Source organism: Planococcus citri, chromosome 4 (genome assembly GCF_950023065.1).
Source record: "Planococcus citri chromosome 4, ihPlaCitr1.1, whole genome shotgun sequence".
NCBI lineage: Eukaryota > Metazoa > Arthropoda > Insecta > Hemiptera > Pseudococcidae > Planococcus > Planococcus citri.
Window position 1 is genome coordinate 69,912,700 of NC_088680.1, and position 139,867 is coordinate 70,052,566.

At 35.1% G+C, this 139,867-nt stretch overlaps 15 protein-coding genes and 1 long non-coding RNA gene across 24 annotated transcripts in view; 1 reads left to right on the forward strand and 15 right to left on the reverse strand.

Moving 5' to 3' along the window:
* Positions 1–1,460: 1,460 nt before the first annotated feature.
* LOC135842983 (uncharacterized) lies at positions 1,461–2,961 on the forward strand. The gene is made up of 4 exons (XR_010558227.1): positions 1,461–1,952; positions 2,025–2,266; positions 2,351–2,508; positions 2,613–2,961. It is a non-coding gene; the product is annotated as an uncharacterized LOC135842983 (long non-coding RNA).
* Positions 2,962–3,500: 539 nt separating this feature from the next.
* On the reverse strand, positions 3,501–5,755 carry LOC135842978 (putative uncharacterized protein DDB_G0271606). Its single transcript, XM_065360683.1, has 3 exons — positions 5,595–5,755; positions 5,369–5,503; positions 3,501–5,213 (listed from the first exon to the last, which is right to left on the reverse strand). The coding sequence occupies exons 2-3, from the start codon at positions 5,461–5,463 to the stop codon at positions 4,151–4,153; spliced, it is 1,158 nt and encodes a 385-aa protein (XP_065216755.1). The 5' UTR covers positions 5,464–5,503; positions 5,595–5,755; the 3' UTR covers positions 3,501–4,150.
* Positions 5,756–10,450: 4,695 nt separating this feature from the next.
* LOC135842972 (CREB-binding protein-like) lies at positions 10,451–14,790 on the reverse strand. The gene is made up of 12 exons (XM_065360673.1): positions 14,658–14,790; positions 14,368–14,579; positions 13,908–14,293; positions 13,647–13,807; positions 13,491–13,571; positions 13,281–13,415; positions 12,987–13,202; positions 12,628–12,888; positions 12,386–12,533; positions 12,121–12,297; positions 11,870–12,037; positions 10,451–11,776 (listed from the first exon to the last, which is right to left on the reverse strand). The coding sequence occupies exons 2-12, from the start codon at positions 14,453–14,455 to the stop codon at positions 10,775–10,777; spliced, it is 2,823 nt and encodes a 940-aa protein (XP_065216745.1). The 5' UTR covers positions 14,456–14,579; positions 14,658–14,790; the 3' UTR covers positions 10,451–10,774.
* A 738-nt stretch (positions 14,791–15,528) lies between these two features.
* Positions 15,529–24,218, reverse strand: LOC135842970 (histone lysine acetyltransferase CREBBP-like). Its single transcript, XM_065360670.1, has 16 exons — positions 23,805–24,218; positions 23,606–23,728; positions 23,389–23,523; positions 23,017–23,303; positions 22,782–22,939; positions 22,626–22,706; positions 22,416–22,550; positions 22,116–22,331; positions 21,768–22,028; positions 21,520–21,673; positions 21,255–21,431; positions 21,001–21,171; positions 20,676–20,906; positions 17,460–17,576; positions 17,156–17,362; positions 15,529–17,042 (listed from the first exon to the last, which is right to left on the reverse strand). The coding sequence occupies exons 2-16, from the start codon at positions 23,625–23,627 to the stop codon at positions 15,978–15,980; spliced, it is 3,417 nt and encodes a 1,138-aa protein (XP_065216742.1). The 5' UTR covers positions 23,628–23,728; positions 23,805–24,218; the 3' UTR covers positions 15,529–15,977.
* A 136-nt stretch (positions 24,219–24,354) lies between these two features.
* On the reverse strand, positions 24,355–31,832 carry LOC135842971 (histone acetyltransferase p300-like). 2 transcript variants are annotated; one of them, XM_065360671.1, is made up of 15 exons: positions 31,653–31,824; positions 31,352–31,538; positions 31,024–31,267; positions 30,810–30,958; positions 30,439–30,628; positions 27,522–28,286; positions 27,095–27,449; positions 26,825–26,981; positions 26,691–26,745; positions 26,393–26,589; positions 26,019–26,305; positions 25,721–25,931; positions 25,583–25,637; positions 25,314–25,493; positions 24,355–25,208 (listed from the first exon to the last, which is right to left on the reverse strand). In XM_065360671.1, exons 2-15 carry the CDS (start codon positions 31,478–31,480, stop codon positions 24,934–24,936), a joined length of 3,249 nt encoding a protein of 1,082 aa, XP_065216743.1. In that variant the 5' UTR covers positions 31,481–31,538; positions 31,653–31,824; the 3' UTR covers positions 24,355–24,933. The 2 variants fall into 2 exon arrangements, with proteins under 2 accessions (XP_065216743.1, XP_065216744.1); XM_065360672.1 differs by lacking the exons at positions 25,583–25,637; positions 25,721–25,931; positions 26,019–26,305; positions 26,393–26,589 and having other exon boundaries at positions 31,653–31,832.
* A 3,231-nt stretch (positions 31,833–35,063) lies between these two features.
* On the reverse strand, positions 35,064–37,273 carry LOC135842980 (protein cbp-1-like). Of its 2 annotated transcripts, none has more exons than XM_065360685.1 (6): positions 37,115–37,273; positions 36,650–36,946; positions 36,339–36,531; positions 35,989–36,254; positions 35,466–35,660; positions 35,064–35,394 (listed from the first exon to the last, which is right to left on the reverse strand). In XM_065360685.1, exons 2-6 carry the CDS (start codon positions 36,884–36,886, stop codon positions 35,374–35,376), a joined length of 912 nt encoding a protein of 303 aa, XP_065216757.1. In that variant the 5' UTR covers positions 36,887–36,946; positions 37,115–37,273; the 3' UTR covers positions 35,064–35,373. The 2 variants fall into 2 exon arrangements, with proteins under 2 accessions (XP_065216757.1, XP_065216758.1); XM_065360686.1 differs by having other exon boundaries at positions 36,650–36,939; positions 37,115–37,272.
* A 6,937-nt stretch (positions 37,274–44,210) lies between these two features.
* LOC135842979 (uncharacterized) lies at positions 44,211–47,071 on the reverse strand. The gene is made up of 2 exons (XM_065360684.1): positions 46,780–47,071; positions 44,211–45,662 (listed from the first exon to the last, which is right to left on the reverse strand). Exons 1-2 carry the CDS (start codon positions 46,871–46,873, stop codon positions 44,740–44,742), a joined length of 1,017 nt encoding a protein of 338 aa, XP_065216756.1. The 5' UTR covers positions 46,874–47,071; the 3' UTR covers positions 44,211–44,739.
* Positions 47,072–54,157: 7,086 nt separating this feature from the next.
* Positions 54,158–57,285, reverse strand: LOC135842974 (histone acetyltransferase p300-like). Of its 2 annotated transcripts, none has more exons than XM_065360674.1 (7): positions 56,372–57,285; positions 56,074–56,280; positions 55,450–55,947; positions 55,130–55,359; positions 54,832–55,042; positions 54,697–54,751; positions 54,158–54,606 (listed from the first exon to the last, which is right to left on the reverse strand). In XM_065360674.1, the coding sequence occupies exons 1-7, from the start codon at positions 56,519–56,521 to the stop codon at positions 54,467–54,469; spliced, it is 1,491 nt and encodes a 496-aa protein (XP_065216746.1). In that variant the 5' UTR covers positions 56,522–57,285; the 3' UTR covers positions 54,158–54,466. The 2 variants fall into 2 exon arrangements, with proteins under 2 accessions (XP_065216746.1, XP_065216747.1); XM_065360675.1 differs by having other exon boundaries at positions 56,390–57,284.
* Positions 57,286–57,786: 501 nt separating this feature from the next.
* LOC135842976 (histone acetyltransferase p300-like) lies at positions 57,787–60,485 on the reverse strand. 2 transcript variants are annotated; one of them, XM_065360679.1, is made up of 9 exons: positions 60,218–60,485; positions 59,809–60,064; positions 59,361–59,547; positions 59,072–59,270; positions 58,849–58,978; positions 58,709–58,763; positions 58,371–58,626; positions 58,079–58,259; positions 57,787–57,994 (listed from the first exon to the last, which is right to left on the reverse strand). In XM_065360679.1, the coding sequence occupies exons 2-9, from the start codon at positions 60,001–60,003 to the stop codon at positions 57,905–57,907; spliced, it is 1,293 nt and encodes a 430-aa protein (XP_065216751.1). In that variant the 5' UTR covers positions 60,004–60,064; positions 60,218–60,485; the 3' UTR covers positions 57,787–57,904. The 2 variants fall into 2 exon arrangements, with proteins under 2 accessions (XP_065216751.1, XP_065216752.1); XM_065360680.1 differs by lacking the exon at positions 60,218–60,485 and having other exon boundaries at positions 59,745–60,014.
* An 11,237-nt stretch (positions 60,486–71,722) lies between these two features.
* On the reverse strand, positions 71,723–77,528 carry LOC135842224 (probable WRKY transcription factor protein 1). Of its 2 annotated transcripts, none has more exons than XM_065359570.1 (14): positions 77,373–77,528; positions 77,083–77,279; positions 76,761–76,970; positions 76,555–76,662; positions 76,085–76,314; positions 75,787–75,997; positions 75,649–75,703; positions 75,400–75,547; positions 75,091–75,301; positions 74,954–75,008; positions 74,731–74,863; positions 74,447–74,642; positions 74,310–74,364; positions 71,723–74,219 (listed from the first exon to the last, which is right to left on the reverse strand). In XM_065359570.1, exons 2-14 carry the CDS (start codon positions 77,215–77,217, stop codon positions 74,158–74,160), a joined length of 1,809 nt encoding a protein of 602 aa, XP_065215642.1. In that variant the 5' UTR covers positions 77,218–77,279; positions 77,373–77,528; the 3' UTR covers positions 71,723–74,157. The 2 variants fall into 2 exon arrangements, with proteins under 2 accessions (XP_065215642.1, XP_065215641.1); XM_065359569.1 differs by having other exon boundaries at positions 77,062–77,279.
* Positions 77,529–78,018: 490 nt separating this feature from the next.
* Positions 78,019–80,035, reverse strand: LOC135842226 (uncharacterized). Its single transcript, XM_065359572.1, has 5 exons — positions 79,828–80,035; positions 79,481–79,728; positions 79,278–79,403; positions 78,976–79,214; positions 78,019–78,475 (listed from the first exon to the last, which is right to left on the reverse strand). Exons 2-5 carry the CDS (start codon positions 79,692–79,694, stop codon positions 78,104–78,106), a joined length of 951 nt encoding a protein of 316 aa, XP_065215644.1. The 5' UTR covers positions 79,695–79,728; positions 79,828–80,035; the 3' UTR covers positions 78,019–78,103.
* A 748-nt stretch (positions 80,036–80,783) lies between these two features.
* LOC135842225 (uncharacterized) lies at positions 80,784–84,924 on the reverse strand. The gene is made up of 4 exons (XM_065359571.1): positions 84,758–84,924; positions 84,424–84,650; positions 81,124–84,323; positions 80,784–81,035 (listed from the first exon to the last, which is right to left on the reverse strand). The coding sequence occupies exons 2-3, from the start codon at positions 84,596–84,598 to the stop codon at positions 83,209–83,211; spliced, it is 1,290 nt and encodes a 429-aa protein (XP_065215643.1). The 5' UTR covers positions 84,599–84,650; positions 84,758–84,924; the 3' UTR covers positions 80,784–81,035; positions 81,124–83,208.
* A 4,238-nt stretch (positions 84,925–89,162) lies between these two features.
* On the reverse strand, positions 89,163–91,759 carry LOC135843287 (uncharacterized). Of its 2 annotated transcripts, none has more exons than XM_065361115.1 (3): positions 91,546–91,759; positions 91,178–91,411; positions 89,163–91,016 (listed from the first exon to the last, which is right to left on the reverse strand). In XM_065361115.1, exons 2-3 carry the CDS (start codon positions 91,386–91,388, stop codon positions 90,100–90,102), a joined length of 1,128 nt encoding a protein of 375 aa, XP_065217187.1. In that variant the 5' UTR covers positions 91,389–91,411; positions 91,546–91,759; the 3' UTR covers positions 89,163–90,099. The 2 variants fall into 2 exon arrangements, with proteins under 2 accessions (XP_065217187.1, XP_065217186.1); XM_065361114.1 differs by having other exon boundaries at positions 89,163–91,019.
* Positions 91,760–95,016: 3,257 nt separating this feature from the next.
* LOC135843788 (uncharacterized) lies at positions 95,017–97,245 on the reverse strand. The gene is made up of 3 exons (XM_065361801.1): positions 96,933–97,245; positions 96,562–96,823; positions 95,017–96,461 (listed from the first exon to the last, which is right to left on the reverse strand). Exons 1-3 carry the CDS (start codon positions 96,942–96,944, stop codon positions 95,374–95,376), a joined length of 1,362 nt encoding a protein of 453 aa, XP_065217873.1. The 5' UTR covers positions 96,945–97,245; the 3' UTR covers positions 95,017–95,373.
* Positions 97,246–106,105: 8,860 nt separating this feature from the next.
* Positions 106,106–126,592, reverse strand: LOC135842328 (uncharacterized). Its single transcript, XM_065359731.1, has 4 exons — positions 126,439–126,592; positions 125,879–126,322; positions 110,481–112,159; positions 106,106–106,721 (listed from the first exon to the last, which is right to left on the reverse strand). The coding sequence occupies exon 3, from the start codon at positions 111,794–111,796 to the stop codon at positions 110,492–110,494; it is 1,305 nt and encodes a 434-aa protein (XP_065215803.1). The 5' UTR covers positions 111,797–112,159; positions 125,879–126,322; positions 126,439–126,592; the 3' UTR covers positions 106,106–106,721; positions 110,481–110,491.
* A 3,203-nt stretch (positions 126,593–129,795) lies between these two features.
* Positions 129,796–139,867, reverse strand: part of nej (nejire) — a 51,411-nt gene continuing 41,339 nt past the window's right edge. For all 3 annotated transcript variants that reach the window (XM_065364533.1, XM_065364532.1, XM_065364534.1), the window contains exon 31: positions 129,796–137,517. In XM_065364533.1, the coding sequence (XP_065220605.1) occupies positions 136,434–137,517 (1,084 nt within the window). In that variant the 3' untranslated portion in view covers positions 129,796–136,433. The remainder of the gene's footprint in view (positions 137,518–139,867) is intronic.

A 139,867-nucleotide genomic window follows, 5' to 3' on the forward strand; every position in this document is an offset into this window, starting at 1 on the left:
CAGATTTTCCAAAAAAAAATGGCAATCAATAAGCTCACTTTTCCCATGCTCTCCTACATATAATGATGATTTTTTTCTGTTCGATTTATGGCATTTAAATGATTTTTATTTGGGTAAGCCACCCTGTAAAATTCAATTTCTGGAGGAAAGATTACATTTTGTTTCTGAGCCTTCAACTCATCACCATTTCAAATGCATTTGTGGGTAGAAGGTTCGTAGTATTTATACTAATCAACGACAAAAAATTTTATGAAGAAATTGTTTTCATGTAAGTACCTAACTACCTACCTACTTTTTATATGACCAGCTTTGTGTTCTATTGCAAATGAATGTTCTTTTTAGGCGTGCCAATTTTCCTTAAAGAAAGGAAAATTTTCAAAATATGTACTCGTACTCTTTATTTTTTCTTCTACCACTACCCCCACTTGTTTTCAAAAAGAACTGGCCCAGTTCCAAAAGATAGTATACTTGAGATTCTGCGTCGATCAGGTTGTTATTTCCCTCAAAATCCTAGACCACTTTTAAAATTCTACTGATTGATTAAAAATTCTAAAATCGCTTAGGTACTTTAGGTAAAAATTAGTATTTTGAAAATTGTTTCTTCCCAAATATTTTGCATTATTTAAGCCAAAACATCGAAAGATATAATTTTTGAAACTGAGGAAATATTTTGGAATTCGTCAATTGTGTCAATTTTTTGGTCATTATTGTTAATTTCATGAACTCGAAAAAGTTTTATAAGTTTTAGGCAATTTTTCATTGAACTAAAATACTATAAGTAGGTACTAGAAACTAGTACCCAAATAATTTCAACTATTGATGAAAAAAATGGAAATTTTACCAAGCAGTACTAGGTACCTATACCTAACTTACATACGTATCAAAAAAATTTCCTGGGTGAAGCTCGAGTATTATTGAAAAGAAAACCAAACAGGCCTATAGGTGATGTGAGAGTACAGCTTTTAAAAATTAATAATTCAAGAAGTAAAAACATTATTTTTGACGATCAGAAAAGTTTATTTTTTAATATTTAAAAAAATTTGAACAAGCTTCTGAATGAAATTTCATAATTTACTCGTAAGAAGTACCTATGTAAAACAAAATTTTGACAATAGAAAAAAAATGCCAACTTTTTTCAACATTGACTGTTGAGTGGATATTAAAAGGAAAGTTTTTTTTTTCTATTTTTTGGAAAAGAAAATTTTCCATAATTTCTTAGTTTTCTCCAAAGTCCAAATTTTACCACGCATCAAATATTCCACTCTAGGCAGCCACTTGTCTCATACTTATATATTGAATTAGAAAACTAAATCGAAATCTACATAGTACCAGTAAGGTAACCGCAAAAGTAAAACCGGTTTAATACGCTAAATCTGTGAAGAACGAAACTACCCTTCTACATAACGTTCAACACCCACACACACCCTCTATATTTTTTAGGCTGAACTGTTGCATGGAATGTCACATGTCCCGCCACCCGCTCCCGTCCATCGGAGTACTAAACTTATGCCCCTAATTACTCCGCAAGTTTCAACTTTTTGTAATTTTTTTTTTCACTGTATGGTTCAAAAAAGTTAGGTCTAGGCGGGTATGTCGCCACATTTTTGATATAACCCTCAAGTTGCCCGCTAGACTGCTTGCAAGTTACTGTGTTTTTAAAGCTTTTTTTTGAGAAAAATAATTATTAATTTCGAAAAATCGCTACATACTCTCCTAGATAAAGGCATTGACATCATTTTAAAACAAACCCCAATGAAATCGGTTGAAAATTCGCGGAGTAATCAGGTGCATAAGTTGGACATTTTTCTCGAACTGAAACTACTGATAACGCGTCGTAAAGAATACCCTTAATTTGGCTGAATTTCTGGCTGATTCAGACGAAATTCAAGAACCGGATACTTGGTTTTTGCTTTTGATTTATACTCCCATTCAAGCGGTTCCATTTGACAAAAGTAATAATTATTCCTTACTCTATTATAATCTAACTGTTCTGTTGGTAATTTAGACATTGTATTTTTTAACAGGGAAAGAAATATCTTTTGATATTTTGGAAGATTTAGTAAACGAACTGGTCCTTGCTAACGTTGAACATTACACTTGTGTCCATTATTGCACTGCAGTCTTCGTCGTTTGGTTGCGAAAGGGTTTTAATATTCAGATTACAAATGGCCATCAGACTTCTACAGTGAAGGACTTCGAATTTTTCTATCTGGGTATTCGTTGTCGTGCTCAAGTCCATCTAGGATACAACGAGATCAGTATGAGGGTAAGCTGTAAGGAATGTGGAGTTCGCTGTACGAGACGTTATTAATTGTTATAAATTAAAATTCCATCAACATTTACATTACAGAACATGAAAACTGGCGTTACGCGTAGCGTGAACTTGGCAAATTTGTTAGGAACCCCTAATGATGATAATTTCAGAGTTCGTCACTTTGATAATAAGCAGACTCACCAGTTGGCGAATTGCTTGGTTTCGGATCTGTATTTACATTTCTACCAGAATATGTAAGAGTTGTTTGAACAGCACTTTAGTTTCAACTGCCCATAAAATTATCTACCTAGTACCTAACCTAATTCTATACACTAATGATGTATTGGTTTTTTTACAGGTTGGAAGCTATTGAACTAGAAGCTGGAGTACCTTGAAATATGTTTTGATTCTAGTGCTAAGCTATGTTACGAATGTGCGCCTTGTAATTAGATGTGTATTGTTTTTATTTCAACGAATGCGTCCCAATCTCAACAACTACGATAGAAATTCGTTTGCCAGAAATTTTTAATCACAAAGCTACACAAAAGCATGGATTAAAAACTCAGAGAGTGAAATTTTTTGAAAAAAGTTCTTTTGAATTTCAATTTCTACTTTTATTTTTGGCTGTTTTCGCACTTTTTGATGATATGATATGTCGATATTATTGATTTTTTTATGTACGATAATATATTTTGTTTATTTGAGGAGCTTCCAGAGTCTAAGACACTTTTGCTTGGAAAGGAAAAAATTCTTCATGGAATTTTTCTATAAATGATTTGCTCGACTCGTTTTTATCACATTTCAGCATTTTTAACGCCTTTTCTAAACATTTAACAAAATAATCGCGTCACTTTTTTTTGTTTGGAATTTTTAGTGATTTCGTTAATTTTAATATTTACTTTTATTACTCGTACATTCCATTTATTTATTTTTCTTTCCCAAGGATTTGAAATTGAATGTGAAATCGGTTAAATTCTGCTTTTACCTACCAACTTTTTACAGAAGTTTGAAAGATTCCCTGGCCCCTACAACGACTCAATTCTGAGTTAAGAGGTTTGATTTGTTGGAAACATTTTTCTAATGACCAAATAAAAATAAAATCGACAACTTCCTTCTTCGACCATCTGACTTCATAACTTTTTTTTAGAACTTTCTCACGGTTTGATATCATTTGCGAAAAGTTCTCTCATTTCACAAAAAAATAAATCAAAAAAAGAGGATAAAAGAGAATAGACGACACTCGCAGTTCACATTGGTACCTAGTATATATTTCGATTAAAAATAGATAAAGTAACAATAATAAAATAAGACATTCCACAAAAGGTACTTCTGTACGTAAATAAAAAAATAATGACTTTTAAGATAAGAAATAACTCGAATAAGTGCCCATTTAATTCCCATGTAGACATGTAGGTGGGTACGTTTATAAAAAAAAAGTAAAAATGGTACCTAAAAATATATAAAAAGAAAAGACGGAAGTTATAAAACTGCATTTTGATTCATGACAAGAGCATGAAATTTGATACGATGAACAAGTGCCCCAAAATAAATTTTTTTAATCAAGGAAGCCATTTGTCTAATCTCATAGAACGAGCACAGCGGAATTTAGCTGCTCATTTTTCAATTAACTGGCTGCTCTAGGGTCATTTTCATGTAGGTAATTCAACCTTGCTGAACGGAAAAATTTAATTAATTTCAAGATCTGAGAAGAAAAGTGTCTGAAATTTAAATTCCCTGCTAGAGAGAGAGACCATCGTCTATCCTATGAGATTTGATGAAGAGCTTCTGTGCTTAAAAAGTTTCTTTTGGGGTCCTCGTTCATCATACCAAATTTCCTGTTTCTATATCATGAAATATAGTTAACTTATATTTAGCAATTGGACTGAAACGAGCACATCACATTTTACAATCATTAAACGATTCAATCATACTTTGAAGACTATCCATCAATTCATTGTCCGCAATATCGATCACTTGTGGCTGATCTTGCTGCACTTGTGGGTCACCGATCGTTGGCGGTTGTTGAGACTCTTGCTGCTGAGGTGATTGCTCTTGCGACTGTTGCTGCTGCTGTTGTTGTTCTTTTTGAAACTGGGACCGTTTTAGCGCCATGAAAGTCGGCATCAGTTGCGGATTCCTGCTCAATATCTGACGTATTTGAACCTGTAGCTGCGGAGTGCTCGGTAAAGGTACAAGGTTCCTTAGTTGTTGCAAAGCTTCAGTATGCTGCTGCAATGTGATCGGAGGGTTTCTCGGTGTTGAAAGTGTAACCGTCTGTTGCTGTTGTCGTTGCAAAGCTTCAGGATGCTGCGGCACTGCAGCGTTCGGACCGTTGCTCGGTGTTGAAAGTGTAACTATATGTTGCTGTTGTTGTTGCAACTGCATTTGTCTGTGCTTGATGAACGCCGCCATCAGTTGCGGATTACTATTCAATATCTGTCTTATTTGAGTCTGTTGCTCCGGAGAGCTCGGCAAGCGTAAAACTTCCAATAGTTGTTGCAGTGCTAGTCGATGAGCCGATACGTGGTTCGGACTGTTGCTCGGTGTCGGTGTCGAAGATGTTTGATTATCGACAGAATTCTCGTTCGGTGTACTTAGTACGCAATGAGATCTTACTGCATCCATAGATCTCATCAAAAGTGACGAAGGCTGACGACGCTGCAAGTGTTGCTGTCCTACAAGTCGCTGCTTCTGTCTTAGCTTGATGAATTTCGCCATCAGCTGCGTATTAGTCCTCAATATTTCTTGGATTTGGTCTTGTTTCTGCGCAGAGCTTGGTAAACGTAATATCTGCAATAGCTGTTGGCGATGCTGTAGCATTTGAGCTAGACTGTCAACGAGTGTTGGCATTTCTGGCATACCTGAGGCTATGTTAAGCGGCGGTTGAGGTGGCTGCGACATAATCTGTTGAAGTGGCCCAGCAATAGCCTCTGCTCGGATCTGTGATGGTCGAGAATGCCTATAGGAAGCAAACAAGAGATGCTGTTTTAGTTACGGTAAGTTGAAATTTAGTACGAGTTATCTCTACACGTGCAGAGTTTTGACTCGAGAAATGTGCCATCAAATAGCTAACAATAAGCCAATACGTGATAATTTCAACAAAAATTTACTCACGATATTGACAATCTATATGAAACTCTTCTCCTTATAGCTGCCAAGCTACGTTCAAAGTTTAATTTTTCTGCTTCTGTATCGTGTTGTGGTTTCATTTTACGTATAAGTACGTCAAGTTGGTTATCTGGCTAATATCTGAAATTCGAAATAAGCAAGTTGATTAAAAACATACCTATGGCATCGTTAGGTAATTGACAATTGAATAAAATAAAAAGGGATTACGTACTCAAGAGTACTTGTAGCTCACACACAATATATTATTGCAGTTTAGTATCCACTCAATATAATTTTTCATTACAAAATGGCAAAAGTAAAGTAAAGTTTATTTATGGGTTGAGTTATCTATGTTTAGGCCAATCTATCAAAACAATAGCAGCAGTGTTACCACAAAAGTCTTTCTAAAAATCTGCAGCCTTGAAATTTTTTTCTACAGGTGTCTCTCTCTCGCTCTCTCTTGTGACAGTTGCGACACTACTTGTGACTTAGTGACCATGTGACTGACCAAAATTAAATTTCACAAGAAATTCAAAATTTAATTCCACACCAAAACTTTTTTTGAACACTTTCGAAAAATTTTAAGCTTAAAATTGGGATTTTGGGAAATGATCTTACAAGGGAACCCCTTGAGGCATGAGGTGCCCGCCTCCGATTTGAACGGGACCACGATTTTTGGAAATAGCATGTTCTAAAACCCCCAAATCCAAATTTTCAGCTGCCCAAGTTCATTTTTCGATTTTTGGCGAATTTTTGAAAATCCAAAATTGACTATTTTGGTGATTTAATTTATGCTTTTTTTTAAAAAGTACGTACTTGATCAATAAAAATGTTCAAAATAAGTCCTAAAACTGATATTAACCCCCCAAATCCAAATTTCGCCATTTCCAGTCATTCTGGAGCCTCCAGCGTCCAGCGCGATTTTTCAACTTCTCCAGAATTTTGAATTTGCTCCAGAAGGCGTGATTATGAAGTTGGGCAGCTAAAAATCGAGTTGTATGTTATACTCGACCTGTTTAACGAATTTATCCACATTTGAGCCGATTCTGGAGCGGACACCTCAAGAGTGGGTTTTTGACCAGCTTTTTTCATAATAAAAATATCTAAAAATTAAAGGGAGGCCCAAGAAATGCTGGAAATGGCGAAATTTGCTCTCGTGTGGTTAATTAATGACAAAATACAGCGATTCGCGCAAATTTCAAAAATTTTCTCACAAACGAGAAATTTTTGATTTTTGGATATTTTTATTTTGAAAAAAAACTGGTAAAAAAACCACTCTTGAGGTGTCCGCTCCAGAATCGGGTCAAATGTGGATAAATTCGTTAAACAGGTCGAGTATAACATACAACTCGATTTTTAGCTGCCCAACTTCATATTCACGCCTTCTGGAGCAAATTGAAAAATCTCACTGGAGCCTCCAGCATAGCTGGAACTTGAAAGTGGCGAAATTCGCCTTTGTAGGGTTAATTCATGACGAAATACTGCGATTCGCGCAAATTTCGAAAAATTCCTCGCAAACGGTAAAATTTTGAATTTTTTGGATTTCTTATTATGAAAAAAGCTGGTCAAAAAACCACTCTCGAAGTGTCCGCTCCAGAATCGGCTCAAATGTGGATAAATTCGTTAAACAGGTCGAGTATAACACACAACTCGATTTTTTCTGCCCAACTTCATATTCACGCCTTCTGGAGCAAATTGAAGATTCTGGAGAAATTGAAAAATTGCACTGGAGGCTCCAGAATGGCTGGAAATGGCGGAACTCGGCCTCAGGGGGTTTGTTGTGTTCAAAATACAGCGATTCCCGCAAATTTCAACAAAATTTTCGCAAACAGGAAATTTTTGATTTTAGGATATTTTTATTTTGAAAAAAAGCTGGTCAAAAAAACACTCTTGAGGTGTCCGCTCCAGAATCGGCTCAAATGTGGATAAATTCGTTGAACAGGTCGAGTATAACACACAACTTGGTTTTTAGCTGTCCAACTTCATACTTATTCACGCCTTCTGGAGCAAATTCAAAATTCTGGAGAAATTGGAAAATCGCGCTGGAGGCTCCAGAATGGCTGAAAATGGCGAAATTTGGATTTGGGGGGTTTATAGCAGTTTTAGGACTTATTTTGAGCATTTTTATTGATCAAGTACGTACTTTTAAAAAAAAAAAAAAAAATATAAATCACCAAAATAGTCAATTTTGGATTTTCAAAAATTTTCCAAAAATCGAAAAATGAACTTGGGCAAGCTGAAAATTTGGATTTGGGGGTTTTAGAACATGCTCTTTCCAAAAATCGTGGTCCCGTTCAAATCGAAGGCGGGAACCTCTTGAGGTTCCCTTGTTATAGGGGTTTTGAAAAAGTGTCATTCGAGTTCGACCAATAAAATGGGCAAAAATGTCAGCAGAAGATCAAAAATTTTTGTTAAATTTTTTTGAGCATTTTTAATGGTTTATCATTTTTGAGGTCTAGGAAAAAGGTGCCATGTGGCTGATGTGGCCCTTGAAACAGAGTTTAATTTAAGTTTTCACAGACAAAATAATTGACCCGTCTATCTAGCCTCTTGAGGTCACTAACCCGTGTGTCTGGACTCTCAAGGCCTTTTAAATTCTTCGTAAGATATTAATGCATTTTGATAGGTCGCATGATGCTTTTTCAGAAATCTTGAAAAACATGCGACTGATTTTTGCCTTTTGGATTCAACATTCTTCAAAAATAGGTAAGTACTTGAAAAAATTTTCTCTTTGGATGACGCGAATTTCTCGCGAAATTTTAATTGATTATAAATTTTCATAAGTTGTAAATGATGCTTGTAGTACACAAATTCCAAAAAAATCAGTACCTACCTACTCAATTTTAGGCTCAAAATTCATCAATCCTCCATCCCCCCCCCCAAAAAAAACATCTTTGTTGAAACATTTGAATTTCTCGAGAAATTTAAACCCATTTTGATAGGTTACAGCTTACACGACACGACACTATTTTCAAAAATCATAATCTAATTTTAAGGGTTAATTTTCAAAATTTCTCAAAAAAATTGTCGTCGAAATGATTGGATTTTTCGCGAGATTTTACTTCGTGTTCATTGCTCGAATGACGCTTTTCCAAAAATGCTTAAAAGTCATAAGTAGGTAGTAATAATGTCACTCTGTGCCAAGGTCAAAGTCTCTACACCCCGGTCAACAAAGGTTAAATTTTTGGCGCCAGGGTCAAGTCAGGCGCGAGTTATGCAACTAGTTGACGCCAGAGGCTTGTGGTTTCTAAACCACCCATCCCCCTCCTCTCCATTTTCTCCCCTACCCTTACGAAACCTCACGAATTGGTTGATGGCAGGTGTATGGTTTCTAAATCACCCTTTCCTCTCCCTCCCCCTTTGAAACCTCACGAAAGGAGGTTTACATTTACAATGAAGGGGTTAATTAGTTTTCAAAATTTGAAATTTGAGTATTTTTCACAAAAAAAGTAAAGCAAGAAAATCAAAATTGAAATATTTTTCAAAAAAAAAATGAATAAATGAATAAACAAAGCAAATAAAAAAAATTAAATCAAGTACTAACTTCCCAATAATTGAATCTGATGTAAAAAAAAAAAAAAACAAACTCAAAGGTTATAAAAAAATACGCGAGAGGAGCGCGTAACACAAACACGTCTGAACTGAACGAATAAGCACACGAGAAAGAAGAATGAAATGATAGTTTGGAAGGGTTAGGCTAACATTGCCCTCCCCCACTCCTACTTTTAGATATGTGCAGTTGTGCACACATTTGATAGGTGGACACTGGACAGATGTTGTACAATAATTCTCAGAAGTTCTAATCTTATCTTTATCTATAGGAAATGAGTCAGCAGCTGGCATTCTTTTTAATAATTATTTTATTGCTTTGTCTAGTCAATATTCTCACTTCTCAGAATTTCCTTATCTTATCTTTCCAACATGAAATGAAATGAGACAGCAGCTGGCATTATATTATCTTTAATGGTCACTTTTTTAATTTTTATTATTTTGTCTAGCCAGTATTCCTATTCTTGGAAATTCTTATCTATAGGAAATGAGTCAGCAGCTGGCATTCTCTTCAACAATTATTTTTACTTTTTTTTGTCTAGCCAGAATTCTCAGAACTCTCAGAAGTTCTAATTTTATTTTACCAACAGGAAATGAGTCATCAGTTTCAACTTATATGAGTAGCAAGCAATTCAGCTGGCATTCTCTCAAGTACCTATCTTGAAGTTTCAACTCATTTTGACAGGTCTTATAGGTACTTTTCTAGAAATCCCAAAAATCATGATTGAATTTTGATTTAAAATGTCTCGCAACAATTTAATCCATTTTGAATTTTGATTTGTGTTTGTCACATGATACTTTTTTTTAGAAAACCTGAAACTCATAATTCAATTTGTAGGTTAAAAATTTTCCAACTTTCTAAAAAAAATTGTTGAATTTCTCGCGAGTTTTGACTTCATTTTCATAGTTCACATGACGATTTTTCAAAAGTTCTCAAAAAACATGACTCAATTCAATTCTTTAAAAATGCGCAAAAAAAATGTTTTTTGTGAAACACTCAAATGTCGCCCGAAATTTTTACCCATTTCATGCGATTGACCATTTAAATAAACAGTGGGCTTGTCATTTTCAAAATTGGAGGTTTTTCCAACCCCCTCCCCCTCCAAAATTGCGCAATTGCGAGTATCAAAATTCAACTCATTGTCATCTGACACTTCGGCAGTTTTTTCAACTTTTGAATAACTTTTTTAAAATGTTTTTCATTTTTCTGCATTTTTTAAATTTTTATTTGTTGTTTAATTTTTTTCATCACTTTTTTAAAATTTGTTTTTCATTTTTGTATTTTTTTACAATTTTTAAAATTGTTTTTTGAAAAAATTTGTAATTTTTTCAAACTTTTTTTTCTATTTTTTTCTAATTAAAATTTTTTTCTTTTTTAAAATCATTTTTATTTATTTTTTTCCATTTTTTCATTTTTTTCCAGTCTAAATGAGAAAAATGAAATAATATAATGGTTTACGATAGATCATTCGGGAGACATTTTTTTGGTTTATGAAGAAATAAAGCAGAAAGGATCAAAAAAGAAAAGTACACCAACCCTCAGTTTGAAAATCTATACTGATTAAAAATAACAACAATTAATTATATTATAATAGGCAGTTTAATTATTTTTAAAATTAAGGACTAAATGATCCATTTTTGAAATTTAATTTACCTAATAGTCATTTTTTGCATAAAATATACCGAATTCAAAGATTAAAAAGAAGAATAACAATTTTTCAATTTTCAATAATATTTTGATTTTTTGAGAACGACTAGGCTTTCTTGGCTACGACCCTCACAAACTCGCAACCTTCATTTGCTTGCTGCACAGCAGACAAATCAACAATCTTCAGTCTCTTTTCAGATCAGTTGCCTTTGCAACTATTGCTGTTGATGTTGCTGCATCTGCCGCCTACCCTTTATGATCTCCACCAACAGATGAGGATTTCTATTCAGAAGTTGTGAAATTTTATCTCGCTGCTGAGAAGAAGTAGGTAAGCTCAACACTTGCAGCAGTTTTTGCAGAGCTTGACTACGACGTGGTAGCTTGTTTGGACCACTGTCTTCTGTCGGCAGAGTATCTGCACTCAGATTCGTTGAACCATCGCCAACCATTTGTTGTTGCTTTTGCGATGATCCCTGAAAATCTGATGAACTGTTTAGTTGCTGGTTTTGCTGGATGTGGGGTAGATGAAGTTGCTGCATTTGTCTTTGCTTGACGAACACCTCTATCAAATGCGGATATCCATTGAGTACTCGAAGGATTTGGTCTTTTTGCTGTGGAGGGCTTGGTGAACTTAACGTTTGCGATAATTGTTGCACATCTGGACAGAGATGTGGCACCTGGTTCGATGATGGCAGTGATACATTGGGTGGCGTTTGCTGAGATATAGACGTGTCTTGATTTATCAAACCAGCGTCTGTATTAGATCCGTCCTCGGGTATTCGTTGCTGCGAAGGTAGCTGACTCGTAGGACTTGTTGGACCATGTTGCTTCTCTTTTCCTCGTTTTAAAAACTCCGTAATCACTCGTGGATCTGTCTTTAGTGCCTCTAAGATATTCTTTTTGTTCTGCGGAGAATGTGTCATCCCCAATATCTGTAGCAGAATTCTACGACGAATCAACTTCTCTTTCAAGCTGACCTGCGGTAAGGTTGGCACCAGCTTATCATTCCTAGTTTTGACGATTTTTTCACAATTATCACAGCTGTAAACGAAGTGATCTTGAATCCTGGTATGTATTTCGAATAGCATCGCCATCGACGAGAATTTCGCTCGACGCAGTGTCGAAAATTCGTAACCCCTTTCACGAGACATCGTTAAGAATGCATCACTTCCGTCCATGAGATCGCAGGAGATTAATGGATCAGGATCTTTGATAGGCTGCTCGTAAAATAAAAACAATGTCAGCAAAAAAAAGCTCGATAGAATCAAATCAACAATATAAACGATAAAATATCAGATAGTGATTGTTACCGGTAAGTTGGCGATAGATTGAGACGAATGCAATCGAATAACCAAGAAATTTTCTTTATTTTTTTCCATCCAGGCGAAAATGTTGGCTGATAAATCTTCCTCGAGTTGAGATACACTCTTATTATTACTTTTCTTTTCAGCATCAACGTCTATATTACATTTTTGCACCTGTTGAAATATATTAACCATGTGTAAATATAAAATTTCACGTATTCATTAGCTCGATTGATCCGGTTTTTCCATAAACTCACGTCATTTTCTGCAGATGAGGAGGCTTCCGCAGCTTCAGCCTGTTTTCTTTTCTCTTCTTCGAGCTGGTTCAGCTCTTGGATACTTTCTTCTAACATATCAGTCCAAATATCGTTTTCGAAATACGGAAATTCAGCGACAGAATGTAATCCATCGTCCATTGCTTGTTTGAAAATATTCTACGAAACGAAGACAACAATCAAAAAACATTCCTACCCAGGCTATAACAGTTTTATTTTTCAACAGACGTGAAATTAAGATACTCACCTTGTAATCTATCACCCTTTTTTCGATGATACCTGTATCTAACATTTTGCAATAATCAATTGGAAGTTTTCGATTTGCAGGATTGCAATTGAAAATAAAATCTTCTGCTTCGTTAGGAGTACGAACCAGTAAATGAACCATCGCATACCTGTGAAAAGAGACAAATGTTTGATAAAAAGAGAATACAGGCGACTCAATTAAGTGAACGATAGTTCGACTTTGATTCGTACACATCGACTTACCCTAACTGCTTAACATAATCCAAGTATCCTAATAAAATTTCATGATTAACGGCTGTACGAAATTTTATCGGTTCATTGAACCGCACTGAGTCCACTAACTCGATGTATACGCGTCTTTGATTCGGTTGCGGACATTCGGATCCGTATTCTTGAACGTGCATACCGAAAACACACACATCGACGCCGTCGATTTCTTGGAAAGCGAGCACAGCTTTTGCTTTGAACGGAAATTGTTGGGGGAATTTTCCAGTATCGACGAATCTGCAATATGATTAACACACACATTCGAAGATTCGAAGCAATGAATAATAATTATTCAACTTTGGAGGAACTGTACAGCTTAACAGTTGCGAACTTACAAACTCTTCATGGCAGGTTTAACTTTGGTTATTTTTTCAGAGCACGATACTACACGAATTGTTACTTTGCCCGTTTCGACTTTTTTCTTTCTAAGGTTTCTGTTGACCCGAGCTTCGATGCTAATGGATAACTTAGTAGTCGGTAACTGTTCAGCACGAAATTCATTTTCCTTTCTTCGCTTGTTATTCTTTTTCAAACAATTGTCACAAACGAATCTACGCAAAAACCCAACGAATCGAAATTATTATTAGATGTTTCGTTTTGATTAAATTAAGTCTGCTTCTGGTACTCACTCTGAACCCAGTATCGCATCTACATGCAAAACGCATATTCGATGTAATTTTATGCCACAATCTAGGCACTCGACTAAAGGCTCCATTTCACTATGATTGTTGATCATTTCTACGAACTGATCTTTTTTTATTACACTGCAAAGACAAGATGAACTCGTATCAAAACGTAGCACTCGATTAATTCATTCAAAAATACATCTAAATACTTACGTTGGAGGCTGAGAAGGATCATCAGCTACGGTTACAGTATCTTCGGATATCTCGTTGAAACATTTAACACAATACGCATACCTAAAAGTCGAGAAAAGGTTTCATTTGTAATTCTTAAAGATATAAATTTCAACATCGAACGCAAGGATAACTCACTCGTTCAGGTAATTGAAATATTGCGCGTCTCTCGGTATCGTACATAGTTGTTTACCGAAGCAGGGCAGCGGTTTTGGACTTAAGAACGAGTACCTTTTACCGCAACAATACCCTAAATCTCGCATGATTGGATTGATATCGTGTTCGAATACTTTAGCTAACTGTTTCAAGGAAACATAGAATTAGAAAATACCTCAAAAGATTTCATCAGTACCTACTTATAGTCCAAAGAATGGAAATAATGCTGAAACTTTTAGCTACCTTGGAACTGCATTTGTAAATACTGGAGGATCTTTCACCGTTATATTTGCAATTGATATTGAACAAGAATCGCATATCGTCGACGAAATTCCAAGGATTAACATACAGGCCATTATCAAGTTTATCTTTTATGGTAGGAAAATCGGTCGGCTGCTGGTCGTAAATACCCCAGTCATTGGGTATATTATTCAACTTGACCGGATCAACTGGTTCTAGGAAAGGTGCTGATTCTTCCATTTGATATAATTTTAGCAGCAGCGGTGAGAAACATTTTTGAAGATCTTGTGGTTTGAAATCTGGTTCTCGTAAAGGTGCTGATTCTTCTATTCGATATAATTGTCGTAGCACTGGTGAGAAACGTGATTGAATTTCTTCTAGTTTGAAACCTAGCGCATAAAAATACTTATGTTGAAGGATCGATTGTAAAATTCGGCCAAAGCTGAACATTGATAAATCTTACGTCGTTTTTCTATCTTTTCGGTCGATAACGATGTGTTTTCAGCTGGTTGCTGTGTGCTGGTAGGTTTAGGGGTTTCTTTCGGTTCCATTTTGCTGGCTGACGCTTTATAAGGATTTTGTTCGACGCCGTCGTTACTCTAGCTTTGTATGGTTCTTCGGAATTCTATTCTGTTCTGTTCTGATGTAATTCTTCGGCTGATTAGCTCAACCTACCTTTTTGAATAATATCGAAATTAATTAACGTTCCATCTACTCAAAGACTTAAAAATATACAAAAAATACTCTACTTACTCGTGGATCTTATCCTTAAGGCAGAGAAATCACATGAAACTGAGTCAAAGGACCTGTTGATTAGATTAATTCAAATCAAAATCTTCGCCCAAAGGCTCAAAGGCGCTAAAGGGAATTTCACTTTTGTAAGTTGTAACAAACTGTTTGTTGGAAATCAGTGCAGCCAAATTAAAAAAATTTTCAACCCTTAAATTTAAAAGGGGGAAAAAACAAAATCACCAAAATTCTAAAAAAAAAAAAAAAAATGAAATTACAAAAAAATAATTTAGAAACGTTGAAAAAACTGAAAAAATTTCAAGACATTGAAAACATTTAGAAAATAAAATGACAAAAAATCGTTTAAAAAATGAAAAATTACCAAAAAGGTACTCCAAATTAAATGACACTGAAAATATTTTTTTTTCAATCCAAAAATTCCAAAAAATTGAGATTTTAAAGCACAACGTATTTATTGAAAGTTCAAAAAATTTCATCATAAGGCAGTAAGGCACATAAGTTCAAAAAGCTCAGTGATTGATTGGTGCAATTTTTCAAGTAACTTTTTTGCCTCAGTTTTTAATTGTGATTTTTCATCATTTTTTTTCTCTTTTCTTAATTTAAAAAAATTTTTCATGTTTAGGTAATAATTTTTTTTCATTATTTTTCAACAATTATTGGTGTTTTTTCATTTATTTTCATTTGTTCCCATTTTTTAAAATCATTTTTATGCATTTATTTTTTTTAAATTTCTAGTCTGAATGTGAAAATGAAATAGGTACATAAATAAAGTTTTACAAAACTAATCAACGAACGATTGATGGATCATTCGAGAGACATTTTCTTGATTTATGAAGAAATAAAACAGAAAGGATTAAAAAAGAAAACTTAACAATTTCAGTTTGAAAATCTATATTAATAGGTACAGTACGTAAAGTAATTAAAAATGATAACAATTAATTATACAACAGGCAGTTAAATTATATTTTAGGCATTTTTATCAGTAGAAAGATACTTTGAAAGGAATCCAATCACTCGTCAACTCAACGAAGATTTAAAAAAAATAATAATAATAAAATACGAAAGCAAGACTGAAACCAATTCAAAAAATATGACTAGCAACAACAATAACTACCTACGTTATGAAATAATTAAAATAATACACAGTATCAATGCATAAAATATAAAATCTAACGTAAAATTCTCTAATGAAGAAATAAAACTATAACACTCATGACTCAACACGAACTAACAATTCGAAGTTCACAAAATCGAAAACCTTTGTTGCTGCACAGCAGACAGATCAACCATCTTCAGTCACTTTTCAGACCATTGCCCTTGCAACTATTGCTGTTGATGTGGCTGCATCTGCCGCCTACCCTTGATAATCTCTACCAACAGATGAGGATTTCTATTCAGAATTTGTAAAATTTGGTCTCGCTGTTGCAAAGAGCTAGGCAAGCTCAACACTTGCAGCAGTTGTTGCAGAGCTTGACTACGACGTGGCAGCCTTTTTGGACCACTGTTCTCTGTCGGCAGAGTATCTGCACTCAGATTGGTTGAACCATCGTCAGTCATTTGTTGTTGCTTCTGCGATGATTCCTGAAGATCTGATGGACTGTTTAGTTGCTGGTTTTGCTGATTGTGGGATAGATGTAGTTGCTGCATTTTTCTTTGCTTGATGAACACCTCTATCAAATGAGGATACCCATACATTAGGCGAAAGATTTGGTCTTTTTGCTCAGAAGAGCTTGGTAAACTTAACGTTCGCGATAATTGTTGCAAAGCTGGACAGTGATGTGGCACCTGGTTTGATGATGGCAGTGATACATTGGGTGGCGTTTGATGAGATGTTGTTGAAGCGTCTTGGTTCATCAAACCAGTGTCTTTAGATCCGTCGTCAGTTATTTGTTGCTGCGAAGGTATCTGTCTCGTAGGATTTGATGAACCATGTGCTTCCTCTTTGCTAGGCCCATCAAGCAGCGCCTTCAGCTCAGGATTCGCCATCATTTCCTCGATGACTTTATCTGTGTCATCCGGATAGCGTATCAATAGCTGTAGCAGTTTATCGCTCGAGCTGACCTGTCGTGAGGGTGGTACTTGCCTATGGTTATTAAAAATGGCTCGAGGTGGTGACGTATTTGGTACAGAACTGCTTACTACAGTCGAGGTTTCTGAATTGGATGGTGTATCTGATCCGGTACCGGTATCGTTTGAGATCTGCGAATTAGAACTGGCCTTGAACGGCTCTCCATTGATCAATATAACCGATTTGGTATCATTTGAGATCCGCCGATACGTCGGCCACATACAAGCAACTACCAATTGGGGTTGATTGAAATGTTCGTATATTCGTTGTCTTATTTTCATCCTTATACTCAAACATGCGGGCACATCGCAGTTTGCATCCTGCAAATAGGTCATTATACGATGAATTACTCGAGCAACAGGAAAAGGGAGGAAGGTTGGTTCGAATTCGAAGTGGTAAAATTATCGAAAGTAAGTCATAAAAATATACTCACCTTACAAGACATGGCGTGGAAGTATCTCAAGGTTACAAGCTGTTTGCAGACTAAGCAATTTCTGCTCACTTTTAGCTTACAATCCTTCGTATGCTGGACAGCGTATTTTATGCGCAGGCAATTTGATAATCGACAATTTTCGTCTCGACATTGGCAAGCGTGCGTTAAAGAACAAATTAATCTCTCCATCGATTGTACTCTCACTTCCTGTAAAATACAAGTCGAACAATCAGTCAACAATCGTTCAAATTATGAGAGTTATGAAACAAAAAAAAAATCACTTTACGAAGAAAGCGATACGTACTCCAGGACTGGCTTGTATTTCTGAAGGTGATGTACCGTTATCAAAGTCCAAATCCACTTTAACCATGTTATGAGGATGTCCTTCTTTGGTGTAACAAGGAATGCAAAGGTCGAAATCCTAAACACCGGTAACAAAACAACAGGCAGAAATTTAATATCTGAGAAATAAGTTACAGGAGCTGAATTTCATTATTCGATTTTTCGTGTTGTTTGATCAGTTTTTGAAGATGCTGAGTTTAAATCTCAATTTGTTGTTTGAGTATGGCCCTTCAGCGACTCCCTCCCCCTCAAGATTTTGAAAAAAAAATTACGAAAATGTTATCCTACATGCCAATTTTTACTAGTTTAGAGCTACTGAATTCTAATACATACATATCTACCCCTCAGTGCTTTTAAAAATATATATTCGCACCGAGAAGGGTAACATGAGGACCATTTAAGACTAAAAAGTTCGATCAATTTTAGAACTCGCTGTCTCGAAATCATCCAATTGTTATTTTCTTATTGAAATTGGGCCAATACTTTTTTCTGTCCCCCCCCCTCCTCCTCCTCAATTCCCTCGATGATATTTGTGTCAACTCCTGAAAAGCTACTCGCCTTATAAATTCTACTTTCCACAGTTTTCACTGATAATCATTTTTCAAGTTCGTTCTCATTTTTTAAAAATTAAAATAATTCAACAAATGTTCATTGGACGGATATGTCTTTTACTCAAGGTATAGTGAAGCTAACAAATGTCTGAATTAGAAATCGGAAACTCCAGACTACATATACTATTAGCTACCTATTCGATATATTTCTAAAATCTAAAAATATTTTGTAAAAAATAAAGGAACTAAAAATTCTTTAAATAAATCAGTCTTATATGTTCTCACTCCTTTCTTTATGTCCATTTTTGAAAATTTGACAAACTAATATTCACAGCATACTTATTTATTAATATTATTAAATTCACTAGTATTTTTAGAAATAAGTAGTTCTTTCCAAGCAAATGCGAGGAAATTTTACGACTGGTTCATCTGGCTTTCGAAATTTCAGCATAAAAACTTCTATATTTTAAAACTAACACAGCCTAAATGTTATTTAAAAAATGAACAAATAGCAAATATTTTATAAAAGATAAGGCGACAAGCTTTTCAGAAGCGAAGACTGACGAAGATTTAGCTCTAGCGACTGGCAGCGCTGCAAATTTTTTTCGATGGCGGTTCAGCTGGCTGGAACCAGTAAAATATTGGTTAAAATAAGAACAGAAACGATCGAGGATAAGAAATACACCAGTCCACATTTAAATAACCGCTCGAATATCCACTTTTAATAGAATTTTAGCATCTTGGGAGCTGACAAGGGAACCTCTCGAGGTGCCCGCCTCCGATTTGAACGGGACCGCGATTTTTGGAAAGAGCATGTTCTAAAACTCCTAAATCCAAATCTTCAGCTGCCCAAGTTCATTTTTCGATTTTTGGCGAATTTTTGAAAATCCAAAATTGACTATTTTGGTGACTTATGCTTTTTTTAAAGAAGTACATACTTGATCAGTAAAAATGCTCAAAATAAGTTCTAAAACTGATATTAACCCCTCAAATCTAAATTTCGCCATTTCCAGCCATTCTGGAGCCTCCAGTGCGATTTTTCAATTTCTCCAGAATTTTCAATTTGCTCCAGAAGGCGTGAATATGAAGTTGGGGAGCTAAAAATCGAGTTGTGTGTTATACTCGACCTGTTTAACGAATTTATCTACATTTGAGCCGATTCCGGAGCGGACACCTGAAGAGTGGTTTTTTGACCAGCTTTTTTCATAATAAGAAATCAAAAAAAATCAAAATTTTACCGTTTGCGAGAAAATTTTCAAAATTTGCGCGAATCGCAGTATTTTGTCATGAACTAATCTCACGAGGGCGAATTTTGCCATTTCCAGCGATTCTGGAGTCTCCAGTGCGATTTTTCAATTTCTCCAGAATTTTCAATTTGCTCCAGAAGGCGTGAATATGAGGTTGGGCAGCTAAAAATCGAGTTGTGTGTTATACTAGACCTGTTTAACGAATTTATCCCCATTTGAGCCGATTCTGGAGCGGACACCTCAAGAGTGGGTTTTTGACCAGCTTTTTTCACAATAAAAATATCCAAAAATTAAAGGGAGGCCCAAGAAAGGCTGGAAATGGCGAAATTCGCTCTCGTATGGTTAATTAATGACAAAATACAACGATTCGCGCAAATTTCAAAAATTTTCTCACAAACGAGAAATTTTTGGTTTTTGGATATTTTTATTTTGAAAAAAGGCTGGTCAAAAAACCACTCTGGAGGTGTCCGATCCAGAATCGGCTCAATGTGGATAAATTCGTTAAACAGGTCGAGTATAACACACAACTCGATTTTTAGCTGCCCAACTTCATATTCACGCCTTCTGGAGCAAATTGAAAATTCTGGAGAAATTGAAAAATCGCACTGGAGACTCCAGAATGGCTGGAAACGGCGGAACTCGGCCTAAGGGGGTTTGTTGTGTTCAAAATACGGTGATTCGCGCAAATTTCAAAAAAATTTTCGCAAACGGGAAATTTTTGATTTTTGAATATTTTTATTTTGAAAAAAAGCTGGTCACAAAACCACTCTGGAGGTGTCCGATCCAGAATCGGCTCAATGTGGATAAATTCGTTAAACAGGTCGAGTATAACACACAACTCGATTTTTAGCTCCCCAACTTCATATTCACGCCTTCTGGAGCAAATTGAAAATTCTGGAGAAATTGAAAAATCGCACTGGAGGCTCCAGAATGGCTGGAAATGGCGAAATTTAGATTTGAGGGGTTAATATCAGTTTTAGAACTTATTTTGAGCATTTTTACTGATCAAGTATGTACTTTTTTTAAAAAAGCATAAATCACCAAAATAGTCAATTTTGGATTTTCAAAAATTCGCCAAAAATCGAAAAATGAACTTGGGCAGCTGAAAATTTGGATATAGGGGTTTTAGAACATGTTCTTTCCAAAAATCGCGGTCCCGTTCAAATCGGAGGCGGGCAGCTCAAGAGGTTCCCTTGTGAGACAAGTTATAAAATGAGAGTGATTAGGCCCACACAAAAATCAAAAATTTACCGAAGTTCATTTAAAAGAATAAAATGAGGTTCAGGAACGTGAAGAATTTTTTAGCTTACGAGCATAGTCATTTCCGATCATTTCATTAATCAGAACAGCGTCAATCTTAAAAACTACCTCGATACTTACGTCACACTCGGTACAATGGAATCTAGTTTTGGCGGTTTTTTCACAACTATCACAATTGTAAACGAAGTTATCTTGAATCCTGATATGTATTTCGAATAGCATCGCCATCGACGAGAATTTCGCTCGACGCAGTGTCGAAAATTCGTAACCTCTTAAACGAGACATCGTTAAGAAAGCATCACTTTTATCCATGAGATCGCAGGCGATTAATGGATCAGGATCTTTGATAGGCTGCTCGTAAAATAAAAACAATATCAGAAAAAAAAGCTCGATAGAATCAAATCAACGATATGTAAACGATAAAATATCGGATAGTGATCGTTACCGGTAAGTTGGCGATGGATTGAGCCGAATGCAATCGAACAACCAAGAACTTTTCTTTATTTTTTTTCATCCAGGCGAAAATTTTTGCTGATAAATCTTGCTCGAGTTGAGGCACACTTTTATTATTACTTTTCTTTTCAGCATCATCAACGTTAATATTACATTCTTGCAGCTGTTGAAATATATTAAACATGTATAAATATAAAATTTCACGTATTCATTAGCTCGATTAGTCGAGTTTTTCCATAAACTCACGTCATTTTCTGCAGATGAGGCGGTTTCCGCAGCTTCAGCCTGCTTTCTTTTTTCTTCTTCGAGCTGGTTCAACTCTTGGATACTTCGTTCTAACATGTCAGTCCAAATATCGTTTTCGAAATGCGGAAATTCAGCGGCAGAATGTAACCCATCGTTCATCGCTTGTTGGAAAATATTCTACGAAACGAAGACAACAATCAAAAAACATTGCTTCCCTGGCTATAACAGTTTTATTTTTCAGCAGACGTAAAATTAAGATATTCACTTGGTAATGTATCACTATCCTCTTTCTATGGAGTAAACCTATATCCAACATTTTACAATAATCGAATGGCAGTTTTCGATTAACGGGATTGCAATTGAAAATAAAATCTTCTCCTTCGTTAGGAGTACGATCCCGTAGATGAACCATCGTATACCTGTGAACAGAGACAAATGTTTGATCAAAGGCGAACTCGGGCGATCCAAATAAGTGAACGATAGTTCGACTTCGATTTATACACATCGACCTACCCTAACTGCTTCACATGATCCAAGTAGCCTAATAAAATTTCATGATAAACTCTCGTACAAAATTCTTTCGGTGTAAAGAAACGCACTGTGTCTATTAACTCGATGCATACACGTCTTTGATTCGGTTGCGGACATTCGGATCCGTATTCTTGAACGTGCATACCGAAAACACACACATCGACGCCGTCAATTTCTTGGAAAGCGAGTACGGTTTTTGCTTTGTACGGAAATTGTTGGGGGAATTTTCCAGTATCGACGAATCTGCAATAGGATTAACACACATATATTCGAAGCAATGAATATATACAACTTTGGAGGAACTGTACAGCTAGACATATGTAAACTTACAGACTCTTCATGCCAGGTTTCACTTCGGTTAATTTTTCTGAGCATGATACTACACGAATTGTTACTTTTCCAGTTTCGACTTTTTTCTTTTTAAGGTAGCAGTTGACTTGAGCTTCGATACGATTGGATAACACAGTAGTCGGCAATTGTTTAGCACAAAATTTATTCTCCTTTCTTCGCTTTTTATTCTTTCTCAAACAATTGATACAAACGAATCTACACGAAAATCCAACGATTCGAAATTATTAGAAATATTAGATGATTCGTTTTCATTAAATTAGGTCTGCTTGAGGTACTCACTCTGAACCCAGTATCTTATCTACATGCAAAACGCATATTCGATGTAATTTTATGCCACAATCTATGCACTCGACGAAAGGCTCCATTACACGGCGATTATTTATCATTTGTACGAACTGATCCTTTTTCACCACCCTGCAAAGGCACAATAAACTCGTATCAAAACGCAGCTCCCGATTAATCAGTTCGAAAATACAACTAAATACTTACGTTGGAGGCTGAGAAGGATCATCAGCTACGGTTACAGTATCTTCGGATATTTCTTTGAAACATTTAACACAATAAGCACACCTGAACATGGAGAAAAAGTTTCATTGTAAGTTCGTAAAGATGTAAAATGAAATATTGGACGTAAGGATAACTCACTTGTTTCGATAATTGAAATATTTCGCGTTTCTCGTTATCGTACATAGTTGTTTACCGAAGCAGAGTAGCGTTTTTGGACCGAGGGTGTACTTTTGACCGCAACAATACCCCAATTTTCGCATAATTGGGTCGATATCGCGTTCGAAAAGTTCGGTTAACTGTTTCACGAAACATAGAATTAAAAAATGCCTCAAAAAATGGAACGTAATTTCCACAGAGTTGAGTTTCAAGTTACCTTGGTGCTACATTTATAAGTTCCGGATGATCTTCTGTTAGATTTCCAAGGTTGATTAAACACCAATTGCATATCGTCGACGAAATCCCACGGATCAAAATATAGGCCATTGTCAAGCTTGCTTTTAATGGTAGAAAAATCCATCGGCCGTTTGAAAATATCTAAGTAAAAGGGTAGATTCGACTTTACCGGATCAACTGGTCCTCGAAAAGGTGCTGATTCTTCTACTTGATATAATTTTTGCAGCAGTGGTGAGAAACATTTTTGAAGTTCATCCGGGTTGAAAACTATAATCGCAAAAGATACCTACGTTAAACGAGACGACAAAATCGTTTGTAAAATTCAGTCGAAACTGAACGTTGACAATCTTACATCGTTTTTCTTTCATTTCGGTGGATAACGATGTGTTTTGAACTGATTGCGGTGTGATGGTAGGTTTCGGGTTCGAGTTATTTTTCAAAAAATCCGGTGAAGAGGTACGTTCATCTTGCAGTTCTATGAATTCATCTGCGATTGAAAATAGTGATTAATTGAACGTATATTTTGTTCCCTGGAATTGAAGGAATCCTATGAAAACTTGACAACGTACTTTCGAATTCTTTCGGTTCCATTTTGCTTGCCGGACCTTTAGGGATTTTGTTCGACCGATCAACGCTGTCGTTACTCTAGCTTTGGTTGGTTCTTCGGAATTCTGAGGTAATTCGAAACCTACCTATTTGAATAATACCGAAATTAATTAACTTAACATCGACTCGATGCATTAAATAAACAAAATACGCTCTACTTACTCGTAAGTCATATCTTTATGGAATATAATCAATAAATAAACAATGAAATGAAACCGAGTCAAAGGTCAAAGCACTGTTGATTCAAATCAAAACAAAGGCTCAAAGGACTATAAAGGCCAAAGGGAAATTCACTTTTGTAACAAACTCTCCCTGATGAAAATCAGGGCAGCCAAAGTAAGAAAATGATAGATTCTCATTCAAAATCCTATCTTTTGTTTTCAGAGCTATTTGAAAATTTCATTTCATTTTCTACGTATAAAAAATTGAAAACTTGCTGAAATTTGTAACGATTTAGTATTCAAACAAATTGAGTTCAAGTACCAAACCATTTTCACTAATTGGTGTTTCTTGAATATAAATGAAAGTCTATTGAGAAAGTTGAATATTGCCAAAAATCCAAACATCAACACCAGAGCAGAATGATTTGGTAACGGAGTTTTTAAAACATCTTTAGACCTAGATAGCTTGACTTCGTTCACGTCTGAAAGCGTTGCTTCGGGCAATTCCTAATTTCACACTTTCACCGGTTACGTTTCCATACAAGTAAAACTTACATTCAAAAAATTTAATAAAATAAAATAAATGAATACATTTTAATACGTAGTAAAATTAATTACTATAATAGGATATCGTTCTAGAATGAATAAAAATACATAAATACTTAAAAAAAAATATATGAACGATGCGTTGCACATGCACAATAATTCTTGAACAACGTCCTTCTTATCTAGATAAAGAGATAAACTCGATAATAATAGTAAATAAGGCTACTTTTTCTCTTTCAAATATCTTAATTATTTCGTCACGATCAAGGACAGGAGAAAAAATAAATAATTTGATGGATATCTTTCGATTGACGATCGTCAGACAGAAAGAAAAGGGGTAGATAGATACCATAGTATGCAAATTAACTAAATTGGCTAAATACATGATTTCCACACTGATATTTTGAAAGTTAAATCTTATAAGATACGAACGAACTAGTGGAGGAGAGAAACTCCAAGATACCAGTTCCACAGGAAAGAAGAAAAAAATTGGTCAATAACGAATAAAATACCATTCGTACGTAGTCAAAATTAATACTATAAAATAATTCGCAGTGTTTAGATGAAGAGTACGTCGAGTGAACTCAATTAGGATGAGAAAGTCCAGAAGAATAGATATAAGAATAATAATAGTAATTATAAGAATACACGAATGTGCAGAAAGAACGGGTGGCAGCAGTCACAGAAGAGATCGATTCAGCGGAAAACTCCTGATTCGCATCATCCATCGATTGCTGCTGATCTTGCTGTACATCCAACCGCTGTTGTTCGGGCTGTTGCTGTTGCGAATGGTTATCAGCATTTTCGGAATCTGTTTCGCTATTCGCTTCTTTGGATATTTCATTATTCGAAACAGTGCCTGAAAAATTCATCGCAAATTAGCCACCGTTATTGGTTCAATGTAGTTTTCAAATCATTTGATCGAGTTTCCTGCCATCCATGCGATGAATTTTTGATTACTTACTGGCTGCTGAAGGATGAGGCGAGGCAGATAATGAAATTTTACTCATTTCTTCGACTGGTGCGGACATGGCGCTTGAGCACTGTAGAGCTACTCCTTGAGGAAGCTGTTGTGACTTTAACTGTTTCTGCTGCTGCATTTGTTGCTGTAATTGTTGTTCTTTTCGTTTCTGGCGTCTCTCATCTGTTCGTGAATACGAAAAAAATACACAATGTTTCGTTAGAGATGTATTTAATTCAGAAAATTGTAATTTTGGAAATTTTCTCATTTACCCAATTCTTTGTGTATTCTGTAATACTTCTCCGCCAGCAAATGGTAATACTCGGACTACAAAAATGAAATTTTGTTGATATTATACCGTTTTACTTCAAAGAGAATTTAAAAAAAATACGTTACTAAGTTGCGCATACTTTGGAATTCGCTGCTTCGTAAATATCTTGTTCGACTTTTCTCGCATACGATTCTAAATTCCGCATAACACGCTCATCGATAAGTAAATTCGACTTTGAGTGATTGAACTTGTTACTTGAAGAATTTTGCACTTGGTCAGGTGCACTAGAGCCACCATTACCGGATTCGCCTGCTGCTTGCTGGGAGCTCGTAGGAAAGATCGCTTGTACTCTGTATCAGTAGAAAATTTGTATGCATTAATGGGTGATCTTATTTCATGATCTACAGCGATTGTCTTTCATAAGTTTATGAACTTACAGTTTTTTTACCAAATGTTCCCTTAGTTCATTTTTAATGAGTTTATGCCATTCTTTGGTAATAACGTTTCGAGGGGTGTCGTTTGTTATGGAACTTGCAGACGAAGACTCAGATTCAGATGGTTCATCAGATTTATTCAATTGAGCTTCATCGTGTTGTATTCGGAGCTGTGGTTTTTCTTGCTTCGTTTCTTGTTCAATATTTGAACATGTGGGCACTGTGTTGTCGGGAAGACAAACCTCAATCGCACCATTCAGTTGTTGTTGACAAGCCGTTTCTTGATGAACCTACGCAAAATAAATCAGTCGATTAATTTGAACACTCGAGTGAAGTGTTTACCAGCTGTCGACGTAAGCTTTTTTCACAAAACAAACCTGCGAATGCATTTGTACAGAATTAGAAGCTGATTGAACTGAAACTCCAAGTCCCAGATTCACTAATACGTCGCTGCTCGGTGACAGAGGTGTTGAAATGAGCGGCGCACCCAATGCGGAAGCACCTGTTTGTGGCCCTACAGGAAGCTCTTGTGAATTCTTTTTCAGTTGCTGCGATCGTTTCTGGCGTCTCTCGTCTGTTCGTGGATATGCAAAAAAAATACACGATGTTTCGTCAAGAGATATCGTTGATTGGAAAATGAAAATGGTAATTTTTGAATTTCTTCCTCTCACTTACCCAATTCTTTTTGTATTTTGTAATACTTCTCCGCAAGCAAATGGTAGTACTCGTACTGCGAAAATGAAATTAAATCGATATTATTTTCAATACTTCGAAGAGAATATTTAAAATAACAATAGTAGTCGTTTTACTTGGGAATTAGCTACTTCGTAAACATGACATTCGACTTCTTTCGCGTAGGATTCCAACTTGAGCATAACACGGTCGTAATCGTTGTTTGGGAAATTTTGCGCTTCACCAGATCCTCCTGCAGCTTGATTGTCGTTTACAGGGAGCATCGCTTTAGCTCTGAATAACCAAGAGTTGGTAAAATCATCAATACAGAACGCATTTACTTCTGATGTTATTCTACATTATCTACATATTTATCGTAACTACTCTTTTAAAGTTTATGAACTTACATCTTCTTCGCCAAGTGTTCCCTGACCTCGGTAGTGACGAATATGTGCCAATATTTAGAGCCTTTTTTCTGATCACTGGCCTTCTTCGAGTCATTTGGTTTCGATTCGTCTGCGACGTTGCTTTGCTGCGAAGATCCTTCGACTACCGCTGCCGGAACGCTAATCGTCGGCTGATTTTGAACGGTCAATGGTATAAAAGGATTGGGTTTGGATACTGTTGGTGCTGGAGTTCCGAATCCAACGTTAATTTTAGTTGGTGGCGCAACTGGCGGATTTTGTGGCTGAACCGTGGATGGTATAAGTGGATTGAGTTTGGATACTGTTGGTGCAGGAGTTCCGAATCCAACGCTAATGTCTGAAACAAATCGCCCCGATAAATATATTCACTCCGCAAATAGAATCATTTTTTATTCGAAGTGATACTTACTCGGTTGCTGATTTAATGGTACATTATTAACTTGCGGCGGTTGTTGTTGTTGTTGTTGTTGTTGGAATTCCGCAAGAGATACGAGCGATGGCTGAACGGGTCCACTCAATCCTGAATTCGGACGATAGCTGAACGGCGGTGGATTTGGAGCAGCCATCGAGGTCGGCATGTAACCCATTCCATACGGCGGCATCATCATACCCATACCAGGATAAGGTGTTCTGAATTCACTGGGCATCGTGTGAATGGGTTGCTGGAACCATGGTGCCGAAACAGGATTATAACCCAAACCAGTTCTTCTCATATCACTGTACATCGGCACATAGTACGGCTGCCACGTAGGAATCGAACCCATACCGACGTAACCGCCACCTATTGGCTGACCAGTTGACTGATACCATTGCGGCGGGACATAACTGGGACCCAGGCCACTTGGCGGTACCGTGAAATCTACGCCTGCGTTAACTTTTCCCATATCACTAACCGTAGGCTGGCTGGTTTGTTGCTGCGACGGTGTCATTGGTGGACTGCAACGAGGGTCTACTCCGGGTGCCATACACCGTTGAGAGCTTTGAGGTTGCTGCGACGACGCTGACGTCGACTGTCCCGACGAACTTGACCCGTCCAGTGGCAGCTGAATACCCAGGCCGGCGAAAGCTCTTCTCAAATCGCTGTCCGTCGGCGGCGGTTTAGGTGCCGTCTTCTGGACCAACGGTTGCGCATCTGGCGGACTTGCTGCCTGCCCGGTTGATGTAAAGAATGCATCTAGATGAGGAATTCAACGCGTTAGGATAATCAGACTAGTTAGATCTAGTAGTCCGGCATATGACAATAGGGGTAATTGCACCCCCTCCACTGGGACAACTTTTTTCATTTTAAAGCCAACTTTCCCAAAAAAAAGTTGGCCTTACTTACAAAATGGCGGCCATTCTGATTGACAGGTCAGCCGAAATCGCAGATTTTGCGTTTCAACACAGGACTTGCACGAAATTTTTGAAACCTTACAAAGGTAGATCGAAAGATCATGCAAAAATTCATCACTTGTCAAAAATTTCAAGTGCTAAAGTGCGTTTTTCGGTTTTTGGTGAATTTTTAAAAATCCCATTTTGGCCAAAAATGAGAGAAAAAATCGAAATTTTACCAAATTGACCAAGAAAGCTGAAATTTGGGATATACTCTATTTTCGACATGCCAAATCGATTGGAAACGGTTTCAACCCGTTTTGAGCAGTTCTGGAGCCTCCAGCAGATTTTTGAAACTCGAAATTCCCACAAAATTCCATCAAATTGGAGTTGTAAAGCTGAAATTTATTCTAAAAACTAATTTCAATACGCTACGAAGTACTGCAGGTAAATTTCAAGTCGTTTTGGAGCCTCCAGCGGCTTTTTGAAAATTCCTGAAGCCTCCAGCATATTTTTGAAACTTTTAATTTGTAAAAAAATTTTATCAAGTAGAGATTTAAAGCAGAAATTTACTCTACACTGAGCCTCCAGTAGATTTTTGAAACTTGAAATTCCCGCAACATTAATTTATCAAATGGAGTTGGCAAGATGAAATTTACTTCGCAGACTAGATGGTGGTTTTAAATGGTTTTGAATCTTCCTGCTACTTTTTAGGAAATTGCAATTTTCCAAAAAAACGCCATACAACCTTTCAAAAAGGCGCTGGAGGCTACAAAACGACTTGAAATCCACTAGCAGTCAACTTCGTAGCGTATTGAAACTAGTTTGCAGAATGAATTTCGACTCTCCATCTCAGTTTAATGACATTTTGGGGAAATTTCAAGTCTCGTAAATCTACTGGAGGCTCCAGTAATTATCAAAAAAGCCGCTGGAGGCTCTAAAATGACTTGAACACACCTGAAGTCGTCTTCAGAGGGGGTTAAAATTGGAATGTGGAATAAATTTCACCTTTCCATCTCCATCTGATGAAATTTTGTGAAAATTTAAAGTTTCAAAAACCTGCTGGAGGCTCCAAAACGACTTGAAATCCACCAGCAGTCAACTTCGTAGCGCATTGAAATTGGTTGCAGAATGAATTTCGACTTTCCATCTCAGTTTGATGAAATTTTGGGGAAATTTCAATTTTCATAAATCTACTGGAGACTCCAGTAATTTTCAAAACAGCCGCAGGAGGCTCTGAAATGACTTGAACCCACCTGAAGTCGTCTTCAGAGGGGGTTAAAATTGGAGTGTGGAGTAAATTTCAGCTTTCCATCTCCATTTGATGAAATTTTGTAAAAATTAAGTTTCAAAAATATGCTAGAGGTTTCAGGAATTTTCAAAAAGTCACTGGAGGCTCCAAAACGACTTGAAATTCACCTGCAGTACTTCGTAGCGTATTGAAATTAGTTTTTACAATAAATTTTAGCTTTACAACTCCAATTTGATGGAATTTTGTGGGAATTTCGAGTTTCAAAAATCTGCTGGAGGCTCCAGAACTGCTCAAAACTGGTTGAAACCGTTTCCAATCGATTTGGCATGTCGAAAATAGGGTAAATCCCAAATTTCAGCTTTCTTGGTCAATTTGGTAAAATTTTGATTTTTTCTCTCATTTTTGGCCAAAATGGGATTTTTAAAAATTCACCAAAAATCGAAAAACTCACTTTAGCACTTGAAATTTTGACACGTGATAAATTTTTGCATGATCTTTCGACATACCTTTGTAAGGTTTGAAATATTTCGTGCAAGTCCTGTGTTGAAACGCAAAATCTGCGATTTCGGCTGACCTGTCAATCAAAATGGCCGCCATTTTGTAAGTAAGGTCAACTTTTTTTTGGTAAAGTTTGCTTTAAAATGTTCCCCAGAATGTCCCCTTTAAGAAAAAAGTTGTCCCTGGGGATCTGCGGGGGGGGGGTGCAATTACTCCTATTGTCATATGCCGGACTATAGATTCAAATAAAGACGGTCACGCTTACTTTTATTTCGCGATTTGTCGACTTGCTTCAAAGGAAGACAAACTGGGCAATCCGGACGCTGGCACTTTTTCCAATGTGAGATTATCTGCTTGGAAGATGAACAATGCGCAATTTCACACTGTTTACCGGCCGTACAACAGGCCATGTGTTTTAATACGTTTTTCATCGTTTTGCAATGAGGTAATGCGCACTGAAACGTAACAAGTTGGCTTGTTAATCATTTATTCAAATCACATTATTTAAATAAGAAATACGACATTGAAATTCATTTTTGGAGAATTTTTGAAAATCATACATAACAAAAATAACGAGAAAACACGCCAGATAGATCGATCGAATCTCAAAAAAAAAAAAAACACAGTAAAACTGACCTGTCTTCCTTCTTCGGCAGCTATCGCTTCTCTTTTTTGGCATTGGTGAGCATGCAACAGAAGCACCAGTTGTTGCTGAATCAGTCTCCTCTTCTCAGGATCAGGTTTTCTAGCCGCCGGAACTTGATCGCTGACACTACCGTCAGTTTCTGTAACGAATCGCGATATAATGAATAAATTATACTCGATCACGTTAAAGCACAGTGATACTTACTCTGTTGCGACTCTTCTTGTTGTTTTTGCTTTGAGAGCGCCACCAACATCTGAGGATGCTTATCGAAAAACTGAAGTGCAGTGTCTTGCTGCGGCGAAGTAGAGCTCTGTGAGCGTAAAGTCTCCAACGTCATCTGCATGATACTGGCTAGACGAGTGTCCGACGCCGACGACGCCGTATATGCACTACTGCTCGGTATAGGCATCTCTGGCGTACTCACGTCAGGCGGTGGTTGTCGCGTTTCCTGTACGATATAATATTTACATTAAATAAAAACAACCGGAGGTGTGGATAATTAAACTACATTCCGAGCAACCACGATACGTACTTCAGAATTGGTTTGTTTCTCGTCCTCACTCGACGATGTACGATTATCATCATCGATCGAATTAGAACTGGCTGGAGTCTGGATCGCAGACACAATATCGTCAAAATCCGAGCCTGTAGACTGATCCATTTTCACGAGGATTACTTACGTAAGTATTTACGTCTCACGAAATGCAAATGTTGAAATCCTAAACAAAGGCCAGAAAACAATGAGACGCAATTTAAAAATAGATCGCGTACCTAATCGTAAATGGTAACACATATTTTGTACAGTTCATTCTAGTATATTCGAAAGTACTTACTCTACAGTCAGCTATCTTCGCTTCAACACAATATCATTCGAACTTGATTTCTACGAATAAAATTGACGATTAGTTGCACACAAATTCGCTAAAATTTGCAGCAAACTCAGAATTTTTCAAAGGGTGAGGGTGATGGGGATGATAAGAATTCGGAGATCAGTGTGACCAGTGAGAAAAAACTGAATTCTCTTGCAACAATCGGACCGGTTTATGATGGGTGCAGTTACCTGACGAGCCATCTAGTGGCCAATACAAAAACTTGACGACCTTTGGAGTTTGAATTTTTTAATTTTTTTTTTTGCGTGCACCAACTTGCACCAAGCTGTCCAAGCTTGCAAATTTTTTTTATTTTCAAGAATCCGCGCAGAAAAGGACTCTTGTCGTACACTCTCTTTCATGTAAATTTTAGCTTCCCTTGCGAAAACAAAAAAATTTGAAAATTCAGATTCAGAATTTCAGAATGATTTTAAAATTTTTTTTTCATCAAATCAAATAGATTAATTATTAATCAGGGATGTAAAGCTAGCCGAAAGCTAAAAGCTGAACTGCTGAAGGTCGACGATTTTTGGAAATTTTTGAAACCCGAACCCGAAGGCTGAAAGCCTTGCCAAAGCCGTATTTTTCAGCTTTCTTTGAGACAATTATTTTCATTGCATTTATTCCTCCAGTGATTTGGTCAAGTTTCGGTTTTAGTCATTTCATTTTTCAATTATTATACTTTTAATTTTTTTCCTTTTTTCAACTTTTTCGTTTTTGTTTTTTTTTTGTTGTGGTTGTGAGTTAATTTAGGTTTCTACTAAATTTTCTTCACTTGAAATGAATTTGAAAGGCTAAAAGCCGACAGCTGAAAGTTGAAAGCCAAAAGTCCCGCATTTTTGGGAATTAAAAGCTAGACATCAAAAGGCTTTATGAATTTGAAAAGCACAAAGCTAAAGCTAAAGCTGAAATTTTATACATTTTTTACTTATAGAAGCTAAAAGCTACAGTCAAAAGTTTTATCTTTCACACTTTCGGCCTTGCCATCCTTGTTATGAATGTATTACTCAATTATACATGAAAAATAATTTTTACCTACGGCTACATAATTCTTTCTTTTGCACCATCAATGGAATTTGGATCATTTTGAAAGTTTGAACAGGAGTACATGGCGAGGAGGAAGGGGGAAGCGAGGCCAAAAGCTTTCGAAAATTTATAATTCAAGAAATGAAATAGATACCTGGCATTAATTTTTGATAAGGAAGAAATTTGATTTTGCTGGCTTTGAAACGTTGACATTCTTCAAACTTAGACTCTTAGTTTTCAAAAAAATATATGTAAGTATAATATATTTTGGAGACAGAAAAAAAATTAGCTCGAGGGAAGCGATATCGGGTCAAATCGGTCGTTGCACCCTCCTAAGGTTCCCTTGAGCCCTCAAAATAGGGCCATTTTTGAAAAAATCGTGGTTTTTGTCAATTTTGGGTTTAATAACCCCGCCTTGAGTTTCTCCTGTTTCTCAACCTATCTTGATACGTTGAATATTGAATTCAAATTTCAAGGCCATTTTTAGCCAAATTTTAAGTAATTGTAAAAAATGATGGCTATTGCGGTAGGCCCAACTTTGGATAAAAAGGTCGGGGGTCAAAAATTTTGATATTTCTCGACGTTTTGAGCTCAAACTAGACGATTCCCGGTGTGTCAGTTTTTATATATAGGTATATCATGTTTACATTAAGTATATAGAAGTTTCACCAAAACTTGAATTTTCAACTTTTTCAATCCGGAGACGTTCTAGTGAATGAAACAGGTTGAAACTTGGGAAATAGGGTTCTTTTGGGTGCTAGAGTTTACCTCTGGAGTGAGGAGGGTCAAAGTTGAAAATTACAGAAAGGTCATTTTTTTGGAGGGACATAATATGACCCCAAATTGATGAAAAGAGTCCAAAATCATACCATTGATCAGTACTTTTATAGTGATCAACATATCCAAATTTCAGCTTCCTAGGTAGTCCCCACCCCGTTTAAGGTGGGAAAAACCACATTTGACCCCATTTTTTGACCCCCCCCCCCCTCACAACTAAAATTGATCTAGAAGGTCCAAATTTTCAGAATACAATGGGAGGGTGCCCCATGAGTGATTATTACAGGTTTCAACCTTCCAACCCTATTTGACCTCCCTCCAGGGTCAACAAGTGGATTTTTGGTCTATATTACATGTTTTTCAATTTTTCAGACAGCCTACAGCCTCTACAAATTGACCTAGAGGGTCCAAATTCTCACAGTACAATGGAAGGATGTACCCGAAGTGCCTTTTGCATGTTTCGACCTTCCAACCCCATTTTTACAGAAAGGTCATTTTTTTGGAGGGGCATAATATGACCCCAAATTGATAAAAAGGGTCCAAAATCATACCATTGATCATACCTTTATTGTGATCAACATATCCAAATTTCAGCTTCCTAGGTAATCCCCACCCCGTTTAAGGTGGGAAAAACCACATTTGACCCCATTTTTTGACCCCCCCCCCCCCTCACAACTAAAATTGATCTAGAAGGTCCAAATTTTCAGAATACAATGGGAGGGTGCCCCATGATTGCAGGTTTCGACCTTCTAACCCTATTTGACCTCTCTCCAGGGTCAAAAGTGGATTTATTTGCTATTTTACATGTTTTTCAATTTTTCAGACAGCCTTGTAGCCCCTCCAATTTGACCTAGAGGGTCCAAATTTTCACAGTACATTGGGAGGGTGTATCCGAAATGTCTTTTGCAGGTTTCAACTCTCGTCGCCTTTTAAACGTAACAATTTTGCTGAGCTTTCAACTATAGGCTACCTATTTTAATAAAAAAGTTGATTTTGCTGCAGTTCTAACATTTTGTCTATCGACTTGCCCAAACTGTGCTAGTCGATCGAAGGACAATCTCCGAGTTTTTTTGTTCTGTAGTCCTAATTACTGGATATTAATTAATTTTAAAATTGTACCAGCTCATTTGCTTTTCTCGATCATTTTTGTTACATTTTTTGAAAATTTGGTGCCAAAAAATACATTTTTGAATGTGTCGACTCGAAATCTGGCATAAATCCTTAGAAACTCGAATTAGGTCTACAGATAACGATTCCCAATATCTGCCCAAAATGGATGATCAATTTCTCGTTCATTAGATGACGGTTTAATTTTATATGTATGTTTTCTCACCTTAATTCACGTGTAGTCCAGAATAAAAATTGAAAGAGGGAGAAGTTTTTCTAGCAGGTACTCAGGGTACTCTGCATAATGTACATAGGTATCTTATAGCAAAGTGCACACGCTCTAGATACATTCGTTCACCTCTCCCTCGCCCTCCAATTAGCCTTGTATTTTCCTACGTAGATATCCTAAGCAACTACACTGTCGATCATGCAACCAAAGGTTTTAAATAAAAGGTACGAGACAGACAGAGAGAAGCCTCGACATTATTTTTTTTACTTTTAGGTACATTTATTTATTTATTATTATTTATTTACATACTTATTTATAATAGCACTTACCCAATAAATTATGAATAAGTGTATTATACTGTAATAACATCATAATATTATTATTTGGTATAAAACGACGTATAAAATGAACTCATATTTGATTAATTTGAAACAAAAATTTGTACAATATTTATTACCCAAAACGGGAAGCTTTCGATGGTAGTTGAGTTGGCTGCCTACGTACCAAGCGGATTTGCGGGCTAACCGACCGAAGTTAAGATTGCATCTAAATGCGATGAAGAAAATTCTGAAAATTCAACGGGTTAGGATTATCAGACTAGGTTGGATTTAGAGTCATATGGAGGCTGCGACACTTACACTGTACACCCGCGCTCTGGCTACTTTCAAAGGAACACAAACTAGGCATTCCGGACGCACGCAATGTTTCCAATGTGAGATTATCTGCTTGGAAGATGAACAGTGCGCAATTTGACACTGTTTACCGGCCGTACAAGTGGGCATGTGTTTTAATATGTTTTTCATCGTTTTGCAATGTGGTAATTGGCACTGAAACTATAGTAATTCATTTTTGAATACATATTATTGATATAGGTACCGTAAGTATTTATAATTATCTAGCTTATAGCATGTTTTCATGAAAATAGCATTCAAAAACGAATTTTTCTCTAAATTACTTTTTAACACTAATAAGTAGATAGATGGATAGCAGGGATCATTTTTGAATTTCTCAAATTACGTATTGAATAAAAATCAACCAAAAATATTGAAAAAGTACGCCTTGGAATAAAACAGCAAAAATAATAAGAAAACAGTGAAAACGTACGCCAAATTAATTCATTTCACTCGGAAATAAAAACAGAAAGAAAGAGTAAATACTGACTTGTTCTCGGTTCTCGGCAGCTCGGTTATCTATCTTCTGACATTGGTGAGCATGCAATAGTAACACGAGTTGTTGCTGAATCAGTCTCCTCTTCTCAGGATCAGATGCTGTGGCCGGCCTTGGCAAAGCAGGCTCAGGAGGATAAGATACGATATTATGAAAATTCGGAAGCCCCGAACCCAACAGTAATTTGGGCATTTGAGAGAATTGAGCTGCCTGCGCGCCTATCGGACTTGCTGCATGACCGGCCGATGTTGAGGGCGCATCTAGGTGAGGTGAAGAAAATTCAACGGGTTAGAATTATCAGACTATGATTGAGTCTAGAGTCAGATGGAGGCGGAGATACTTACAACTGTTATTTTGCAAATCGTTGATTTGCCTCACAGGAAGACAAACAGGACAATCTGGATTCTGGCATGTTTTCCAATGTGAAATTAACTGCTTGGAAGAAGCACAGTCCGCAGTTGGGCATTGATTACCATCCCAACACTTACCAATGTGATTCCATATGACTCTCATCATTATGCATTGTGGTATCATGCACTGAAACGTGACAAGTTCGCTCGTTAGTCATTAGATTGAAATTTCATCATTTAAAAAAAATATATTGAGACGAAATCAATCGAAAAACTTGGGAGGATAAACAGAAAGAAATACTGACCGGAGCGACGTATTCTCCTTCTTCGGCAGCTTGACGTTCTCTTTTCTGACATTGGCCAGCATGCAACAGCCTAACGAGTTGATTCTGAATCAATATCAAGTTCTCAGGATTAGGTGCTGAGTCCGGCACTTGTTGAGTAGGCTGAGCAGGACCAGACATATGAACATCCTGCTCTGCAGTTGGCTGAGGAAAATTAGCTATATGAAGATGCGAAAACTCCGAACCTAACTGATCCATTTTATGGAAATCTCTTTCGTATTTGTGTCTCACAAAATGCAAACGTTGAAATCCTAAGGCCTAAGCAATGGTTAAAAAAAAAAAACAATGAGACGCAATTTAAAAAAGTGATCACGTAATCGTCACATACATATGTATAATGTACTATTACACAGTTCATCAAACTTGTGGAAACCAGCCTGAAGAATGAGTATATACATATAAGTATATTCAAAAATGGGTACTTACTCTACAGTCAGGTGTCTTCGTTTAAACGCAATATCTTTCAAACTCGAGTTCGATGAATAAAATGCACGAAGCACGATTTTATATTCCCACAGTAGGTCGTAAAATTCATTCCCTAATATTTACTTTACATATCTCTGAAAGGTAAATATAAAGCCCGAACATAGCCCGAACGCTAAGTAAATAGATAGGGGATGATCATATGATTTGATTTGGAATTCGGAAATCAGTGCAACCAGAGAAAGAAAACTAAATTCTCTTGGAACAATCGGACCAGTTTGGAAGCCTAACGAGCAAGTTTGAATTTTTTTTTTTTTTTTTTGAAGCATGCAAAAATTTTATATTTTAATAATCCGCACAAAAAATCACTCTCATTGGCCATCTTTCACCCTCCTATACCATAAAAATTTTATTTTAACTATGCAAAAACAAAGGCCATGACCACCCATAGGCATATATAGGGGAGTGAAATGGCTCCCGAGAGCTTCTGACTTCTGAGTTGATATTTATTTGCATGAATGCTGAAAGGTGGATACCGTCAAGAACTTGTGTGTGAAAAGTTTCAGAATTCAGGCCCCCTAGCCCCTCCCTTTTTTGAGCAAAGGAACCTCCACCTTTCTGAAATGACAATAAAAAAATTTATCATCCCCATCCATGTGAACCGATTTCTCCAATTTTCCACTTTCCAGTATGTTGTACAGGAAGTCAGGTACACTCATAAGAGGTATTACCATACAAATTTTCACTCCCTCCTCATATTTGAATACCTAGAAAAAATTTAAAATCAAAAATCAAAATTCCACAACTTTTTTTTGCTCAATTTGTAGCTCAAGAAAAGGCTGTTTCTGAGGGAATGGAGTACTCAGGTGAAAATCTGACGCCGGGAATGAATTCGCCGTTGCAAGAAACCCCCATAGCCCAAATTTCAGTTCGATTGGCGACAAAAAGGTTTTTTTCCCAAAAAAATGTATGAACGTACCCCTTGGCTTTTTTTGGAATTTTTTGAATTTCAAAAAAATCGTGTAAATGGTCGTTTTTGACTAATTCGAGGTCGCCGAGTCCGAATCTGGCGTCCATTTGAGTCGTGGGACGCTGCTTCAGTGAGAAATTGCGACAATTTCGCCGAATACGGTTCCGATCGCAAAACTAGCGTCATTTTTGGAATCAGCGTTTTCCAATTAGTCAGAAAACGTCATTAATAATGCAAAATTTGACAACTTTTTTCCAGCTCATTTTGAGTCCAAAAAATGACAAATATTCAGTAGAATGGAGCGCTCTGGTGGCAATCTGACGCCGGAAATGAATTCGCCGTTGCAAGAAACCCCTATAGCCCAAATTTCAACTCGATTGGCGACAAAAAGTTTTTTTTCCAAAAAAAAATGCATGAACGTACCCCTTTGGATTTTTTGGATTTTCAAAAAAATCGAGTAAAGGGTCGTTTTCGACTAATTTGAGCAAGCCGAGTGCAAATCTGGCGTCCATTTGAGTCGTGGGATGCTGCTTCAGTGAGAAATTGCGACTATTTCGCTGAATACGAGTTCGATAAAAAAATGAACGTCATTTTTGGATTCAGCGTGCTCAAATTAGTCAGTAAACGTCATTAAAAATGCAAAATTTGACAACTTTTTTCCAGCCTATTTTGAGACCAAAAAAATGGCAAATTTTGAGTAGATGAAAGCGTCGTAGCGACAATCTGACACCGGAAATGAATTCGCCGTCCCAAAAAACCCCATAGCTCAAATTTCAGTTCGATTCGCTACAAAAAGTTTTTTTCCCAAAAAAAATGTATGAACGTACCCCTCTGCATTTTTTGAATTTTTTTGATTTTCAAAAAAATCGTGTAAATGGTCGTTTTTGACTAATTCGAGGTCGCCGAATACGAGTTCGATTGATAAAGTTAGCGTCATTTTTGGAATCAGCGTGCTCCAATTGGTCAGAAAACGTCATTAAAATTGCAAAATGTGACAATTTTTATCCAGCTCATTTTGAGTTTAAAAAATGGCAAACTTTCAGCAGAAGGAAGCGTCATCGGGACAATTTGACACCGGAAATGAATTCGCCGTCCCAAAAAAACCCCTTAACTAGATTTTCACCTCGATTGGCGACAAAAAGTTTTTTTCCCAAAAAAATGTATGAACGTACCCCTTGGCTTTTTTTGGAATTTTTTGAATTTCAAAAAAATCGTGTAAATGGTCGTTTTTGACTAATTCGAGGTCGCCGAGTCCGAATCTGGCGTCCATTTGAGTCGTGGGACGCTGCTTCAGTGAGAAATTGCGACAATTTCGCCGAATACGGTTCCGATCGCAAAACTAGCGTCATTTTTGGAATCAGCGTTTTCCAATTAGTCAGAAAACGTCATTAATAATGCAAAATTTGACAACTTTTTTCCAGCTCATTTTGAGTCCAAAAAATGACAAATATTCAGTAGAATGGAGCGCTCTGGTGGCAATCTGACGCCGGAAATGAATTCGCCGTTGCAAGAAACCCCTATAGCCCAAATTTCAACTCGATTGGCGACAAAAAGTTTTTTTTCCAAAAAAAAATGCATGAACGTACCCCTTTGGATTTTTTGGATTTTCAAAAAAATCGAGTAAAGGGTCGTTTTCGACTAATTTGAGCAAGCCGAGTGCAAATCTGGTGTCCATTTTTATCGCAAGCGTTGTCTTCAACCAGAAATTGCAAATATTTTACCAAATACGATTCGGATCGCAAAACAAACTTCATATTTGGATTCAGCGTGTTCAAGTTGGTCAGAAAACGCGATTAAAAATACAAAATTTGACAACTTTTTTCAATCTCATTTTGAATCCACAAAATGGCAAATTTCCAGTAGAATTAAAATTAAGAAAGCGTCTTGGCGATAATCTGACACCGGCAATGAATTCGCCTTCCCAAAAAACCCCTCGAACCAGATTTTCATCTCGATTGGCGACAAAGAGGTTTCTTGCCCAAAAAAATGTATGAACGTACCCCTTTGGATTTTTTGGATTTTTTTGGTTTTCAAAAAAATCGAGTAAAGGGTCGTTTTCGACTAATTCGAGCAAGCCGAGTTCGAATCTGGTGTCCATTTTTGTCGAGAGACACTGCTTCAGTGAGAAATTACGAATATTTCGCCGAATACGAGTTCGATCGATAAAATTAGCATCATTTTTGGAATCAGCGTGCTCCAATTGGTCAGAAAACGTCATTAATAATAATGCAACATTTGACAACTTTTTTCCAGCTCATTTTGAGTCCAAAAAATGGCAAATTTTCAGTACAAGCAAGCGCTCTAGTGAAAATCAGACCCCGGAAATGAATTCGTCGTCCAAAAAAACCCCTCGAACCAGATTATCAGCTCAATTGGTGACAAAAAGTTTTTTTCCTCAAAAAAATGTATGAACCTAACCCCTTTGCATTTTTTGGATTTTTTTGAATTTCAAAAAAATCGAGTAAAGGGTCGTTTTTAAATAATTTGAGGTCGCTGAGTCTGAATCTGGCATCCATTTGAGTCGTGGGATGCTGCTTCAGTGAGAAATTGCGACTATTTCGCTGAATACGAGTTCGATAAAAAAATGAACGTCATTTTTGGATTCAGCGTGCTCAAATTAGTCAGTAAACGTCATTAAAAATGCAAAATTTGACAACTTTTTTCCAGCCTATTTTGAGACCAAAAAAATGGCAAATTTTGAGTAGATGAAAGCGTCGTAGCGACAATCTGACACCGGAAATGAATTCGCCGTCCCAAAAAACCCCATAGCTCAAATTTCAGTTCGATTCGCTACAAAAAGTTTTTTTCCCAAAAAAAATGTATGAACGTACCCCTCTGCATTTTTTGAATTTTTTTGATTTTCAAAAAAATCGTGTAAATGGTCGTTTTTGACTAATTCGAGGTCGCCGAATACGAGTTCGATTGATAAAGTTAGCGTCATTTTTGGAATCAGCGTGCTCCAATTGGTCAGAAAACGTCATTAAAATTGCAAAATGTGACAACTTTTTTCCAGCCTATTTTGAGACCAAAAAAATGGCAAATTTTGAGTAGATGAAAGCGTCGTAGCGACAATCTGACACCGGAAATGAATTCGCCGTCCCAAAAAACCCCATAGCTCAAATTTCAGTTCGATTCGCTACAAAAAGTTTTTTTCCCAAAAAAAATGTATGAACGTACCCCTCTGCATTTTTTGAATTTTTTTGATTTTCAAAAAAATCGTGTAAATGGTCGTTTTTGACTAATTCGAGGTCGCCGAATACGAGTTCGATTGATAAAGTTAGCGTCATTTTTGGAATCAGCGTGCTCCAATTGGTCAGAAAACGTCATTAAAATTGCAAAATGTGACAATTTTTATCCAGCTCATTTTGAGTTTAAAAAATGGCAAACTTTCAGCAGAAGGAAGCGTCATCGGGACAATTTGACACCGGAAATGAATTCGCCGTCCCAAAAAAACCCCTTAACTAGATTTTCACCTCGATTGGCGACAAAAAGTTTTTTTGCCCAAAAAAATGTATGAACTAACCCCTTTGCATTTTTTTGGATTTTTTTTGAATTTCAAAAAAATCGTGTAAATGGTCGTTTTTGACTAATTCGAGGTCGCCGAGTCCGAATCTGGCGTCCATTTGAGTCGTGGGAGGCTGCTTCAGTGAGAAATTGCGACTATTTCGCTGAATACGAGTCCGATCGCAAAACTAGCGTCATTTTTGGAATCAGCGTGCTCCAATTAGTCAGAAAACGTCATTATAATAATGCAAAATTTGACAACTTTTTTCCAGCTCATTCTGAGTCCAAAAAATGACAAATATTCAGTAGAATGGAGCGCTCTGGTGGCAAGCTGACGCCGGAAATGAATTCGCCGTTGCAAGAAACCCCCATAGCCCAAATTTCAGCTCGATTGGCGACAAAAAGGTTTTTTTTCAAAAAAATGTACAAACGTACCTACCCCTTTGGATTTTTTGGATTTTTTTGATTTTCAAAAAATTCGAGTAAAGGGTCGTTTTCGACTAACTCGAGCAAGCCGAGTACGAATCTGAGGTCCATTTTTGTCGAGGGACGCTGCTTCAGTGAGAAATTGCGCATATTTCATCGAGTAGGAGTCGGATAGCAAAACAAACTTCATTTTCGAATTCAGCGTGCTCAAATTAGTCAGAAAACGCGATTAAAAATGCAAAATTTGACAACTTTTTTCAATCTCTTTTTGAGTCCAAAAAATGGCAAATTTCCACTACAAAGGAAGCGTCGCGCGTCGTAGCGACAATCTGACACCGGCGATGAATTCGACGTCCCAAAAAACCCCCATAGCCCAATTCTCAGCTCGATTCTCGACAAAAAGTTTTTTTTTCCAAAAAAATGTATGAACGTACCTACCCCTTGGCATTTTTTGGATTTTTTTGAATTTCAAAAAAATCGAGTTAAGGGTCGTTTTTGACTAATTCGAGGTCGCCGAGTCCGAATCTGGCGACCATTTGAGTCGTGAGACGCTGCTTCAGTGAGAAATTGCGAATATTTCGCCGAATACGAGTTCGATCGATAAAGTTAGCGTCATTTTTGGAATCAGCGTGCTCCAATTAGTCAGAAAACGTCATTATAATAATTCAAAATTTGACAACTTTTTTCCAGCTCATTCTGAGTCCAAAAAATGACAAATATTCAGTAGAATGGAGCGCTCTGGTGGAAATCTGACGCCGGAAATGAATTCGTCGTCCCAAAAAACCCCCCGAACCAGATTTTCAGCTCGATTAGTGACAAAAAGGTTTTTTGCCCAAAAAAATGTATGAACTAACCCCTTTGGATTTTTTTGATTTTCAAAAAAATCGAGTAAAGGGTCGTTTTCGACTAACTCGAGCAAGCCGAGTACGAATCTGAGGTCCATTTTTGTCGAGGGACGCTGCTTCAGTGAGAAATTGCGCATATTTCATCGAGTAGGAGTCGGATAGCAAAACAAACTTCATTTTCGAATTCAGCGTGCTCAAATTAGTCAGAAAACGCGATTAAAAATGCAAAATTTGAAAACTTTTTTCAATCTCATTTTGAGTCCAAAAAATGGTAAATTTCCACTACAAAGGAAGCGTCGCGCGTCGTAGCGACAATCTGACACCGGCGATGAATTCGCCGTCCCAAAAAACCCCCATAGCCCAATTCTCAGCTCGATTCTCGACAAAAAGTTTTTTTTTCCAAAAAAATGTATGAACGTACCCCTTGGCATTTTTTGGATTTTATTGAATTTCAAAAAAATCGAGTTAAGGGTCGTTTTTGACTAATTCGAGGTCGCCGAGTCCGAATCTGGCGACCATTTGAGTCGTGAGACGCTGCTTCAGTGAGAAATTGCGAATATTTCGCCGAATACGAGTTCGATCGATAAAATTAGCGTCATTTTTGGAATCAGCGTGCTCCAATTGGTCAGAAAACGTCATTAAAAATGCAAAGTTTGAAAACTTTTTTCCAGCTCATTTTGAGTCCAAAAAATGGCAAATTTTCAGTACAAGCAAGCGCTCTGGTGAAAATCAGACCTCGGAAATGAATTCGCCGTCCCAAAAATCCCCCTTAACCAGATTTTCACCTCGTTGGCGACAAAAAGGTTTTTTTTTCAAAAAAATGTATGAACGTACCTAGACCTATACCATTTTCAATTGCTGCATGCGTGACATAAGACAAGCTCATTTTTTAACAACATAATTATCTTTTTGTGTAGGTATAGGTATACTACCCCTATGGAAATATTTAAAACAGCTATGACGAAAAAGTAGGTATTCAAAAAAATCAAACCAGTTGTAGTACCTACAAGTACAAATATGTAGGTATGTACAACTGATGAAATTTCAATCATCGATCGTCGTCCTATTTATTTCATCGACAGGAATTTCAATAATATTCTTTGCCAAGGATCACGATGAAGTATATCTATTATCAAATAGTAATTCTAGTTGAAATTTCATCATCTAATTTTTTCTCACTTCTGTCAACACCAATCGATACAATACGAGAACCATTGCCAATTTTAATGTAAGATATACCTACATAGGTACCAAAGCAGGTGAATTTACCTTCTAATTTTTTAAAAAAAATGTACTTAAAAAAATTTATGAAAAACTCAAACATTATCTAGGCAGGTAGGTATACCTATCTGGGTATAACAAAATGAAAAATATATTAAAAAATAAGAAATACACTCGTACAATAGGTAAAGAATAAAATAAAAATAAATATAAAAAATTATAAAAATGAATAAATACAGTAGGTATTTAATAAAATAATAAGTCATTATTAGAAAATTAATTAATTTTTAAAAAAAGTTGAAAATTTATTTTAAAAATTTTTATAAGTTTTGCAATTTTTTCATAAAATATCAAAAAGTCAATTTTTTTATAAGTTTTAAAAAGTTATTCAATCAAAATTTCTATTTCCAAGAAAAAAACAAATAAATTATAAAAATTCGACGAAAAAGATAATTTCAAGTGTTCATGAAAAATGCTACACTTGGGTAATAATTTCTCGTACAGGTCAACAAGAAAATAACACGAAGTATTCCGTGAAAGCTCGGTATTAATAGAAAAACTATTATAGCGGACATAAAGCTCGAAAAAATTTGCATTTTACAGCTCAATTTATTTTAATATTAGTAAAATTGCGACAAATGAACAGAGTCATGGTTGCTTAATTACGTATTCAAAATACTCGTACTTGGTATTGCTATTCCTAAGGTTTCGAAAAGTTGTTTAATTTCGTTTTTTCCTAGCCCGGTGGCTGTTTTTATGATTTCGAAGTCCACATTACTATCCAACATTCTTTTAATTATTTCAGCTTTTTCTTCAGCTTTTCCTTCAGCTTTTCCTTCAGCTTTTCCTTCATTTTTTCCTTCATTTAATGCCGCTTCAATCTCGTCTTCGTGTTTGCATACAATTTTGTCAGATTGCTCGTATATCTCCTTTTCGACCGGACTCCAGAGTGACACAGTTGCTGCATCCACAGCCTTTCGAACGAGATCATCATTATTCATTAAAAATTTTAAGCCTGCTTTGTAATCATCTTTCTGCGAGTTGAACCACAAAAAATACGATAATTTTTCCACGACGGATTCAAGCGCGGACGCGTTTGGATTTAACTTATCCAATTTTGCCAGTTCGATAAACACAAGCGTCAAATATGGAACGTCATTCGAATAAGTTTTTACATCCAATATCTTATGAGTTGAAATATATTCTGTTTTATGCGGAAATAAAGTGAAGTCACTTATTCCAATGAAATACATAGGTTTTAAATCACGATACGCTCCTTTGGTGTGTAAGCTAGAAGAAAGCCGCCTGCAAATGTAAAACAGCGAACGCTGCACAAAAAATATTTCGCTTTTATATTGCATTTCGATTACTGCGGTCATTTCATCGTTTTTACAGACGATATCGAAAAAAATAATTTTTTCTGTTTTGGTATCTGAGGGACATTCATCTTCAGTATCTATCGAAACAATTTCCTTGAAGTTTTCATTCAGGGCCGAGTTGATAAAAGCTAATAATATATCCTGGTCTGAGAATACCTTTTTAAATACGAAATCGTGTTTTGGGTCAAGCAGTTTTTCTCCAATCTCTGAAAAAGTAACGATGATAAGAAGTGAAAACTGAGGATCGATTCAAAAAATATCAGTACTGGTATATCTATCCGAGCGCAATTTTCAACATGCCATGTTTTTTCGCTTATTTTCTCTCGAATTGAAACGAATAAAGTTCAGAATTTAAATTTCTTCGAAAATCATATGTTGAAAAAATCAACAAAAATTTACAACAAGAGAAAACATTTTTATGAAGAAAGAAAAAGTGAATGAGGTAGGTAGGGTAGGTAAGGTAGTAAACCCGTTATGATATTGAAATAGGTTTTTGAATAAATTCTGACGTGTTTTTATTGGTAATTGGTTTTTTAAATTTTTATTAAGATTCACCAAAAGAAAGAATTATTTTTAGTGGACTACCTTATTTTGAAAAAAAGTCCATTAATACGTTCAGTGGAAAAAAAAATTAAAAAAAAAAATTTTCCCGCCACAACTCGAGTAAATATAAATTAAATTAGCTAAACATTTTCCTGTGACTTCTACACGATTAGAGCAAGAGCTGATTAAATTTTGGTTGAATTTGGACGAATATGACGGCAGAAAATAAATATTGAAATTTTCGAAATTTTGGACAAATTTGTTTTTTGATAATAATAGCTACCTATTATTGTTTTTTTTTTAACAATAATAGATGGACTATTATAATATATATTTTTTTAAACAATAGCGGATGGACTATTAGAAATCATGTTAAATTTGAGACTTTTTCAATCGATTTTACGACCAAACTAACTAAGCCTCTTACGGAAAAAATAAAGATAACTTAAGTTGTGGAGAATTGAATCGTGATTATTTTTCTACGATTATTATTCAAAATAAAATTTATTTTGATATCCACTTTTGCATTATAACTATTGTTTTTTAAACAATTGTTGAAATTTTTCTGATTCAATGTTTCAAGTTTTTTAATAAAATTTTTAAAAAAATTTTAATTTATATTTTCTTCTTTTTTTTTTAATTTTTATTTCATTTGCTAGTTTTATCAACAAATCGAACAATTTAAAATTTAAAAAATTAAAATTAAAAATTTTGAATTGAAAAAAGTGACAATTCACAAAATGTAACGATTTTAAATTTACAACAAAAAATTCTACTCACCAAATTCAAGCACTTGATGACTTTTTCCACGTCTGGAACTTTGGCATGACACGCTTATTACAACTAATAATAAGATAAGTTTATTCGACAACATATTAATATATGTATTCAACTTTCAAAATATTTAAAAATATTGATTAAAAGAAAACAACAACAACAACGTTATTTTAAAAAAGTCAAACGTTTTCACAAGTTAAGAAGATCAATAATGAGACGTTCTATACATATAGACTAGACGAATCGAATCTGTATTTATACCTAAATTCATACCTAATTTCAGCATAGTTATCAAAGAAATTGCCTTCATCGTTTTATCAGTACTGATGATGGTAAATCAGCCGAAGCTTAGTACGGAAAAATCGGATGATGAAAAATATCAATCATCGATCGTCATCCCATTTGATAATGATTTTCAATTTTCAACCAGAATTTCATTACTTAACATTCCTTGCCAAAAATTAGCTAAGAGGTATACAGAGTGTTTCGACTCGATTGTAAACCTCTCCTGCCAGTAACTCTGCCACATATTGCAAATTATCCTTGAATTTTCCCACTCTTGGGGCATATTTTTCTCACCATTTTTACTTACCTAAATTTTTACCCTGCGCTTCTCGGGAGCCGTGATAAGTAGGTAATATGGAGTTGCACTTCGTAGCACTGAAAAGCAAACTCTGGGTAAATTTTTTTAATAAAATGGTTGATGACTTTCCTAACACAGTGCAGAAGCTCGGGAAGGAGGTTTTGATTTTGAGGAAATTGAAAATGTTTCAAAAATTAAAAATTTTGAAAAAATTAAAAATTTTGAGTAAATTGAAAATTTTGAGAAAATTGAAAATTTTGAGTAAATTGGAAATTTTGAGTAAATTAAAAATTTTGAGAAAATTAAAAATTTTGGTACTTGGAGCAATGTATGTTAATTTTAGTTTTAATTTTAAGTTGTATTCACACTTAGGGAAATTAGTCATTGAGGTACAAAATTAAAATTATTTTTTCATAGCAAAATTTGAAAAAAAAAAACATAAAAATTATAAAAACAACAAAAAAAACAATTAAGTTAAATTTAAAAAAAAAAAAAAAAAAATGACATTATTGATACAGTGGAACATTAATGGTGTTTATAGCCACTCTGGCGAGTTGAAAACTATGATTTATCACCTAAATCCTGAAATTATTGCTCTACAGGAAACACATTTTCGTTCCCATCATTCTTTCAAGCTTAAAAATTATTCATCTTTTCGTTTTGATTTTAATGGTGGAGAAAAAGCTTGTGGAGGCACAGCTATTTTTGTTAAAGACTCAAAAACAGCCTCTCATCTGAATATCACTACTGGAAATATACAAGCAAATGCAGTATTGATAAACTCACCAAATTCTGCCTGTACCAATCTCACAATCTGTAATATTTACGTTCCTCCCCACCAAATTATTTCTACACAAGAACTTGAAGACATTTTCTCTCAACTACCAAACCCTTACATTGTTCTGGGAGATTTTAATGCCCATTCTAAAACTTGGGGTTCCATCTCAACTAATAATCGTGGCAACATAATTGATAAATTTCTCCTAAAAAATGATACCATACTCTTAAACTCTTCAAAGCCAACCCATTTCAATATTTCTACTGGTTCTTTTTCAAATATTGACTTGACTTTTTGCTCTCCAAACATCTCTCATCTCCTCTCTTGGAATCCTCAAGATGATTTACACTATAGTGATCACTTCCCAATTAATATAACTTTTTCTGATCAAATTATAAAACCAAATAGAGAAAAATGCCCCAAATGGATTCTTGATAAAGCAAATTGGTCCAACTTCAATAAAAAAATTCTCCCTATTGATTTTTCAGTTGAGGACCTGGACTCTATAGTTGAAAAATTTACAAATTCTATTATTCAAGCAGCTATACAAAGCATTCCAAAATCTTCCTCCAAAATTTCAAAAAAATCTGTACCCTGGTGGTGCCAGGAATTAAAAAATGCAATTCTTGAACGCAAAAGGTCCTTAAAAAAATTCAAGAAAAATAGCACCATGGAAAACCTCATTGATTTCAAAAAAAAACGTGCTATTGCACGTAGGATCAATCTATCTAAACAAAGAGAGAGCTGGAATAAGTTCATGTTGAAAATCACTCAAAGCACATCAGTGAAAGAAATGTGGAAAAAAATTCGAATTTTAAAAGGATGTTACATACCAACTGAAATTTCCTACCTAACTGATGAAAATTTAACAATTACCTCTCCTCAAGAAGTGGCCAATGTCCTGGCCCAATCTTTTGCAAAGGTTTCCTCTACAAGCTCTTATAGTCCTACTTTCCAAATGATTAAGGCACAAGCTGAAAATGAAACACTTGATTTCTCATCTGAAAACCTAGAGTCCTATAACACCCCTTTTTCTATGCAAGAATTACTATACTGCTTAAATCACAACATAAAAGGCTCATCTCCAGGGCCTGATGACATCCACCCTCACATGTTGAAAAATTTGGATGAAAATGGAAAAAATGACCTGTTGAACTTATATAACAAAATTTGGACTACAAATTTATTTCCTCAAACATGGAAAAGTGCTATTATCAATTATCATTCCCATCCTAAAACCAGGTAAAAATCCTCATCTTCCTTCTAGTTATAGACCCATTTCCTTAACATCAGTCCCTTGCAAAATCTTAGAAAAAATGGTTATCAAAAGATTAAATTGGTTCATAGATAGCACAAACTCTCTCAGTTCCTTTCAAAGTGGATTTAGAAAAAAAAGATCTACACTGGACCATCTTTTTAGCCTACAAAATGAAATTAACACTGCTTTTGAAAATAAAGAATATGTACTTTCAGTGTTCTTTGACCTTGAAAAGGCATTTGATAAAGCTTGGCGTTATAAAATTCTCAGAAAATTACACTCCTTTGGAATTCGTGGACACTTGGCATACTTTATTCAAAACTTTCTAACAAATCGTTCTTTCAGAGTTCGCCTAGATAACACTTACTCAAAATCCTTTGAAATTGAAAATGGAGTTCCTCAAGGTTCTGTTCTTAGTACAATCTTGTTTCTGATACAAATTGATGACATTTGTGATGTTATAACTAAACCACTCTCTTTGAGAATTTTTGCAGATGACTTAAACATCTCTCTTAGATCTAATAACCTCAACCTTATTGTAGAAAAAATTCAGGAAACCCTAAACCAAATTGAAAAATGGGCTGAAACAAACGGGTTAAGTTTTTCAGAATCCAAAACACATTGTGTACTTTTTTCTAGAAAAAATCAAATCAACCCAAAACCCACTCTAAAATTTAAAGGTCGCTCCTTGGAGTTCAAATCTTCTACCAAATTTCTCGGACTTACGTTTGATGAAAAACTAACTTGGACCCCCCATTTTCTAAACGTAAAATCAGAACTCTTGAAACGTATCAATTTATTAAAAATAATAAAAAATCCTAAATATAACCCTTCACGTAAATTATTAATCCATCTATATAAATCTCTCATACGCAGCAAAATTGACTATGGCAGTCCATGCTTTACAAAAATTTCCAATAAAACCGCCAATATCTTAAAAACTATTCAAAATTCTTCTTTACGAATTTGCATTGGAGCTCTTTACTCCTCACCCATAGATAGCATCTACTGTGAAGCTGCGGAACTACCCTCAGATTTCAGAAAATCACTAGTAACAAATAAATTCATTACATCAGCCTCAGCTAATCCATCACATCCCCTCCAAAATCTTATCTCAATATTCAGCTTACATCATTTCCAACAAAATGACAACCCACTTGCTAAGTTCATTTCAGAAATAAAAAACCTTGAAATTGATCTCAAAAATCTCATCCAAAAACCCATAACATACCCTCCTTGGCTATTAAAACCCTTACAAATTGATTTTCAACTGAGAAATTATCCTAAAAGAAACCATTCCCCATTAGAAATCAAAAGCCACTATCTTGAACTCATATCAAACTACACAGAATTCAATTTATGCTTTACTGATGGTTCCAAAATCTCTAACCTACATACAGGATATGCTTTTTCAATAAATGAAAAAATTTTCAATTTTAAAATTCATGAGGTCTCTTCAATATTTACTGCCGAACTTCTTGCAATTTACCATTGTCTTTTGAACATATCCACCACTCAGCTTGAAAACAAAAACTTTTTAATACAAAGTGACTCTCTTAGTTCCTTGATATCCATACAAAACATTTTTTCAGATCACCCTATTGTTCAAAATATTCACAAAATTCTGCTAGATCTCCAAAATTCAAACCACACCATCCAGCTTATGTATACTCCTAGTCATGTCGGCATTGAAGGAAATGAAATTGTTGACACCTATGCAAAATCAGCCACTATCCCCCCTCCCTTCACCATTTTCATCCCTGACGATATAAAATCCTTCTTCAAACAAAATACTCACTCTAAATGGCAAAATTTCTGGTCATCACAGACATCAAACAAACTCTTTCAACACAAAAAAACAATCTACCCCTGGAAAAATCTTGATCACCTAAACAGAAGAGAAGAAATAATTATAACCCGTCTAAGAATAGGCCACTCTAAAATCACACACAATCATCTCTATCAAAAAATTCCGAAACCCCCCTGTCAATTCTGTGAAAATGAACCTATATCCATCCAACATTTACTATTCACCTGTCCTAAATTACAGCAAACAAGACTATCTCTCCAAATAGACCCAAATTCAATGACCATTCCAGATAGCCCTTCTGAAATCCAAAAATTTATAACCCTACTTAAAAGCACCAACCTAATAAACCAAATCTAAACCCTTCTAGCCACGGGTGTAATAATCGTGTAATTATAAACACCCAAAACAAAAAAAAACAAAAAAAAAAAGAAAATTGAAAATTTTGAAAAAATTGAAAATTTTAAGAAAATTAAAAATTTTGAGAAAATTAAAAAGTTTGAGAAAATAAAAAATTGAAAATTTTGAGAAAATTGAAAATTTTGAAAAAATTGAAAATTTTGAGAAAATTAAAAATTTTGAGAAAATTGAAATTTTGATTTTTTTGAAACACCTAAGTTTTTTTTTTTGGTGTTTATAATTAATAGATTATTACACCCATTGTCAGATTATATCGTCGACCGTATATAATGGACGAATAATTCAACGGCGAAAAAATGACAAAATGTGACGGCTAGATTTTGGATGCAGAATCCTGGAAACCTTCTGCTCATGCGCCAAACGTGACGCTTACGGTGCTGGTGGAGAGAGAGACGGTTTACTGGATGAACATGGATTGAACCAGTGAACCGTCTCTCTCTCCACCAGCGCCGTAAGCATCATGTTTGGCGCATGTGCAGAACGTTTCCAGGATTCTGCATCCAAAATGTGGCCGTCATTTCCTGCGATTTGAATTATTCGTCCATATGTTGAAACTGAAAGAGCTTAGCTTGTTAGCTGTTTGTTGGGACCAGAAATTTTGCCAATTCATGTATATATTTTGGGTGAGAAAAGATTTGATGTCGTCAGCTGTGATGATGGTAAGGGGGGAAAGAGTGAATTGGAAACTTTTTGGAAATTGAAAATGTTTTATAAATAAAAATATTTTTTGAAAACTGTTGAGAAGTTGAGAAAATTGAAATTATTTTGAAAATCAAAAATTTTTGAAAATTAAAAATTATTTCAAAATTTAAAATTTTGAAATCTTTTGAAGGGTAGTTTTCCACCAAAGTAAATATACCCCTCGAAAGGGGTGCAGAGGAGGGTTAATTGCAAAATCGATGTCATATTCGTATTCAGGAGGTCGAGGTTCAAATTATGCGATTTCGGCACCAATATCATCCACCCTCCCCTCCCGCTTATTCAATTCTAGGGGTGGGGATTCCATTGGGACCCAAACAAGAGCTTGGGCGAATATTGTAATGACATAAAATGTTGCAAATATAATGTAGATCAATTTTAGTTGAAATAAATTTTACTTCTAGTCGGAATACCTACCTACCCTGTATATTACCGTTTGGGAAGATACCATCAACTCGTAGTTCAAATTTCATCATTACATTTTTTCCTAGAATCTGTTAGTTCGTTAGATGAACTTGATTTTTAAATTTTTACTTCCCCTTATTTAAATGATACGTACGCTCACTATCTATAAAAAAAAATTAATTTTCGCTTAATTAGATTCTTCACCGAATATTTCTTCGGTTCAATTGAATAAGATAAGGGGTTTTGGAAAATGAAGAAAACTTCGCAAACAAATTATGAAATAGTAAGACTTTCTAAAACTGAAACCTTTTTTAAAATTAAAAATTTATTCTTAAAAATGGAAATTTTCAAAGATTGGGAATTATTAAAAATTGAAAAAAATTTTAAATAAAAACTTTCTTCTTATATGAATAATATGATCAAGAATATTCAATTTTTTCTATCCATTCAGTGCTATTGTGGAAGTTGCCCACTGAAAAAGAACAATAAATCGAGTTTATAAGTAGCCCCCAAGGCCTTAATTCTCAAAAAGGCATCAAACCAATTGTTGCATTTTTCTTTCTCTTTTTTTCAAAAAATCGGATGAAATGACTAAGTACCTAGGCATTTAGAAATTTGATGCCCTGATATACATATTTTTCTTGGTGGAAGGGGCAGTGACACAGTCTTTTTCATCCTGAAAAATGTTCCATAGACTAGCACTTTTTCCTTGTAGGTACCTACCTACAACTTTCCTCATGAAAAACTATGCCTAAAATTACCAAAAATTGCTGAGATTTCAATGAAGTTGATCGAAACGCATGAAAGTGTTCTAAAAACACACAAAAAATAATTAAATAATATCATTGAAAATTAGCAGAAAGTGATAAATGGTTGGTGAAAAAGCACGAAATAAAAACACGCAAAAAAGCAATAAAATCACTGACAATTGCCAATAAAATTTTCCCAGAAATTTTTCTCAAAAACAGTGAAATGAATCGCTAAAAATTGCACAAAAAAGCTAAAATTTCAACGGAAGTTGCTCCAATGTAAAAACCTAAAAATTGCATAAAAATTGCTAAAATTTTGACCAAGTTCCCCTAAATACAAGTACATGAAAAAGTGTGTTAAAAACGTGTCAAAATGAAGTTAAAAATACACAAAAGATAATCATTGAAATTACTTTAAAAAACTATCCATGCAAAAAAGCCAAAATTCCAACAAATGAAAAAATTTGCAAAAAATGCTCAAAAAAGCATTAAAATGATGTAAGAACTATCAAAATTACATCAAAGTAATTGAAAATTACGCAAATGGCAATTTCATATTTTTTTTGGCGATTTACAATATTTTAATGCTTTTATTTGCGTTTTGAAGAGGGGGTGGGAGGAGGAGGAGAAGGGACCACAACACAAGGAAACATTACAGCTTACGCAATATAATAATCTCGAATTCAAGTTTGTACTTTCATTTTATTAAAAATAGCACCATCTTAGTCTAGCCGAGTTATACATATGTAGTATGTACAATGTACATACATTAAAGAATACTTTTTTCAAGATTTCTTGGATCTTGTACCCACAATAAATACCATCGTAATAACTCCGAAAAATTACACACGGAAGTCGTAAGTAGGTACTTCGAGGCGAAAAAAATGTTCAAATTTTTCGTACCCTGAAGGCTGAAATCATCGAGATCAAATAAAAAAAAGTTAATCAACTTTTTTGAACAAACTTTTGTCTTCTCTATAAAATTTTCGAGTTAGGTATCTGGATTCCGGAGCTGTGATTTTTCTTGCTTCGATTTCTGCTCAATAGTCGAACAAATAGGCACAGTGCCTTCGCCATCAAGTTGTTTCTGCTGCTGCAATGGTTGCTCTTTTCGTTTTTGGCGCAGCTCATCTGTTGGTAAATACGAAAAAAATACACAACGTATTGTTAAAGATGTTTTCAATTGGGAAAATTGTAATTATAGAATTTTTTCTCATTTACCCAATACTTGGTGTATTTTGTAATACTTTTCCGCTAGCAAACGGTAATATTCAGACTGCAAAAATGAAATTTAATCGATATTATTTTTTTTACTTTAAAAGAGAATTCTGAAAAAACGTACTAAGTTGTACATACTTTGGAATTCGCTGCTTCGTAAATATCACATTCGACTTTTCTCGCATGCCATTCTAAATTCTGCACAATACGGCCGTCAATATGTGAATTCAATCTCGAACGATTTAAATTGTTACTGGGAGAATTTTGCGCTTCATTCGGTGCACCAGATCCACCATTACCAGATTCTGCTGCTGCTTGAGCGGTGCTCGTAGGAAAGATTGCACCTACTCTGTATTCCCAGAAAATTCTTACGCATTAATGGGTGATATTACTTCACGATCTATAGCGGCTGTCTTTCATAGGTTTATAAACTTACAGTTTCTTTACCAAACGTTCCCTTATTTCATTATTTATGAGTTTCTGCCATTCTTTGGTAACCTTTTGAGGGATATCGTGGATTATCGAACTTGCAGACGACGATTCGAATTCAGATGGTTCATCAGATTTATCTAATTGAGCTTCATCGTGTTGTATCAGGAGCTGTGGGTTTTCTTGCTTCGTTTCCTGCTCAGTACTCGAACATGTAGGCACCTTGTTTTCACTATCCTGCGAAAAGATCAACACATTGTTGTATTAGTACAATTAAGAGAATTTCCACATCCACACGTATTTTACTGTACTATTTTCATTTCTTACGGTGAAAGTCATCGCTGCCATATTACGACAAAGTTCAGTGGGACCATACAGTGGTTTCTGGCGAGCCGTTTCGTCACTGCTCGGTGACAGAGCTGTAGTTGGAGAACTTATGGGATTGTTTGATTGTTGCTTCTGTTTGATGAACGCCGCCAACAATTGGGGATTCGTTTTCAATATCTGTAAAACTTTATCTTTTTCCCGCTTTGATCTCGTTGAGCGTATAGCTTCCCATAGTTGTTGCTCTAATAGTTGATGAAATTGCAGACCGTCATTAGACGGTGCTTGAGACGATGACGATTTCTGTCCAGAACTACCAGCAGACGAAGTTTCTGAATTGGACGACACACCTGATTCGGTACTACTTGGTGTTGTAGGTGAATTCATCGCATTCATACAATGAGGTAGTAGTCCGGCTTGTTGTACGCGTTGCTGCGATTGTTCTTGCTCTATATTTTTTTGTTTGATATTCGAACATAGAAGCACAGGGCATTCTGCAACCTGCAAATAGACAAATTACATAGGATGAAATTATTATCTAGTTCAAATATATTTTAGACGGGTCGGTGGAGGAATTGTTCTATAAGGGTAGCAATATTGATCCATGGGATAGCTACGTGTACTCACTTGACAACACTTGCTGTGATAAAAACACAGAGCTATAAGCTGCTTGCAAATAGGACAATTTCCGTTCACTTTCAGTTTACAAGCCTTGGCATGTAGGAGAACGCTTTTCATACGATGACAACTTGATAATTGGCAGGTTGTACTTTGACATTGGCAAGCGTGTACCAGAGACTGTAAACAGCTTTGAATCGATTGTTTTTCCGGTTCCTGTACAACATATGAGTCAAACAACCAACGACGGATTAGGTTTCCTTGCCAAAAAAAGGTCTCCGGAAGTGAATTAAAAAACCATACTAACGATAGCAGGAATTCGTACTTGAGGAGGAAGTTGTTGATCTTCTTGGGATAGTGATGTACAATCGTCGTTCAATTCCAGAGATACTTCAGGGTTGGTTTGGGTATCGGATGATGATGGTGGAGTATTCTCAGAATCCATAGAATTACCCATTTTATGAGGATGTATTTTTTACGTGTAGGTAATCACAAATGGAGTGGACCAATTTGTCGAAATTTTAAATGATAAGCAATGAAAAACAGAGGATGAGGCAGAATTAAAAGATGAGAGAGATCACAAAGGTTCTCAAAGGTCCAATAATTATTGCATAAAGCTTTAATCTAAGGCTTACACAGTATCCACATCCCTGTATTTCAGTTGATCAATAAAGTTGATGTGATTAACGAAAAATTAATTTGGTTGTTGATAAATTGATAATTTTTGGATAATTATTGCAGTGGCAGTGCTGCCGTTTTGGTCTTTCACAATTATACGAAAAAAGATACGGAAATTCTGAAAAGATACGGTTTTTTTTTCAGTACTTTATTTTCACTTTGACACTCATTTTATTGATTTTAAAAGGGGTATTCCGGAATCCTTAGGGATCTTGATTCAAAAATATTCGTGATTCATGTGATAATTTTAGAAAAGGGAAGGTAAAATTACTGCTCGAGCGAAGCGAGAGCGAAAATTTTTTGAAAAAAATGGGTCTAAGAAACGAAAAAACGTCCATTTTTGCATGATTTATTGGAGAAAAATCAAAAAAACCGTTCATTTCCGTAGTTTTTTCATAATTATACGAAATTTTAAAAAACATACGGCAATTCTTGGCGATTTTTGGCAAATTATACGGGAATTATACGGGAATTGAATTATACGGAACGTTATACGGAGATTTTAAAATTATACGATTTCCGTATAATTATACGGTAAACGGCAGCACTGAATTATTGTTTGATAACAATAATGAATTATTTTTTTTAAAAATTTAAAAAAAAAACCCTAATAAATAAATAAACAAACAATATTAAAATCAGTGTAACCAGATACGAAAACAAAATTCTCAAATGTCACAAACGTGCGGCGAACCGGTTTACATCTCTTCTTTTTTCATAAAAACACGATTTTGATTTTTTTTTGGAAAAGGTTTTTGGGAAATCGGGGTCCAAGGGTGTTCTAAATGAAATTTTTATCAAAATTAAACTGTAGGAAATTGTGCAAGGAACAACTACTTTTATTATCTAATGATTTTTCTTGTAGGAACCTGAGAACTGGAGATAATTGGGAAATTTTCGACGGATACTTTCTGGAAATTTATGGGGAAAATACTGATTTTTGAAAACTTACAAATTCATAAATTTCCATAGGAATTTTTGAAGAACAATAGTTTTATAAATGGCGAGAAAATTGTAAAAAAGGAAATAAATTTCAAAAATTCGTAAATACCTAATTGGAAATTTATTAGTTTTAGTTGATAAAATATACTACATCGTTATTTTACAATCTGTCAACTAACAATTTGCCTCAAAGGAAGACAGTCTGGGCAATTGTCAAGTATTATTGCTGCTGTTGAAATTGGCATCTCCCATCTTGCTCTTCATTGTGTAATTTGTAATACTTTTCCACTAACAAATCGTAGTACTCGGACTGGAAGAATGAAATTAAGTCGACATTATTATTTCGAATATCTACTTCGAATCGAATAATCAAATTAATTAAACTCGTTCTTACTTTGGAATTGGCTGCTTCGTAAATATCAGATTCGATTTTTCTGGCATACGATTCGAAATTCTGCGTAATACCATCGTCGATGTACAAATTCGACCCGCTGCTATTGAAATCGTTGTTTGGAGAAATTTGCGCTTCTCCTCCTGTAGCTTGATTTCCGCTTGCAGGAATCATCGCTTGAGATCTGAATAACCAAGGGTTGGTAAAATCATCAATACTATACGCATTTACCGCTGATATTATTCTACTATCGATAGCTAGCGGCCTAGTGCCATTTCAAAGTTGACGAACTTACAATTTTTTCACTAAAAGTTCCCGGAGTTCGTCGTTTATGAGTTTATGCCATTCTTTGGTAACGTTTGGAGGGGTGTCGTCCATTAACGAACTGTCAGATTCATTTAATTGAACTTCATTCTGTTGTATCTGGAGCTGTGGTTCTTCTGGCTTTGGTTCCTGCTGAATACTCGAACATGTGGGCAACGTGCCTTCACTATTCTGTTGAGCTTGCTGTTGATTCTGCCGCTGCAATCGTCTCTGCAGGCATCTTTCCTCTGTTCGTGAACACGTAAAAATTACACAATGTCTTCAATGAGACGATTAAAATTTTAATTTTGAAATTTTTTCTCGTTTTACCGAATTCTTTGCGTAGTTTGTAATACTTGTGCGCTATCAAATGGTAGTACTCCGACTGCAAAAATAAAATTTAATTTATTATCACTTTCACTTTAAAAATAGAATTCTAAAAAATAAACACCAAGTTGTGCTATGCATACTTTGGAATTCGCTGCTGCGTAAATTTCACATTCGACTTTTCTCGCATATGATTCTAAATTCTGCATAATACGTTCATCGATGATTTGGCCTGTTGTTTGATTAGAGCCCGTAGGAAAGATCGCAGCTACTCTGTATCACCAGAAGATTTATACGCATTAATGGACGATATTACCTACTTCATGATCTATCGCGACTGTCTTTAATAAGTTTGAAAAAATGTACATTTTCTTCACCAAATGTTCCCTTAGTTCATTATTTATGAGATTATGCCACTGTTTGGTAACGATATTAATTTGCGACTGTTGCTGTTGCTGCTGAGACGCAACACTGCTGACTGGCGGCTGTAAGACAGGAAAGCTACTTAAACTAGCCAAAACAGCGGTCGTATTTACGGGCTGACCGGCTGATGGTGAAAATGCATCTAGATGAGGTGAAATAAATTCAACGTGTTAGGGTTATCAGACTATATAGTTGAGTTTCTAGTGGCAGATGGAGGCAGTCAGAAACTTACTATTTCGTGATCTGTCGTATTGCTTCAAAGGAAGACAAACAGGACAATCTGGACGCTGGCAATGTTTCCAATGTGTGAGTATCTGCTTGGAAGATGAACAGTGCGCAATTGGGCACTGTTTCCCGGCCGTACAAGTGGCCATGTGTTTCAATATTGTTCTCATCGTTTTGCAATGTGGTAATGCGCACTAAAACATAAGAAGAATCATTTTAGATCGGGGAACTCATTACAATCAAAGGTAATGGGATGGGAGAGAAATTGTACGTAAACAAATTTGGGAAAATAGTAATTTGTGAAAATTGTTTTTAAAATTCGAATATAAGAAGGAAAAAATCCGTAAATTTACGAAAAAAATACATCGAACCCTGGAAAAAATTGACTCACTTTTCTAAAAAAAGTGAGAAATGCAATAAGAGAAAATGACCGGAACGGGAAACAAAGGACTGACCGGAGTGAAGTAATTTCCAGTTTCGGCAGCTTGAGTTTCTCTTTTCTGACATTGGTGAGCATGTAAAAGTAGCACGAGTTGTTGTTGAATCAATCTCCTCTTCTCAGGATCAGGGGCTGCAGCCGGTACTTGTTGAGTAGGCTGAGGAGGATTAGATGTATTAGGATTCACAAATTCCGAACCTGATTGATCCATTTTATGGAAATCTCCTTCGTATTATTTGTGTTGCGTCTCACGAAATGCGAACGTTGAAATCCTAAACGATGGTAACAAAACAATAAAACGGAATTTAGAAAGAGATCGCGTAATCATTACACATAGCTACTCTGTGCAGTTCATCCAGAGTAAGCCTATTGAAACCAACTTGAGTGAAGATTGAGTATAAATATTCAATAGTATCGGTACTTACTCTACAGTCATGCTATCTTCACATCAACACAATATCATTCAAATTTGAATACACATTAATAAATTGAACGATTTCTTGCAGTCGTGGCTCATAAATGATAAATGAGCAAATGTTTCTTAATTCGTTAGCGTTAGTTGGAAAGTTTGATGATAACGAGAACTCTGCGATATACCTAATGGAAAATTGGAAATTACATAAAAGCGTCAACGCGACAGAGAAGCAAGAAAACGACCCAGGTATTCCTGGTAAACGGAGAACGAGTGGCAGTATCGTTCTCCCTTAAACTTCGCGTTATCGCTTTACTCGTTCAACATTCAGGGATACCCATGGTGAAACGGCATTTTACTCATTCCAGTACGTGTGTTATGTTATGTTATAGGAGTTGCCGGTATGTAGTTTATGTAGGCATCTGTCCATTACTTATCAAATTGGTTTTTTTTTATTTATCTTGCTTTATTTCTACCGAGTCCGGTCCGGAGTCTCTCGAAAAACCTGGGAAAATAATTCGTAAATTTGTAAATATTTATTTAAGCAGTATTTTTTCAGTTGTTCACTGCATAGTGCATGTAACGTGTAATTTAGAAAATTGAGTTCATTTTTTGAGAATTATTCCAACAATTAGTGAGGAATTATTTCATATTTGTAGCAAAATTGTGGAAGAAAATGACAATTTTAGGAGGCCAATTTTTGTCCACTTAGAACAGAGTTAGAACTGAATGACTTGCCCTATTTTTTATACCATTTTGGAAACCATGTTTTTTTGGGCCAAACTCAAATTTATGAGCATCTGTTCAGCCTTTTTAACAATGGTAAATAATGAAAGAAATAAAAAAAGAGGAGGAGCTCAGTTTGGAAGATTTTCAAAAAATGTTTCACTTCCTTTCTGCTGCGCAATAATTCATGTAAAAGATCAATTTTTCAATAGAATTTTTTCCTTTAAGAGAAGTTTTAAACAATGTTACATGCCTGGTATTTTTCAAAAATTGTGAGAGTCGACCCTTAGATAAGTCTCAAATGTTCCTACTTTCTACCATCTCTACACTAAGCATTTCAATTTTCAAGTCGAAAAAATAATCTGATCAGATTAAATTTACTGTTTTTAAAATTTCCAGTGATTTTTTTCAAGATTAATCTTTCGATTTCCACAAAATTGAATCATTAATTTCATGTTTTTTTAGGCAGCAAGAGTAATCAATGGTTTTTCTTTTTCATATTTTTATGGTGACTTTTACTTTTGCTGACCTATAAAATTTTTAAAACTTCTGATGACCATTTTGCAAATGAATTTTCGAAAAAAGTTGAATTTTTTCCTTAAAGAGAAGTTTTAAAAAATGTTGCACGGCTGGTATTTTTCAAAAATTTTGAGAGTTGATTTAGAATAATATATCCAACACATTTTCTGCGGAAAATGAGGACTTTTTTCGAAAATTCATTTGCAAGATGGTCATCAGAAGTTTTCAAAATTTTATAGGTCAGCAAAATTATAAAAGTCACCATAAAAATATGAAAAAGAAAATCCATTGATTACTCTTTGTGCCTAAAAAAACATGAAATTAATGATTCAATTTTGTGGCAATCGAAAAAATTACCTAATCTTGAAAAACTCATTTCAAGAATTAAAAAAAAAAAATTGAAGCGAGTACTCCGATAATATTCGAGGCATCAGGACCTTGAAAAATTAGGAGAGGGATGGCTTATACGCTCTGGAAATTTTAAAAACAGTAAATTTAATCTGATCAGATTATTTTTCCGAATTAAAAATTGAAATGCTTAATGTAGAGATGGTAGAAAATAGAAACATTTAAGACTTAAGGGTGAGTTGGAAGAGAGACAAATGGATGAAGGAGTTTGAAATGTCCTTAAATTTCAAGGACAATTTTTTTCAGCTCTGAGCTCTAAAAAGATGAAATGAAAATGTTAAAAAAAAGTTGGAAACCTTCAAACGCCCTTTTCAGCTTATTCCAAGCACCTCCTGCACAAAATCAAAGCATTTATTTCATTCCATAGATTAAAGATTCTTCAACTGGACAATTTTTCGTAGTTTACAAAACATTTTAGACGAACGGTTTTTCTTAATTTTGTCAGATACTGAACTTCTTGGAAAAAGTCGTCATTTTTGTGATTTGATTTTTTCCACACCTACGATATTATTTTATTGAGATATGCACATATTGGGCCAAAGTTGGGAATATTGAGGAAGTCGTGTGTTATGGTCGACCTTTTCAAGGACAGATTTTTTTTTTGAAAAGACTTTTTTTTAGAAGCCAACTTGAATTGTTACCTTCTGCTCAAAAATCATCCAAATTCTAAAAGTTATCTCAAAATCGAATTAAATGATATGAAAAATGAGTTTACGAAAAAAAATGTCAGAGAGAGAGGTTGAAGCTGGAAAATTCGGAGACCATAAAGTCGAGAAATTCAATTTCGCACTTTCGAAATTGCTCATTTTTAGGAGTTTTAAACCCTGGGAAAAATTATGCATAATCAAAATACCTAGTTCAAAGTTTTTAAAATTTTTGGAAATACTTCTTTAAATTTTTTAAATCAATATTATTATGAAAATTTCATCAAAATTTGCAATTTTTGGGTCATTTAACTTGATTTATTTCAAAGGTTTTTCACAATGTTTGCGTTTATACTTATCGTGTTTTTAAGCAATTTTCAAGCATCTTGAGTAAGTAGTTTTAATAATTTCTCATTCAGTTTTGTGAATTTTCTTAAATTTGTGTTCTTCAAAATTAACTTCCGTATTTTTCATTTTTTTTTATTGGAGACATTTTTTTTACCTTTTTAATCAATTCTTTCAATATTTTAAACAAAAATAAAGGTGAAAAGTTGTTTAATTTTCACAAATTTTCGTTATGCCTATTTTTAAAAATTACGTATTAAATTCCGGAGCATGATGAGCTGAAGGGAAGGGGGTATCGAAGTCGATATTTTGTTCACAACTGAATAAAATGTCAGCTTTTGACAATTTTTTAATTAATTTCATTTCTTTTCTAGCCAATATGCTGTATTAAAAAAAATTTCAATTTTTTTTGGGTAGGTAAAATAATTCAAGTCACCACGACAAATTTTTTAAAAAGTTGAATGAAAAAATTCGAGTTTTTTCCTGCTCTCTCCTTCATTACACACGTCACTTTGTCGTTTTCCTGGTTCAATTTATTGATTTTTCATTTTTTGTGGTGATTTTTGCAATTTTAAAATCGCTCATTCCAATTTCAGTGTCTTTACCAATTCGAATACATAAAACATCGAACTACATACATAGGTACCTACTCATAAGTATTTTGTGCTCAGGAATGCCAATGATCCCAAACGTCCACACAATGACACAAAAACGTATGTGTGTTGGTATAGTATTGTGCATGAACAAATGAACATAAAAGATCGTCGTTTTCACCCATCAATAATCCTCTATAGAAAAAAAAAAAAGTTAACATCGTAGCTTGTAAATCTTGTAGGTATAAAAGTGTCAGTTCCACTGCAAGTACCACTATTCGACAGAGTGCTCTTCGTTTATTCACGTTAATTCAACATTCTACCCTCCCCTTCCAGTAGGCGAGTAAAAAAATACCCATGTGTGACGAATTCCCTTGCCCAGCTGATTTAGTTGTCCTTCAAGCCAGTTGACCGCCGAATTTACAACAGGATATTGGCTTACTCATAACGTTGTAACCATGTGCTGTTTGGCGCCAAATGAATAAGCGAATACCAAGATGTTATACTTAAAGTAGGTACTTTCTGTCTTTTTTTCAGGGACAATTAAAAGCGTTGACTTAGCTGTGCTACGAGAAGATTAATAGGTACCTACTAACATTGTCTGGTAATTGTCAGAAATGTACTCCTATTTAACATTTGAAATTTCTATGATATACCTACGTAATATCTAATTTAGCTATTTGCTAATATCAGCTACAAAGTTACACACGACTATAAGTTAATAAACTTGTTGATTAGATTCGAGAATAAGCCAGTGAGAGGGTGAAAGTTCGACATAGAAAACTCACACTTTGTGAGGTACCGAATAATAATTTTTAATATAAAAGTTTCCACATCAAAATGTGATGCTTTTTGGTGCTTTGGAATGAATTTTCGCGCCTTTTTTCACAACATTCCATCTTTTGCTGGGAGCCTCCAGCAGATTTTTGAAACTCGAAATTCCCATAAAATTCCATGAAATTGGAGTTGTAAAGATGAAATTCATTCTAAAAAAAAAAATTCAATATGCTACGAAGCACTGCAGGTGAATTTCAAGTCGTTTTGGAGCCTCCAGCGACTTTTTGAAAATTCCTGAAGCCTCCAGCAAATTTTGGAAACTTTGAATTTTCACAAAATGGAGATGGAAAGCTGAAATTTACACTACACTCCAATTTTAACACCCTCTAAAAACGACTTCAGGTGGGTTGAAGTCATTTTAGAGCCACCAGCGACTTTTTTGAAAATTACTGGAGCCTCCAGTAATTTTTTGAAACTGGAAATTCCCGCAACATTAATTTAACAAATTAATGGAGTTGGCAAGCTGAAATTTTCTTCGCAAACTACATGATGGTTTCAAATGGTTTTAAAGCTCCCAGTTACTTTTAGGAAATTTCAATTTTCCAAAAAAAAACGCCATACAACCTTTCAAAAAGTTGCTGGAGGCTCCAACATGACTTGAAATCCACCAGCAGTCAACTTCGTAGCGTATTGAAATTAGTTTGCAGAATAAATTTCGACTATCCATCTCACAAGGGAACCTCTTGAGGTGTCCGCCTCCAATTTGAACGGGACCGCGATTTTTGGAAAGAGCATGTTTTAAAACCCCCAAATCCAAATTTTCAGCTGCCCAAGTTCATTTTTCGATTTTTGGCGAATTTTTGAAAATCCAAAATTGACTAATTTGGTGATTTATGCTTTTTTTTAAAAAGTACGTATTGATCAGTAAAAATGTTCAGAATAAGTCCTAAAACCGATATTAACCCCCAAATCCAAATTTTGTCATTTCCAGCCATTCTGGAGCCTCCAGCGCTATTTTTCAATTTCTCCAGAATTTTGAATTTGCTCCAGAAAGCGTGAATATGAAGTTGGGCAGCTAAAAATCTAGTTGTGTGTTATACTCGATCTGTTTAACGAGTTTATCCACATTTGAGCCGATTCTAGAGCGGACACCTCAAGAGTGGTTTTTTGACCAGCTTTTTTCATTTAATAAGAAATCCAAAAAAATCAAAATTTTACCGTTTGCGAGGAAATTTTCAAAATTTGCGCGAATCGCTGTATTTCGAACACAACAAACCCCCTGAGGCCGAGTTCCGCCATTTCCAGCCATTCTGGAGCCTCCAGCGTGATTTTTCAATTTTTCCAGAATTTTCAATTTGATCCAGAAGGCGTGAATATGAAGTTGGGCAGCTAAAAATCGAGTTGTATGTTATACTCGACCTGTTTAACGAATTTATCCACATTTAAGCTGATTCTGGAGCGGACACCTCAAGAGTGGTTTTTTGACCACCTTTATTTCAAAATAAAAATATTTAAAAATCAAAAAGTTTCCATTTGCGAGAAATTTTTTGAAATTTGCGCGAATCGCAGTATTTCGTCATGAACAAACCCCACGAGGGCGAATTTCGCCATTTCCAGCCATTCTGGAGGCTCCAGCGCGATTTTTCAATTTCTCCAGAATTTTCAATTTGCTCCAGAAGGTGTGAATATGAAGTTGGGCAGCTAAAAATCGAGTTGTATGTTATACTCGACCTGTTTAACGAATTTATCCACATTTGAGCTGATTCTGGAGCGGACACCTCAAGAGTAATTTTTTGACCAGCTTTTTCATAATAATAATATCCAAAATTTAAAGGGAGGCCCAAGAAAGGCTAAATAGCGAAATTCGCTCTTGTGTGGTTAATTAATGACGAAATACAGCGATTCGCGCAAATTTCAAAAATTTTCTCGCAAACGAGAAATTTTTGATGTTTGAATATTCTTAAGTTTGAAAAAAGCTGGTCAAAAAGTTTTGCATTGCAAAGATTTTAAGGATACCTACCAATGATTTAATCGAAAAAACTATAATTACAAAACTTGTACAGCATGACATGACGAGTACTCAAGGAATACGGGGCTTTTAAATTTCAATGTCCTATTTTAAGATACCTATACTTCTAGAAGTAAGTAGGTAGACAAAAGTAGGTGATTTACATGTGAAACCGCCCTATTCCGTTAGTATTTGACGTGATAAATAACATTTGTTATCATCATTTTTTCAATTAATCGAGCATTCTGCTTATACGTAATAGAGAAAATTTTTTTTTAAATCAAAATTACCCAAATTTGCGCAAAGTAACGGGGGAAAAAAGTAAAAGTAAAGAGTTTTCCCCTAATTCCACATCGCTGAACTTGAATTTGGTGTTTATTTCACTCCAAATACAAACCAACTACCACTAATAAGAAATTCACCCTAAAATGCATTCCTCCAACCCTAAATAATGTTTTTTTGAAAAAAGGGTTTGGAAACTGTTTGATGGTGTATTGATGAATTTGTGAAAAAAATTTCAGCTTTTTCCGATCACTAGAACTTAAGAAATCAATTTTTTTCAACAGTTTTGACAGATTTTTGCGTTGTGAAGAAATGCCCAGTACTGCTTATATACAGTCAGTGGATATTTCTCGCATAGGCGGAAAAGTTACGAAAAATGTGTTTTTTTTGTTGTAATGTTGTATTTTGGGCTCAAATTGTCGGATCGGGCTGAAATTTTATACATTGATGCATCTGAGCATTCTTGATGTGCATGTGTACATTTTTTTCAAAAAAAACCTGTTTTACTGTGCAGGGGTTGAATTTTGGGGTGATTTTCATAATAGTGGAGCAGGATTGATTTTTGGGGAACAATAGAATCCAAATTTGAATTCAGCGACTTCAAATTAGGGGGAAACTCGTCTCTTTTGTACTGTTGCGTAAAATTTTGCCCTAGAAGATTGGCGAATTTTGAATTTTTTAAAAATTATTTTTTGCTCTATTATAAGCAAAGGGCTCCTTTAATCGAAAATATGATAATAACATAACTTGTTCAGCATGTCGAGTACTACTGGAATACAGTGGTTTTGAATTGTAATCTCCCACTTTCACATACCTACCCATGTTGATAGGAAGCAGGTAGACGAAAGTGGGAGATTAAAAATCAAAACCACTGTATTCCTGTAGTATTCGACATGCTGAACAAGTCATGTTATTATCATATTTTCGATTAAAGGAGCCCTTTGCTTATAATAAAGTAAAAAAGAATTTTTTAAAAATTCATAATTCCTCAATTTGGGGCAAAATTCTGCGAAACAGTTGAAAAAAGACGAGTTCCCCCCTAATTTGAAGTCGCTGAATTCGAATTTGGATTCTATTGTTCCTCAAAAATCACTCCTGTCCCGCTTTTACGAAAATCACCCCAAAATTCAACCCCTGCACAGTAAAACAGTTTTTTTTGAAAAAAAAAATGTACTCATGCACATCAAGAATTCTTAGATGCATCAATGTAAAAAATTTCATCCCGATCCGACAATTTGAGCCCAAAATACAACATTACAACAAAAAAAACACATTTTTCGTAACTTTTCCGCCTATGCGAGAAATATCCACTGACTGTATACAAGCAGTACTGGGCATTTCTTCACGACACAAAAATCTGTCAAAACTATTGAAAAAAATCAATTTCTCAAGTTCTAGTGATTAGAAAAAGCTACAATTTTTTACACAAATTCATCAATACATCATCAAACGGTTTCCAAACCCTTTTTTCAAAAAAATATTATTTAGGGTTGGAGGGATGTATTTTAGGGTGAATTTCTTATTAGGGGTGGTTTGTTTATATTTGCAGTAAAATAAACTTCAAATTCGAATTCAGCGATGTATAATTAGGGGGAAACTCGTCACTTTCACTTTTTCCCCGGTATTTTGCACAAATTTGGGTAATTTTGATTTTTTTGAAAATCTTTTTTTCTCTATTGTAGGCAGAGGTCTCGATTAATTGAAAAAATGATGATAACAAAAGTTATTCATCACGTCAAATACTAATGGAATAGGGCGGTTTCACATGTAAATCACCAACTTTTGAGAAGTAGGTATCTTAAAAATATAGGAAATTGAAATTTAAAAGCCCCGCCCGTATTGCGCAAGTACTTGTCATGTCATGCTGTACAAGTTTTGTAATTATAGTTTTTTCGATTAAATCATAGGTAGGTATCCTTAAAATCTTTGCAATGCAAAACAATTCGACCAGCTTTTTTTTCAAAATAAAACTATTCACATCAAAAATTTCTTGTTTGGGAGAAAATTTTTGAAATTTGCGCGAATCACTGTATTTTGTCATTAATTAACCACACAAGAGCGAATTTCGCCATTTCCAGCCTTTCTTGGGCCTCCCTTTAATTTTTGGATATTATTATTATGAAAAAAACTGGTCAAAAACCCACTTCTGAGGTGTCCGCTTCAGAATCGGCTCAAATGTGGATAAATTCGCTAAACAAGTCGAGTATAACACACAACTCGATTTTTAGCATCCCAACTTCATATTCACGCTTTCTGAAGCAAATTCAAAATTCTGGAGAAATTGAAAAATCGCGCTGGAGCCTCCAGAATGGCTGGAAATGGCGAAATTCGCCCTCGTGAGCTTAGTTCATGACAAAATTTCAAAAAATTTCTCGCAAATGGAAAATTTTGATTTTTAAATATTTTTATTTTGAAAAAAAAACTGGTCAAAAAACCACTCTTGACTTCTTGAGGCGTCCGCTCCAGAATCGGCTCAAATGTGGATTTTGTTAAACAAGTCGAGTATAATACACAACTCGATTTTTAGCTGCCCAACTTCATATTCACGCCTTCTGGAGCAATTCAAAATTCTGGAGAAATTGAAAAATCGTGCTGGAGGCTCCAGAATGGCTGGAAATGGCGAAATTTGGATTTGGGGGTTAATATAAGTTTTAGAACTTATTTTGAACATTTTTATTGATCAAGTACGTACTTTTAAAAAAAAAACATACTTAAATCACTAAAATAGTCAATTTTGGATTTTCAAAAATTCGCCAAAAATCGAAAAATGGCAGCTGAAAATTTGGATTTGGGGGTTTTAGAACATGCTCTTTCCAAAAATCGCGGTCCCGTTCAAATCGGAGGCGGCCACCTCAAGAGGTTCCCTTGTAAAGTTCATTGAAAAAATGTTATTTTTATTTTTGAATTTACTGAAGTTTCGAACAGAGATTGTTTATTTTTCTTAAAATTAATAAATTGCTGCCCCAGTGCCGCTGAAAATTTGCCGCTCTACTATAGGGAAATACGTCACTAATAGTAAATACCTAAGGAAAATATGTTTTCCAAAAATTTAAAATGACAATGACCAAAAAAACACAAATTAGGAAGGGGTGAATTCTTAGAATGAAATGGACTCTAAATTCTTACTCGATGACCTCAATTTAGGGGGAAAACGACTATTATTAATATATGTTTTTTGACCCAAAATTTGTCACTTTCAATTTTTGGAAAACATTTTCTTAGGTATTTACTATCAGCGACGTATTTCCCTATAGTAGAGCGTCAAATTTTCAGCGGCACTGGGCCAGCAATTTATTAATTTTTTTAATTTTAATATTTTATTCGAAATTAAAAGAAAATCGCATTTTGCAACAATTTTAACGTTCACTAGGTACTTGTGAGAATTTGAGGGGTGGTGGGGAGAGGGCAGAGGTGGACTGCCCATAAGAGGTTACCATGCAGGTAGTTCCCGGTAGACTTTTATTGGCTGAGTGAGCCCCAAACATGAACGATAAAAATTAAAATAGTAGTACCTACCTACTCTTTCATATCTACAATCGTATTTCGTAAAAAAAAGCGATGGAAAACTGAGAAATCTTGGCAAAAAATGCAAAAATTATTTTTGAAAGACAGTGGAGATCATGAATAGAATTTTTATAAACTTTTGTATTCTTCTCAAGGAGAAATTTTTTTAGAAGTCAAAAAAAGAGTTGCACGAAAGGAAAAAAAACTAAAAGCTTCGAATTTTAAGTCTTAAGAAGGTAAGACGGTTTACGAAGTAAACAAAACGGGAAGGGGTGGTGGTCGTAGAAGTTTATGCAAAATACAAATAGGATTTATCAGTTTTGTCTGCCCGTAAATAAATACCAAAAAAAAAATATATATATAAAATTATGACAAGTTTGTGGTTCTGAGTTAAAATTATCCCAGAAATGGATTTGTAAACCAACGAAGTTATAAATTTTCGGTTTTGATTTTAATCTTCCATCCTTAAGTATCGAATTTTGAGTTTGGAGTCAGTTTTTTGCTTTATTTTAAGGAAGTGAAAAACTGAGGATAATCATGTACCTATTCTTTTAATTAAATGCAAAATTAATCAGCTCATAGAATTCCTCGCATCAAATAGCACATTATTTAACTGGGAAAGTAATGATATTTTCGACTTTTGAGGTTTATTTCGCGAAAAAAGCAAGTAAAGTAAATTAAAATTGTAGTAAATCGTTTTACTTTACCAGTTTAATTTAATAATATACTTAAGTACCTATTTTATTTTATCTAATCGTTGGAAGAAAACGCGTATTTTAATCACTTGAGCGATTGAATTACGTGTTTTCAAGTCCCGTTGGCCGAAATACATAAGATGATATGAAATATTACGTCTTTTTCGCATTCATCCGGATTTTAAAATGATTGAATAGCGTGTTATTGTTATTAATTCCCTTCAAAAACACGCGAGCAACTTGAATAACAGAAGGTCAGAATTGAAATAATTATTCTGTTCTTTTTTTTAAAAAAAATAAAAAATAAAAATAAATTCCAGCTCTGAACTACGTAGGTTGGTAACATTACATTCAACTGACCGTTCGTAGTTCAATACACGTTCGCGCATTCATCGTTCTATTATGATTCATATACCCGTTTACTTTTAGGTAGTCCTGTGGGTCGTATTCTCGCTTTTCCGCGATCACCTAAAAGCGTTGGTATGATTCATCCATGTTTTTATTTTTTATCTAAAAAAATTCCCAACCAAAATATCAACATCGAACTGTAACAGGGGAGCCATCTAGCGAGCATTTGATACAAACACTACACGGCAGTAAAAGTAAGGGCCCTGACCCCTCGAATGCACCGACCCCGAGCCCCTGTGAAAACTGAAAAATTGGCCTGAGGTAAATTAGGAGTTAGGACTCTTCTAACCTCAAATGATTGAGGATTTTACGTATATTTTTTCATCCATTCAGTGCTTATTGTGGAAGCTCAGGAAGCTGCTCACTGAAAAATAAGACTAAATCGAATTTTAAGAAGGCCCCAAGGGCCCAGGCACTTAATTCTGTAGTTCTTGGGTAGTCAAATTTTCAGAAGCCTCTTTTACTGTTTTGGCTGAGTATTTTGGGGAGGGGGGGCACCTCAACAAAATAAAACATCGCAGCTTTTATGACTTATAACGCGACAATTTAAATTTTAAAACTACTACAAAGTTCAAAGCTAGCCTGAAAAACAGAGTAAACAATCTCGAATTGAAATTTGTACTAGGTACTTATTATTTTATTAAAAATGGCATCATCTCAATTCTTAACTTAACATAGTTACGATTACGAATATACATTTAAAAATACATTTTACAAGATTTCTTAGGTATCTCGTTTCCACAGTAAATAATTAAAAAAATTACGCACGTAAACACTTCAAGGCGAAAAAAATGTTCAAAGATTCTTGATTTTTCGCGGCCTGAAGGCTGAAATCATCGAGATCACATAAAAAAAGTCACTTTACTTTCTTGGACGAACTTTAGTCTCATTGATAAAATTTCCAAGTTATGTACGCCGTATTTAAGGAAATGAGAGTTAGAAAATCTATTTAAGTTTTAAAAAGCTCATTAAAATTCCATTAAAAAATATGCATATTTTTTGTAAAAAAAAAAACTGAAATTTTCCAAAATGACAATGATATTTTTAAATAAAAATTTGCCAGGTACTTATTAGTCCGGCATACGACAATAGGAGTAATTGCACCCCTCCCCCCGATCCTCCGGGACAACTTTTTTCTTAACGGGGACATCCTAAGGAACATATTAAAGCAAACTTGCCCCCAAAAAAGTTGGCCTTACTAACAAAATGGCGGCCATTTTGATTGACAGGTCAGCCGAAATCGCAAATTTTGCGTTTCAACATAGGACTTGCACGAAATTTTTCAAACTTTACAAAGGTAGATCGAAAGATCATGCAAAAATTCATCACCTGTCAAAATTTCAAGTGCTAAAGTGCGTTTTTCGATTTTTGGTGAATTTTTGAAAATCGAATTTAGGCCAAAAATGAGGGGAAAAATCAAAATTTTACCAAATTGACCAAAAAGGCTGGAATTTGAGATACACCCTATTTTCGACATGCCAAATCGATTGGAAACTGTTTCAAACCGTTTTGAGCAGTTCTGGAGCCTCCAGCAGATTTTTGAAAATCCCCACAAAATTTTAACAAAATGGAGTTGGAAAGCCAAAATTTATTCTGCAAACTAATTTCAATACGCTACGAAGTCACCTGCAGGAGGATTTCAAGTCGTTTTATAGCCTCCGGCGACTTTTTGAAAATTTCTGAAGCCTCCATCAGATTTTTGAAATTTTAAATTTTCACAAAATTTCATCAAATGGAGATGGAAAGCTGAAATTTACTCTACACTCCAATTTTAAAACCCTCTGAAGACGACTTCGGGTAGGTTCAAATCATTTTGGAGCCTCCAGCGACTTTTTGAAAATTACTGGAGCCTCCAGTAGATTTTTAAAACTTAAAATTTCCCCAAAATTTCATCAAACTGAGGTGGAGAGTCGAAATTCATTCTGCAAACTAATTTCAATACGCTACGAAGTGGGCTGCTGGTGGATTCCAAGTCGTTTTGGAGCCTTCAGCGACTTTTTAAAAGGTTTTATGACATTTTTTTGGAAAATCCTAAAAGTAGCTGGAAGCTTCAAATTTCAAAACCATTTGAAACCTCCATGTAGTCTGCGAAGTAAATTTCAGCTTGCCAACTCCATTTGATAAATTAATGTTGGGGAAATTTCAAGTTTCAAAAATCTACTGGAGGCTCCAGTAATTTTTAAAAAAGTCGCTTGAGGCTCTAAAATAACTTGAACCCACCTGAAGTCGTCTTCAGAGGGTGTTAAAATTGGAGTGTAGAGTAAATTTCAGCTTTTCATCTTCATTTGATGAAATTTTGTGAAAATTTAAAGTTTCAAAAATCTGCTGGAAGTTTCAGTAATTTTCAAAAAGTCACTGGAGGCTCCAAAACGACTTGAAATTCACCTGCAGTACTGCGTAGCGTATTGAAATTAGTTTTTACAATAAATTTTAGCTTTACAACTCCAATTCGATGGAATTTTGTGAGAATTTCGATTTTCGAAAATCTGCTGGAGGCTCCAGACCTGCTCAAAACGGGTTGAAACCGTTTCCAATCGATTTGGCATGTCGAAAATAGGGTATATCCCAAATTTCAGCTTTCTTGGTCAATTTGGCAAAATTTTGATTTTTTCTCTCATTTTTGGCCAAAATGGGATTTTCAAAAATTCACCAAAAATCGAAAAACGCACTTTAGCACTTGAAATTTTGACAGATGATAAATTTTTGCATGATCTTTCGATCTACTTTTGTAAAGTTTGAAAAATTTCAGGCCAACTTTTTTTGGGGCAAGTTTGCTTTAAAATGTTCCTTAGGATGTCCCCTTTAAGAGAAAAGTTGTCCCGGAGGATCGGCGGGGGGGGGTTGCAATTACTCCTATTGTCATATACCGGACTATATACAATGCACAGGTACATATATACGTGTTTGAACAGGAAGAAAATCCGAGACATTTCACTGAAAATTGACCACTACACAATTGGTTCAGACATCATTCCTGAACCTAATGATATCATCATAACCACTTGTTGAGAATGTTGCTGAAGTAACTAAGCACCGGTTAACCGTCACTGTTGCTGAGCTTGCTGCTGTTTCTGCTGCAGCAATCGTCGTTTCTGACGTCTCTCATCTGTTTGTAAATACGAAAAAATACACAATGTTTTGTGAGAGATGTCTTCAATTGAGAAAATTGTAATTTTGGATTTTTTTTCTCATTTACCTAATTCTTTGTGTATTTGGTAATACTTCTCGCCTAGCATATGGTAGTACTCCGACTGCAAAAATGAAATGCAATTTATATTATCGCTTTTACTTTGAAGAGAAGTCTAAAAAATACTAAGTTGTGCATGCGCATACTTTGGAATTGGCTGCTTCGTAAATATCACATTCGACTTTTCTCGCATACGATTCTAAATTCTGCATAATACGGTCATTGATATGTGAATTCAACCTTGAACGATCTAAATTGTTACTTGCAGAATTTTGCGCTTCGTTGGGTTCACCAGATCCTCCTGCTGCTTGAGTAGAGCTTGTAGGAAAGATCGCTTGTACTCTGTATCGGCATAAAATTTATACTCATTAATGGGCGATATTACTTCTCTGATCTATAGCGACTGTCTTTCAAAGGTTTATAAACTTACAGTTTCTTTACCAAATGTTCCCTTAGTTCATTAGATATGAGTTTATGCCATTCATTGATAGAGTTCTGTGGAGCTTGCTGCTGTTTTTGCTGCTTCATTTTTTGCAGCAATTGTCGCTCTTTTCGTTTCTCATCTGTTCGTAAACACAAAAAAATTACACAACGTTTTGTTAGAGATGTCATTAATTGACAAAATGGTAATTGTAGAATTTTTTTTCATTTACCCAATTCTTTGTGTATTTTGTAATACTTCTCGCCTAGCAAATGGTAGTACTCCGACTGCAAAATGAAATTTAATCGATATTACTCCTTTTACTTCAAAGAGAATTCTAAAAAAATATTAAATTGCGCTTGTGCATACTTTGGAATTGGCTGCTTCGTAAATTTCACATTCGACTTTTCTCGCATATGATTCTAAATTTTGCATAATATGCTCATTGACATTTGAATTCAACCTTGAACGATTTAAATCGTTATTTGGAAAATTTTGCGCTTCGTTGGGTACACCAGATCCATTACTATCAGATTCTCCTGCTGCTTTAGTAGAGCTCGTAGGAAAAATCGCAGCTACTCTGTATCACCAGAAAATTTGTACGCATTAATGGGCGATATTACTTCATGATCTATATCGACTGTCTTTAGTGTCTTTCATGTAGGTTTATAAACTTACAGTTTCTGTATCAAATGTTCCCTTAGTTCATTATTTATGAGCTTACGCCATTCGATGGTAACGTCCTGTTGAGGCAGCTGCGGTTTCTGCTGCTGCTGCTGCATTTGTTGCTGCAATTGTTGTTCTTTTCGTTTCTGGCGTCTCTCATCTGTACGTAAATACGAAAAAAAATACACGTTCCTTAGAAAAATGTCTTCGATTGGGAAAATAAAATTGTAATCAATAATCATCGAATTTTTTCTCATTTACCCAATTCTTTGTGTATTTTGTAATACTTATCGCTTAGCAAATGGTAGTACTCGGACTGAAAAAATGAAATTAAATTGATATTATTACTCTTACTTCAAGGAGAATTCTAAAAAAATGTTGAGTCGTGCTTGGGCGTACTTTGGAATTGGCAGCTTCGTAAATATCACATTCGACTTTTCTCGCATACGTTTCTAAATTCTGCATAATACGGTCATCGACATGTGAATTCAACCTTGAACGATTTAAATTGTTACTTGGAAACTTTTGCGCTTGGTCAGTTGCACCAGAGCCACCATTACCGGATTCGCCCGCTGCTTGATGGGAGCTCGTAGGAAAGATCGCTTGTACTCTGTATCAGCAGAAAATTTGTATGCATTAATGGGTGATCTTATTTCATGATCTATAGCGAGTGTCTTTCATAAGTTTATGAACTTACAGTTTTTTTACCAAATGTTCCCTTAGTTCATTTTTAATGAGTTTATGCCATTCTTTGGTGACGTTTTGAGGTGTCTCGTCTATTATCGAACTTGCAGACGACGATTCGAATTCAGATGGCTTATGAGATCTATTTAATTGAGCATCATCGTGTTGTATCTGGAGCTGTGGTTTTTCTTGTTTTGTTTCCTGCTCAATACTCGAACATGTGGGCACTGTGCCTTCACTATCCTACGAATAGATCATCACATTGTTGTATTAGTTTAGTTATGAGAATTCATACTCATATTTCACTGTAAAATGAAGTATCCATCGCAAGACTGAATTTTGTCAAGAGTTTTCAATTACAATTAAGATTTTATTTTTTTATGCTGATCTCGTTTTTCAGCTGGATTTCCTTAACGATAAGTGAAATCACCCTCCTTCCTTCCTCACTGTCGAGTGTCGACTTACGTTTTTCCACCAACTAACCTGTACACGGCGACGTAGTAGTCGAGCTTGTTGCAGGCGTCGCTGCGGTTGTTTTTGCTTTATTTTTTGTTTGATACTGGAATATATGGACACAGCGCATTTTGCATTCTGCGAATAGACAAATTACAAGATGAAATTAGTTCAAATACATTTCAAAAGGGAGTGGGGGAAGGAATTGTTGTGTAAGGGTAGTATTTTGCACTCACTTTAGAATGCTTGACGTGATAGAAACACAAGGCTATAAGCTGCTTGCAAATAGTACAATTTCCTTTCACTTTCGGTTTACAAGGCTTACTGGTATGCTTCACAACGCGTTTCATACGCTGACAACTTGCTAATCGGCAAGTAAGGCTTCGACATTGACTAGCGTACTTCAGAGACTGTCTACAGCTATGTATCGATTGTTTTCTTCGTTTCTGTACATCATAGTAAGAAGTCGAACAATCAACGACGAATTAGATTTACATGCTAAAAAATTTCACCGGTAGTGAATTAAGAAAACCATACTACGATAGTAGGAATTCGTACTCGATGAGGAAGTTGTTCATCTTCTTGGGGTACTGATGTACAATCATTGTCTAATTCCATAGATACTTCTGGGTTGGTTTGGGTCTCGGATGATGGTGGAGTGTTAATCTCAGAATCCATAGCAGATGTATCCATTTAATGAGGATGTCCTTTTTGCGGTAGGTGATCACAAATGCAATGGACGAATGGTCGAAATTCTAAACGAAATGCAATAGAAGACAGAGACAGAATTAGGAGAGAAATCACAAAGGTCCAATAATTATTGTATAAAGCTTTAATCTAAGACTTACATAGTATCCAATTATCCATAGTATCCACAATTCACATCCACGAAAGTATTTCGTATTAGAGGTTTAATGAATACTTAAAAATTCGGTAATTGATTGTAATTTGTATTAAAATTAAAAAGGTAAAAAGATAATTATGATAACAAAAAGGGAAAAAAGGGTTGTAAAAATGGGAATTACTGTAAGCAGTGTAACCAGATATGAAAACAAAATTCTCAAATCAAATGCTACAAATGAAAAAACGTAAAAAAAACGCGTACCGAACCGGTTCTCATCTTTAGCAAACAGCTTCATGTATCTTCTTGTAGTTTTTCGTTGAGAGGAAATGAAATGATTGAGAGGAAAGAAGGAGCTTAGTTAAAAATCATCCCATGTACATACATTGCTTGTTGTTAGGTTTAGATATTGAGAGGCTGTTTGAGATACTGATTTTCTAACCGCTTATCCAGCTCGTTAGGTTCTTCTTAATAAATTATCTTCCTCTCTGATCATTGATCATAAACGAGCAATCATTACAATATTCTCACGAAGATCTAAACGTATCTATTCCACTTAGCCCTTAGGTAGGTAGGTCTATTAACTGAATCAATTCAAGCACCGAACAAGTCATGAAAGAAAAAGCCACTCCGGTATAAGAATAAACACTCGATACATTGCAATAAGAAACAACTTATATATTCTTTAATGTTACCGAAATTCATCATACTGTCGATATATACACACTTGCTGCTTGATTAATATAAAATAAATTCGGAGTAATCTTGTTGAGCCACGGCGACCACACAGTTGTTATCTGTATCCGACTGTACAACTTTTGTTTCTGTGATACTACGTTGTTGTTGTTGTTTCTTGATGGAATTTTTGCTAGGTGGCAGAGATCTTTCGAGTGCCGGAGCCGGAGCGCCACTTTGCTGTTGTAGGCCGGGACGACGTTGGTATGGATGAGGATGCTGATAGTGACTTTGACTTTGACTTTTATCTGGCGATACCACCACAGGCACAGGCACTGCTGACGTGAACGAAACCTGAACCGCCATATTACCGCCACCGTTGCCACTACTCAGAATGAGATTGGCAGTTTGCATTTGCTTGATACTATTTTCACCCTGTAACATATGATTGTTTTTCAATAGTCTGATTCAAATTACAAGTACTCTGATAAATGAACGAACATCCGTCGAAAATGGCTAGACTTTTTGCAAGGTGTAAGTATAATAGTTCCCTGATTTCGAAGTTTGAGCATTTAAAACTGATATTTTCTAAATTCAGCGGAATCAATCTGCTTTGGTGGATGAGATAATGCGATATTTTTCGAAGTATTTCTTTATTTTGTCAAAACTCAAAGGCATATTGTAGAAAGAATTAAAACACACGAAATTCAAACTCAACTTTAATCCTATAAGGTACTTCTAAAACAACATCGAAGTAACAGTTCAAAAAAATGCTCTTTTTCACGAAATAAAATTAAAAAGAAAACTCGTTGAAAAAATGAAAAGCCACGATTCAAATTCGGCGCGATATTTCGATATTTCATCGTAGTACACCTGATCGCAAAATGATGAAATTTCAGGCACTTTAAGCTCAACTATCTCATAGATGAACTTACTCTCGAGCCGTCAGGAGCTGCGACACGTTGCCTTTTCACATCACTGATTATCGGAGCCGGAGGAACAACGTCGCCCTCGTCTGTCGGTAGAGATGCCTGCCATGGTGCAGATTTCAGCCATGGAGGTGTAGGCAGTCGAGCTGCGTCCGTGGATAATGACTGAAGCTGTGTCGAAGATCCATTATGTGCTTGAACAGCACCGCTTTGTGGATCGGTTTTGCTAATTGCATTAAGAATTCCTGTAACATATGACAAACATTAATGGAATATTTTTGAAGCGTATGACGATGTAATATACTCACTTGAATAATCGTTTAACGCATCGTATGATAATTGAGACGCGAACGAAGAAACTGCCGAGGTTAACGCTGTGTTTGCGTCGGTCACATCACTTTGGTAACTCGTAGACTTCTGTTGATTACTAAAGCCTGCAAACGAATGTAAATTAGTGAACAAACAAGTTCGTCTTTAAAGCTCAGTGAGATATATGTACACATGTACGTACCCTTTTGCCGGTTCAGATGTCCTTGCTGCTCTATAAAGGCAGATAATAGTTGAACATTCGTCTTCAATATTTCTAATATTTGGTTTCGAGGCGGACACGGAAGAGGTAGCACCTCCAATAAACTTTTCAGCGTTTTACAATGCTGCACGACTTTCTTCGAACTCTCTTCGGCATTCGACGACTTGTTCATTTTATTAGGATTTCTTTTCTCCATGAAACCGAGAATTGCCAACGTTCAAATCTAAACGCTGGGTACGAAACAAAAAGGCAGAGGATTATGAAAATCGCATATTTATGGAATCTTTGGCTTCTATTTTCGTATCCGTAACCAAGTGAGAAATACTTACTCTGAAATCGGTCAACGTTGCATCAACAAAACATCGTTAGAGTTCACTGAATAAATGAACAATTTCACTTGTAGTCATCGCTAATGGATTCCTAGTTTCAACTTTTAGCAAAATTAAACCTGTTTCTATCGAAAAATTGAATAAAATTGCATAATTTTTAGTTATTTTATATTTTAGATAAGAAAAAATGAAATGGGTGATTGTTTACGGTGACGAGAATCAATGTGACCAGCTATGGAAACAATAAATTCCCTACTTTCCAGTAATGCAAATGCATCAACGAAAAAAACAAAAAGGATTTTGTAAAATTAATTTGTAAAAATTTTTCACAAAAAGCTCGTACATAAAAGTTCAAACTTTTTATAATGTAAAAATTTACCTTATAGAATAACATTTTATTTTGGAATATACGAATATAGGTAGATGAAAGTGGAATAAAAATTAAAAAATTCCTAAACAGTATTAATTTTGTTCAATCTTGATCTATGTAATTGGAAGTTTGGAACATATGCTTTTTATGTTGCTTTAGAGAAACTTTTTGGAAAATTTTCATTTACCTAAGTTACATTGAAAATTTATTTTGGAAAATTGAGATATGAAAAAAATGCTCTTTTCGAGCATGTCCTCAAATTCCAATATGGGTGTACGACTCTTTCAAAAAGGAATAATGAGATGACAAAATTACTTGGTTTGAACCCTAAGTGTATCAAGAATTTCGCACTGAATTTTCCGTACACCCAGTGATTGAAGTGTTCAACAACTGTGAATTACGCGACAAAACCTCCGCTCCCTTATTTACTACTCGTGTAAGCCAATAAATTATCATTCTAAATGTCAACCGACGAGTATAACGTTCCTAAAGTCAGCAAATTATCTTTGTCGTTGACCTAAATGGCAACTGGACAGGTGTTAGTTTACACGAATAGGCAATGGACAACACAGAAATGAAAATTGAATCTTTTCGTCAAATTATAATGTAACGTAACCTGCTAAACTAATGTAAGTATTACATTATACTTGTGAACAAAACTTACAAAATGAATTCAAAATTGGATACGGTTTTACAAACGTAGGTACCTACACCGCATCATTTTGCGTAATTTTCTTTCCTGTATCCAAATTTCGGTACCTATCAACTCCATCAAATGTGCGTACAATCATTCGTTCGTGTTTTCCATCCAATTTTCTTGTCTCACGTGTTAATAGAACTATTATTTTAAAAAAAAAAAAACAGTACAATAATTAGTCCTCTTACCTAGTTAATTATCTAAGTAAGTACTTATTTGTATTACATACTTTTCGCTTGCCCAATGAAGAGATGATATTGAATCAACCCTGGTCCCGCTTGCGGATCCATCTTCAATCTGTCAATAAGGTATCTAATAAATATGGGTATAGTTCATTCATAATACATACAATTAATAACTACTATGAATCTTACAATAACTCTAAGTAATCAAATAAAATATCAAATATTTTACATCAAATAAGAGCACATTTTGAGTTGCTTTACTCATAGTTACACTTAGAACAAATGATAGAAATTTATAGGAAATAATTCAAATATAATTTTACGAATGTGTTCCTGCGAATATGATGTCAAAATGTAAATAATAAAAAGCTAATGAATCACTTATGGAATGGTTTCTATTTTCCAGTGTTCTCAAACATAAAACAAGGAGACCTTTTTAATTAAAAAAAAAAAAAAAAACATTTCTATATATAGTTGTCATTTATGATTGTAAATTTTTTGTATTGGTTGCAAGTACATAATTATTTAATATAGTGGAAAATATATGTTTATTATTAATGCTTTCATATCATTTGAGCAATGTTGACAAGCCACTTCGTGTTGATTAATATCTCAGCACAAACTTCAGCAATCTGAATTTTTAAAATTTTGTTATTGCTTTTCGTAGAGTATGCCTACTTTAATGTGTAGATTTCACTTATATTTATTAATCAATACGACCAAGTTTGTTATTGTTTTGTGTAATTAACTGACAGTACCAAACTTGCGTGAGTTGTTCATTTCGCATAAATATATTAATAGGAGGAGTCAGCTTCCTACTGAAAAACTCTTTCAGTATGGTAGCCCTGATACGTGATACGTTTCAAATCTTGCTAATCATGGCCCAATTTTGGCCTAAGAAATCTTCAAAATTGCCGAAATAACATTTTAATTCCAACCCATCTGTTTACCAAACCAGTCCTGAATAAATTACTTTCCTAAAAATGTAAACTCGATATCACTAAATAACAACTTTTATTTTTAAATATCACCAAACCTAATTCAGTAGGTATAATTAATTATGCACAAAAAAGCACAAGTTTGGTAAAAAAAAAAAAAAAATGTACAAAATACAAAATAATAATTTATTCAACATTCATGTTGGTAGACAATTTCAAACCAACTATTTGGTCAAGCCATCTCTATTTGCAAAAAATTAAACTCATAAAAAATTTACAAAGCTATCATTTTATATACATTTTGATACATAAGTTCAAAAAGAAACAATCAAAATGTAAAAAAATCGAGGAAACAGAAAATTTCTAAATTTGATTGATGAAAATAAAAAAAAAATTCCTTCGTTATAGGACTGATAAAAAATCAGAACTTTTTAACAATATTTTCGCCAGTAAAAGCAAGATGAAAGTAAAGAAAATTTCGTTCCATCATCGATCAAATTTCAAATAATAAAACAAGAACAAAAATAAAAAGCAAACAACATAGAAGAAATTTTATCTAAGCAGTAAAATGCTAGAAATCAATAAAGACTGGTTCAAAAACAAGTAAGTATTATACATAAATATTTTTTACATCCAATTAGGATCATAACAAATGAAAATTAACGACGAATATAAATAAACATATCACATTTCACTATTATAACATCGTTAATATTAACAAATCATTGATCTGATGGGTGACAATCGCAAGTTGTAACTCGTAAGAAGAAAACTTTCTCGACGATGCATCGTTGACAAGTGATGCTCGAGATAAAACTGTTGACATTTTCACATATACGGAGAAAGCCCGAAAATGTGTGAGCTAACAAGGTAAAAGGTGATCTGTGTTCATCATTTCTACAAACAGTAAGTTTCTTGACGATATTGTTTCAATCAGGGAGTCTTTTATTTTGAAGAAATGATTTTTCCTGACTTTTCCCTGTTTCTCAGCTACATATTACTTTTTCCAGTTTATCAGGCCCTTCCCTGTTCAAAATACAATTCTCTTCCATTGATGTAACGATCAAAATACTGAGGGAAGAGACAAAATACGTGATGCTATAGTTAAAACTTTGAAAATGGGTATTTTCGTTCACCGGATCGTCGACTCTTTTCATTTTCTCATATTTTACCACGAAATCTTTTCGTTTTTCATTCTTTGGTCTTTTTATTTAGCCCAGATTTACGTAAAGCGTAATCTAATTTTAATCCGGTTCCGGGTGCTGATTTTTTTGTATAACGACGGTGTGGTAAGACGGATTCGGCTGTACGGGAAGCCGAAGACGGATCGAAGGTTAAACGAATTGTATCAGCAATCTGACGCCATTGCTTTGGTAAGAAAATGTAACTATTGTATTGAAATTCCAACGGCTGCTTGAACGAGTCAAGTAACGGCTGAAGTACATCTTTTTCGTAAATATATTCTCCGCCGAAGGGTATTGACCAATCGGCCGCTACTATAGCGGCCATTTCCTCGTATCGAACTGACATTCCAGGAACAGTTATCACCGGCAATACTCGCAGTTTGGTTACTCCCTTACTCCCGAGCGTCTGTAACAGAGAACCGTACTGGCGACGAATTTGTATAAGGCTTTCGGTTAGCCCAGCATCGGTAGTGCCGATAGATAACAGAACGTTTTCTGGTAGTCGCGGATACGTATTAAGCGTCTCTGTAAGCTGCGAAATGGATAAATTTTTGTTACACAAAGCCTCGTCTGCGCCGTAAGTTTTATTACAACATACTCGGCGTTCGATACCGTGAACAAACGCGTCACCGAGTAACAATATGTTACCAACGAATAGTCCATTCGAAACCCTGCCATCGGGGAAATCGTACCCAGCGATAACGTATCCTTTCGGGTACCTGTTGCTAGGTTTAAATGGCAATAACGTTTTCGGATCTAATTTGAACATTTTTATATACGCTTGTTCGAAGAACTCCATTTGCGTCGATGGTTCATCACGTTCGTAAGCTAAGGCTCCCTCAGCTACTTCAAGAACGGCTGGTAAATCGGACGTTTCTGATTCAGATTTAGATTTTTTTGAACGTTTTCGTGCACTGTGACAGGTAGGGGTAGGTTGCACAATACTTGGCAATGATTCTACATCTAAACCACTCGGTAATGGTACAGGTATATTCATGAGCGGTACAGGAGCAGTATCGGCGGCTAGCAAAGCAAGGGCTTTTCGTTTTTTCTTTTCTCTATTTTTTCCAACGGGACGAGGTGCTCGGTTCTTGTTTCCAGACTTGTTTTTATTTTTCACATCTAGAGAAAAAAATGATTTTTTCATTAGGATGTTTCATACTCTCATTGGAGATATTGTGGAACGTTTGAACCACTTCTAAGCTAAACAGTATGTACTTACTCTGTACATCTTGGCCAATAAACGCTCCAAAGAGCCGAACATTCGCCTTCAATATGTCCAGGACTTCATTTTGCGGAGGTCTCGGTCTAGGCAGCCCTCCCAGCAGTCGCTCCAAAGTTCGACATTGTAGCAGCATCAAGTTTGTATTAACGTCATCGTTCGGTTCCTCGTCCATTCTAGCAGGGATATCTTCTTCTCATGTAACCAGAATTACAAATCTCCAAATTCTAAACAATGATGACAGTTTTATTTTAAAAATAGAATATTTATTGCACTTTGGGGTCTTTGGGTTCTTATAACTGATTTCGTGTTGTAACTTCGTTAGAGTACGTACTTGAAATCGATGAGTGATGCATTAACACAATATCATTATTGAATCAAAATACATAAAATGAACAATTTTGACTGAACTTAATGGCTAAATACATTCATAGTTTCAATTTTTAAATGAAAAATGAAATTCGGTTTTCTTGATTGAAAAATCTAGTGATAAGAAATGAAAATGTTTTGATTGTTGTTTTTGTTTTTTGTGGACCAGAGTCTGTTTTGTCAGTTCGCAGGTGGATGTGGTGCACTGAATGAATTCGACATGGTTTGGTTTTATAATTCAATTCTATTTTTCTCTAGTAAACGAATTAAAATTTCATTTTTAAAACGATGAATCAATGTTTCAAAGTCTAACTTATCATTTTATCAATGAAAACATTTCAAAAATGAAAAATTTAATTGTGCTGGGAAAAATTGCTTCAAAATTGGTGATAGAAAATAATTGAAACTACAAACTAAAAAAATCTGAAACTTGAAATATTGAAAGTTGAAAGTCTCAATCCGAAACTGGTTAAAAAGAACTGAATTTTAAATGGAGAAATTCAAATTCAAAATTGAAACTGAATCTTTCAAAATATTACGAATTTGATGGGGAAAAAGTGGAACTAAAACTGCAGTCTGCAACCGGAAAAAGAAAATTGGTCATTCCATGTCAACTCAAACCAACGTTTTTGAGTCATGTCTTTCGATTTCGCTCAAATTTTTTTTACAATACCCACCAAGTAAGAAATAACCCCGCAATCAGTTTGGTCCCAGCCCCCTCAAGGGGCCGGTGGAAGGGCTTCCATTATTTTCACATTGTCTCGACTCAGTCTCGAGGTACTCAACTTCAGCAGCCCATTCCTCCAAAACTATGATACTTTGACCAAAACTGATTTCACAGTTCGAAAGGGCATTGCATTTAGAACTTTTTAAGCATTTTGAAATTTTCAAAAGTTGAAAGTTGAACTTTCAAATTGAAAGTTCAAATTTCAAAATGGCGCTGTAAGTGGGAGCTACCATTTAAAATTTTGAAAAAATTTCCATAGATGTACCTTTTGATGCTTTTTTGAAATATTCAAGTTTCGAGATGGGATCTCTTAATCGAGGGGGAGCACCCCCACCCCCAATTTTGTGTGAAACTTTCGAAAGAAAATCTGGGGCATGTGACATATCGAATTCTATGTTTTTGGTGACGCTGAACACGAATATGACGTCAGATTTTTTGATAGGACATTAGGACCCCATTCATGGCTCTCAGCACCTCCCCAAAAGGGGTAAAAGTTCAAAAAAGCGTTTTGTTCGTGTGACATATGAAATAGTATGTTTTCGATATCGCTGAACACGAATATTGCGATAATTTTTTTAATCGACCTCACCCATGGCCCCCTGAACCTCCCCCCATAAGGTAAAAGTCCAAAAAAACTGTTGGGGGCCGTGGATGGGGTCCAATAAATCAAAAATCTGACGTCAAATTCGTGTTCAGCGTCACCAAAAACATACTATTCCATGTGTCGCACGAACAAAAACACTTTTTTGAACTTTTACCCTTTTTGGGGAGGTGCTGGGGGCCATGGACGGGGTCCTATCAAAACTCTGACGTCATATTCGTGTTTCGCGTCACCAAAAACATAGAATTCGATATGTCACATGCCCCAGATTTTCTTTCGAAAGTTTCGCCCAAAATTGGGGGTGGGAGTGCTCCCCCTCCATTAAGAGATCCCATCTCGAAACTTGAATATTTCGAAAAAGCATCAAAAGGTACATCTATGGAAATTTTTTCAAAATTTTAAATGGTAGCTCCCACTTACAGCGCCATTTTGAAACTTGAACTTTCAATTTGGAAGTTCAACTTTCAGCTTTTGAAAATTTCAATAATTATGCTTAAAAAAGTTCTAAATGCAATGCCCTTTCGAACTGTGAAATCAGTTTTGATCAAAGTATCATAGTTTTGGAGGAATGGGCTGCTGAAGTTGAGCACCTAGAGACAATGTGAAAATAATGGAAGCCCCCCCCCACCCGCCTCCTGAGGGGGCTGGGACCAAACTAATTGCGGGGTTCTTACTTACTGGGTTGGTATATATTGTAAAAAACCTTTGAACGAAATCGAAAGATATGACTTTCAAAATCGCCTTTTTTTGGTTGAGTTGACATGGAATGACCCTAAAATGAAAAATATATCTTTTTTTTGCCCCCTAATCAGCTTTTTGCTGAAATTGTCAAAATCTAGCTTTTTGCAAAAAAGTGACAAAAATTCGCGTTTCAGCGAAATTTTCAACAAATTTCACTTTTTTCTCTAGAAATTCCAAAAAGACTTTTTTTTAAAACTATTGTTCAAAATTCTAGCTTTTTGGACGAAAATTGCCGAAAAGCCTTTCGTCTCGCTAAAATTGTCAAAATGTTGCATTTTGCCAAAAATTCTCAAAAATGAAAAAATGCTGGTTTTTGGCAGAAAGGCTAATTTTTTCATTTTTTTGAGAATATCTCAAAAAGCCTCACATTTATCAAAAAATTGTTCAAGTCTCGTTTTTTCTTTTTGACAGAAATTTTTAGAAAAATTAAAAATCAAAAATGGGTACCTACCTAGGTAGTTAGATATCATTTTTAGCCTTTAGGCTCCTATGCTCCTAATTACTTGACAAAATGTTGTATTTTTTTTTCTTCTAAAATTGTCATTGCTCTTGCTTTTTTCACAAAAATGTTTACTTCCTTTTTTTTTCAAGAATCGCCCAAATGTGTTGGTTTTTCCTTTTCAGCATTCAGAATTTACTAAAAGTGTCACTTTCTGCAGTTTCTGTTCTGCCAATAATTCCCAAAGGCCAAAAGGTTCTGCTTTCTTCTAAGATTGCAAAGTTTCGCTTTTTGCCAACAATTATTTTTTTTGCCTGAAATTGCAAACATTCTCACTTTGTTGCCAAAAGGCAAAAATTGCCAAAAAGTTGCAAAATCAGTCCAACTTTTCAAAATTTGATAATACAGACCGTTTTCTTTTCTCATTTATTTAATTAGGTAAAAATATGTTTTTTTACATGTTTTCATTTTTTTTAGGTTACATTTCGGTTTACTTTTTCGAGATTTTCGTTTACCAAAATGCTTTCTTTTTGGAGAAAAAATTGAGTGCGAGCCTCTGTTTATTTTCGTTTTTTATTTAGGTGCATAGCTAATTGATTATTAGTTGAAATTGAAAACTATGAATTTTAGAGCAATTCTACTTATTTATTATTTTTTTTCATCATTATTTGATCATTTGTAAGTTTGAAATATCACTAAATTTAAATTTATGTTGAATATAAAATTTGATATTTTTTGTATCTATACATTAAAAAACGCACCCCATCCACCTGTGAACCGACAAAACAGACTCTGATCGATGAGAATCAGTGTAGCCAAGGAAAAACAATAAAAATCTCACAATTTTTATAAGTAGTGGATTTAATTTAAGCAAGATTTAAATTAAAATTTAATATAATTAAACGAAAAGGTGTCGTGTATCAATATTTCTCCCATAATTTACCATTACGAATGGTTCGTAGTGGGGCAAAAAAAGGTGAGCTGAAGGGAGGGAAAAGTGCATATAAATAGGAAAGCACAGTTACAGAGCACTCAGAAATGAAGTATAAAATCTTCTGGAGAAAAGAGAGAAACCATCACAAATCGACTCAGGAGGTCGAATTCAGTTCAATTTTTTCATGGAGAATGAACAAAATTTGGAATTTAAAAAAGAGGCAGAAATGAATTTTAGCAGCTGAAATTTGCGTTGATGGAGTATTTTGGGGTTTCTTACGATTTTCCCTTGGCCTATCTTCTCTGTCAGGATTACAATTTTGGACTCTTGACTGAAGCATAAGTTGAAAAAATAAATTACCTACTCTGGTAAAAATGAAAAAAAAAATATGTATTTTTAATTTTTTAGATAGATATTACAAAAATTCATTTTACAAAATAAATGATTTTTTGTTTGTGCGACATGAAAATAATTAATTTAACGTTTAATTTACCTACTGTACAAATTTTTTCGTTTTAAAGATAATAAATAATAAAACTGACAAAACTCTCATTTCATATGGGTAGTTTTATAGTTGTTACACTTCAATTAAAAAATAACAATCTCGTTTCAAAGAGGGAAAAAAAGAAAGAAAAAAAACAAAATTGATGGACCTCTCATTTTTGGGTACATTTTCTATTAAAATAAAAAACACAATTATTGCAATTACCTAGGTAAATAAATAATTCCACAACCAACAACAGCTACACGTACCCTTCATACAGAGAAATTATAATGAAGAGAGAACAAAATGAAGAAGAGGAACTGTATAGCATCTCACAGAACACAACTGGAACCAAGTCGATCATTATGAATCCCCATAAGAAATTTTGATAGAAAATCAGGATTTTCAACAGAAAATTTTTTCAAATAGTTCAATCGAAGGTGGAAGCCCTGGTCAAAAATTTTAAACGTTCAAAAAAGACTAGAAAAAAATAAAAAAGGGGTAAAATGGTAAAATTGAGACCATCTCCAAATTTGACCAAACTGAACCAAAAGGTTTGTTTCGATGAAAACCCATTTTATATTTTTTTTCAGTCGATTTCCTGAGCCCTAGGACGGATTTTCCTAGAAATAAAACTTGAAAAAATTTTTTACAGAATTCAATTTTCTGCTTTTTTTTAAAAAAAAATTCCGGTTAGGATCAACATTTTTGAGGGGCGTACTGATACTTTAGAGGACCGAAGGAGATATAAATACCCAATTTTTTGGAAAAAATTAAGATTTTTTGATACCCAACAGAATTACGTAATTTCATTACTCAATCATATCAAAATTACTCATTGATTTGATCGATTTTCGATCTATATTTCATTCATGGTCCATTCAAATACTTTTGAGCGTTCCTCTTGTTCTATTTTTCGCATCAATTTCAGTCTTTTCCGCAGAAATTCAAATATTAACAAAAACAAAAATAAAAATAAAAAATAAACAACGCAAAAAAAAACTTCATCAAAACATTGGTAAAAGCGGGTTCAAAAACAAAAGTTCATCTTATTAGGAACACAGCAAATCAATAAGGAATAGTTATACCTAAAACATTTACCTACATCGTGAATTACAATCATTACTTTCATCACTGATATCGACAAATCATTAATACATTGCAACGATGAAGAAAATACGTAGATCGAAATATCAATTGCAGCTAGAATCACAATGTCATCTTCGTGCTACGAAGGTACATAAAAGGCAAATCATCTGGGTTCGTCACTTCCAGGAACAGTAAGTTTTACGACGGTTTATTCGAGTTCAACATTACGTGCTCTTCCGTCCACGTTACAATTTTCAAAATCTTTTCACTTTTTCGTAACAGTTACGATTAGTTACCGATAAAACTGAATCTTATCGGAAATCAAACTCCATTGCTTGGGTGTCAAAACCAAAGAATCGTTCTCAACTCTGAGTGGTTCGTCGAACGAGTTCAAAGCGCTCTGAATAAGATCACTTTCGAAAATATAATCACCACCGAAAGTTGTCGACCAATTTTCCGATACCATAGAAGCTACCGCGTGGTATTGAACTGACATACCGAGAAAAGTCATTATGGGCAGTACGTGCAGTCTGCGTACTCCCAAACTCCACAGAATCTGTAATAAATGAACATACTGGCGACGAACTTCGATAAAGTTGTACCTGTACAGAGCATCGGTATTACCGATAGATAACAAAACATTTGCTGGCAGCTGTGAAAACCTCGCGACCGCAGCTAAAAGCTGTGGAATAGTTAAATGACTGTTATATAAAGTGTGGTCAAATTTATGTTTATAACTCCTTGTAATATAGTTACAAACGCCGGAAACATAACCGTCGCCAAGCATCAAGATATTTCCAACGAATGCCACCCTCGAAACACTATCATTACAACATGTGTGTTCAGCTACAACATATTTCGAGGGGTACCAACCGATAACTTCGAATGGCAATAATGATTTCGGATCTAACCCATACGCTCGCTGATACCGTCCGTCAAGATATTTCCTCACATTTTTTGAAAAACGTCTTTTGGCAGGAGGAATTTCTTCGAGTCGCGAAAGCGCAGTTGAAGGTTTTTCGCGACGACGTTGTTTATCACTGTTCTCAGTTACAGAATTACATTTTGATGAAGGTATCTCATCATTCTCTGTTCTATCTTCATCGCTGGTGGAGGAATCCGATCCTTCGGAAGATGAAGAATTCGATTCACGGGGCGGATGCGGAACTTCGTCGTTCTTCGTTTGCGACTCATCTTGATTCTTGTTATCTACTAAAGTCAAATTATTATCATCACTATAATGTACTTATTAGGCTATATTGTGATTTGACTAGCACTTCGTGACTTTCTAAGGAGATGTTCGGTTATCTCATCGCAGATATGAGGAACGTCCTTTCTGCGACGTTTGCGACTCAGTGGTATGTACTTACTATGTGGCCGGTTCCATGGTACATCGTTAATTAGCAACTGGCCCTCTTGCTTAATAAATTTTGCGAATAGCTCGACATTACTCTTTAATATTTCTAGGATCTCGTCTTGCGGAGGGCTCGGTAAAGGCAACTCCTCTAATAGATGTTTCAGAGTATCGCAATGATGCAGCATTTCGTTGGAACTCTTGACAGTGTTCAGCAACTCATCCATTTTATTCGAATATCTTTCGAATTCTAAACAATATGGTAACGAAACAAAGAAGCAGAGTTTATAATTAAGTCGATTATGTATCGAATTTCGGACATACCTAGGGGTTCTAAATACAGTTACATATTTACATTGTAACTTTGTAGCTATATCCACTTACTTTGGAATCGACTAACGTTGCATTAAGATCATTTTGACTCGTGTAAATACAATACACAATTTTACTCGTAATTATGGCTAATACATTCCTAATTTCAACATTAGATGCATAAGACTAGTTTCTTTTCTAGTAAATTTCTTTTAAAATGAGAATTTACTTGAATTCTTTCAGCAAATTGCATTGCTGTTGCTGATAAGAAGTGATTTGGAATTTGATAAGATGTTGATTGTTTTTGAGAATCAGTGTAGCCAGGTTGAAGTATACGTAACTAAATTAATCAGTCAAAACAAAACTCAAAAATTCAAAATGATTAATGTAAAATAAAAAATAATTAATCAACCAATCAATCAATCAATTCAATAAATCCACGAAGTTGAAACTACTGTTATAAGGGTTCTTAAAGGCAGCTATATAATTTTTGGTGACCATTTTTGACCCCGAAAAATCAAAATGAGCCCCAAAGCCAAATAGTCCGGCATAAATTATGACAATATGAGTAATTGCACCCCCCCCCCCGCCGATCCTCCGGGACAACTTTTTTCTTAGAGGGGACATCCTAAGGAACATTTTAAAGCAAACTTGCCAAAAAAAAGTTGGCCTTACTAACAAAATGGCGGCCATTTTGATTGACAGGTCAGCCGAAATCGCAGATTTTGCGTCTTAACATAGGACTTGCACGAACTTTTTCAAACTTTACAAAGGTAGATCGAAAGATCATGCAACAATTTATCACCTGTCAAAATTTCAAGTGCTAAAGTGCGTTTTTCAATTTTTGGTGAATTTTTGAAAATCAAATTTAGGCCAAAAATCAAAAATGATGGAAAAAATCAAAATTTTACCAAATTGACCAAGAAAGCTGAAATTTGGGATATACCCTATTTTCGACATGCCGAATCGATTGGAAACGGTTTCAACCCGTTTTGAGCAGTTCTGGAGCCTCCAGCAGATTTTTGAAACTCGAAATTCCTACAAAATTCCATCAAATTGGAGTAGTAAAGCTGAAATTTACTCTACACTCCAATTTCAACACCCTCTGAAAACGACTTCTGGTAGATTTCAAGTCATTTTAGAGCCTCCGACGACTTTTTTGAAAATTACTGGAGCCTCCAGTAGATTTTTGAAACATGAAATTTCCCCAAAATTTCATCAAACCAAGATGGAGAGTCGAAATTCATTCTGCAAACTAATTTCAATACGCTACGAAGTTGATTGCTGGTGGATTTCAAGTCGTTTTGGAGCCTCCAGCGACTTTTTGAAAGGTTGTATGGCGTTTTTTTTTGGAAAATTGAAATTTCCTTAAAGTAGGTAACTGGAATCTTGAAAACCATTTGAAACCACCATGTATAGTCTGCGAAGTAAATTTCAGCTTGCCAACTATATTTGATAAATTAATGTTGGGGAAGTTCCAATTTAAGTTTCAAAAATCTACTGGAGGCTCCAGTAATTTTCAAAAAAGTCGCTGGAGGCCCTAAAATGGCTTGAACCCACCTGAAGTCGTCTTCAGAGGATGTTAAAATTGGAGTGTAGAGTAAATTTCAGCTTTCCATCTACATTTGATGAAATTTTGTGAAAATATAAAGTTTCAAAAATCTGCTGGAGGCTCCAGTAATTCTCAAAAATAAGTCGCTGGAGGCCCTAAAATTACTTGAACCCACCTGAAGTCGTCTTCAGAGGGTGTTAAAATTGGAGTGTAAAGTAAATTTCAGCTTTCCATCTCCATTTGATGAAATTTTGTGAAAATTTAAAGTTTCAAAAATCTGATGGAGGTTTCAGAAATTTTCAAAAAGTAGCTGGAGGCTCCAAAACGACTTGAAATTCACCTGCAGTACTTCGCAGCGCATTGAAATTAATTTTTAGAATAAATTTTAGCCTTACAACTCCAAATTGATGGAATTTTGTGGGAATTTCGAGTTTCAAAAATCTGCTGGAGGCTCCAGAACTGCTCAAAACGGGTTGAAACCGTTTCCAATCGATTTGGCATGTCGAAAATGGGGTGTATCCCAAATTTCAGCTTTCTAGGTCAATTTGGTAAAATTTTGATTTTTTCCATCATTTTTTGGCCTAAATTTGATTTTCAAAAATTCACCAAAAATCGAAAAACGCACTTTAGCACTTGAAATTTTGACAGGTGCTGAATTGTTGCATGATCTTTCGATCTACCTTTGTAAAGTTTGAAAAAGTTCGTGCAAGTCCTATGTTAAGACGCAAAATCTGCGATTTCGGCTGACCTGTCAATCAAAATGGCCGCCATTTTGTTAGTAAGGCCAACTTTTTTTTTGGCAAGTTTGCTTTAAAATGTTTCTTAGGATGTCTCCTTTGAGAAAAAAGTTGTCCCGGAGGATCGGCGAGGGGTGCAATTACTCCTATTGTCATATGTCGGACTAAAATATCTAAAAGGTGTAAATTTGAAAATTTTCAAAAAATTTGAAAACCATAAATTTAATTTAGACCCCAAAATGAGCTCCAAAGAAGAGGTACGTACAAAATCAAAAAAATACAATATGGGTCCCGAAAGTTGGATTTCTAAAGATTCGAAATTTATTTTTAAACTTTGAAGATTATTAATTTTTTTTTCATTATTGACTCCAAATACCAAAATTGGCTCCAAAGGAGAGTAAGTTTCATGTACTAAGTACAAAATTGAAAATTTTCATAAGGAGACAGTATTTGTATCAAAATGTGACTTTCTGAGGGTGCAGAATTTATTTTTGAAGGTCATTTGACCTAAACTCCTGAGATATGTACGTATTCTTAAAGCAAGAGTCATTTTTTTCGATGTTGGAGAGTTCAAAAATTCACTGGAGGCTCTAGAATGGCTCGAAACTGTCACAAATCAACAGCTTTTTACGTTGGTTCAATTGAAAAAAATGAAATAAATAGAGAACGAGTCAACTTGAAATTTAAAAAAAATGCCAAAAATATTCGCGTTGATGGAATATTTAATATTTTGGAATCTTTTTCGATTCTTATCTGATCATGCACGGATTGAGGTATCTCCTTCGTAAGGATTAAGGAACAATTCGTGTTAACTTACATTAGGCAGACTATTAAAGAAAGCACATACCTATGCTAACGTAAGTAGGATAAATTCCATGATTAGATCTAAAGAGCAATTTCTCGAGTAAAAATGAAAACTCAGTGTTACAAAATAACAACTAATATTTTGAAAATATTATCAAAATTTATTATGCAGAATACAATGTATGCTGAAATTGTGTAGAACAAATTTTGTATAACATAAAAATTATTAATTCAACATCATGTCAGAAGATAGTGTTCTGAACAACTTAAGAAGAAAAAAACAAAACAGTTCTGAATAACTAAGAAGAAAAAAACAAATTTAATATGAAGTTCTCATTTGGAATTTTGATAAAAAAATCATAAAATTCTTTTAAAAGCTAATCATAAACAAAACTAAAAATCAACATACTAAAAAAAACTTAAATCAGAAAATAAAAAGAAAACAATACGTAAAACCTGGTTCGAAAACAAAAATATACATAAACACCTCTAATTAGGAACATAGAACGAATTAATAACAAATCGTCATTCGTCATATAAAATTTACATCGTCAATTATTTAATTTTTTACATTATACTCGATTCTCGTATCATCATTTTCATAATTGATATCGACGAATTATTTGATCTACATAATAAATTGCTCATTTCGATCGGATTGTAGCTCCGGATCTCAATCCGACGCATCGAGATCAAAACTGGTGTCTATAATTGTCCAAAACTCTCACAGCATAAAGTTACACAGTACAAAGAAATGAGGACATTTAAAAACAACAAAAACACATTTCTGTACGACTAGAGTTACGGTTATTTACGCTCGCAGGTTATATAATAGTTACGAATCGCCTCGACAATCTTACGCCAATCGTTTTGTAACGAATCAAATCCAAGTTTTGGCTTCGGTACGCAGATAAGTGCTTTCTGAATAAGAATATGTTGGCAAGCATATTCACCGCCGAAAGGTGTCGACCAATCTGACATTACCATTTCAGCTACTGCCTGATAGTAAGGTGACGCACCAGGAACATTCATCAGCGGCAGTACATGTAGTCTGCGTACACCAAGACTCCTCAAAGTCTGTAACAAATCTAAATACTGGCGACGAACCGCGTAAATGTCATTGCAGTACAGACCATCGTAGTTACCAATAGATAACAAAACTTTAGCTGGCAGTCTTGGAAACCTTCTGATCGCCTCCGCGAGCTGTGAAATCGATAAAGAACTGTTGTACAACAATGGGTCCAAAGTAGAACCGTAAGTTTTCGACGTAATTTTACCAACGCCATAAACATAACCGTCACCGAGCATTAGAGTGTTACGAACAAATAACACTTGCGAAACGTCACCATGAAAGAATGTGTACTGAGCCACAGCGTATTTAAATGGGTACTTATTAATAGGTTGGAATGGCAATAATGATTTCGGATCTAATTGATAAATTCTTTGGTATTCTTTAGCGAAATTCTCCATCTGCTTCGGTAGAAAAACGTTCTTAGCCCTGACTGGCTGATAAGGCTGCGAATACGATAGAGATGGCAAAGTAGACACTGACACCGCTGAAGCAGCCTTGTCTGGCTGAGGCTGCAAATCCAATAGAGATGGCACCTTTGAAGCAGCAGAACTTTCCACAATTGAAGATGAAGGACAGGAAGGTTGTGATTTAACTCGTTTAGCTCGATCAGTTATGTGTGTGAGAATGAGTGAGTGATTAATCGTAACCGGAGGTTCACTGGTAACTTTCAAATCAGAATCGGATTTTGACGGTTTTTCATAATTTTCTGTTCTTTTTTCATCTTTGGGGAGGTAATCCGGTCTTCCGAAAAGCGAAGAATTTGGTTCACGTAACGGATGCTGAACTTCGTTTCCATTTCGCGACTCGTCTACATTTTTGTGACCTACAAAAGTCAAATTTCATCATCAAGATCAACTTACATTACGTAACTTTCTAATGAAACGTTTCGTAATCTCTCTGGAGATACAGGTGTATATACTTACTCGGTTGCTGGTTCAATGATACATTATCAACCAGTGGCTCAGCTTCCAACTCAATAAACGCTGCGAACAGCTGAACATTTGACTTCAATATCTCTACGATTTCGTCTTGTGGAGGACTTGGTAAAGGCAACTCTCCCAACAGTTGTTTCAGAGTTTCACAATGACACAGAATCTTGCTCGAAAACTCGTCAGGGTCAGGGAGGTCCGGGTTACGAAACTGATCCATTCTATGGAGATATCTTTCTTCACAAAGGTCCAAATTCTAAACAATGGTAGATAATAAAAAGCAGTGTTAATAATGAAAACGGATTTTGCAGTTTCAAGTACTTATACTGTTACTTTTAGCTTTGTGAATGCCTCTGGCTACTTACCTGGAGATCCATTAACGTGGTAATAACAAGATAAACAATTAAACAATTTACTCGTGAAATTCTGGCTAAAACTAGTTTCTTTTTCAATTTCTTGAAAATTTCATTCGAAAACTTGATAAGAAATTGTTTTGATTATGAGAATCAATGTAGCCAGGGTATGAAAAAAATATTCTCAAAAGCAAGAACGTATAGAGCACGTGCACCGATCACCGAACTCGTTTTGACCTGTTAACTATGTAATTTGAGGAGACTGGAGAGTCCTTTCCCGGAACTATTTTTAGTATTTTCCTCAGGTAATCAAACTGCAAGAAAGCTGTCGCTTGAAATACTCATTAAATTCAATTTCCGTCTATGATAAAACACTATCGCGATTATCTTTGAATTCTAGAAAATGTTCAACGTACGTAGGATAGTAGGATCGATCTGAATGGTAGTTACTTTTATCGGAATATAAGTTTTTCACTGGGATCTTTTTCTTGGTTCAGTTCATATTGCTGCCCTGAAATGTTTTACTTCACTGGCTCAGGAATGGAATCAGAATACAAATTCATCGTTATAGTCCGGCATATGACAATAAGAGTAATTGCCCCCCCCCCCCCCGCCGATCATCCGGGACAACTTTTTTCTCAAAGAGGACATCCTAAGGAACATTTTAAAGCAAACTTGCCAAAATAAAATTGGCCTTACATACAAAATGGCGGCCATTTTGATTGACAGGTCAGCCAAAATCGCAGATTCTGCGTTTTAACATAGGACTTGCACGAACTTTTTCAAACTTTACAAAGGTAGATCGAAAGATCATGCAACAATTATCACCTGTCAAAATTTCAAGTGCTAAAGTGCGTTTTTTGATTTTTGGTGAATTTTTGAAAATCAAATTTAGGCCAAAAATGAGGGAAAAAATCAAAATTTTACCAAATTGACCAAGAAAGCTGAAATTTGGGATATACCCCATTTTCGACATTCCAAATCGATTGGAAACGGTTTCAATCCGTTTTGAGCTGTTCTGGAGCCTCCAGCAGATTTTTGAAACTCAAAATTCCTGCAAAATTCCATCAAATTGAAGTTGTAAAGCTAAAATTTATTCTAAAAACTAATTTCAATACGCTACGAAGTACTGCAGGTGAATTTCAAGTCGTTTTGGAGCCTCCAGCGACTTTTTGAAAATTCCTGAAGCCTTCAGCAGATTTTTGAAACTTTAAATTTTCACAAAATTTCATCAAATGGAGATGGAAATCTGAAATTTACTCTACACTCCAATTTTTACACGCTCTGAAGACGACTTCAGGTGGGTTCAAGTCATTTTAGGGCCTCCAACGATTTTTTTGAAAATTACTGGAGCCTCCAGTAGATTTTTGAAACTTGAAATTTCCCCAACATTAATTTATCAAATGGAGTTGGCAAGCTAAAATTTACTTCGCAGACTACATGGGGGTTTCAAATGGTTTTGAAGCTTGCAGCTACTTTTAGGAAATTTCAATTTTCCAAAAAAACGTCATACAACCTTTAAAAAAGTTGCTGGAGGCTACAAAACGACTTGAAATTCACCAGCAGTCAACTTCGTAGCGTATTGAAATTAGTGTGCAGAATGGATTTCGACTCTCCATCTTAGTTTGATGATATTTTGAGGAAATTTCAAGTTTCAAAAATCTGCTGGAGGCTCCAGTAATTTTCAAAAAAAGTCGCTGGAGGTCCTAAAATTACTTGTGCCCACCTGAAGTCGTCTTCAGAGGGTGTTAAAATTGGAGTGTTGAGTAAATTTCAGATTTCCATCTCCATTTGATGAAATTTTGTGAAAATTTAAAGTTTCAAAAATCTGCTGGAGGCTTTAGGAATTTTCAAAAAGTCGCTGGAGGATCCAAAACGACTTGAAATTCACCTGCAGTACTTCGTAGCGTATTAAAATTAGTTTTTAGAATAAATTTTAGCTTTACAATTCAATTTGATGGAATTTTGCGGGAATTTCGAGTTTCAAAAGTCTGCTGGAGGCTCCAGAACAGCTCAAAACGTGTTTAAACCGTTTCCAATCGATTTGGCATGTCGAAAATAGGGTATATCCCAAATTTCAGCTTTCTTGGTCAATTTGGTAAAATTTTGATTTTTTCCCCTATTTTTGGCCTAAATTCGATTTTCAAAAATTCACCAAAAGTCGAAAAACGCACTTTAGCACTTGAATTTTTGACAAGTGATTCCATTGAGAGAAAAACGAATTTGGAAATTGAGGAAGAAAAATGAAAATCCAAGATGAGGGGTCTTTAGAACGGTAAGTTGGCATTATTGAGTAAAAGTGACTGTAAAATATTAAACTCAGCGGCTTTGATTTAACTAAAAATCACTCTTCGGCTGCATAAATAGGTCTTCTAAACGATGAAAAACTCAAAATTTTTCCAACAGTCGAAGAAGTTGCCTACTCGCAAGGTGCAAAAAATACACGAAACGTGGCGTTTTTTCAACGAATTGAGAAGTACAATTTTTTATAATGAAAATTCATTCTTCGAGTTGGTCCGGCGAAAACTTTAAAGTTTCCTAGATACCTAATGATGCTTTTTATTGAAAAAGTTGAACTTTCACAAGTAAAAAAGCCACGTTCATTAGAATAAATGAGCTTTTCGAGATCGGCGGTGCTAAATTATGTAGTAATAATTGACCCTCCTTACATTCTAGGTATTTTACTTTTAATAAAGGCAAAAAGCTCAATTTTACAAAGACCATAATTTGCCCCAAGGAGAATATTATAGGAAGTCAAAGGGTATTATACTTCTAATAGGTACTTAAACTTTTGAATTTATTTTGTAAGCTTTATGGAGCTTTTTACAATATACGAACTGTCATCGAAGAGATTTTCCAACACGAGGAATTCATTTCTGACTTTGGTTCTGCCAAAAAGCTCAAAGTTCTCTCGAAAATGAAGCTTTTTTCAAAAAAGTTGAATTTTCAGGTACAAAAAAGCTCGATCGATCAAAATAAACGAGCTTGGCGTGATCAGCGATGCTGAATTACTGATAATCGATTATTCGTATACCCTATTTCGCTTTTATTCGGCCAAAAAACTCGATTTTGAAGACAACAAATTTTGAAAAAAATGATGCAGCGCTTCAGGCGGCAGAAAATGGAACTTCTTTTGTAATCGCCAAAAATACGTTGTAAAAATGTTAAATACACCTTTCAATATTCCAAAATCGAGAATTACAAAAGAACTTCTCATTTTCACCGCCTGCAGCGCTGCATCATAAATTTTGAACTTTTGATTCAATTTTGCGAGCTTTAGAGAGCTTTTTAGGCTGTACGAACGGTGCAAATGGGGGGATTTTAGAGGTCGGCGAATTCGTTTCCGGTGTGGGTTCTTCCAAAAAGCTCAAAGTTCCCTTAAATTAAAGATTTTTTTCAAAAAAGTTGAACTTTCAGATGCAAAAAAGCTCGATCGATCGAAATAAACGAGCTTGACGTGATCAGCGATGCTTACTTAGTGATAATCGACCCCTCGTACATCCTATTTGCTTTTCATGATGGCAAAAAGTTCAATTTTCAAAAGTTCACATTTGCCCCTTAAAAGTTGAGTTTTGCAACCCGAATGAGGACACTCCAAACTAGCTAAATTGAATGATTTTTGACGCAAAATAGGATCTATTCGAGTTGAATCTTTGGCCAGGGGGGTTTTTTGGGACGGCGAATTCATTTCCGGTGTCAGATTGCCCTGAAGACGCTTCCTTCAACTGAAAATTTCTTGAACTAAAAAAGATCTAAAAAAAAAAAGTTGTCGTATTTTGCATTGTTATAATGACGTTTTCTGACTAATTTCAGGTCACTGAACCCGCAAATGACGTTCATTTTTCAAATCCAACCCTGAATGTGTCAGTAAACAATTCGGTACTTTTTTGCCATCATTTTTGAGCTCAAAAAAGAGCAACTTTCAAGTAGAAGGAAGGTTCGCCCGGGCAATTGGACACCAGAAATGAGTTCCCCGTCCCAAAAAACTGCAGGGATCGAAAATTCAACTCGTTTACGCTTCGATTTCGATAAGTCACTTTTTGAGTAAAAAAGCTGCATTTTGAGCCAAAAAATGACCCATCGAAATTTTGGTGTATAATCGAGTTGAATTTATGACCAGGGGGGTTTTTTGGGATGGCGAATTCATTTCCGGTGTCAGATCGGGCTGCCGATGCTTCCTTCTATTGAAAATTTGCCATTTTTTGGACTCGTAATGAGCTGGAAAAAGTTGTCAAATTTTACGTTTTTAATTACGTTTTCTGACTACTTTGAGCACGCTGAATCCAAAAACGACGTTTGTTTTGCAATCGGACTCGTATTCGGCGAAATAGTCGCAATTTCTCACTGAAGCAGCGTCTTTCGACAAAATTGGTCAACAGATTCGGACTCGGCGACCTTGAATTAGTAGAAAACGACCCGTTACTCGATTTTTTTGAAAATCAAAAAAATCCAAAAAATCCAAAGGGGTTAGTTCATACATTTTTTGGGCGAAAAAACTTTTTGTCGTAAATCGAGCTGAAAATTGGGCTATGTGGGTTTTTTGGGACGGCGAATTCATTTCCGGTGTCAGATTTTCACTAGAGCGCACCCTTCTCTCTAAAACGGCCTTTTTTGACTCCAAAAATGGGCCGGAAAAAAGTTGTCAAATTTTGCATTCTGAATGACGTTTTCTGACTAATTGGAGCACGTTGGTTCCAAAAATAACACTAGTTTTGCGATCGAACTTGTATTCGGCGAAATAGTCGCAATTTCTCACTGAAGCAGCGTCTTTTGACAAAATTGGTCAACAGATTCGAACTCGGCGACCTCAAATTAGTCGAAAACGACCCTTTACTCGATTTTTTTGAAAATCAAAAAAATCAAAAAAATCCAAAAATCCAAAGGGTTTATACATTTTTTTTGGGCGAAAAAACTTTTTGTCGCAAATCGAGCTGAAAATTAGTCTATGTGGGTTTTTTGGGACGGCGAATTCATTTCCGGTGTCAGATTTTCACTAGAGCGCACCCTTCTCTCTGAAACTGCCTTTTTTTGACCCCAAAAATGGGCCGGAAAAAAGTTGTCAAATTTTGCTTCTATTATGACGCTATCAGACTAATTTGAGGTCGCTGAGTACGAAAATCACGTTAATTTTGAAATTAGATTCGTAGTTTGCGAGATACTCACCAGTTCTCCATAAATGAGGAACCAGAGCTCAAATTTGACATCAGATTCAGACTTGGCGGCCTCAAATTAGTCGAAAACGACCCTTTACTCGAATTTTTTGAAAATCAAAAAAATCCAAAAAATGCAAAGGGGTACGTTCATACATTTTTTTGGGAAAAAAACCTTTTTGTCGCCAATCGAGCTGATAATCTGGTTCGAGAAGTTTATTGGGACGGCGAATTCATTTCCGGCGTCAGATTTTCACTAGAACGCACCATTCTCTCGGAAACGGGCTTTTTTGACCCCAAAAATGACCCGAAAAAAAGTTGTCGAATCTTGCATTTGTAATCGCGTTTTCTGACTAATTTGAGCACGCTGAATCCAAAAATGACGTTTGTTTTGCGATCGGACTCGTATTCGGCGAAATATTCGAAATTTCTCACTGAAGCAGCGTCCCTCCACAAAAATGGACACCAGATTCAGACTCGGCTTGCTCAAATTAGTCAAAAACGACCCTTTACTCGATTTTTTTGAAAATCAAAAAAATCCGAAAAATGCCAAGGGTACGTTCATACATTTTTTTGGGCGAAAAAACTTTTGGTCGCCAATCGAGTTGAAAATTTGGCTAGGGGGGTTATTTAGGACGGCGAATTCATTTCCGGCATCAGATTTTCACCACAGTGCTCCATTCTGTCAGAAACGGTCTATTTTCGGACTAAAAAATGTGTCAGACAAAAGTTGTCAAATTTTGCTTTTATTATGACGCTATTAGACTAATTTGAGGTCGCTGAGTACGAAAATCACGTTCATTTTGAAATTAGATTCGTAGTTTGCGAGATACTCACCAGTTCTCCATGAAGGAGGAACCAGGGCTCAAATCAGACATCAGATTCAGACTCGGCGACCTCAAATTAGTCGAAAACGACCCTTTACTCGAATTTTTTAAAAATCAAAAAAATCCAAAAAATCCAAAGGGGTAAGTATGTTCATTTACATTTTTTTGGGCAAAAAACCTTTTTGTCGCCAATCGAGCTGAAAATCTGGTTCGGGGGGTTTTTTGGGACGGCGAATTCATTGCCGGCGTCAGATTTTCACCAGAGCACTGCATTCTCACAAATACTGCCCTTTTTGACATCAAAAATGACTCGAAAAAAGTTGTCAAATTTTGCATTTTTAATCGCGGTTTCTGACTAATTTCAGCACGCTGAATTCAAAAATGACGTTTGCTTTGCAATCGGACTTGTATTCAGCGAAATATTCGCAATTTCTCGGCGAAGAAAACGCCTATGACAAAAATGGACACCGGATTCGGACTCGGCTTGCTCGAATTAGTCAAAAACGACCCTTTACTCGATTTTTTTGAAAATCAAAAAAATCCAAAAAATCTAAAGGGGTACGTTCATGTATTTTTTTTGGCAAAAAAAACTTTTTGTCGCCAATCGAGTTGAAAATCTGGTTCGTGGGGTTTTTTGAGACGGCGAATTCATTGCCGGCGTCAGATTGTCCCGCCGATGCTTCCTTCTATTGAGAATTTGCCATTTTTTGGACTCAAAATGAGCCGGAAAGAAGTTGTCAAATTGTACATTTTTAATGACGTTTTCTGACAGATTTGAGGTCGCTGAATTCAAAAATGACATCGGTTTTGCGATCCGACTCGTATTCGGCGAAATATTCGCTATTTCTCACAATTTTTCATTTCAATGGATATGTGTGAGTCAAATTTTAAATTTTGAAAATGCGCCCCAAAAATCCAGGTAGATATGAATTTCAGAATTGAAATTTGCAAAAATGATGATGATGGTCAGTTCTATGTAAAAAAAAATTACTCGGATAAAAATGTTAAAAAGAGAACACTTATATTCTTACTTTACAAAATTCCTTATACCCATGTAGAAAATAGGTAATAATACAATATTCTTAAATAATTTTATAAAACAAAACTTCGTACAGAATAGACATTGGTGGTTTATTGAATTGATATAACTGGCGAGGTGCTCGACCGCATCTTTTTGCACTCCTACTGCACTTAGCTCCGCATCTCTGCACATCCGTTTTTCGGTTTCCAACTAGGTATATGGTCTCAGATCTTCTATAAAACAAAACTTCCTACAGAATACGAGTACAACGTTGAAGGATTCACTGATCAGGCCATATTTATTTACAAAAATTTAAACTCATTAATGAACTCATTGATAAATATAGTTGTTCACAGGACATTTTTACGGAAAAACGATAGAAAACCCATATTCTGAGAAAGAGCAAAGAACCTAAAACGAATCCTGGTTATTTCATCACACTCCAGTCAATCTGTACAGTAGAAAATAAATGGTTAAAAAATAAGAAATAAATTGATGCAATATCATCAAAATTGCACAATATCAATATGGCATTAAAAATTGCGAACATGCAAAAATGTTTAAATTTCTGGTAAAAGTCGTGAACGTAAACTATTAAAAAATTGGTTAAAATATCAATAAAATTATTCAAAATGTGCCTACAAAATTCGCTCTAAATTAACCAGAAATAGATCAAAACTACAAGTACAAACATTGTTCAAAAATTATTCAAAGTTGTGCAAAAATTAGCCAAAATTTTGCAAACATAAAAAATAAAATAAACTATACCTACACAATGCAGTCACAAAACCTAACCGATTCTTTAGATAGGTACGGTAATATGAAGATGTTTGGCAGCTAACGCGTATATATCCTTTAGCGGGATGACAGCTGAAACATCATGAGTGTGGTCATTAAGACATGTAATAACTAAAAAAGTGATTCAGTTTAAAAAGAAAAAAATTCTTTGAATTAATTTAGAAATTTTGTACCATTAATATTATGCTTTAGATAAAAAAAATCTTCTACATATTAAGGATTCAAAGTAAGCCGTTTTTTAATTGTACCTACTAAAACTAAATACTTAAAAATGGAAAAATAGTTAGGTATATCATACTTGTATTAATTTTTTCTATGATCATTGATTCTAAAAATTTTGCAGCTGTTAGTGTCTCTTCTTCCAGTTTTTTCCTCTCTTCTTCCAGCATCCTCGTCTCTTCTTTGACTTCTTTTATGTTTTGTTTCAGTACATTTATGTCCTCCTCCTCCGCAGCAATACAGCGCACTATAATATGTAATATGCAACAATTTAAATACAAAATAAAACTGTCTCAGACTATAAACTGATATTTAAAAAGTATACCCATAAAATAGTAGGAACTTATTATTACTTACCGATTTCAGCTGAAATTACTACTATTAAAAACACAATCACAGACAATCTATTGTTATTTAAAAACATTTTTCATTAGGTAGGCGATAATTTGAATTTAAAACTGTAGGTATAAAGTACCTAATCAAAATTATTTTATTACTTTTTTTTTAAATTACTACAAAACTTGCACTTTTACAGACGGATTAAATGCGAGATCGTAACTTTAACATGAGACATCAGTGCAAAATATTTGTAGGTATTGGATTAAAATTGAATTCAACATTCCTTATGTACCAGCGAAAATTTTCTGACAAGAGAATTTGGTAATATCTGATGGTAGATTAGATAGAAACACCAACGTATCTGGTACGTAGAAAAAATGAATCTATGTGTATAATATATGTACTGTAATTTTCAGCAAATGAATTCATCTCAACATTATCTCTTGAGGAAATATTCCGACAAAGAATTCAGTATTACCTGAGAGTAGGTAGGTACATTACCTAGATGGAAATACACATAAAACAAGCAAAGAAATCCTCCTGGAGGAATTCTATCTCAAATAAGTATCAATTATAAAACTTCAATCAGTAAACAATGAAAGCTTGTTGAAAATTTTCAAAATACATCAAATTGGATTGAAAAAAACCCTCTTGACTTTCTGACATTTGACATTTTGTTCAGACTTTTCTCAAATTCGGAATTCTAAACATCGAGTAATTTAGAACTTATCTTGAAGTGGAAACTTTCCATCCATTTTTGTATCATATTTTCTTAATTCTTACGATGTTTGGGAGCTAATAATTATGGATGTTACTGAAATCACAACTCACTTTACAACCAAAAATTACAAGTATTTATTAGATGTACTTGCACAACAAGATTATTAAACATAAATGTACATCAAAAATAAGGTAATTTAATTGAGATTTAACATTATATCGATTATTGTACAAAAATAAAAGTTCATCCAATAACGTAACAAAACATTCTCTGTAGCAAATAAAATTCAACTCAAAAAAAAACACAGTGCAGCGGAAATGCAAAGAAAAAACGTTTCCGGTACCTATAGAATGATAATACGGTGTTTCTATTTTCGTTTCCGTTTTCGCATTGCTTCTATAAATTATTATTCCTCACAAATTTGAAAACATTTTTTCCTACCGTTTAATTTGAGAGAAAAAAAAAACAAAATTGAAATTTTACACTTTTTATGAACATCTATCTAAAAGAGAAAAGATTTTGAAAAATGGAAACGAACACTCTCGACCTCGATTTTGTTCTCGTTTCTGTTTCTCAAAGAGACTAGCTTTCAGTTCCGTTCACGTTCGCGTTTCCTTGATCCTGATCGCAACGTTTCTTATACTTTTTTAGAGGTCGTCTCCTTCTCCTTTTTTTCTTGGGTTTTAGGCTGATTCCCAGAATCGTTTCCAGTGCATTTCCGCAGCACTAAAAAAAAAAAAAAATTAATAACATCGTCTTTCATTAATTAAATCCACATAATCCAATTCGACCGCATTTTAATTTTCAAAACACGAAAAATGATCATTAGTCGAATCGAATCCACCATTATAAAGTTTTAAAATCTATATTTGAAAAAAAAAAAAAAACAAAAAAACGAGTAAACTCTGCCAATCTTCTGAAAATTTTTTGTTTTATCCCTTCAACTAGTAATGACAAAAAAAAAAAAAAAAAAAAACTCAAAAATCTCACACAAATCATTTTCAAAATTTAAATGTTGGTTCGGTTCATTCTTCAGATACTTCTTCATAAACAAAGTTTCGTGTATTAAAGTTTCAAAAATCAAAATTTTTGATTTTAAAAAAATGAAAAAAATTCAAAATATTGTTTTTTTTTCAAAATTGAAAAAAATATTGAAACATATAGTATCTACATACTGAATAATACCAGCAATCGACTTCACATGTCTTTAAGTATCTAACCAAAAAAAAAATCCAAAATTCGTTCATCTTTACACATGAGGTAGGTATTCAAAACCTATTATTGTATATTCACCTAGTAACATTCGTATTTAAATCTCAAACGCTTTGGATATTAATAATAATTATCATTTTGCGTATCCATAACAAAAAAATGAATCGTACGCATATTATTCACAAATAGTCCTCACTCTGACGAAGACACGAGCAAAAAGTGTGCAGTTGGTTTGCATTTTTGAAGCCCAATTTCAGTTTTAAGAATTCCAAAAATCAAGACCAAATTTTAGCCTCGAAATTCTTCCAAATTGTTCAGAAACATTTTCGTTGAAATAATTCGGATTTCGTACAAAATTTTAATCCATATTAATAATAGGTTGAAACGATATTTTTTTTTCTAAAATTCTAAAAATCGTCAACAATTTAGAGCTCAAAATTCAAAGTTGCCACCCCCCCCCCCCCCAAACAACCCAAATCGAGTAACAATAGACTGAACGTTACAGAGTTATTCAGAAGTGACCATAATAAAATAACAGATGATATGAATTAAAATTCCGTAAAAAATTCAAAATTAGGTCATTTTTAAAAATTTTTGAGCCCAAAATTTGGTTATGATTTTTGAAATTTTTGAAAATGTGCGATGTGACCGGTGAAAATAGGTTAAAATTTCGGGAAAAATTCAAATATTTCGGTGAAAATGTTTTAAGGAGAGTTTTGAAAATTTTTGAGCTCAAAATTTGATCACGATTTTTAGAATTTTCGAAAAGAGAATCATGCGACCTGTCAAAATGGGTCAAAATTTCGCAAAAAATTCAAAAATTCCAGTAAAAATGTTTTTGGAGTATTTTTAAAAAATTTTTAGCTCAAAATTTTATTATGATTTTTGGAATTTTTGAAAATGTGCCATGTGACCTGTCAAAATAGGTTAAAATTTCGCGAAAAATCCAAAAAAATTTAGTAAAATGTTTTTTGAGTGTTTTTGAAAATTTTTGAGCTCAAAATTTGATCACAATTTTTAGAATTTTTTGAAAAGAGAGTCATTCGACCTGTCAAAATGGGTCAAAATTTTGCAAGAAATTCAAAAATTCCAGTAAAAATGTTTTTGGAGTATTTTTGAAAATTTTTGAGCTCAAAATTTGATCACAATTTTTAGAATTTTTTGAAAAGAGAGTCATTCGACCTGTCAAAATGGGTCAAAATTTTGCAAGAAATTCAAAAATTCCAGTAAAAATGTTTTTGGAGTATTTTTGAAAATTTTTGAGCTCAAAATTTGATCACAATTTTTAGAATTTTTAAAAGGAGAGTCATGCAACCAGTCAAAATGGGTCAAAATTTCGCAAAAAATTCAAAAATTCCAGTAAAAATGTTTTTGGAGTATTTTTAAAAATTTTTTAGCTCAAAATTTGATCACAATTTTTGGAATTTTCGAAAAGAGGTTCATTCGACCAGTCAAAATGGGTCAAAATTTCGCAAAAAATTCAAAAATTCCAGCAATAATGTTTTTGGAGTATTTTTGAAAATTTATGAGCTCAAAATTTGAGTATGATTTTTGAAATTATTGAAATTGTGCCATGTGACCTGTCAAAATAGGTTAAAATTTTGGTGAAAATTCAAATTCAAATTCAAATATTTCAAAGAAAATGTTTTTCGAGTGTTTTTGACAATTTTTTAGCTCAAAATTTGATCACAATTTTTGGAATTTTCGAAAAGAGGTTCATTCGACCAGTCAAAATGGGTCAAAATTTCGCAAAAAATTCAAAAATTCCAGTAAAAATGTTTTTGGAGTATTTTTGAAAATTTTTGAGCTCAAAATTTGATCACAATTTTTAGAATTTTTTGAAAAGAGAGTCATTCGACCTGTCAAAATGGGTCAAAATTTTGCAAGAAATTCAAAAATTCCAGTAAAAATGTTTTTGGAGTATTTTTGAAAATTTTTGAGCTCAAAATTTGATCACAATTTTTAGAATTTTTAAAAGGAGAGTCATGCAACCAGTCAAAATGGGTCAAAATTTCGCAAAAAATTCAAAAATTCCAGTAAAAATGTTTTTGGAGTATTTTTAAAAATTTTTTAGCTCAAAATTTGATCACAATTTTTGGAATTTTCGAAAAGAGGTTCATTCGACCAGTCAAAATGGGTCAAAATTTCGCAAAAAATTCAAAAATTCCAGCAATAATGTTTTTGGAGTATTTTTGAAAATTTATGAGCTCAAAATTTGAGTATGATTTTTGAAATTATTGAAATTGTGCCATGTGACCTGTCAAAATAGGTTAAAATTTTGGTGAAAATTCAAATTCAAATTCAAATATTTCAAAGAAAATGTTTTTCGAGTGTTTTTGACAATTTTTTAGCTCAAAATTTGATCACAATTTTTGGAATTTTCGAAAAGAGGTTCATTCGACCAGTCAAAATGGGTCAAAATTTCGCAAAAAATTCAAAAATTCCAGCAATAATGTTTTTGGAGTATTTTTGAAAATTTTTGAGCTCAAAATTTGATTATGATTTTTGAAATTATTGAAATTGTGCCATGTGACCTGTCAAAATAGGTTAAAATTTTGGTGAAAATTCAAATTCAAATTCAAATATTTCAAAGAAAATGTTTTTCGAGTGTTTTTGAAAATTTTTCAGTTCAAAATTTGATCACAATTTTTGGAATTTTTGAAAGGGTATCATGCGACCTGTCAAAATGGGTTAAAATTTCGCGAAAAATCCAAAAATTCCGAGTAAAATGTTTTTGGAGCATATTTGAAAAATTTGTACCCAAAAATTGGGCTATAATTATCGTGGCTTCTGAAATGGTATTATGCAACCCTTCAAAATGGGTTAAAATTTCCCGATATATTTGAATATGATGGCGAAAATTTTTTATGGTATTTTCCCGAAAATTCCATCCCAATGAACTTCTATCATCCAATACGATTGTACGCGACTTACGCGAGATCTGGAGTAACCCAAAACATGGAGCACCTTTGAAGGCAGATGTGGGTTTCTTAATCGCTAATTTCAAGATCCAAAATCTGAAAATGAGCGAAGGTTGCGATTTGATACTTTTTTCACTCGGTAATGCTCTCGTGACGTGCTTTATCTGTGGCTGAACTTTGATAAAGCTCATGTAGAGCTTTTCATGCTTTCTTTCTTTGGTGATGGAAAGTGACACAAGGGTTTCTATTGTTAATTATTTTGAAAAAGGACAACGACCGAGTGAATTCATCTAAAATAAACCTGGAGCCATATCAATTACATGGAAGCAAACTCAGTAGTATAGGTACTCACATATAATATATTTAATAACGTGGGGGTGGTAGCGGCGGATACTTCGCATCATCGTGCATGCGATCGTTGAGTGCGATCTTCATCAATCGTAATAACGCGCGGAAGAAATCATCCTCGAGTGTCGGCATATTGTCGATAACAACAGGATCAGAAAACCGAGATCGAGCGTCTGTAATAATTGGTGTAATTACACGATGCATTCCGCGAAAGATCGAAGGTTGTTGTAGAATTGTGTCGATACGAGCATGAGATGAAGTTTCTTCTCGATGACGAATAGTCGGAACGACGAATAAGTTTTCGACTCCTTTTTGACTCAGCAAAGACAGCAATTGGTTTAAATCAGTTCTGAATTCATCAGCGGGTAATTCGCGATTCGCTTCGTAATTTCCGATAGAACATATCAATGTTCGCGGAAGATAGGGAAGTTGAGCGACGAGATAGATGAATTCGAGGATTGGTAATTCGCGGAAGTAAAATTTGGACGAGTAATCAGCCTTGTTGGCGTCCACCGTCACAACACCGTGCACGTAACCGTCTCCGATCAACATCGCGTCAGTCAGGAAGAGAACTAGATCCTTGCTTCCATCCATCACCGCCTGAGTCAATCCGAGTGGATTTTTTCCAGTTGGCTCGAATGGAAAGAGCAGGTCAGCGCTTATGCCGTAATCTGCCTGAAAATCCGCACGGGCACGTGCGCGTTTCCTGTTCTGCGGCCCAGTCGGCTGGTGAACTTCTTCGACGGGACGATGTTGGAAGTCTGATGATTTTTTGATCAATATCGCCTGTTTCAATCGTGGCGACTCTTCTTCGTGTGTTCGCTGGATGCTTGATTTATTCTTAGAACGAGTTTTCTTTTTCATCGACGTTTTGTTGGAGTCGCGACGATCAGGATTAATTTTTCGCGAATGGATTTCGTTTTTCGAAGACGTTGAAACGTCTTCCATTTCAACACCGCTTTCATCAGGTGAAGTGCCAGGAGGAGGTGGTTCGACCGTTTCACTTTTAGGTTCCGGTGGTTTTTTTGATCCTGATGGTTCGTCGTCTTCGTCAGATATCGTCACCAACGGAACATTACGGCTCGGAAGGGGTCTTTGAAATGGGGCTGCGGAATTTCGAGCCACGATTGGTCTGCTCATCAACGGTATCATTGGTTTCCGAAAGGGAACCGCATGAGTGGGTGGGTACAGGTTAGATTCTTCACCTAAGTCGAAGCTTATTCCTGGATATTGAAGCGATAATCGATTACGCAGGTACTCGAGCTGATTTGAAATAATTCGATTACATTCTTTCTCCTCTTTTAGGCGCAGATTCGCCATTTTCGCTTCGATATCGAGATTTTCGTTCTCTTTGATGAGATCGTCGACTCGACGTCGAAACTCCCTTATTTTCGTTTTAATCCTTGAATTCTCCGACTACCGGTCTTCGATGGTACACTTCTTGGTCCGTAGAAGGGATTTTGTAAAGCGATTGTAGACTAGCATGGTTGAGCATTGTCGTCGCGGGCATTTCGATTCGCTACGACCATCTGGATCGAAAATTTCGCGATAACACTTGACATGAAATGTATCACCACATTCAGCGGTCACAATATGAGATTTGAGAACTTTTCCGTCGGGATTTAACGCCAAATTCGAGCCGCATCGAGCACATAAAGCGATAGTAAATTCGCTCGTAGATATCTGACGGAACAAAAGAAACAGGGAAAAATTACGTTATTTTTAATCATAATTGGAATTACTTAGTAGGGTATGATGTAAAAAAAAAAAAAACATGAAAAATTATGTGTTTTGATAAAAATGTACGTAATCGATACTGGAATTTTGGGCCCAAAAATAGGTCATGATTTTTGGAATATTCGGAAAAAAGTCATACATATTTTTAAACCCTTTTGAAGAATGTCTACCCCAATATTGAGTCAGTTTTTTCAGTAGTCACGAAAACTAAGGGTCAAGTGACCCATCAAAATACCCCTCTTCCATATTTTTCAAAGTAATTTCGATAAGGACATTTTTCGAATACCCCAAAAATCACGAACAAATTTTGGGGTCAAAAATTTTCAAAAATGCTCCAAAAACATTTGCGCCGAAATATTCGAATTTTTTTGCGAAATTTCAACCCATTTTGACTAGTCACATGACACCCTTTCAAAAATCTCAAAAATCAAGATCAAATCTTGGGGTTAAAAATTTTCAAAAATGCCCCAAAAGCATTTTCACCGAAATATCAGAATTTTCCGTGAAATTTCAACCCATTTTGATAGGTTGCACGACACTCTTTCAAAACTTTCGAAAATCATGATCAAAGGGCTCAAAAATTTCCAAAAATGCCTCAAAAACATTTTCACCGAAATATTTGAATTTTTCGCAAAATTTTCACCCGTTCTGACATATTACATGATACTCTTCTAAAAATTCCAAAAATCATGATCAAATTTTGAGCTCAAAAAACTTCAAAAATGCCCCAAAAAATTGATTCTCAATCAATTTGGATGGCAATGCATATTGTACCAAAAAATTCTAAAGTGGTTTTTATGTACCCAGTTGATATTGTTCATTTCAGATAAATTCACTCGGTTATTATACTTTTTCAAAATACATGATTAATATGTAATTGAAACCTTTGTGTCATTTTCCAGCAAAGAATTATAAAAAGCTACGTATTAGCTCCATAAAAATTCAGCCACAGATAAGGTAATTCACAAGAGCATGACCGACTACAAAAAGACATCATAAATCGCAGCCTCCGCTCATTTTCAGATTTCAGATTTGATGAAAGTTCATTAACCTACAATTTTCAATTTTCATAAAAGTTCCCAAAAAAAAACATTTTTGTCATCATATCGTTACCTTAATGCCAAATCTGTGTATGTGTACGTCCTAAGTCCATCCAAAAAAAAATCATCTTTCTGCATCACTGATAAGACTCCGGGATGGGTGCCCTGAATTGAAAAACTTGCATCTGAGTGCAGTAAAAGTGCATGACAGAAGATGCACGAAGTTAACTGATGTTCAATCCGAACTCGACTAACCCTTCTGAGTGTATCCAAACTTTATCAGTGATGTGTAAAATCGTACTTTTTTTGGATGGACATACACAAATTTGGCATTAAGGACATTAAGGTAACAATATTTGAATTTTTCAAGAAATTTTAACCCATTCTGATGGGTTACAAGGATTACAAATTTACAGAAATCATTACGACACTGCTTAAAGACTGGCTGAGGTTCTATGTGACTTTAGATGGAAAGAATAGCACTTGGATAAGGCAAAAGAACGGCTAACCATGTCACAGGGAAGCATCCTGTCACCCATTCTTTTTAATATCTACACCAAGGATAAACGAGTCGGAGGTCCTACACGTTGCGTCCTTTATACAGATGACTTGGCACTCACAGCATAGTGCGCCATATTTGTAGAGGTGGAAGACATGCTGAATCAGGTAATAGAAGAACTCAAGGCATACTACAGAGCCAACCACTGGGGAAACACTGCACTAAACCACACTGACCATCCCAAATATCTAGGAGTGACCCTGGATAGATCACTCACTTAGCAGCAACACTGTGAAAAGATCAAAATGAAAGTGGCTGCTAGGCTGCTAGAACAAACCTGATCCAAAAGCTGGTAGGCAGCAGATGGGGAGCTAAAGCCTAAACCACAGGTCCTGCTTACATCAGCACTAGCGCTGTGTTATTCAGTTGCAGAATATGCATGTCCAGTACAGGGATGATCAGCTCATGCTAAAAAAGTAGATGTGCCCCTAAATGAAGCCTGTTGAGTGGTGACACTCACAGCTCTGCATTGTCTTGCAGGGTTGCACCACTGGAGGTACATAGAGAGGTGGCTGCCAGCAGAGCTGTGGGACCAAACTGATCCCAAAACTGGAACAGGATTAAATCCAGATTCAAATCCAATCCCAAAACCGATATTGTTATTTTTTTGATCCCAAAACACTGAAAAAATCCCAGAACCAATATAATTTTGAACCCAAAACAATCCCAAAACTGAAACAATTTTGTTTTGGTTTTGGGATTTCAATTTTTGCCTTTTTCCCGTGATTTTCTTTTGATAAATGGTCATTTTACATCATTTATTGTCAATCATTCAGATTTTAATGAAAATTACTCAACATTTCGACAAATTAAACAAAATATGCATTTAAAACGTAAACTAATTAAGGTGCACCGGGGGAAGTTGGAATTCGGGGTAAGTTAGAAAACTTGCTCTAGCGCCTAGAGGTTTATATCTGGTGAAGTGCCACTAAAGGCGACTAGAGGGTACTACCCCTACTTCATCACGGCATAAAAATTTTCGCGATTCAGTTTCATTTTAGATGTCTTTGGTTCAATTGTATTTTGTTGTTGTTTTGAACTTATTTTGAATTTGGTCTAAAATATAGACTTTCTATTTCTTAGTTTTTCGCATATAGCGGACGAACCGTGCGTCCTAGTGAAAATCTGATGAGAGTGATCTCAAAGAGAATTAAATTCTCTACAATTTCATTACGGTGCAATTTTTCTAGGACGCTCGGTTTGCGATCTACGCCTCTGCAAAGTTTAGCCTGTTCTGACTTCCCCCAATTGGGGTAAGTCAGGACAGTTTATATTTTATTCCACTGAGCGAAAGCTACTGTGTCAATCGCGCTCAAATTTTTCATCTACGTTTCCGTCCGTTATCTCGATACTACCTATTTGCATGCTGTATATCGTTTATACACTGAAATTTACGAAGCATGTCGTCTCAAGATATTGCTAAAGTTCTCTCCAAATTGGATGCGATTGAAAAAAAGGTAACAAATACAAATTCGAAAATGGATAACCTGGATAAAAAATTCGACGAGTTGAATAACCAGGTAAAAAAGAATAAAGAAGAATTACAAAAACAGATTGACGATCTGAACCAGATTAATATCAAGATTCAGCGATCAGTGAATGCATTAGAGGTGTATAGTCGTAAAAACAACTTAATTATCAATGGTATCCCTTTCTCTGAGGAGGAAGATGTCCGTAATACTGTACTCGACCTTGCAAAGAAGCTCAACGTAAATCTAAAAGATTATAATATCTGTGCTGCCCATAGATTACCAAGCGGTTCAAATCCCAGCGATCCGGCTATAATTGTAAAATTAAATTGCAACGAATACAAGGTACAGCTTATCCGAGAGGCTAAAAAACAAAAACTATCAGCAGAAGTTCTTGGTTTCCCAAACAATAGCAAAATATTTATCAACGATCACCTGTCAAGGGAGGCTGCTGGTATATTCAAGAAAGCCAAAGTACTGCGAAATGAAGGCAAACTGCTAGCCACATGGACTTTCAATGGCTATGTATTCATTCGTAAAACGGAGGAGGATCGTGCAACAAAAATCACAGAGATTAACCAGTTGGATCAATACGTCGAAGTTATTCATCTAAATACATACGAGTCCAACACGGTGCAGAGAAAGCTACGTAGTAATCGGCACACGTCAAAGAAATAGAAATTTGCTTCTCTCTCAGCTCACTGCCCAGTACAGACTGGTCACCTAGGGCAGTTTAGACCATCCTCTCAGCCAAAAATCAGCAAATCAAACCACATATGGATAGGTAGTTTGAACGTAAGAACTTTGAAAGATGAAATCAAATTGTGGGAACTAGAAGATGCTTTTATAAACTCAAATATCCACATACTGGGCTTGTCTGAAATTAGAAGAGATGGCGAAAGGATTTTAGAGACAAAAAACCATAATTTATTTTGTTACAAAGGGGATGCATCGGGTCAAAAGGGTGTGGGTTTTTTAATTTCAAAAAATATGAAGCAAAAGCTTGTTGAATTCAAAGGTGTCTCGGATAGAATAGCAGTGGCAAAATTCTGGTCAAAAGGAAACTCTACACTAACCCTTATTCAAGTCTATGCTCCAACTGCTCAGGCAGAAGAAGATCAGATGGATTTATTTTATAATGAGCTAGCAGACACAATAAACGACTACAAATTAACAGCCAAAAACCGGCTAATTATTCTTGGGGATTTTAATAGTCAAATTGGCGATCGTCTGTCTGAAGAGGAAGCAATTATAGGCCCATATACGTACGGAAAAAGAAATCAAAGGGGGGAAAGATTAATTGAATTTTGTAATGAGTTTTGTTTTAAGATAGTAAATACATTTTTCAAAAAAAGAATAAATAGAAGATGGACATGGGTTTCTCCCAATCAGGAGGTTAAAAATCAGATTGACTTCATCTTGGCTCCTCAAGCCTCTGAAATCATTCTAAACTTTGATATTCAAAATAACTTTAACTTTCACTCCGACCACAGACTGATAAAATGCAAAATTAATATTGATAAATGGAGATACAAAAAAGCAATTTTAACTAAATCAAACATAAGAATACCAGAAAATGCAAAAAACCAATACAGAACATCTTTAGATAAAGTTTTCGAAACTAATTTTAACAGCTATCAACATTTGGATGCGGATAGCATTAACAAATCAATCATTAAAATTATTTCCGAAACGACCCAAAAAGTAATGGTAAACTCCAAAAATCCTTCTCCTGTCTCCTCTTCTAGGGAAATACCCCCAGAAATCTCCAAACTTAGAAATTTAAGAGTTAAGCTTAGGAATATTAGACATAAGTCCCTGGCAGATAAAATAGAGCTATCCCTGGTGTGTAAATTAATAAAGCATAGATTGTGTCAGGTAAAGGCCAGTAGAGAAAATGACTTTATTCAGAATATTCTAGATACATCAAGAAGTACAAAAAAAATCAATAGGAACAGATTAGTGGGCAGAGACTGGTCTAGCTACCTCATAAACAAAGATGGTGAAAAAATTTACTCTAGGAAGGGAATTAATGATCATGCTTCCTCCTTTTACAAAGCATTGTACTCTGCAAGGATGGATCTAAGCTGCCCCCAGTCAAATACTCTTCTCAGGGTGTCTATTTTGCCTGACAACACCCCTGACATAGAGCTAAATGAGCCTAGTTTTTTGATGGATGAAATAGAATGGGTAATAAAAGGTTTAAAAAATAACAAAGCAGTTGGCACAGATGGTTTATGTAATGAGCAATTGAAAAAAGGAGGGTATCAGATGTTTAAGGTTCTAACCATACTATTTAATAAATGCTTGATGGAAAGGAGAGTCCCCTTAGATTGGAAATCTTCAAATATTTTACTATTATTTAAAAAGGGAGATCGCCACAAAATTGAAAACTACCGACCCATAAGTCTGTCCTCAACACTAGCAAAAATTTTTTCGAAGTTAATTGAAAATAGAATTAGAAATGTCCTAATGAGTAACCAATCTTGTGATCAGGCAGGTTTCCGGAGGGGTTTTTCAACTGTTGACCACTTATTCTCAGTGAACTTGTTGATTGAAAAGAGTAGTGAGTATCAATTAGATCTCCACCTTGCCTTTGTTGATTTTAAGAAAGCTTTTGACTCAGTGGACCATGCCTTTATGATAAATGCACTGATGGAACAAGGTGTCCCTCTACAATTCATAATGGTCATCATGGATTTATACTCTAATCTAAAAGCTAAAATTATGACTGAAATAGAAGGAGACGAGTTTGGAATAGGAAGGGGGGTAAAACAAGGGGATCCTCTATCGCCAATTATTTTCATAGCAATCTTGGAAAAAATCTTCAGACATCTAAACTGGGAAAATAAGGGGGTAAAAATCAATGGAAAAATTCTAAACAACTTAAGGTTTGCAGATGATGTAGTATTAATTGCGGAAAATTTAGAAACCCTGATAGAAATGATTAAGGATTTGTGTAAAGAATGTACTAAAGCAGGTTTGGAACTAAATTACGATAAAACAAAAATTCTTTCAAAAAAAACAGGAAAAATAAATGTAGAGGGAAACTATCTGGAAATGGTCCAGGAAACTGTTTACCTAGGCCAGCTCCTGTCTCTTGACAATAAAACTGGGAAGGAAGTTAGCAGGAGAATATCCTTAGGTTGGAGGAAATTTTGGTCGTTAAAATCTATATTGAAAGGCCCTTTTAGTTTAAAACACAAAAGCCTAATTTTCAATAGCTGCATTCTCCCCACCATAACATATGGGGCCCAAACTTGGACAACATCAAAGACCATAGAAAATAAATTGAGGGTTACACAAAATTCAATGGAACGTTCGATGATGGGCATAAAAATCAGGGATAAAATCAAACTTTCAATAATCAAAAGATCTTTTATAAACAATCTAGATTTTGTAAAAGAAGTAAGAAGAAAAATTTGGAATTGGGCAGGCCATGTGTCCAGGCTTAGAGATGGTCGATGGACAGGGGAAATAGCACTGTGGACCCCCAACAAAACAAGAAAAAAAGGTAGACAGAAGGCAAGGTGGAGAGACTCTATTGTCAGTTTCTTGGGGAATAGACAGTTTGAGAGAGTAGCTCAAGACCGCTGTGAGTGGAGTAGGCTGAGAGAGACCTTTGCCCTTGGGCAATAGTTGAATGGACATGTACTTTCTAGTCTAAGTAAAAAAAAAAAAAAAAAAAAAAAAAAAAAATGTTGTTAAAATAATTTGTTTTAATATTGACTAATGTTTGTACTGTCAATTCGCTAATAAAGGTTTGTTACTTGTTACTTGTTACTTACGTATTAGCTCCATAAAAATTCAGCCACAGATAAGGTAATTCACAAGAGCATGACCGACTACAAAAAGACATCATAAATCGCAGCCTCCGCTCATTTTCAGATTTCAGATTTGATGAAAGTTCATTAACCTACAATTTTCAATTTTCATAAAAGTTCCCAAAAAAAAACATTTTTGTCATCATATCGTTACCTTAATGCCAAATCTGTGTATGTGTACGTCCTAAGTCCATCCAAAAAAAAATCATCTTTCTGCATCACTGATAAGACTCCGGGATGGGTGCCCTGAATTGAAAAACTTGCATCTGAGTGCAGTAAAAGTGCATGACAGAAGATGCACGAAGTTAACTGATGTTCAATCCGAACTCGACTAACCCTTCTGAGTGTATCCAAACTTTATCAGTGATGTGTAAAATCGTACTTTTTTTGGATGGACATACACAAATTTGGCATTAAGGACATTAAGGTAACAATATTTGAATTTTTCAAGAAATTTTAACCCATTCTGATGGGTTACAAGGATTACAAATTTACAGAAATCATTATGACACTGCTTAAAGACTGGCTGAGGTTCTATGTGACTTTAGATGGAAAGAATAGCACTTGGATAAGGCAAAAGAACGGCTAACCATGTCACAGGGAAGCATCCTGTCACCCATTCTTTTTAATATCTACACCAAGGATAAACGAGTCGGAGGTCCTACACGTTGCGTCCTTTATACAGATGACTTGGCACTCACAGCATAGTGCGACATATTTGTAGAGGTGGAAGACATGCTGAATCAGGTAATAGAAGAACTCAAGGCATACTACAGAGCCAACCACTGGGGAAACACTGCACTAAACCACACTGACCATCCCAAATATCTAGGAGTGACCCTGGATAGATCACTCACTTAGCAGCAACACTGTGAAAAGATCAAAATGAAAGTGGCTGCTAGGCTGCTAGAACAAACCTGATCCAAAAGCTGGTAGGCAGCAGATGGGGAGCTAAAGCCTAAACCACAGGTCCTGCTTACATCAGCACTAGCGCTGTGTTATTCAGTTGCAGAATATGCATGTCCAGTACAGGGATGATCAGCTCATGCTAAAAAAGTAGATGTGCCCCTAAATGAAGCCTGTTGAGTGGTGACACTCACAGCTCTGCATTGTCTTGCAGGGTTGCACCACTGGAGGTACATAGAGAGGTGGCTGCCAGCAGAGCTGTGGGACCAAACTGATCCCAAAACTGGAACAGGATTAAATCCAGATTCAAATCCAATCCCAAAACCGATATTGTTATTTTTTTGATCCCAAAACACTGAAAAAATCCCAGAACCAATATAATTTTGAACCCAAAACAATCCCAAAACTGAAACAATTTTGTTTTGGTTTTGGGATTTCAATTTTTGCCTTTTTCCCGTGATTTTCTTTTGATAAATGGTCATTTTACATCATTTATTGTCAATCATTCAGATTTTAATGAAAATTACTCAACATTTCGACAAATTAAACAAAATATGCATTTAAAACGTAAACTAATTAAGGTGCACCGGGGGAAGTTGGAATTCGGGGTAAGTTAGAAAACTTGCTCTAGCGCCTAGAGGTTTATATCTGGTGAAGTGCCACTAAAGGCGACTAGAGGGTACTACCCCTACTTCATCACGGCATAAAAATTTTCGCGATTCAGTTTCATTTTAGATGTCTTTGGTTCAATTGTATTTTGTTGTTGTTTTGAACTTATTTTGAATTTGGTCTAAAATATAGACTTTCTATTTCTTAGTTTTTCGCATATAGCGGACGAACCGTGCGTCCTAGTGAAAATCTGATGAGAGTAATCTCAAAGAGAATTAAATTCTCTACAATTTCGTTACGGTGCAATTTTTCTAGGACGCTCGGTTTGCGATCTACGCCTCTGCAAAGTTTAGCCTGTTCTGACTTCCCCCAATTGGGGTAAGTCAGGACAGTTTATATTTTATTCCACTGAGCGAAAGCTACTGTGTCAATCGCGCTCAAATTTTTACCCTAGGTTAAGAACCCTTATGGGAACCTACATAATAAATTTGATCCATATTGGTTCATTAGAAGGGGAGTAACAGCTGGTCAAAGTTGAAATTACGAAAAATCATTCTGACTTGCCCCGGTGCACCTTACACAATTGGATTTTTCATGTCAAAACCTCCCATTTTTTAGACCCTCGCAGGGTCCAAATCCAATCTGGTCCATTAGTCAATTTGGGCTTGAAATTGGTTGAAATGAAAATCCCAAAAAAACTGAAACCAATTCAACTCAGAACCAAAACAATTTTTTCAATCCCAAAATGAATCTCGAAACTGAAATGAAAATTTAGAAGAGCAAATCTCAAAATAAATCCAATCCCGAAATGAAAAAATTTCAAACCCAAAACTGAAATCCAATCCCAAAATTGTTTCGGTCCTCTGGCTGCGGGTCCAAAACGATGCCCAAACTGGAACCAATTAAATTCTGATTCAAATCCAATCTCAAAACCAATCCCAAAACCTAAAGCTCTTTAATACAAGTATGGAAATAGATTATGCTCTTAAGAAAGTCTTAGAATTTTACATAAGTTTTACATACTGCGCACGCATCAGATCAGCTGTTCACATACAACGTTGCACCCCATTGGTTGCTCCACCGCGTGACATCAACCTGTCATGCGCAGTACGTAACACATATGTAAAATGCTATGACTATCTTAAGAGCATAATCTTTTTCCATACTTGTAAGTATTAAAGAGCTTTACCAAAACAAAACTTGTTATTTTTCTTGATCCCGATACCAAAAAAATCCCAGAACTGATATAATTTTGAACAGGCTTGTCAGACTGGACCAAAAAACTGGACCAATGACCATGACTGGGCCCAAAAATGCACACAAGACTGAGTGCACCAGACCAGATCTTGGACCTCTAAAAAAATGTATACCTATAAATATTAACCAAACAGATGATCCTTTTCAAAAAAAATAACAGGGACAGACCGAGACCGAAAACCTTTCTAAAAAATTGGACCAATGACCGCAGTTTGGACCTCAGTTATGTCCAATTTTTCAAATTTATAATGCCATTTTAGATGCCTATTTCGAATAAATTTCCACTGTGATTTAATTTCTTTCAAACTTTCAATGTATTGAAAGTAAAAATCCCATTTTTCAACTCATCTTATGTGTTAGGAAGCTTTTTCATTTCTGAAAAATGAAGACCATTTTTTGGACATGGGCTGACCCGTGACCGCCATGACCACAATGAAAATTTCTGGTCAGGACCAGACCAGACCAGACTGACCAGACCGACCTACAAAGACAAAAAATGCAGAACCAAATGACCAGACTGGACTGTTTGAAAGCTATAAACTAGGACCTTGATTTTGGAACAACTGCAAAGCCTGAGTGGTCCTACAAGCCTGATTTTGAACCCAAAACAATCCTGAAACTGAAACAAAATCTTTTGGTTTTTCAATTTTTTTGTTTTTTCCCGCCATTTTATTTTGATAAATGGTCATTTTACATCATTTATTGTCATCCATTCAGATTATAATAAAAATTACTTGACGAATTGAGCAAAATATGCATTAGAAACGCTAACTAATCACTAGGGTGCGGCATTATATGCAAATGCATATTTTGCAGGTGATCTCGGATTCTAAAAGTAATGAAAGCATTTTACGTTTCAGGGAAATCCCTGCATTTTGAGCCCAATTTCATTTTACATATTTTACATATTTTGGGAAAAAACGCGTATTTTTACATATTTTGAGTATTTTTTACACATTTTTCACACATATTTTCACATATTTTGCCAAATTGAAAAATTGCTCAAAAAACAGTCATTTTACGTTTTTTATTCTCATAAAAAATCGTATAGAAAAGAAAATTTTGTATAAAAAAAATTTAAAAACAAATGTTTATTCTTGCGAAATTTGAATTTTTGTTCTTTTTTTTTCATTTTTCTTTGGTGTTTAGACTTGGAGTAAAATTTGGACAACAATTTTGAACACAGTTTTCGAACAGCTACGAAATGATACCCATATTAAAGTTGCATATTTTTTACATATTTCAACAAAAAACGCATATTTTGGCCATATTTGGGGTAAAAAAGGTCGCATATTTAATGCATATTTCGGTCTTTTTACTCACATATAATGCCGCACCCTACTAATCACACTATCATGTCGAATTCATCTCATCAATTCAGGAACTAAACCAATGTTTTCAATCCCAAAACTAATCCTCAAACAGAAATGAAAATTGGGAGAACGAATCCCGAAACAAATCCAATCCTGAAATGAATAAATGTGATGCGATCTGGGATAGGGTACCCAAAGTTGAAAAAGTAAATTTCGTTCTACAGCAAAAAACAGTTGAGATATTGAGAAATGTCAATTTTCAGGTTACACTGAAAACTTGTTCTAGACACTGTTGGCTATCATGTAGCATAATAATTACCTCTGAAAGAAATATTTTCCCCTATTAAATACCCGAACAAGCGGAGGTCGTAGGTTCAAGTCCTCCTCCGGGCCAAAATTTTTTTATAATTTTTTTCACTTATTTCTTTTTAAAGTCGTGAGTTTCTGTAAAATTTTCATTTTTTACGCATTTTAATGTTTTTTTTTCAAATTTTCTGTACAAAAAATGTGTTTCCCTCAACATGATTCAACAAATAGTCAACAAATGTTGACACAATTTTTAAAATTTGATTGTTTATAATTTTGAAGTATCATATCAAAATTTCAGCCAATTTAGTGCAGTAGAAGTCGAGAAAATAATTTTTTTCGAAATTTTGAAGGAAAAACTTTAAACTTTGATTTTCTCAAAATTTTCTTTTCTAAGCAGAAACTTCAACTGTTCATTGCTCAGCCGCAAAAAGGGCTAGACTTAATATCTTTTTTTTAAAAAAAAAGCTGACATTTTAAGCTTTTAAATGACACAATAAAAACAAAAAAAAATTTTCCGACTTTGGGTACCCTATCCCAGATCGCATCACAAATTTCAATCCTAAAACCGAAATCCAATCCCAAAATCGTTTTGGTCTCACAGCTCTGTTGCCAGAGCAGAAAAAACTAAAGCAACACACAACCCCCTACACCCCATGCATGGCTACAACAAATTATCAGAGAGCAGACTAAAATCCAGACACAGTTTCCTGAGAACAGTGAATGAACTAAGTGCTCCTGCCAAAGTTGAACCCTGTCAAATCTGAAGCAATACTATGAGAGAATCGTTGCCTCGAGGCAGCCAACTGAAATACAAGTAATACAACCTCTGGAAAATGCTGAATAGACCGAGAAGTGGAAAACATGCTCAAAATCCAACCTATATACAGATGGCACTTTGCCTGATGACGAACTATGCGAATGTGGCGAGGTACAAAACGACAGACTGCACCTTTTCAAGTGTCGATTATTTGGTGACTTTGCCGTAGACAAACTGGACCAAAGAACTGATGATGAGGGGATGAAGTTCCTCAAATACTGGGACAAGAAAGGACTTTAGATAGTATAGTAGACTGGACAAGAGGGGAAAAAACGTGATACCCTTTCAGGAACCACAACCATCATGGCCCATTTTAAGGCTACAATTTTTTCAAAAATGCACAAGAAACAATTCAGCCAAAATATTTTAATTTTTCGTGAAATTTCAACCCATTTTAACAGGTTGCATGACACCTTTTCAAAAATTTCGAAAATCATGGTAAAAATTTTGGGCTCAAAAACTTTCAAAAACGCTCCAAAATACATTTTCACTGTTTGTGAAATTTTAACCCATAGATCACTTTTTGCCAGTAGGTAAACAGTTGTACTGTTTACTGAAGGACTTTAGACAGATGAATCAACGGAGTTTATCACTCTCAGATAAATACAGTAGGTACCTATTTTATGATTATGATGATGGAAAGAATTTGTCACTCTGCTGTCACTATCACTAGATAAAAATCATATCAGTAAAAAATGAAAGTACATACACAATATAAACAGACCAGACCGACAAAAAAAAAATGACTCGAAGTAATTTTAGCTCAAGTCTACTTGTAATACTCATAAGACCTTACTCGATCGTTCGTTACTTCGGTCATAACTCATAATTTTAGTACATCTACTCTACGCATTCTCCGCCGATACAGCTTTTACCAAATAACCACCTCATCTCTTAGGTTCAAAGTAACCACGAAGAGAGCTAATGAAATCCAGGGTTTGCTTCGAAGTGAAACACAACTTGTTATCCTCATCCTTGCCTTCTGGCGCTTTAACGACTCCATCAACGAAATCTTGCAAATTTACGTAGTGGCCGTTGAGAACTTTAGACCAATTTTCTCTCTGCATACTAGCTACCTTCTTGCGTAATTCAAGATGACTCATGTCTTCGAACTCGAATATGGGTAACACATACACTTTCTTAGTACCTTTCCTCCTGAACGCATTAAGCAATTGACCATAATCGTAACGAATTTGATCGTAAGGTTTATTACTTCTGCAATCCGTGTTACCGATGCAGAGGAGTACGCATTTCGGTAACGTATGAAAACGAGCCAAAGACTTGATCAGTTCACTTATCGTTAAGAATTCCTTGTACAACTGCGCCTTTAACGAGAACTTCATATTATTGGTTTTGACTTCTCTAGCGATATTAAAAATATAACCGTCACCCATCATCATAAACCTGTAGACGAACACCGCATTGCAGGACATTTTTTCATAATAACATACAGGTAGACCGAACGAATACGCTCCCGATGGACAAAAAGGCCAGACGGCCATCGGACCAATGCCGAAATTCTCTATAAATTTTCTTTTCCATACTTGAATTCTCCCATTTACCTTCTTCGTTGATTCATCTTGATCATACGTTGTTGGATGAACCTGACGTTGATGAGAAGGAACCTCAAAACTGATTGGATTCGCCATCTGTGAAGTCTCTATGGTTTGATTTTCGTCTCGGGGTTTACTTTCCGCCATATCCTGGTCATTCTCGGTACAGGAGTTCGTCGGATTAGCGATGTTTCTAAGTCGTTGCTGATTCGATTCTATGTCCTCAATCAGGGATTGCGTTTCTTGTTCGACAAATGCTGCAAATAGCTTGACATTCGTCTTCAATATTTCTAAGAGGTCTTCTTCCGAAGGATTCGTCAACGGTAGCATTTGCAGCAGTCGTTTCAGCGTTTTACAATGCTGCATTACCTCGTTCGAACTCCAGTCAGGGTGCCGAAACTGCACATCCATTCTATGAGAATATCTTTCTGTTTACGGTCACTATGACGAATTCTAAACAATGATAACAAAACGAAGAAGATGAGTTTACGAAGAAATTGGGTATTTACTGCAGCTTGGGCTTCGAGACGCCTTGATATTTGTAATCTAACTTGATGAGTTGTACTTACTGTGAAATCGATTAACGTTGTATCAACCCAACATCGTTCGAATTGATTCAATGAATTGAACAATTTTACAAGAAGTTTAAGGATAAGTTAATACATTACAAGCAAAAAATCAAAAATTCAAAATAAGAATTCGGCAGCTGATACTGATAAGAAAAAAAAATATGAAAACGTAGAATCAGTGTAGCCACGGTATGAAAACAATAAATTCTCAAATCGATTGTCAAAATAATTTTTTTTAAAAATTAAAAATATGAAAAATCACATTTTTAAAAAAAAATTGTCAAAGTGAAATTTTGCTTTTGGAAACCAAAACCTTGAAATTTATTTTATTCAAAAACTTGTCCAGCTCCACTGCTCCAGTGTCTACACTATTACATTACTTTCACAAGTTCACAAGTTTTTAACTCTTTTTCAGACATCAGACACTTTTGGCCAATTTTACATACATACTTAACTTTTGTCATTTGATTGGATACAATTGACTCTATACAGCCCAAAAGATACTCAGGTATCTCTGTATGTATGTACGCGTGTAATTTTCTCCTACATTTTGCTTTCTTTTGAGAAAATAGGCAAAAATTCATCATCTGTCAAGATTTCAAGTGCTAGAGCTAGAGTGCGTTTTTCGAGTTTTGTTAAATTTTTAAAAAAAATTAAATTTAGGCCGAAAATGAGGGGAAAATCAAAATTTTACCAAATTGACCAAGAAAGCTGAAATTTGGGATATGCCCTATTTTCGACATGTCAAATCGATTGGAAACTGTTTCAAACCATTTTCAGCAGTTCTGGAGCCTCCAAGAGATTATTGGAACTCGAAATTCCCACAAAATTTCATCAAATGGAGTTTAATAGCCGAAATTTACTCAGCAAACTAATTTTAATACGCTACGAAGTCCAGGGAGATTTCAAGCCGTTTTTGAGCCTCCAGCAATTTTTTGAAAATTACTGGAGCCTCCAGCAGATTTTTCAAACTTTAAATTTTTACAAAATTTCATCAAATGGAGATGGAAAGCCGAAATTCACTCTACATTCCAATTTTAACACCCTCTGAAGACGACTTCAGGTTGCTTCAAGTCACATTGGAGCCTCCAGCGACTTTTTGAAAAATACTGGAACCTCTAGTCGATTTTTGAAACTTGAAATTTTCATCAAATGACGTTGGAAAGAGTTTCTGAAGTTGATTCCGACACATTTTGAGGCATTTTTTGAAAAACGTAAGTTTCTAAAAAACCGCTGGAGCCTGGAGGCTCCAAAATGGATTGAAACTGCTTGCATTCGACTTCATAGCGCCATTGAAATTAGTTGGCAGAGTTAATTCGACTTTCGAACTCCATTTTGATAAAATTTTGTCAGAATTTCAAGCTTTAAAAATCCGCTGGAGGCTCCAGTAATTTCCAAAAAGTTGCTGGAGGTTGCAAAACGACTTGCAGTCGACTTCATAGCGTATTGAAATTAGTTTACAGAATGAATTCCGGTTTTCCAACTGCATTTAACGAAATTCTGTTACGAAAATCTACTGGAGGCTTCAAGAATTTTCAAAAAGTCGCTGGAAGTTACAGCAGATTTTTGAAACTTGAAACTTCCACATAATTTTATCAAATGGTTTTGAAAATCCGAAATTCATGCTGCACTCCTACTTAAGCACGCTAGTAATGTGACTGCTGGTGAGTTTAAGTCATTTTAGAGCCTCCAGCGACTTTTTGAAAATTACTGGAGCCTCCAGTAAAATTTTGTAACCTGGAATTTTTATCAAATGGGGTTGGAAAGACGTTCTGAAATTAATTCTACATATTGGAGCATTTTTTGAAAAACAGAAATTTCTAAAAAACCGCTGGAGGCTCCAAAATGGATTGAAACTGCCTTCATTCGACTTCATTGCGTATTGAAATTAGTTGGCAGAGTGGATTCGGCTTTCAAACTCCATTTTGATGAAATTTTGTGGAAATTTCAAGCTTCAAAATCTACTGCAGGCTCTAAGAATTTTAAAAAAACCACTGGAGGCTCCAAAATTACTTGAAATCCACCAGCAGTCGACTTCGTATAGCGTTTTGAAATTGGTGTGCAGAATGAATTTCGACTTTCCATCTCCGTTTGATGAAATGTTGGGGAAATTAAAAATTTCAAAAATCTACAGGAAGCTCCAGTAATTTTCAAAAAATCGCTGGAGACTCCAAAACGACTTGACATACCTCTGAAGTTGACTTCGCGGCATATTGAAATTAGTTTGCAGAGTAAATTTCGGTTATCCAACTCCATTTAGTAAAATGTTGCGGGAATTTCAAGTTTCAAAAATCTACTGGAGGCTCCAGTAATTTTCAAAAAGTCGCTGGAGGCTCCAAAACGACTTGAAATTTGCCTGCAGTACTTCGTAGCGTATTGAAATTGGTTTTTAGAATAAATTTTAGCTTTACAACTCCAATTTGATGGAATTTTGTGGGAATTTCGAGTTTCAAAAATCTGCTGGAGGCTCCAGAACTGCTCAAAACGGGTTGAAACCGTTTCCAATCGATTTGGCATATCGAAAATAAGGGAATATCCTAAATTTCAGCTTTCATGGTCAATTTGGTAAAATTTTGATTTTTCCCCTCATTTTTGGCCGCAAAAATTCACCAAAAATCGAAAAACGCACTTCAGCACTTGAAATTTTGACAGTTGATGAATTTTAGCGTGATCTTTCGATCTACCTTTGTAAGGTTTGAAAAATTTCGTGTAAGTCCTATGTTGAAACGCAAAATCTGCGATTTCTGCTGACCTGCCAATCAAAATGGCCGCCATTTTGTAAGTAGGGTCACTTTTTTTTAGTACAAGGGCTAGAAATGTTCCTTAGGAATCCTCCTTTAAGAAAAAAGTTGTCTCGGGGGATCGAAGGGGGGGGGGTGCATTAGATCCTTAAGCGGGCTCCCCGACTATCAGTTGCATTTTACCATATTTTTATGAAATTTTATCCTTTGAGTTTGCTTACGTCTTTTTAACATGATTCCAACACTTCTTCATGTACTTTCAACAAGTGTTTTTGAATTTTCATCATTTATTGACGATTTACAACGATTTTGATCATTTTATTTGATCTTAGATCACAATTTTAACAATTTCATACTCAATTTTCTTAATTTTTTCGATAGGTAACCGAATTTGGACATTTTCTAGTAGGCTTTCAACTCAAAATGGAAGTTTCTAGAGCGGAGAGGTGGGGCAATGACGGCAATTCTCCTTCTTTTTTAATTGTAGTATAATGAAGAATCTAGTAAATCAAAATCCTCAAATTCAAAACCAAGCTGATTCGACATTTGAACCATAAATCTGATAAATCACTCCTAAAAAAAATGGAACGACTCCGGTAAAAATGAAAACTCCACATCACTAAATAACAACTTATATTTTTAAATATTACCAAAATTCATTATACAGTATATATGCTTAAATCTTGTAAAACAAACTTTGTACAAAATAAAAATAATTGATTTAACATTTATGTCAGTAGACAATTTTGAACGACTAATTGGTCAGGCCATCTTTATTTACAAAGAGAAAAAAAAACACTTATACTCATTAATGAACTCATATTGATGGATATTTATGTAGTTCACACGACGAGGACGACGTATTTTCTCGTTTAAATAAGAAAAAAAAGGAGGAAAAAAAACAAAATTGACAAAGCTCTCATTTTATATACATTTCGATTAAAAAATAACAATTATTACAATTATTATATATGTATAAATTCTACAACTACATAAAGAAGAAGAGAAATGATAATGGAGAGAAAAAAGAGAAGAAGAGAAACGCATAACACACGTCGCAGTACACAACTGGAACCAAGTTGATCATTATATAATAAATTCCCAATTTAGGTACGTTAAAAAAGTAAAAATCATTTTTTTTTTCGATAAAATTTCCACATTTATACCTCACACACACAAACAAACAAACAGGTACACATCACTCATCGTGAAATATTTTTCAAATACTTGGTAAAGATAGAATAGTATTTTTTAAAAATATGACTAAAACTGATCACAAAATTACGCATTATTTCGTCGCAATTTCATATTATTATTACAAAATGTACTTTCACAAAAATCATTCGTCGTCGTCGTCATCATCATCATCATCATCAACAACAATAAATAAATATTTAATTCTTAAACTTTTTCATCATCTCGTTTAACCCCCACACACACAATAAAAAATAAACAAAACAATTCGAAGAAAACAATAAGAGAAAAAAAATCACATTATTAACGCCACATATGCTTACGAAAAGAAAAAAAAGAGAAATAAAAAAAAATAACAATATAAAATAAAACTAAATAAACTGTACACAAACAACGTATATAAAAAAATAACGCTAGCGCGAATTTCAATCACGCTTCTGTACAATATTTTCGAAGAGGAAAAAAAAACACGTAAAACGAGAGACGAATTGCGAATTAAAAAATTCAAATAAATACCTACATAAATATTATATAAACCCGGAACACACAAACACGACATTTTACATACACGTGGCTCACACAAAACCACATATGCGGCGTTAATAATAAAATACCTACACAATCGAGCGATTAAAAAAATAAATAATAAAAAATAAAAACAAAAAAAAAACACATCGTAAGTCGAAGAAAAACGAAGAAATGGGGCAGAAAGAGGGGGAAAATTCGAAAACAACCGTACTAAAACAGTGTCGCTTACATTTTATAGTGCAAAGTAGATTAGAAAAATGAAAAAAAAAAACCGTTTCTTATTGTACACTAATTATCATCATTTTTTTTCAATTCTCGGTTTTATTACAAAAAAAAAAAAAATGTAATACGTACGTCGTATTTTTCTTTATATAAATACGTAATATTTATGTAAAACTTATTAAAAAAAAAAAAAAAATTCTGTACATAGTAAAATTAATTTTACTTTTAATGGGTTATCGATATTATACTATGTATAAAAATAATACGTAGCGAATGTACAACTTTTTTCTATGTACACGATAATTCGACAATAACCGTAAAAAAGTCCTCTTTTTTTTTCTTCTTTCAAATACTTCAACTTTACAAAAAAAAAACAAACAAAAAAAATACATAACGACATGTTAATATTTAACGGCAGGCTTACCACATTTACAACACGAATAATTATTATAAACAATTTCACTAAGAAAAAAAAAAGAACTTAATACTTTACAATGAAAACACATTTTTTATACATAATTATTTTGGAAAAAAAAAATAATCAGAAATCAACACGCGTTTAGCCTTTTTTTTTTCTTCATTTAAGTATACATTCGTCACGATCATCGGGAAAACGAAAGGAAAACAAAAAAAATAATAAGAAAACGGTTCTGATATGTTCCGATGGTGGATTTCTTTCAACAAAGGGACGGGGCTAGGGGTCAAAATGCATAATTTCCACACCGATAGAATAGAAAAAAAATAAAATAAACTTGAAAGTTATACCTACACAAACGATAATTTCGAATCGAAAATAAAAAAAATGGGAACACACACACATACACATACACACACACGACACATACACCGTAATAATATGTATTATTAATACAACTGCCGAGAAAGATGAGATTTTGTAAGGCTGCAAAATTATTGATGCTTAAATATCGCAGTCTACGGTAGAATGAAAGAAAGAAAGAAACCGCTTATCACAAAAGCGAGTCTCATCAAACGATCAAGGCGAAGAAAAATAAATAAATAAAAAAATAATAATAATTAAAATAAAAACAAACAAAACGAACAAACAAAAGGAAAGGATGGAAACAAATGTATAAAAAATACACATCGCCGGAAATAGGTACATTATTAGTATACGAACGCGTTGAACTCTTCGAAATGAAGGAACGAATTCAACGAAACACTCGAGAGACAATCCATCGATTCATCATCATTTATATAAGGAAAAAAAAAGGGGAAAATTGGCTCCACAAAAATTACGATTGGTATTTGGTAACAAAACACCTACGCGACGCTCATCGTTGTTATAATAAGGTAAACGTTCGAAAATTAAGGACATCGTTTTATTCATTCGTCAGTAATCCAGTACTCGAGGAAAGAAAAATCAATAATGGAGATCAAGAATAATATTGCAGCATGAAACGAAGCACTTTATATTTGAAAATACGATCATAGGGTGTCTAACAAACGCGACGATATGCGAAATTTGTTCGAGACAAAATTTTCCCATTCTCTAAAACAAGCAAAAAAAATGTAATTGAATTTTTAAGAATCTTAATAAAAAAAAATAATGAATGGAAAATTTCAAAATTAAATCGAAAAAGTTCAAAAACAAGAATTTTCTCATTGTTTGCAATAATTACGAAGAAAAATCGCTGTGAGGGGGGGGGGAGATTAAATTTTGAGCAAAATGGAGGAGAAGGTTAATTCAAAACGATAAAATTGAAAATTTCGAAATGTAATTGAAATGAGATGGAAAAAAACAACCTTTTTTCAATTATGTATGCCAAAAAAACGAGATTTTTGTCAAGAAATGTTACAAAAAATTTTCATTGGAAGAAGAGGAGGTGAGGAAATTTTTTAGATTATTTTTATTACCAAAAAAGTTTAAAGTTTTATTGAAAAAAAAGAAAATCATTTTTTTGAGAGGTGGGGAGGGGGGTAGGCAAAAACTAATACAAAAAATTTTCATTGGAAGAGGAGGGGGAGAGGAAATTTATTCAGAATATTTTTATTACCAAAAATGTTTAAAGTTTTATCAAAAAAATCCTTTTCTGGGGGAGGGGAGGGGAGGGGGGGTAAAAATTTGTTCAGAATCAAAATACTTTGAAAGTTTCATTTCAAAAAAAAAAGAAAGGAAAAAATCGTGCTTGATTTTTGGCAAAAAATAATACAAAAAATTTTCATTGGAAGAGGAGGAGGAGAGGAAATTTATTCAGAATATTTTTATTAACAAAAAATTTCCAAGTTTTATTGAAAAAAAAAATCATTTTTTTGAGAGGAGGGGAGGGGGGTAAAATGGCAAAAAATAATACAAAAAATTTTCATTGAAAGAGGAGGAGGAGAGGAAATTTATTCAGAATATTTTTATTACCAAAAAATTGTAAAGTTTTATCAAAAAAAAATCCTTTTCCAAATTAGTTCAGAATCAAAATACTTTGAAAGTTTCATTTCAAAAAAAAGAAAGGAAAAAATCGTGCTTGATTTTTGGCAAAAAATGATACAAAAAATTTTCATTGGAAGAGGAGGAGGAGAGGAAATTTATTCAGAATATTTTCATTACTTACCAAAAACTTTTAAAGTTTTATTTTCAAAAAAATCCTTTTCCGGGGGAGGGGAGGGGGTAAAATTTGTTCAGAATCAAAATACGTACTTTGAAAGTTTCCTTTCAAAAAAAAAAGAAGAAAAAAATCGTGCTTTTTTGCGATTATGGCAAAAAAACGAGATTTTTGACACGAAATATTATAATTAAATCTTTCAACAGAAGGGTAAGGGGGAGGGGGGAAGAGGAGAAGGCAAAGGAAGTAAAATATTTTTAATAACAGAAAAAACTATTTAAAAAATGAGCCAAAAAATTCAAAAAAAAAAAAAAAAAAAAATACATGGAAAATTTCGCACGTTTTAGTGAAAAAAAAAAATGCAAAAAAATTGAGCTTTTTTGCAATAATTATGGCAAAAAAGCCGGATTTTTGGCAAGAAATATTATTTTTTAATGTAGGGAGAGGGGGGGGGATCACTCCGAGACAAAACATTTCCATTTTTGAAGAGAAGTAACTGTAAACAATGGAAAAAACAAACAATGGAGAATCTTTACTTTAATTGAAATATTGAAAAAAAAAAATGTCAAAAAATGAGACTCCTGAAATATTTTTTGTTTCAAAAATCTCAATGGAGAGGAGGGACGAGGCGTTGAAATAATTTCATTTTCAAAGCACATTAGAAAAAATTCGAAATTTTGAAAAGAAAAATTCAAACTTTTTTATCGCGTGCGAACAGAATAAATTATTTTTCACGATTTCAAGAAATTGAAAAATCAGGGCTTTAAATTCAATTTAATAATTCTTCAAATACATAATGGGGGGGGGGGAGGGCTAGGGAAGAAAGGTAAAGTTAAAATTTTTCTATATCAAAAAAAAAAAAAAAATGAAAAATTCTAAATTTTGATTAATAAAACTGAAAAAAAAGCAGGACTTTGCAAAATTCTCAAAAAATTACCGCTTTCTGGCAATTGAGGCCACCGACGCGCACCAAAATCACGAAAAACAGAACTCGCGAGATTGTCAGACACCCTGATTCGCTTCAAAATTCAATTTATGAACACCCTGTTCATCGTAAATGGTTAAAAAGTCGTATAAATGCATCGAAATCAAACCTAACCAACTCGGTTATAACTTCGTAAAGGCGAAAAAAAAACATGAGATCGAGAGTAAGACTCACAAAAAAGTCTCCTTCATCCACCTTCAACTCCACAATTAAAATAATAATGAATGAAAAAAAAAAAAAAAAAAACAGCAACGTAATCTCCTTTTCATAAACGTGGATTTTTGCCGAAATAAATTTACCTATTTTTATCGTAAATTCTGAACGCAAAAATCCCTTAAGTCATTCATTAATAATTAAATTAATCTATATTCTCTTTGGCTATCAAAACCCATTAAATTCCGTTCACGAGAAGGATGTTCATAAATCAAAGAGTGAAAGTGATATCGAAAAAAAAAAAAATTCGATGTCCATAATTCGAACGTACCCTCAACGTTGAGCATGGATCACCGAGTCGCGCTTATTTGGAATAAATTCGTCGCCAAGGACGGGACATGGCGACTAAAATAATAAATACACACGATTACTACGCGCAGCTCTCATCAAACGAATAAACAGAACAGAATTAAAAAGAATTAATTATGCATACGAGGAAATAGAATACCAAAAAAAAAAAAAAAATGAAGAAAATCATTACATAAATTTAAAAGATACGTAGGTACTGAAAAAATAATAATCAACAGAGAGGAGAGGGGTGGGGGACGAACGAATAATCAAAAACCATACGCGATATAGCTTTACACGTAAGTAAATTAGATTACATCTCGTTACAGAGGGGGCGAAAAAAACATGGGATGAATTTTTTTTTCATCAAAATAATTGTGCTAAACATACAAAAATAATATCACAACGTCATTCATTACACGAACCGTCCGAACATATAAACACAAGTAGGTATAGTATTATATTACAAAATTTAGAAAACTATTATTATTCAATCAATCGAATCGTACCAAAAACACATAGATTATTAGGAAAGGCAAAAAGGTAAACGTTACGTAAATCTATCGAACGAAAGAAAGTGTAAATTAAAGAAAACAAAGAAGGGAAACAAAACGAACGGAAAAAAAAATTAAAATAAACGTATTGCTTCTTAATAAAATGAAAAAAATTTTCCAACTTGATGCTCGCAGACACAGCTGGCAAAATACAAAATCTCCAACAAATCAAATGAAACGAAGCTACAAAACAACTCTTCTCTTCGTCCAGACTAAAAATACAAATACATATACGATGATAACAACACGAGTCTACACAAATCGAAACAGTAGCAAGCAGCAGCAGCTGCGGAATATAGGTAGGAGCTTCGTCGGTAAAAACTCGATCAACACAGCATCGTCGCTTCGCGATTGTTATTAAGCTCGTAAAAATGTGTATATAAATTTTCGATTTTTTTTTTCATCGTTTTCGTCGCCATCCTCGAATGGAGAATTTCAAGAGAGAAAAATCCCACACCCGGACCTTTGACGACAACAACACTGGCGACCGTTGAACAGATGGCGATGTCGTAATTTGCTGGACGAATTTTCAATTCGCGACAACAACGCTCGAAGATCAGAACATCGAGACAGACCATCGGCTTAACAACGAAGAGGTAACGATGCCCAAAAATTCACAACCAGCATCATCAGCAGCAGTAGCAGCGATACGGTATCGAGAAAATTCCACAACAAAGTAGGTAAGGTAAAACAAACACGTACGTATTCACGATGGTCACTGTTGCTGCTGCACAGATAATCCAGGATTGCCCAGATTACCCGGACCCATCATACCCTGAGGCGAGGGAAACGGCGACGGAGCTGGTTTCATTTCGTTGGGATTCTGCTGCTGTTGTTGCTGTTGCTGCGGTTGCGATTGCTGAACGTGCAACAGTTGCTGGTACTGCTGGTTCGGATCGACGCCGGCGCCGAAGTTCTGATTGTAGGGTCGATTCACCACCGACGGTATCCGCTGCTGGGGCGGCGGCTGCGGCGAGTTGTAGTTATTGGCGGCGGCGAAACCTTGCTGCTGCATGGCGACCATCTGATTATGCTGGTACCATTGGCCTTGCTGAGCGTTCGGCACTCCCATATGCTGTTGCATGCCCTGCTGTTGCTGGTTCACAACGCCCATCGACTGCTGCTGCTGCTGCTGATGTTGTTGCTGCACGCCCTGCGGACCGACCATCTGCTGTTGTTGTTGTTGCTGTTGGGGTTGCTGCTGTTGCTGAGGGCCCGGCTGCCCTTGCGACTGTTGCTGCTGCTGTTGTTGTTGTTGCTGCTGCTGTTGCACGTGCTGGTGTTGCTGCTGTTGAACTTGCTGCTGCTGTTGCTGTTGTTGTTGCTGCTGTTGTTGCTGCTGCTGTTGTCTTTGTTTGATAAAAGCGGCCATCAACTGCGGATTCGTCTTCAGTATTTGCAAGATTTGGTCTTGCTGCTGCGGCGAGCTCGGTAAGCGTAACGTTTGCAGAAGCTGCTGCAGAGCTTGCCGATGATGCGGCACGCGGTTCGGACTGGTGCCCGGCGTCGGCAGCACCTGCATGCCCATGTTGGGCGGCGCCTGCTGAGGCGCTACCGCGTTCTGGTTCATCAAACCGGCGCCCGCCGGACCGCCGCCGCCTACCATTAGCTGTTGCGGTGGCGGCGGACCCTGAGGACCTGGTGGGCCACCCGGCTGCTGTTGCTGCTGGTTCAGCATCGGAGAGGCGTTCGGCGGCGCTTGAGGCGGCTGCTGCATGTTCAGCTGTTGTTGACGAAGCGCCGCCACTGCGGCCGCCTGCGACGGGTTCTGCGGCATCATGACCGACGGTTGAGGGTACCTGCAAAGCAAAAACAGACGATATTGCCATCAGTAGTGATACACGAGCGACCGGAAAAGCGTGCTAATTGACCATCATTTGCACAAATTCGCGGATTAGAATTTGAAATCACTTCAAATGCAAGGACAGGTCAACTCTCGTAGTTTGAAACCACCGTCGATTTCTACTAACTCGTGGTCGTCGAGTTCGAATATCTGTTCATTTTTTCAGACCCAACCCCAAAATATCTCTACAGTCCTCAATTCAAAAAAAAAAAACGTGTCTTTAAAGGAACATCGAGACGCTGAATCGAAAAAATTATCGAATAATTACACTCAGCAATCGCATTTTCATAATTTTTAGAAATTTCTTCCAAATGGCGAGGAGTTGGTGGGGTTCTGAGGGTCGAATTCAAAAAACAAATCGATATTCACATCCAGCGACCTCGAGTCATAAGAAATCGACACGTCACACCGCAATTTCAAAATTTTCAATTTTCAAAAAAAAAGGGGGGTGCAGGGGCTCTGATGAGTCAAATCTAAACAAATGAACCGATATTTAAACTTGGGAACCTCGAATCAGTTTGTTACACCACAATTTCATAATTTATAATTTTTTCACAATTCAGGTAGGGGACTGAAAGGGTCCGGTGGGGGAGGGGGGGTTGGATTCAAAAAATAATTTCATATTCTCACCCAGCGGTCTCGAATCTGCAAGATTCATCAATTCGACAAGTCACGCTACAATTTCCAAATTTCTAATTTTTTCATAAATGGCACGATTGGGGGGGGGGGGGGTGAAGGAGCCCAGATTAGTCGAATCCAAGAATTACCAAGCGATCTCGAATCAGAAAGATTTGGCAATACGACAAGTGACGCTGCAATTTCCAAATTTTTCATATTTTCATAAACGCGCGGGGGGGGGGGGGGGGTAAAGGAGGCCAGAGGGAGTCGAATTCAAAAAGTAAAAAAAAATTATTTTTGGAAACTTTTGAAAAGAAACTAGACTTTTGAGCAATTTTCGGAAAAAGTTGAACTTGAGGGATTTTTTTGCAAAAAAGCAACAATATTTCAATATGTACTCGTATTTACAAAAATAAAAAAAAAACACAACAGGAATTTTTCTTGTATTTGACTTTTAACTGAAAATATCTGCAAAAATTCCATAGGTGCGGAGGGGGCGGGGATTGACATTTTTTTTCATTTCAATTTGAAAAGAGAAAGGGTGTAAAAAATTTTTCAATATGAGTTTTTTTTTTACTGTTTCAGCGGAGGAAGGAGGGATTATGACTTTTTTTTAATTCTGGAAGAAACCGAAAAAAATGGCCATTTCCAAAATCAGATTTGAAAAATTCAAAACTCATTTTTTTGTAAAATTTTTCAAAGAGAAAGAAAGGGAGGGAGGGTCAAAATTATTAAATAAAAAATACAGAAAATTCAAAATTCCGAAATGAGACAAAAAAATGCAAAACAATAGGACTTTTCTTTCGTGAATTCTGCCCCCAAAAAAATACGACTCTGATAAGAAAATTTCTCGAATATTTCGATTTGGAGGGAGAGGAAAAAATTAAAATTTCAATTGTAAACTGCAAAAGAATAAAAATCCAAATTTGATGAAGGAAAAAAGAAAACAACGAATGAAAATTTTGAAATTGATCGAAAAAAGTCAGGGCTTTAAACCATTCGATTGTAAATTTATAATCATTATTAATCATCACACTATTTTTCAAAATTTTTCAAAATATTGACCCAATTTGGGGCATTTAGGAGCTTAGCGGGGTTGGGTCCAAAAAATAACTTCATATTCGAACTCAGCGACTTCGAAAACATACCATTCAATATATCACACGACTTTTCACGATTTTTAAAAATTTTGGCCCCATTTTTGGGGCACAGAGGGACACTGAAGAGTTGACTCTAAAAGTAAGTTCATATTCTTATTTAGCGACCACGAAAACATACTACTCGATATACCGTACGTTCGAATTCGTTTTTCAAATATATGATCCAGTTGTGTCTTTATTGAAAAATAAGCCCCCCCCCCTATTCAACCTTCGGGGAAGGATAAGGACCAATCAATGATAGTTTGATTAGTAATTGAGTGAGTAGACTTTGTAAAAAAAATTGAGCGAAAACGAATGATATTAAGACGTGTTGACTTCGATCAATTTATTGGACTGGCCTTTTTTGAAACACCTACTCTTCCCATCCCCTATTTTTTAGACACCCCCTCCCCCTGGACGGATTGGTATCGAGCATGGTATCAAATTATCGAGGATTTGAAGGGGAACATTTCAAGTCATACGTTTTTTTCGTAAGTATAATATGTACTTGCGGAATTAACCGCTCAAACAGTATTTTTTCAGGTGCCC

What these genes read in the sequence shown, in the direction of transcription:
- LOC135842978 (XM_065360683.1), bottom strand. Translation starts at nt 5,463, where the DNA reads ATGAAACCACAACACGATACAGAAGCAGAAAAATTAAACTTTGAACGT. An exon ending in TCATATAGATTGTCAATATC is followed by an intron (nt 5,214 to 5,368) that starts GTGAGTAAATTT and finishes TGCTTCCTATAG; the next exon opens with GCATTCTCGACCATCACAGA.
- LOC135842972 (XM_065360673.1), bottom strand. Translation starts at nt 14,455, where the DNA reads ATGGAACCGAAAGAAACCCCTAAACCTACCAGCACACAGCAACCAGCT. An exon ending in TTTACAAATGCAGTTCCAAG is followed by an intron (nt 13,808 to 13,907) that starts GTAGCTAAAAGT and finishes TCCTTGAAACAG; the next exon opens with TTAGCTAAAGTATTCGAACA. An exon ending in AATCTATCGCCAACTTACCG is followed by an intron (nt 11,777 to 11,869) that starts GTAACAATCACT and finishes TTTTACGAGCAG; the next exon opens with CCTATCAAAGATCCTGATCC.
- LOC135842970 (XM_065360670.1), bottom strand. Translation starts at nt 23,627, where the DNA reads ATGGAACCGAAAGAATTCGAAA. An exon ending in GATCATGTGAAGCAGTTAGG is followed by an intron (nt 21,674 to 21,767) that starts GTAGGTCGATGT and finishes CTCTGTTCACAG; the next exon opens with GTATACGATGGTTCATCTAC. An exon ending in TCCACGCCATGTCTTGTAAG is followed by an intron (nt 17,043 to 17,155) that starts GTGAGTATATTT and finishes ACCTATTTGCAG; the next exon opens with GATGCAAACTGCGATGTGCC.
- LOC135842971 (XM_065360671.1), bottom strand. Translation starts at nt 31,480, where the DNA reads ATGGATCAGTCTACAGGCTCGGATTTTGACGATATTGTGTCTGCGATC. An exon ending in CGACAAATCGCGAAATAAAA is followed by an intron (nt 28,287 to 30,438) that starts GTAAGCGTGACC and finishes TTCCTCATCTAG; the next exon opens with ATGCATTCTTTACATCAACC. An exon ending in GAACATTTGGTAAAAAAACT is followed by an intron (nt 25,932 to 26,018) that starts GTAAGTTCATAA and finishes CTACTGATACAG; the next exon opens with AGTACAAGCGATCTTTCCTA.
- LOC135842980 (XM_065360685.1), bottom strand. Translation starts at nt 36,886, where the DNA reads ATGGATCAGTTAGGTTCGGAGTTTTCGCATCTTCATATAGCTAATTTT. An exon ending in AAGGAGAATACGTCGCTCCG is followed by an intron (nt 36,532 to 36,649) that starts GTCAGTATTTCT and finishes GTCACGTTTCAG; the next exon opens with TGCATGATACCACAATGCAT. An exon ending in CCAGAGCGCGGGTGTACAGT is followed by an intron (nt 35,395 to 35,465) that starts GTAAGTGTCGCA and finishes TTGAATTTTCAG; the next exon opens with AATTTTCTTCATCGCATTTA.
- LOC135842979 (XM_065360684.1), bottom strand. Translation starts at nt 46,873, where the DNA reads ATGTTGTCGAATAAACTTATCTTATTATTAGTTGTAATAAGCGTGTCA. An exon ending in TCATCAAGTGCTTGAATTTG is followed by an intron (nt 45,663 to 46,779) that starts GTGAGTAGAATT and finishes TTACTTTTTCAG; the next exon opens with AGATTGGAGAAAAACTGCTT.
- LOC135842974 (XM_065360674.1), bottom strand. Translation starts at nt 56,521, where the DNA reads ATGGGTAATTCTATGGATTCTGAGAATACTCCACCATCATCATCCGAT. An exon ending in AAGTACGAATTCCTGCTATC is followed by an intron (nt 56,281 to 56,371) that starts GTTAGTATGGTT and finishes TATGTTGTACAG; the next exon opens with GAACCGGAAAAACAATCGAT. An exon ending in ATCACAGCAAGTGTTGTCAA is followed by an intron (nt 55,948 to 56,073) that starts GTGAGTACACGT and finishes GTCTATTTGCAG; the next exon opens with GTTGCAGAATGCCCTGTGCT.
- LOC135842976 (XM_065360679.1), bottom strand. Translation starts at nt 60,003, where the DNA reads ATGGATCAATCAGGTTCGGAATTTGTGAATCCTAATACATCTAATCCT. An exon ending in ACGCAGCAGCGAATTCCAAA is followed by an intron (nt 58,764 to 58,848) that starts GTATGCATAGCA and finishes TTATTTTTGCAG; the next exon opens with TCGGAGTACTACCATTTGAT. An exon ending in CAAACTACGCAAAGAATTCG is followed by an intron (nt 58,627 to 58,708) that starts GTAAAACGAGAA and finishes GTTCACGAACAG; the next exon opens with AGGAAAGATGCCTGCAGAGA.
- LOC135842224 (XM_065359569.1), bottom strand. Translation starts at nt 77,217, where the DNA reads ATGGATACATCTGCTATGGATTCTGAGATTAACACTCCACCATCATCC. An exon ending in GAACATTTGGTAAAAAAACT is followed by an intron (nt 75,998 to 76,084) that starts GTAAGTTCATAA and finishes CTGCTGATACAG; the next exon opens with AGTACAAGCGATCTTTCCTA. An exon ending in CAAAATACACAAAGAATTGG is followed by an intron (nt 75,548 to 75,648) that starts GTAAATGAGAAA and finishes ATTTACGTACAG; the next exon opens with ATGAGAGACGCCAGAAACGA.
- LOC135842226 (XM_065359572.1), bottom strand. Translation starts at nt 79,694, where the DNA reads ATGGAGAAAAGAAATCCTAATAAAATGAACAAGTCGTCGAATGCCGAA. An exon ending in ACATCTGAACCGGCAAAAGG is followed by an intron (nt 79,404 to 79,480) that starts GTACGTACATGT and finishes ATTCGTTTGCAG; the next exon opens with GCTTTAGTAATCAACAGAAG. An exon ending in TGCGTTAAACGATTATTCAA is followed by an intron (nt 79,215 to 79,277) that starts GTGAGTATATTA and finishes CATATGTTACAG; the next exon opens with GAATTCTTAATGCAATTAGC.
- LOC135842225 (XM_065359571.1), bottom strand. Translation starts at nt 84,598, where the DNA reads ATGGACGAGGAACCGAACGATGACGTTAATACAAACTTGATGCTGCTA. An exon ending in TATTGGCCAAGATGTACAGA is followed by an intron (nt 84,324 to 84,423) that starts GTAAGTACATAC and finishes TTTTTTCTCTAG; the next exon opens with ATGTGAAAAATAAAAACAAG.
- LOC135843287 (XM_065361114.1), bottom strand. Translation starts at nt 91,388, where the DNA reads ATGGATGAGTTGCTGAACACTGTCAAGAGTTCCAACGAAATGCTGCAT. An exon ending in ACCATGGAACCGGCCACATA is followed by an intron (nt 91,020 to 91,177) that starts GTAAGTACATAC and finishes ATTTGACTTTAG; the next exon opens with TAGATAACAAGAATCAAGAT.
- LOC135843788 (XM_065361801.1), bottom strand. An exon ending in ATCATTGAACCAGCAACCGA is followed by an intron (nt 96,462 to 96,561) that starts GTAAGTATATAC and finishes TGACTTTTGTAG; the next exon opens with GTCACAAAAATGTAGACGAG.
- LOC135842328 (XM_065359731.1), bottom strand. Translation starts at nt 111,796, where the DNA reads ATGGCGAATCTGCGCCTAAAAGAGGAGAAAGAATGTAATCGAATTATT.